The 144,179-nt window shown below is 36.7% G+C and overlaps 1 protein-coding gene across 1 annotated transcript; it reads right to left on the bottom strand.

The window, feature by feature from the left end:
• Positions 1-78,673: 78,673 nt before the first annotated feature.
• LOC143656893 (uncharacterized) lies at positions 78,674-143,759 on the bottom strand. Its single transcript, XM_077128644.1, has 8 exons — positions 142,735-143,759; positions 123,671-123,773; positions 98,885-98,930; positions 97,049-97,134; positions 92,418-92,544; positions 88,141-88,236; positions 87,561-87,652; positions 78,674-87,125 (listed from the first exon to the last, which is right to left on the bottom strand). The coding sequence occupies exons 4-8, from the start codon at positions 97,058-97,060 to the stop codon at positions 86,169-86,171; spliced, it is 1,284 nt and encodes a 427-aa protein (XP_076984759.1). The 5' UTR covers positions 97,061-97,134; positions 98,885-98,930; positions 123,671-123,773; positions 142,735-143,759; the 3' UTR covers positions 78,674-86,168.
• Between the last annotated feature and the right edge of the window lie 420 nt (positions 143,760-144,179).

The following is a 144,179-nucleotide window of genomic DNA, read 5'->3' as shown; positions in this document are numbered from 1 at the left end:
AAGACATTAACATGTGATCATTCCGTTCTACATATATAATCAGTAATTCACAATATCTTCACTTAGTTGCATATTCATCATTTCTGAGAACACTTGCCTCAATTCATAAATAGAAATACAAAAACAACAAATAGACATATTATGCGACATTCATGTCCCTGATCCTTAGTCTGAACTTGTACTAACCCTTTCCTTCTACTCGGTAGACTCTAAGAAATTCCCAGAATCAACCTGTCTAGGTGATGCTTAAGCAATTCCTCAGATGGGGCAAAAGATAGGAAAGGAAGTTACAAGATGTTCTACTTCCTCCATCTCTCTTTCCTAAGCAACACTGTACAAAGGATCTGTCTGAAGAACAAGCCTGCCTGCCATTTGATGGAAAAGAAGAACTGATCCAAGTAAGTATTCCTCTCCCATCACATTCAGTGGATAAGACACACCAGAGGACCAGTATCTGAAGAGGTACAATAGTATATTGCTTTGAACTCAGGCTTAGAAATCAGATCAGTCTGGATTTAAAACCAAGCTTGACTTATAATTAGCTCTTAAATCTTGTCCAAATGATGACAAAAGTTAGCATTAATTTCCTTATATACAATATGAAATTATTAATATCGGGAGATGATATCACATGCTATACTAAACTTAGTAGAGTTACTGTCACATAGCCAGTGCTTGTTATTTGTTAATTCACATAGTGTTTATAATTTTGTTAACTCATCTAGCCTCTTCAGGGAATCTCAGGATCTCGGTCAGTTATGTGAGTGGAGAGATTGCATACTCACAGAAGACTTTTGAATTGTTATGAATCTTGAATCAATAATGAATATAACAAAACTTGGCCTTTCTTCTCTCCTAAAGTTAACATTCTTTCAGAATTTTATTCAAATTTGTAGAATAATGAAGCAAGCTACACATATGAATTGATATGACTATTGCCATAAGCATGATCAGTCCCCCATAAGCTCTCCTGCCTTGTACAGCAGATGATGACAGCCAACAATGAGCCTTTACTCCACATGAGGCAGCATCCTAGGCACAGTGCATGCATTATCTCATAGAACCCCTTTGCAGTCCTAGGAGATTGGTTCCTTATCACCCTCTTTGTACAGGCAGGAAGATCAGACTTAAGAAAACTGGGAAACTTGTTGAAGTTCACATAGTAAGGAGAAGACACAGCCATGAGGGGCTATATTTGTGCTCTAAAAGTCTTACTCTCAGGATTTTTAATATTAAATATCAGTTTGTTTAGCCTGAGTGTGTCTGTCTTCAGGGCTTCAGCAGTAGAATCGCAGTTTCCACTGACCTATATCTCTTCACAGCTTATCTTGCTTAATCCTTCCCATACCTCTGTGAGACAGGTATTATCAGCACTGTTTTATAGGCTTTGATTAGGTCATGCACCCACACTGCCATGACTCAAGATTCTGTGTCTAAGTCCCAGACTTTAAGATCAAGTCCAAACCATAAAGAGTGCACTAACCCAGCCTAACTGTATCTCCCCTCCCACACCCCATTGTCACAGATGCTACAGCCACAAGAGAGAACAGGAGGAACTGGTTTGGCTGCCATCATTGTGAAGTGCTAATTCTAATCATCTGGGAACTGAGAATTCAGAACATCCTTAATTAGATGAGCTTAAGTAATGACAATTTGAATATATGCCTGAATTCACACTTGACATGTACATGAGGACAGACTCTAGGGATAAATGAGCTTGGAACAGCATATAAACATACACAGCAACAAATAATAGATGCTGTTGAAATTTGTTTCCAACACATGTGGATCCAAGATTCCAATAACCAAAGGTGCCAGCTCTAGGCTGTGCACAGGGTTTCTTAGAGCACTCTTAAAAGAGATCAAATTAGGAACCTATCACTCCATGATAACTGCATTTGCTGCCAGTTGATGATGCTGGCAAGCCATCATTTTTCTGCTTCTACTTAGTTTTCTATGTTCAGTATTATATATCTTGCTCAACTGATCTCAAGTGGTCTATAACAACTTATATAAACACTAAAGAGCAAAAGAGAAAGTGCATAAGAAGGAAGCATATGGAGAGATGTCTTCTAAGATGATAAGATTTTCCCCATCAATTTCCACTGAAGCCTAAAGTTTTGGAGATTATCTCATTTAAAAAATAAATACATGAGTAGGGATGCTTGTGGTCCACATTCACAGGATGGTTTCACCTTATAGAGGAAAACAAATTCTGTCCATGAACTCAGCTTTACTTAGCAAGTTTCTCTAACAACCATTTGAGTCAGTAATTGAGGGAAAGAAATATTATACTTAAGATAAAAATGGATGAATTTGCAAAGTAGCTGTTAGTGATGGGGTCAGTGATTGCAAACTCATGCATCTTTCTCCAAAGATAAGATGACTTGTCAGAGACTGTTCTTGTTACTTATCTAAACATATACAGAGGTTTAAGAATGGTCAATGACTTCTTTACTGGTATTTTTCTCCCCAGGTGGCAGTAGGGCCTTTGCTTTACAGGTAAGTCGGATTTAAATATGTTTCTATTATCACAGCCCTTTATGAATAATGATCAGCATACATAATATGCTAGAAAAAGAATATTGAAATATTATGGGGACAGTCCATAGATAATAAGTAAAGCTTTTATTCAATTATTTTCTGATAATAAGGCAATGTATTTTCTTTGTGAAAAACTGGGATCATAAAATTGATTTTAAAAGACAGCATAAAATTGTTTATAATCCTTTGTTCAAGTAGGCACTATTAGTTTTAGTATCTTCTCTAGAGATGTGTCTATTTTATATGTCATTTTAGACCATTGAGATTAAAAGGGCCATTTTATATTTGCATTTTTTTACTCACACTATTATATTGAAACCACCTTTCACATCAATAAATTTTCTTACAAATAACTTTATTGTCAAGCTGATATCTCAAAACTACACATTGTAATTCATTTTACTGTTTGCCTTTTTGTGGACATTATGGTTTTCTTTACATTTTTAACATTATGAAAAAAATATTGAGAAATACAAACTTATTTGCTTAGGTTTCCCTATATTCCTTATTACTGAGAATAAGGAGTACTGGGCCAAGGAAGATAACCAATTTTGAAATTCATTTTATATATATTCATATTTATTTCCAGAATAGTTAATCCGAACACATGCTCACCATCAATGCATAATAAAGCTTTTGGGAATCTTTGGTAATTTACAATTTAAAAATAGATCATATTTTTAATTGCATTTCTTTGAAAGCTTAATATATAGAGGGTATTTTATATGTCTATTTTTTCCTGAGAATTACCTTTTCATTTTTTTTTGCATTTTCTTTCTAATAGTGGGCACAGACATTTTCTTTAATTGCAAATGCTATTTCTGTAATAACAGTTGTATGTCAAATGTTGCAAATATGTTTTGAGTTTGTTCCCTATCTTTCTGTATTTGACTCCATCAGTTTTGTCTCTTGTATATCACTGCATATTTGCATTACATTGCTCTCCCTCCCCTCCCAGAGATCAGTTACATATTTATTTCTACATTTTCTGTTTTTGAGCAGGTTGATGCTTTAAGTTTTTAATACATGCATATTTTCCCCTTTGTTTGGTGACACAGAACCCAGATATCCAGAAAATCTTCTTTTTCATGTTCACAATCATCTACTCTCTCACCGTAGCAGGTAACCTACTCATCATAGTAACAGTCGCCACCAGCCCAGCCATAGGTTCCCCTATGTATTTTTTTGTCTTTCTTGTCTTTTCATGATGGCTCCTTCTCTTCTACTAGAGCCCCCAAAATGATATTTGACTTACTTGCAGAGAAGAAAATCATTTCTTTTATGGAGTGCATGATTCAGGTCTTTACAATGCATTTCCTTGGGGTAGTAGAGGTCATCTTGCTCATGGTGATAGCCCATGACTGCTATGTGGCCATCTGCAGACCTCTGCAGTACACAATCACAATGAGCCAGCAGATATATGGTCTCCTGGTGGCCATATCCTGGGTTGGGGTATTTCTTCTTGGTCTGATTCAAATCCATTTTATGCTGCAGTTGACCTTCTGTGGTCCCAATGTCACTGACCATTTCTTCTGTGATCTCTACCCTTTACTGAAAGTAAACTGATATAAAACTTTCACAGTTTGGAAAATCTATTTCATTATATATTCCACAGAAAATATTTCTGCAAATCTTTAAATATAACTCATGCAACAAGTAGCCCAAGTACTTAAAATATACAAAAAACATTTATGGCTATGAATTTTGTTGATGATGAATTAACTTAATCACAGTATAGCTGTATTATTGTGAAAGGGAGGCATCAACCAGAAATGTATTTGGATGAATGAGAGAAAGTTAAGGTAGGTGTCACCACCAAATTCCTGCTGCTGTCTTGCACAACCCATGAAGCCCCTTTGCTTTGTAACTTGGGCTCTGCCAAGAAGAAATCACTTTCCCTGCACTAAACTAAGGATGGATATTGTATTAACCCATGGACAGCCATAGAACAAAGTTGTACGTGATAGTCTCACACAGAACATATATATGGAACAATTTCTATGTCAAAAACATCCACACAATACTCCATCTCCAAAATATCTTTTAGTGGACGGGTTTGAGCTTTCAATAATCAGAACAAAAATAACTAGTACAAAAGGAGAGCTTATGATGTCTGAGTAATCAAGGTAGAAAGCTGCACATTCAAAGTGAATGGAAAATTGTAGACCAGTTACATTCCACTTGAGATGTCATCACTTACAGTACAATTCTAAGAGAAAGAATGTAAACAAAAGAGAACCAAGATTAGGATCAGGACAAATCAATGCAATGTCCCTTTTATCTTTGAAAGAACTATATTAACACAAATTACTCCAACACCATAAATTATCCTCATTCCCTGCATATTAATATGCAAGAGTTAGCAAAGAATTCATTCCAATTGAGAGGTCACGTTTTCTCTATGAATCCAATCAATTTGCTTATCACCAAATACCCAGGTTGTGCAAACATATATTCTGCCTCCTTGTGTTTAAGAAAGAGCATATTATTAGCTTGCAGAAGTGTAGTGTTTCACACTTAGGCTGAAACACTAATAATGAGTGTGCTACTATCCAGCTTTCTTTTACTTTATTGCATCAAGCCTGAGAAAATACATTAAGATGTCAATGCTAAGAGGAAGCAACCTGTATAATTGAGCAACTACACAGGTTTATTACACAGATACTATATGTACACCCAATCCACCATGGATTTTGCCTCAAGAAAAAAAATATGTACATGTTAAGTTACAGAGACTTCAGGATCCATTTGTTACACCAGAAAGTGCAGCTTTTCATGAGTAATGCATTGATTATCTTCATAAAGATTTGTCTATTAACAAGAAAATAAAATAACATAATTTTGTTATTATCTAGATTCTCAAGTAGTTTGGAATGAGTAAATAACAATACTTACAAATGAAATCAAAATAAACCTTTTTCTGCTTCTGTGTAACACTCTACACTTACTGAGTTACTGAAATCATACCTTTTTGCACTATCTTTTTCCCTTTGCCTAATTGTTTGGCAACGCTAAGGAAAATTACACAATCATACCCTTGAGTGTAACTACAACAATTAGAACCTCAAATGTGACCTATTTCCCAATGTTCCTTGAGCAAATTTTCTATCTATTCTAGCCAATCACTCTTCTACACATTCTTCTTAGCACATGTTCTGGCTTGCACCAATTTTTTTTATAATCCTTGTCCCAGAAAATTTCCTTTCAACTCAGAAGAAAACCTTACCTTGTACTTGTCAGAAAAATAGGAATAATCTCAACATCAGGCATAATCATCACTAATTGTTTCTATAAAACTTTTTGCTTTTCTGCTTTTCTGCACAAGCAATGAAAATATGTGGAGAGTCCCATTTATTTATTTATTTATTTGCATGTGCAGGCACCGGGAATCAAGCCCAGGTGTTCAGCAAAGCAGATGAGATCTCTGCCTGATAAGCCACTGTGGCCTGCTCTCATTTAATTTTAATATGCCTACTTGTGTTCTGCATATAACTGCTTCTTGTCTTCTCAGTAATATTAGTTCTAGCTCCCAAGGTAAAGCATCCCCAAACTGTGTACACATCCTGGCTGACCTACTGAAGCTTTTGGCCATGGAAGACAAAAATCATATGGGAGGGAATAATAAAATCAGTTCCATTCTTTTCTGTATGGAATCAATGATCAAGCTAGTTGAGAATTCCAGGACATTCACTGTAGGTATCAGTCCTCTCCTGTCTTTGATGACATCTTCTTATTGGGCTAGAACTCATACCAAGCAGACAGATTGATGGAAGCCATGGCCTACATAAGTGGATAAGTGTTTCACTGCATCTCCAAGGACTCTCACTTTTGCCAGAAAGAAAGCCCTCAAAGGGGAATCTTTCTGTGGGTAGAGACAATTCCATCCTTCCACTCATCAGCTCCTTAAGTATGGAAAAGACCAGAACTCAAAGTACCAAGTGAACTTCACAATTCCAGGTGATCCCAGTAGAAGCTGCAACTAACTACACAGCAGAGGCTAAGATAAAGGAAATGGAAGTGGAGCCCTCCTCTATACAGTTTATTTTTCTCCTTTTCTAGCTTTCTGTTACAAAGAGGTGGGACTGAGTGGGACTTTCTCAAGGGATTCCACATATAGGTATGTTACTTACTTTTATGTCTGCAAGATTCTCCTTCTCTTGGATGCAAGATGATCCTGCACTATTTTGCCAAATAGATTATGATATACTGATTCCCAGACATTCATAAAAAAAATTGTATCCTCCGTTTTATATCACTTATTCAGAGGATGAGAAATGCTGAAATTTCTGTCTCCTAAATCCTCCCATTTAATCATAAATTTGACACAGTCTGCCAGGTTATATAGGAGGAGTTTAATTTACTTTTAACTGTGAAAATATTATATATTAATTGACATGAGAAAAATCTTATATACTTATGTGTGTAGTTACTATTTTGGGTAGTCTCCATTCCTCTTCGTAGATCTATATTTCTATCTAGTATTACTTTCCCTCTACTTGAAAGACTTTTATTATGTCTTGTAATTCAAGCCTTCTGCTGATAGATCCTTTTAGCTTTTATTTCTCTGAAATCATTTTTAATCCGTGTATTTTTAAAAAATAATACTCCTGCAAAATTTCTGGTAACAACAACCTAAATATTTCTCCATCAGAAAATGGCCAAGCAAACTGTCATGCAATCACAAATTGGAGTGTCACTTAGCAGTAAAAAGTAATGAACTACTGATATACACAACAAGGACACATTTCAAATGCATTATGTAAAGGGAAATAATCCAAGCTTAAAAGACTAATACATTAAATTTACATGACACTTTGAAAAAGACAAGAATATAGGAAGCAATCAAGATTGGCAAGGGCATGGAAGTAGGTGGAGGGGTTGACTACAAAGGGGCACAAACAGTTTTCAGGTGAAGAATCAATCTGTACTAGAATTTTGATGATTCTAATCAGTGGGGGTTACAAGTTGTATATTTGAAAAGCTCATTGAACTGTACAATTTAAAAAGATGATTTTTTCACAGAATAAATATACTTAAATTTTTTTAAATACATAGTTTCACTGTCTTTAGACAAAATGTCTTTGGAAAAAAAATACCTTTGGAAAATATAATAGAAGGTCAGTTCCTTCTATTCAATAAAATAGCAAGAGCAACAAGAATATCCAAAACACTAAATTTATAAAGAAAAGTGCAGAATCTATATGTTTTAGTTTGCTAGCTTCAAGAATGCTATATACCAAAATAGAATAGATTTAAAAAGGGGTTTATTAAATTGCAAGTTTATACTTCTAAAGCCATGAAAATGTCCAAATAAGGCACCAAGAGAGGTTTGCCTTCACTCAAGAAACGGTGATGTTGTCTGGAACATCTCTCAGCTGGGAAGTCATGTGGCTGGTTTCTGCTGCGGTCTTCAGTTTTGAGCACCTCTCAGCTGGTAAGGCACATGGTGACCTCTGCTACATTTCTCCTGTCATCTCACAAGGCTCCCCTGGGGATGCCTTCCTTCTGTATCTCCAAAGATCCCTGGCTGCATGGGCTATCAAAGCTCTAAAGTTTTTTCCAAAAACGATTCTCACTTAAAGGGCTCCAGTAAGCAACCCCACTTTGAATGGATGAAGGTACATTTCCATGGTAACAAACTAATAAAAAAAATCCCACCCACAATTGGATGGATCACATCTCCATGGAAACCATGAAAAGATCTCACCTAGCAATATTGAAAGGGGATTAAAGAAATGGTTGCTCCCACAAGATTGCATCAGAATTAAAGCATAGCTTTTCTGGGGTACATAACAGCTTCTAACTGATACATTATATGAAGAAAAGGTAAAGTACTTCTAAAAGTATAAAAGAGTACTTCACTAATTGAAATAAGGAATAGAAATTCTCAATTCTGTAAAAATATTAACTCTTAATAAATCAATTTTATGGAAAACACTAACTGTACTTTGTTTTATTCTTAGAATTTTAAATTTAAAGTGAATAATAAATATGCAAGAGTTGGAATATCTGTAGGAAAAGATCATAATGAAGAATATTAGACTTAGTTATTAAACAGTATTATAGATAAAGTGCAATTATATAATGTTTTAAGTGGCACGTAAATGAAAAGATCTTGGGGAAGCAGAAGAGAACACTGAAATTGATCCAAACACGTGAGAATTTAGAATACAATGAAGCTGTGATTTAAGAAATGGTGAAAGATAAAGTAATAACCAACCATCTAGATAAATAATTAAAATTCATTCTCGGTTTAATTTTCTATCTCAAAATAAATTTCTGACTGGATCAAATATTTTAAATATGAAATATAAAACCAAAAAGTGGTTTAAAAGTTAAATGCAAAAAGTGTGGAAGAATATTTAGGTAAGTGTAAAGCCAAGAAAGTATTTCTAAGCAAGCTATAAAAATAGAGAGTAATTTGGCTATGAAAGTGTTTTAAAAATTCAACTATGGAAAAATATGTACAGAATAAAAATGTCAAAAAATCACAGAATGGGAAAATAACAATCATATAAATAATCATGAAAAGGAGAATATCTTAATATATCATTTTGTTAGTTTCAAAGTTTTAGGTGTACCAGAAATGATCATGCTCTTTTAATCCATTCCTGTGTACTGACTTACTGTAGTATGAGCTTTTGATTAGCTTATTTCAATTGAGATGTGATGCATTTCATTCAAGGTGGAGTCCTTACAATAGGATAAAGGACACACAGAAAAACACACAGAAGCTGAGAGATGATATTAACAGAAGCTTACAGAAAAAGACCCAGAGAAACTTCACTGGTAACCAGTCTTCAGAGAAGGTCTCATCCTATTGATGTCTTAATTGGGAAGTTTTCATGGCCTTAGAACTGTAATTTTTAAATTATCAACTACCATTGTTAAAAGCCAGTCCAGAGAGAGTTCCAGGAAGATGGTGGAATAGGATAGGTTAGAGTTTGCCCCTGTTCTAAGTAGTAGCTACAGACGGGGTAGGAAGGCAATTGAGAAGGCAATTCCAAGATGTAAGTGACCAAGAATGGTCTTCTCCACCATATAGGAGGCCCTGGTTGCAAAATCTGAAGACTTGAGAAGCAGAGAAACAGAGATCTTCTGGCTGGTGAAAACAGCATAGGGTGCCCCTTTCCAAATGGTAGCCTGGCATCCTCAGGAGTGTCCAGATAGGGAGATGCGGAGTAGGAAGTAAACCAAACTGTGTTGTTTGAATGTGCTACCCTCAACAGCAGAGCCCTGTGACATGTGACTCACCCCCATATCTGAATGCAATCTCCTGCCACCCTTCACTCAAAGCACATCCACCCCATTGCCCCCATCACTTGTGACCCACCCCAACCACCCACCCTAAGTACATACATGCCTTCCCACTCCAACCCACCTCTCCTGAACAAGCACAGTCTCACTCAACACTCCAGAGATGCACTACCCTCTCCCTGACTGCTGCATCACCACTTATAGGCTGCAACACTTACCTTCACACCCAAGCTACACCAACCTCTAAGCCATATAGTCACACAGCCACACTTGTGAGCTCTGTGCATGTATATTTCAGTTTATAATACTCAAATATGCACATGTGCACAACCTCGCAGTCATGGTCCCATTCTCTGGGCAAGTGATGACATGCACATCTGGGATACACCTGTCCCCAGCCCACACAGACACAATCCCTTCTGACTGTGAGCTCTACACATGCACACAGAGGGCCTTGTGCCCTAGACCAGCACACACAAGGGCCCTGTTCCCCATAGCACAGACACATCCTCCCTGCTGCTGGACACCCATACATTCCTGCACTGACTTCTTGACCACTGCACTCCAGCACCTTGCCCCCAAAACGTGTACACTTTCCCACCCCCAAGCACAAGCGCCCCACTCCCACATCTGGCAGGTACTCATGGGTGAATTTGTGTTACATAGTCTCCACCCTGCATACATGTGCACACCATGTTCCCAACTCTACCACACCTGCACACCCATGCCAGGGCACCACCCACCAAACACCAACACCCCTCTGACCCCTGTTCCACAATAGTGATGACTTTTGCCTAATCCTACACACTCATGCATCTGTATCCAGGGCACTCTGGACCTCTCCCCTTGCACAAGTAAACACCTTCAACCTGTCCTCCCATGCCCCAACCTCTGTAATACCTACCCTACACCCTAATACTCATGACCCCCATACTTCCCATGCCCACCCACGTTCTACCTGCACAGAAGCACCTGTGCATCCACACCACCTCCTCATCTGCCTCCCACCATGCTATACCCCTTGTGTCCCCCACAAAACACCCTGATCCTGTTCTCCAGATTCTTCCTGATCTGAACCCGATACCTTCAGGCCCCACACCCCACCTCTGCAACTCTGAGACAAGTATCCCATGCTGAGAGGCACCAGCATAGTTCCCCAAACTGTGCCTCTATCTGAGATGCAACACATAGCACATTGTTGTTCCCAGCACCATGTCTTAAATCCTGCTCTGCATCCATCCCATAAAAACAAAGCTTTAGACTACTGAAGGAACATTTCAAAGTAAACCTAAGAATATATTTACAAGCCATGAAGACAATGAAAGATCACTATGCATATAAGAATGCAGACAGATAAAACCCAGCCTAATGATCAAATTAAAACACTGGAGGAGACATAGACTTTGGAACAACTTAGCAAAGATGTTCAAATAACTCTAATAAGTAAAATAAATGAGGTGGCTAATGACATAAAGGAGATCAAGAAGACAATAGAAGAGATAAAGAGGAATTTGAAAGAATAAATAGAAATGTTAGTAGTGTAAATTTGCCAAATAAAAGATACAGATTAGCAGAGTGGATTAAGAAATATAATCCAGTGATATGCTGCTTACAAAAGACTCATCTTTGACACACAGATACAAATAGACAGAATGTGAAACGATGAAAAAAAGATGTTCTATGAAAGTTGTAAGCAAAAGAAAGTAGAATTGGCTATACCAACATCAGACAAACTAGACTTGAAGTGTAAAAACATCATAAGAGACAAAGAAAGGCACTAAATATTAATAAAAGGGTTAATTCACCAAAAAGAAATGTCAGTCCTACACATTTTTGCTCCCAATCAAGTAGCTCCAAAGTACATGAGAGAGTATTGGTAAAACTGAAGGACTTGATAGACATTTCAGCAATAATAGTAGGAGACTTCAATATAACACCCTCCTCTATAGAGAGAAGTAGACAGAAGATCAACAAGGAAATAGGGAAGTTAACTTGAGAAATGGATTACAGCAAACGGACATTAGGTGTAATATAGGTCATTACATCCAAAACAACAAGATATATATTCTCTGGTGCTGTATTAGATAGAGAAACAGAATCAACAGGAAGTATTCAAAAATATAAAATTTATAAATGTGTCTCACATAACAGTGGGAACATAGAATCCAAAATCCGTAGGGTGGGCTGTGAAGCTGATGATTCCGATAAGGCTTCCAGTGATTAGATTAAGCATCACTCATTAAAGGAGACACTCCTCTCTTGGCTGATTACAAATGGAATCAGCTGTGGATGTAGCTAAGTGATCATTATTTAATTCTATGAAATGTCCTCATAGCAAAAGACGAGTGAGCCAGACAAACAGGTAACACCAACTGGCCAAGTTGATACATGGACCTGACCATGACAGGTGCTCATGTAACATTTTACAGGAAAGACCATATTCTGGGGCATAAAACAGGTCTTTAGGCATTTAAAAGCAGTGCAATTATTGATAGTACTTTTTCTGATCACAATGGTATGAAGCTGGATATAATAACCACTAAAAAACTAGAATTTTCACAAATGTGTAGAAGATTAAATAACACACTCTTAAACAACCAGTGGGTCAAAGAAGAAATTGCTAGAAAAACCAGCTATCTGAAGATGAGTAAAATGAGAATACAACATATCAGAACTTATGGGATGCAGCAAAAGATGAGCTGAGAGGGAAATTTATTGCTTTAAATGCTTATAATAAAAAAAAAGAAAGACCCAAAATCGAGGACTTTCCTGCTCACCATGAGGAACTTGAGAAAGAACAGCAAACTAAGCCCAAAGCAAATGGAAGAAGAGAAATAACAAACATTAAAACAGAGTTAAAAAAATGTGAGAACAAAAGAGCAATAGAAAGAATCAATAAAACAAAAACTTGGTTCTTTGAGAAAATCAATAAAATCTATGGGCCCTTAGCAAGTATGGCAAAGAAAAAAAAGAAAGGATGCAAATATGCAAAATCAGAAATGAGAATGGGGGTGTTACCACAGGACCTGAAGAAATAAAAGAAATCGTAAGACAATACTATGAACTGTTATATTCCAACAAACTAAACAACTTAAATGAAATGTGCAAATCCCCAGAAACACACAAACAAGCTACACTGACTCAGGAAGAAATAGAATATATGAACAAACCAATCACAAGTAAACAGATTCAATCAGTCATCAAAAATCTTCCTACACAGAAAATTCCAGGGCCAGATGGCTTCACAGAGGACTTTTATCAAACATTCCAAAAATGACTACTATCAGTCTGCTCAAACTTTACCAAAAATTGAGGAAAAAGGAACAGTACCTAATTGATTTTATGAAGCAAATATCATTTAATATGAAAACTGGATAAAGATGCTATAAGAAAGGGAAACTACAGGAAGTCTCCTTAATGAACATAGATATTAAAATTCACAACAAAACACTGGCAGATTGAATCCAACAATACACTAAAAGATTATATGTCACAACCAAGTGGGGTTTATACCAGGAATACAAGGATGGTTCAATGCAAGAAAATCAATTAATGTGATAGCATATTACATATCAAAATGAATAAATCACATGATCATTCCTATTGACACTGATAAAGCATTTGACAAAATTCAACATTTTTTATGATTAAAACACTTCAAAAATTACGAATCAAATGTAACTTCTTCAATATTATAAAGAGCATATATGGAAAGCTGATAGACAGTATCATATTCAATAGAGAGAGAAGGATTCCCCCCAAGATCAAGAATGAGAAAAGGATGCCCTTTGTTACCAATATTATTCAAAATTGCATTAGAAGTTCTAGTTAGAGCAATCAGGCAGGAAAAAGAAATAAAAGGCGTCCAAATTGGAAAGAAGGAAGTAAAATTTTCGTTTTTTCAGATGACATGAATATATACATGGAAAATCCTGAGAAACATACAACAAATTTATTTGAGCTAATAAACAAGTTCAGCAAGATGGAGGAATATAAAATTAATGTGCAAAAATCAGTAATGTTTCTATACGCAAGCAACGACCTAACTGAGGAGTCAATTAAAGAAAAAATTCCGTTCAAAATAGCAACAAAAATAATCAAGTACCTAGGAATGAACTTAACTAGGGGTGTAAAGGACTTGTACACAGGAAACTACAAAACATTGCTAAAAGAAGATCTAAATAGGTGGAAAGAAATTCCTTGCTCATAGATAGGAAGGTCAAATATAGCTAAGATGTCAATTTTACCCAAATTGATCGACAGATTCAATGCAGAACCAATCAAAATTCCAGCAACCTACATTGGAGACTTGGAAAAGTTAGTTACCAAATTTATCTGGAAAGGGAAAGAGACCCTAAATAGCTAAAAGCATCCAAAAAAGAACTAAGTGCAAAGATCAACCCTTCCTGATTTCAAAGCTTATTATGAAACGACAGTGATCAAAACAGCCTAGTACTGGCACTAGTATTGACCAATGGAATTGAATTGAGTGCAGAAATATACCACGAAATCTGTGGTCAACTGATTTATGACAATGTCCCCAAATTCACTGAATTCGGACAAAATAGTCTTTTCAATAAATGGGCATGGTAAAACTGGAATTGAATAGCTGAAAGAAGGAAAGAGGACTCTTACCTTACACCCACACAAAAATTAACTCCAAATGGATCAAACACCTAAATATAAGAACTAACACCATAACGCTTCTAGAAGAAAAGGTAGGGGAACATTTTCAAGACCTAATAATAGGAGGTAGCTTCTTAAACTTTACACCCAAAGTGCAAGAATCAAAAGAACAAATACCTAAATGGGAACTCCTCAAAATTAAATAGTTCTGCATCTCAAAAGACTTTGTTAAAAAGATGAAGAGGTTGCCAACTGAATGGGAGAAAATATTTGGAAATCACACATTGGAAAAAGGTTTGTTATCCTATATACATAAAGAAATCATACAACTCAACAGCAAAAGAAGAAACAATCCAATTATAAAATGGGCTAAAGATGTGAATAGACATTTTTCTGAAGAGCAAATATAGATGACTAAAAAGGACATGAAGAGATGCTTATTCTTACTAGCCAAAAAGGAAATGCAAGTCAAGACTACACTGAGATACCACCTCACACCTATAAGAATGACTGCTATTTAATAAATAGGTAACTGCAAACGTTGGAGAGGGTGTGGAGAAGTTGGGACACTTATACACCACTGGGAGGAATGTATAATGTTACAGTCACTAAGGAAGATAGTTTGGTGGTTCCTTAGGAAAATAAATATCGAGTTGCCCTATGGCCCAACAATAGCAACCTTGGTATATAACCAGAAGAGATGAAAGCAATGACATAAACAGACATTTGCACACCAATAATCATAGCAGCTTTATTTACAATCACTAAGAGATTGAAAAAGTCCAAGTGCCCATCAACAGATGAGTGGATTAACAAATATGGTATATGCATGAGATGGAATATTATGCAGCAATAAGACAAATGACATCCTGAAGCACATGACAAGATGGATGCACCTTGAAGACATGATGCTGAATGAAATAAACCAAACACAAAAAGATAAATGCTTTATGAATCCACTTTTATGTCAAAGGGGAAAGTAAAATTGGAGGCTTATAATACAGAATGTAGGGGACTTAGAGTTACATAGAACCTAGAGATGGATGAGTGGTTAGCTCATAAGATTGAACTCAAATATATGGGAAAAGATTGCAATGAAGGTGTTTCACTAGTGGGTCTATAAGTAACATTAACATATTGAAGGTGAACATGATTGAAAGGGGTTGTGTAGACACATGTGGCCCACTGACCAATGCTACAAATATAAGTTCTTGCATAAACTACTTCAAAGGTATGATTATTTGCACAAAGAATGTTTAAGTTCAAGCTATAGGGGGAAATTGCTATTGCATGCTGTTCAAGTTTTCTAGCTGCCAGAATGCGATACACTAGGAACAGAATGGCTTTTTAAAGGGGTAAATCAATCAGTTGCTAGTTTACAGCTCTAAGGCTGAAAAAATTTCCAAATTAAAACAAATCTATAGGAATGTCCTATCAAAGGCATCCAGAGAATGATACTTCAGTTCAAGAAGGTCAATGAAGTTCAGGTTTTCTCCCGCAAGTGAGAAGGCACATGGGGAACACAGTCAGGGTTTCTTTCTCAAGTGGAAAGGCACATGGTGAACATATTCAGGGCTTCTCTTTCAGCTGGAAGAGCATATGGCAAACATGGCATCATCTGCTAGCTTTCTCTTCTGGCTTCCTGTTTCATGAAGCCCCCCAGGAGGTGTTTTCCTTCTTCATCTCCAAAGGTCACTGGCTGATGGACTCTTCTTCGTGGTGCTTCAGCATTCTCTGCTCTCTCTAAATCTCTTTCATACTTCAAAATGTTTCCTCTTTTACAGGACTCCAGAAGCTAATCAAGACCCACTCAAGTGGTGGGGACCTGCCTCCACCTAATCTAGTTTAACAGCCACTCTTGATTAAATCACATTGCCAGGGAGGTAATCTAATTATAGCTTCAAACATACAATACTGAATAAGGATTAGAAGAAATGGCTGCCTTTACAAAATGGAATTAGGATTACAAATGGCTTTTCTAGGGTTCAGACATCATTTCAAACCAGCACACGTGCTATATGCTATGTTTTAATAGGAAAACATCAGCAATATCACAGCAACATTAAGGGTAAATAATTGGGGCAGGAACAATAGTTAAGGGGAGGTTTTGATTTCCTATTTGTTGAGCATGTGTTTTTTGGTTATCTTTCTCTTGAGAACAATGGAATTATGTAAAATTGAGAATGTTGATGGACTTTGGACATTATGCATGAAGCCTAATGAAGGCAAGTGGCTGAAGAAGGCACAGACTGAGAAGTACCCTGGCGAATGATGGGTATACATATGATCAATATTGTGCTGCTACAAAAGGGAATGAAGTTGTGAGGCATGCAACATTGTGAATGAACCTGTGTGACATCTGGCAAGACAAAATAGGCCAGGAACAAAAGAGTAATTATTGTATGGTCTCTTTAGAAAATGCTTGTAAGAGCACAGTAAGTTCTTATGGTAACCACATGTAGTATGAAGTGGTAATTATTATTTCTGGATTTGGAGAGGCTGTTTTATATATGTATGTCTTGGTATTTATAGATAAGAATGAAACCTGTGAAAACAGGATTGTGGTAATTTAGAACACAGGAGTAAGGAAGATATTGTTTATATACAGAACCTCAGCTATTCTTTGAGACCAATGGAATAGAAGTTTATTTTTTCTGGAATCTAAATTTTCTGTAGCATATAATTTAATTCAACCTGGCTGGATATCTCATTTAAAAAATCAAAACTCAGGTAGCCCAGAAAAAGCATGAGGGCCTTTATTCCTTAATAGCTGAATGCAATTCCTGGGCATATTAAGCAGATTGTCAAAAGGTTTTGGCAAAATCTCTTGAGGGATAAGAGATAAAATATGGAGCTATTAAACTTTACAACCAGGGAAATCTCTGATACTGTATCAAATATTTGGGACACCCAAATCAATAGGCCAAGTCCTTGATCTTGAGGCTTATTCTTGTGAATCTTATGTATATAGTGGAGAAGCTTAGCCTACCTGTAGGTATGCATAAGAGTTACTTCTGGAGGACCTCTTTTATTGCTTGGATGTGTCCTCACTCTAAGCCCAACCCTGCAAGTGAAAGTCTCCTGAAAAAAGTCTCCAGAAATTACACTGGAGAGAAACTGTATATATGTTAGGAATTTGGGAAAGCCTTCAGGTGTTCCTCATACTTTTGATTACATATGGGAATTCACACGGGTGAAAACACTATGAATGTAGGCAATGTGAGAAAGTCTTCAGTTGTGTTTCTTCCATTATGACACGTATGAGAAACTAACACTGGAGAGAAAATCTATGAAAGTAAGCAATGTAGGGAAGTCTTCACACCGTATACACCACTTACTGAACATAAGAAAATCCATGCCTTGAGAGAAATATTATGAAAGGTGTAAGATACTGCCTTGATTAATATGTCTTTCTTCAAGGGAATCCCTAGACACTTAAGCTTCAGTTCTTCTAGTATCACTAGTTCAGCTGACAGTCATTCCTCTACGCCTTTAGCTATCCCAGAAAAGTTTTGGTGTTTAGCGTTTCAATGATTGTTTACACAATTTGTATCTCATTTACATTAGAATATTTTTGGAAGTTTCTGCTGATATGAAGCAGATTTTATTAGTATGCAAGTTAGTAATACTAAATAATTTTTAATTGAATTCTGTTTTCCGCTATGTCTCCAGATAGAGGAGGTTATGATGATAATGCACTTTGAAGGCAGTAGGATTTCCTTTCTGGCAAAAACCGACCAATATCATTGACCCAATGTCTATCTTTCAATTATTTCTTATTGAGAGAACCTAGATCTTTTGAGATTTTCAGTTATTATTGAAAGCTCTTTCTTGGCCTATATTTGTAGACACTGGAGACCATATCTCATTTTTTTCTAGAAAAATGAATAATTTTGAAAAATCTTGAAAGCTGGCACTTGCATCTTGTTATTTTATATTTGGCTCTTTCTTCTTTTCCTAGCTTCCAGTTGGAAATTTGACATGTAACTTTTAAGTTATAGAGTCCCTGTAATATGAAATAAAAGATTGAGATATAGATGGTTCAGCTGGGTTGTGAAAAGTCAATTTGAGTCAAGAGGTGACTTCTGTTTTGCAGAATCTTTTCCCTTGCATGAGTCCCAGTCAGAACTGACCAGAAGCAAAATGGTCAGTGCTCTCAATTTGACAGGCAGTCAGGGATACAGTTGCAGAGGGCCATGGTGGCTTCAGCTTTCAGTTTATTTTCCTGACTACTGGCACCACTGATGAAGATTTTTCCCAAAACAAACATCCAATTTCATTAGAGGTGATGGCATCCACTGGTGCTCTCACCCTTTCCCTCATGAGCCCTGTTTGGTGACCAGACCCACTCAACTCCCTAGATTTTCCTGCAAAGTTATTGCTGTCCAGCCAGGTCACTGCTTCAGGCTGTTATAGCTAGGAGCCCTTTCAGACTTTCCAGCATCATTTCTTTCTTGATCTTTCTATAGGTGTGAAATTTCCACAGTGATTAGTGTGTTCTTCTAGTAGTAGTTCTGCTTTCTGACTCCACCTAAGAAAATGCAGTATCTCACCCAGAAAGCATAGGAAAATTTGTTTGCTGAGTGCATTGTTGATGGATGTTGTCATGGTCAGCTTCATGTATCAATTTGACCAAGTGGTGCTTTCTGTTTGTCTGGTTGGGTAAGTACTGCACTGTCTGTTGCAATGATGACATTTCATAGAATTAGATCATGATCACGTTGGCTGCATCCACAGCTGATTCCATTTGTAATCAGCCAAAGGGAGTGTCTACTGCAATGAGTGATGCTCAATCTAATTACTGGAAGCCTTTTAAGGAGGATTCAGAAGAGACAGGCTCTCTTCCTGCTTTGGATGGTGAGCCTCTTCTGTGGAGTTCAACCAGACCCTCCATCAGAAACGTCAGCTTCACAGCCGCCCCTGTGGATTTTAGACTCTGCATTTCCACAGTCATGTGAGACACTTTTATAAATTTCATATTTGTGAGGGTTCCTTGTTGATTCTGTTTCTCTAGAGAGCCCTAACTAATAAATCTTGGTACCAGGAGTAGTTCTTAAGAAAAAGAATCATAAAAATGGGTTTTTATGAATGGTTTTCTATTCTGACTGGACTCAAAGGCACTAAGGACTCTGATTCCCATAATCCGAGTGACACTCCCTATCCATGGAATAAGTTGGCAAAAGAGATAGTCAAAATATCACCATTCAATTCTCCTAGTGCTTCGCTTGTATGAAGCCAGGGTCTGGAGGATAATGTTTTTGACACCTTGACAGAGTTTTTTGGAAATAAGAGGTATAGGGATGTTGGCTGGTTGTTGTTAGATACACTGACTACATTAAGGAGTGAAGGGGATGGGCTTAAGTCTTCAAACAAGCGCCATCTGACAGATGTAGATGTTTCTGTGACTATCCTGAAGGAAAATCTTATTTTCTGTAGCTGTAGGCGTGAAATCTCTGAAAATAAGACTCAGAATCTTATTGTTAGAGCAGCAACTTTACAACATAAATGAAAACTCAATGTTGCATGGTGTCTGTCTTTGAAGTGAGGCCATTGATTGGAAACGATTGGGACCCTGAAAAATGGGATGGTGGCATATGAATTGATAATGGTGTCCAGGGTGAGATTGAAAGCCTAGGTCATGCTGAGTCTTCTCTAGATAACCCAGTAATAGTTTGCCTTGGGAACATAGATGTCCCACCTCCAGCATGCCTTTAAGAGTTGGCCACCTAGCCTCCTCCTGAAGAGTTTAGCTCTAGAGTAATTAATGCTGTTTCACCAGATGAAACTGCAAATGAATGCCCTGAAGCAAATGGCTTGGAAGATATTTCTAATTATTTTCATGACCCACTCCTACCACTCCTCATTTCTTCCAGAACTATAACGAGACTGAAGTCCCAACAGGCTCCTAAAAGTGAGATACAAAGTATCACACATAAGGAGGTACATTATACTATAAAAGAACTGCATGAATTTTCCAATTTATATAGACAGAAGTCAGGGAAATGTGTGTGGGAATGGATTTTAAGGGTGTGGGATAATGGTGGGAAGAATATAAGGCTGTATCAGGTTGAATATATTGATATGGGCCCATTAAGCAGAGATTTTACATTCAATTTTATAGCTTGAGGGGTTAGAAAATGTATTACCAGTTTGTTTGGATGGTTGGTTGAAACATGGATCAAAAGGTGGCCAACAATATCTGAGGTTGAAGTGCCAGAACTTCCCTGGTATAATGTAGATGAGGGGATCCAGAGGCTTAGAAAGATTGAAATGTTAGAGTGGATTTATCATGCAAAGCCTGCTCTTACACCCCAGGAATGTTTGGAGGATACACCTTTTACCAGAAACAGTTTGCTTTCAGCTGGGAGGGTTAGCAATATACATTCACTGTCTTACCTTAGGGGTATATCAACTCTCCAGCCCTATGTCATAATCTTGTCCACAGGAATCTTGATAATTTCTCTCTCCCACAAGACATCACACTGGCCCATGATATCGATGATATCATGTTGATTGGACCTAGTGAGCAAGAAATATCAACTACTCTAGACTTACTAGTAAAGCATTTGCATGTCAGAGGATGGGAGATGAATCCAACAAAAATACAGGGGACTTCCACCTCAGTGAAATTTCTAGGTGTCCAGTGATGTGGGGCATGTTGAGATATCCCTTCTAAGGTGAAGGATAAGTTGCTGTATCTGGGCCATCAAGACCAACAATGCCTCTTTGGTCTCTTTGGATTTTGGTGACAAAATATTCATCATTTTGGTGTTTATTTGTTACAAAATTTAGATTTTGACTAGAGCATTTCCTAATATAACTCATGTAGATAGTTTGATTGAATGTCATAAGTACTTGGAATCTCAGGTAGCACATGAGATTTTGTTGGTTTGTCCAGAGTGAGCCCCCAATGAATCCCAGAATGATTTGATCAGTGACTGGAAAAATAATTGCAAGCCCCCTTCGGGGAATGATGAGAGTGGGGAGAAATTCAACTTCCCCAAGTTGAATTCTTGATATTCTCACAAGCAGTGTGGACAACCAAAGCTATAGGCTGAGACCCCAGTCTTGGGGTTTGTTCACATGAAACTTACCCCCACAAAAGATAGGTCAAGTCTACTTAAAATTTAGGCCTAAGAGTCACCCCCAAGAGAGCCTATTTTGTTACTCAGATGTGGCCCCTCTTTCCAGCCAACATGACGAGCAGTCTCACTACCCTCCCTCTTCTGCGTGGGACATGACTCCCAGGGGTGTGGACCTTCCTGGCAACGTGGGACAGAGATCCTGGAATGAGCTGACACACAGCATCAAGGGACTGAGAAAAACCCTAGAATGAGCTGAGAATTGACATCAAAGGATTGAGAGAAACTTCTCGACCAAAAGGAGGAAGAGTAAAATGAGACAAAGTGTCAATGGCTGAGAGATTCCAAACAGAGTCGAAAGGTTATCCTGGAGGTTGTTCTTATGCATTAAGTAGATATCACCTTGTTGTTCAAGATGTAGTGGAGAGGCTTGAGGGAATTTCCTGAAAATGTAGTGCTGTGTTCCAGTAGCCATGTTTCTTGATGATGATTGAACAATGATATAGCTTTCACAATGACACTCTGAATGTGAAAACCTTATGTCTGATGCTCCCTTTAGCTACTATATCAACAGAAGAGTAGAACATATGGAATAAAAATAAATAATAGGGGGAACAAATGTTTAAATAAATTCAGTTTGAAATAGTGGTAAATGAAAGGGAGGGGTAAGGGGTATGGTATGTATTGTCGTTTTTTTCTCTATTATCATTTTATTTCTTTTTCTGTTGTCTTTTTATTTCTTTTTCTAAATCTATGCAAATGTACTAAGAAATGATGAATATGTAACCATGTGATGATATTAAGAATTACTGATTGTATATGTAGAATAGAATGATATCTAAATGTTTTGTTAATTTTTTTAATTAATAAAAAAAGGTTTAAAAAAATTCATCATTTTGGGTGTGCTGCTCTGGCCCATTTATTGAGTGACCATAAAAGCTGCTAATTTTGAGTGGGGGCCTGAACAAGAGGAGGCTCCGAGACAGGTCCAGGCGGCTGTACAAGCTACTCTGCGACTGGGGCCCTATGATCCAGCAGATCCAATGGTGCTGGAAGTGTCAGTGGCAAATAAAGATGCTGTCTGGAGACTTTGGCAGGCTCTTATAAGAGAATCACAATGCAAACCCCTAGGATTTTAGAACAAATCTTACCATCTACTGCAGATAACTACTCTCCTTTTGAGAAACAGCTTTTGGCCTGCTACAGGGCCTTAGTACAGACTGAACACTTAATCATGGGCCACCAAGTTACCATGAGACTTGAGTTGTCTATCATGAGCTGGGTGTTGTCTGATCCACCAAGCCATAAAGTTGGGCAGCAAACAGCACTCTATTGTAAAATGGAAATGGTATATATGAGATAGAGCCAGAGCAGGTCCTGAAGGCACAAGCAAGTTACATGAAGAAGTGGCCCAAATGCCCATGATCTCCACTCCTGCCACATTACCTTCTCTTTCCCAGACCAGAGCTACAGCTTCTTCGGGAATTCCTTACAGTAATTGACTGAGGAAGAGAAATCTTGGGTCTGGTTTACAGATGGTTCAGCACGATATGCAGGTACTACCCGAAAGTGGACAGCTACAGCATTACAACCCCTTTATGGGTGTCCTTGAAGGACAATGGTGAGAAATCCTCCCAGTGGGCAGAATTTTGAGCAGTGTACCCGGTTGTTCATTTTGCTTGGAAGGAAAACTGACCAGAGGTTTGTTTGTATACTAAGTCATGGACTGTTGCTAATACTTTGGCTGGATGATCAGGGACTTAGAAAGACCATAATTGGAAAATTGGTGACAAAGAGGTCAAGGGAAGATGTATGTGGATAGATCTTTCTGAGTGGGCTGAGAGCATGAAGATATTTGTGTTCCATATGAATGCATGCCAGAGGGTGACTTCCGCAGAGGAAGGTTTTAATAATCAAGTGGATAAGATGACCTGTTCTGTGGATACCAGTCAGCCTCTTTCTCCAGCAACTGCTGTCATTGCCCAATGGGCTCATGAACAACGTGGTCATGGTGGTAGGGATGGAGGTTTTCCATGGATTCAACAACATGGACTTCCACTAACCAAGGCTGGCTTGGCTACAGCCACAGTTGAGTGCTCAATCTGCCAGCAGCAGAGACCTACACTCAGCCCGATATGACACCGTTCCCCAAGATGACCAGCCAGCTACATGATGGCAGGTTGATTACATTGGACCACTCCCTTCATGGAAGGGGCAGTGATTTGTTCTAACTTGAACAGATACATACTCTGTATATGGGTTCGCTTTCCCCATGCAATGCTTCTGCCGAAACTACCATCCATGAGCTTACAGAATGCCTTATCCATCAACATGGTAATCCACATAGCATTACTTCTGATCAAGGAACATGCTTCACAGCAAATGAAGTGCAGAAATGGGCACATTCTCATAGAATTCTCTGGTCTTACCATGTTCCCCATCATCCAGAAGCAGCTGAATTGATAGAACGGCAGAATGGTCTTTTGAAAACTCAATTATGGGGCCAAGTAAGTGGTAATACCTTGAAAGACTGGTGTAATGTTCTCTGGGAAGCTGTATATGTTCTGAATCAACATACACTGTATGGTGGTTTCTCCCATAGCCAGGATCCATGGGCCCAGGAGCCAAGGGGTGGAAATGGGAGTGGCACCAGTCACTAGTACCCCTAGTGATCCACTAGGAAAATTTTTGCTTCCTGTCCCTGTGAATCTGAGCTCTGCTGGTCTACAGGTTTTAGCTCCAAAAGGGGGAGTGCTTCCACCAGGAAAAACTGCAATGATTCCATTGACATGGAATCTAAGACTGCCACTTGGTCACTTTGGGCTACTCATGCACCTGGATCAACAGCCAAGAAGGGGATTGCATTATTGTCTGGAGTGATTGAACCTGACCAATAGGGGAAATAGGAGTGCAACTAAACAGTGGAAGTAAATAAGAGGTTTCTTGGAATATGGGAGATCCCCTAGGGCATCTTTTAGTACTACTATTCCCTGTGATTAAAATAAATGGAAAACTGCAACAACCCAACCCAGGCAGGACTACCGGTGAGTCTGAAACTTCAGAAGTGAAGGTTTAGGCCACACAACCAGGCAAAGAACAATGGCCAACTGAAGTGCTTGCTGAGGGTAAAGGGAAAATGGAATAGGTAATGGAAGAAGGTAATGATAAATATGAACTACGATGACATGATCAGTTACAGAAACGAGGACTGTGATGTTGTTTTGTTCCTGTTATACTATTCAACTTGTAAGATATCAAGTTTAAGAATGAATATTACTCAAGGACTTGCACCCTATTCTGGAGAGAGTTACTGTGTTTCCAGTTATACACAGAACAGTTGAGTGCTGTTAGGTGGAAGAAAAAAATGTGTGCCTTAATGTTTTTTATTTAGAAATTAGTTATGGTTTAAGGTGATATATATAGTTGCCAAGCTGACAAGTAGTGGACTGTTATGGTCAGCTTCATGTGTCAATTTGGCTAAGTGCTGGTACCCATTTATCTGTTTGGGCAAGTGCTGCACTGTCTGTTGCAATGAGGACATTTCATAGAATAGATCATGATCACGTAAGCGGCATCCACAGCTGATTCCATTTGTAATCAGCCAAGGAGAGTGTCTTCTGCAATAAGTGCTACTCAGTCTAATCACTGGAAGCCTTTTAAGGAGGATTCAGAAGAGACAGGCTCTCTTCCTGCTTCAGCTGGCATGTCTGTCCGGTGAAGTTCATCCAGACCCTCCATCAGAATCGTCGACTTCATAGTCTGACCTGTGGATTTTGGACTCTGCATTCCCATGATCACGTGAGACACTTTTATAAATTTTATGTTTGTGAGTGTTCCGTGTTGATTTTATATCTCTAGAGAATCCTAACTAATACAGAAGTCATATGGATTTTTTGTTCCCAGGTGTAAACTTAAGTTATGTTTATACTATACTGCAATCAAAGCGTGCAATAGCTTTATTTCTACAAAACAATGTATATTAACTTAATTAAAATTCTTCATTGCTTAAAAATTGCTAATCATCATCTAAGCCTTTAGTAATGTCTAATTGTTTTGCTGGTGGAGGGTCTTGCTCCAATGTTAATGACAACTGACTGATAGGTGTGGTGGTTGCTGAAGATTGGGGTGGCTGTAGCAATTTCTAAAGAGAAGATAACAATGAAGTATGCATTAATTGACTCATCCTTTCATGAAATATTTCTCTGTAGTATGAATGACATTTGATTGCATTTTACCCACAGTAGAGCTTCTCTCAAAATTGGAGTTAATCCTTTCAAATCATTCCACTGCTTTATTAACTAAGTTGATATAATATTTTAAATTCTTATTTGTCATTTTAACAATGCTCAAAGCATCATTACCAGGGTCAAATTCCATCTCAAGAAATGATTTTCTACATGGAGAACAAGATGCACCTATTCACAGTAGGTAGGGAAGCTGAGAAGTGCAGCTTCTCCAGAGGACAGTGTGGCTGTTCCATAGGAAGCAAGGTGTAGGGTTACTGTATAAACCTGCAATATCATTGCTATGTATACAACTGAGATGAGGGACACAAATGGACATTTGCACACTGGTGTTTATGGTGACAGTATTCATGATTCACAATGGTTGGAGGTGGCCTAAAGGTACAACAACTAAGGAATGGAAGGGATAACTATGGTACACACATGCAATGGACTATTGAATGGTGACAAGAAAGAATGAAGTTGTGAGGCATGTAACCAGGTGAATGAATCTTGAGGACTGTATGTTTTATGAAATGTCAGAAACAAAAAGACAAATGTTATGATGCCTCACTTATATGGACTAACTATAATGTAGAAACTTGCAGAACTGAAGTTGATAACATGGGCTATCAGCTTAGGGCTGATTGTAAATGGTCCTAGATAGTATGCTCTTAACAGCAGTCACATCTATTCTGTAGTTGTAACTGTTATTTATAAATTCCCGAATACTGAGATAGTTCTGCATAACCCAGCATACACTGAAATTTTGGGTATTATATGATATCTGAGACTCAGAGTGAGAGCTCTAAAGCTATGAAAGTCATTATCCCATACAGCAACTGTTTAAGAAGCTGAAAAGGTGATCAGAATTTGACTAGAGATATGAATGAAGCTGGTCTGGATAGTACTAAGTTAAATCAGAACACAGGGTAGAGGATAATATGGCCCATATTTTAATATTTCAACTTCTATGTGACACCAAAGAGAAAGATGTTTGTTTAGTGCATAATTTATATTTTGGGTAGGAAATTATCTAATCTAACTTGTATGTTCAATTTATTTCAACACCATAATTACATGGAATCTTGAATAGGGTATAAGGTCTTGTTGATTTGTACAGGTTTTTGTGATGCCTCAATAAATTCCTGAGCAATTTGGGTAGAAAATAAAAAGTATTTGCAAAGTCCCCCTGGGGGACTGGGGATAAAGGTGGAAACATTCAAGTTACTGTTTGGAGAAATCCTGATATTCTCACAAGTAATGGGAACAATCAATTTAATAGGCTGATCCCTCAATCTTGGGGTTCAACCATATGAAACTTATTCTTGCAAAGGAGAGGCTAAGCTTACTTATAATTATGCCTGAATCACCCCAAAAAACTTCTTTCATTGCTCAGATGTGGCCTCTCAACTTAAGCTAATTCAGTAGTGAACACACACTACTGAACACACACTTAAAAAATATTTAAGAACAAAATTCTGTTGCAAGAATTTTATTAAAATTGATTGTAAATGAGTCATCACTACATGGGACATAACTTCCAGGGGTATAAACCTCCCTGGCAACATGAGACAGGACTCTTGGGTTGAACTGTGACCAGCATCATGGGATTGATAAAGCCTTCTTGACAAAAAGGAGAAGCAAATAATAAGATAAAATAAAGTTTCGGTGGTTAAGAGAATTCAAACAGATTCAAGAGGATATCCTGGAAGTTATTCTTATGCATTATAAAGATATCCCTTTTTAGCTGATACTGCATTGGAGTGGCTAGAGTGAAAATACATGAAACTATTGAGCTGTGTTCCAGTATCTTTAATTTTTGAAGAAGATTGTACAAATATATAGCTTTTACAATGTGATCATATGATTGTGAAAACCTTGTGTCTAATGTTCCTTTTATCCAGGGTATGGGCAGATGAGTAAAAATACGAGAAAAATAAATAGAAAAATAATAGATGGGATGGGGTGAATAAAATTGGGTATATTGAAATTCTAGTGGTCAACGAGAAGGAAGGTAACGGGTATAAAATATATAATTTTTTTCTTTTTTTTCTGGAGTTATGGAAATTTTCTAAAAATGATCATAGTTATGATTACATAACTATGAGATGATAATGTCAGCCATTGTTTGTATACCATGTATGGAATGTATGTATATGAAGATTTAGCAACAAAAATATTTTTAAAAATATTTAAGAAAAAAATGCTGTTGCAAGAATTTTATTAAAGTTGATTGTAAATGTTTGGAAATGGATAGAGGTGATAGTAGCACATTATTGTGAGTGTAATCAACAGCTCTGAATTATGGGTTAGATTGCGGTTGAAAGGTCTAGAGTCATGTATTTCACTAGAAGGAAAGCAAGAAAATAAAATATGGAATTGTATAACACACCGAACCTGTTGTGGATGATGACTGTGGTATGAAATGAGAATGTTGTTCAATGAATTAGAACAAATGTATGTAATATTCTTTCATCTGTTGAAACAATGGTACCATACCAATGCTAAGTGTCAATGACAAGAGTTTATAAGCAGTATGGGATTTTTCTTTTTATAACAATGAAAATGTACTAAAAAAAGGGGTGATGAATGCACAACTCTGAGTTTATATTGAGAGTCATTGATTATATTATATGCTTTGGATTGATTGTAGCTGTTCTAAGAAAAAAAAATAGAATATAAAACACAAAGACTAAACCTTAAGGCAAACCAGGGACTATAGATACTAGCATAATTACAACAACATTATTTCATCAATTGTAACAAATTTATGACATTAATGCAAAATGTCAGTAGGGAATGTTGTGTATTGGTTGATATATGGGAACTGTTTAATATCTTCATATTATTTCTGTAAACCTACAAGTGCTTAATAATAAAAATGAATATATTGAAAGAAAAAAGAAACCGTTTCCTTTGCACATCCATAAAAAACAATTATTCATCCTTAAAATTTTGCCACAAAATTAGAGCAATTCTATCACATCTTTAGGCTCCACTACTCAACTATAATTTTCTCACTGCCCCCACTACATCTACAGTTACTTCCTCCACATCTCTGGGATCCCTCAGTCACTCATGAAGGTTGAAATCAGCTTCTTCCAAATCTCTATAAATGCTGATATTTTAGCCCTTTCCCAAGAGTCGTAAGTGTTCTTAGTGGCATCTGAAATAATGGATCATTTCCAGAAGGACTTCAATTAACTTTGCCCCAAAGCATCGGAGGAATCACTACCTATGGCAGATATAGTTTGGTGAAATACATTTCATTTTTAAACTGTTTTCAGACTTCCTGGAAGATGGCGGCTTAGTAAGACGCGCGGATCTTAGTTTCTTCTCCAGGACACCTACTAGGGGAGTAGAAACGATACAGAAAGCGCCCAAAGCCACAACAGAGATAAAAAAGACAGCGTACCCCATCCTGGAACGGCTGGCTGGCTGAGAGAAGCAGCTCGGGTGAGATCGCCGAGGCGCGCGGGCCTTACCGGGCGGGGTGGCAAGCGGCCGGAGTTACTCCCTTCCCCCTTCCCGGGCCGGCTGGGAGAATTGGAGAGGCGATCCCCTGAAACAAAGACGGCTGGCGCCCACACCACGCGCAGCCCCCGGACCAACTGAGAGAATTGGATCGGAAATCCCCAGCCCGCGCAGAACGGTGACGGGTGGGGGAGGCCCCTTCCAAACCCATGACTCCCGGGGAACGTGCACTCTCTCGGGCGGGCCGCTGCCGCTGGCGCCCTCCCGCCACGCTTGTTGCCCAGGGCCAACTAGGAAATTCGGACGGGCTCTTTCCCTGGCTGCGGCGACCAGCAACCCTCCCTGCGTTCGGACCGAGGGCCGGCTCAAGCCGCTTCGGCTAGCGAACCCCCAGGACGGCGAGAGTTTTCCAAAGTTTAAGGTCCCACAGCACCTTTTACTGGTGGGACCCGCAGACAAACGTGTGCCACGAGCGCCACCTACTGGGCAGGATAAGAAAAACAGAACCCAGAGATTTCACAGAAAAATATTACAACCTTGCTGGGTCCAACACCAAGAGAAATCTGAATAAATGCCCAGACGCCAGCAGCAGAAGATAACTGTCCACGCTCAAAAGATTGAGAATATGGCCCAGTCAAGGAACAAACCAATAGCTCAAATGAGACACAAGAGCTGAGACAACTAATCCTGAATATACGAACAGAAATGGAAAACCTCTTCAAAAATGAAATCGATAAATTGAGGGAGGACATGAAGAGGACATGGGCTGAACATAAAGAAGAAATAGAAAAACTGAAAAAACAAATCGCAGAACTTATGGAAGTGAAGGATAAAGTAGCAAACATAGAAAAAATAATGGATAGCTACAATGATAGATTTAAAGAGACAGAAGATAGAATTAGTGATTTGGAGGATGGAACATCTGAATTCCAAAAAGAAACAGAAACTATCGGGAAAAGAATGGAAAAATTTGAACAGGGTATCAGGGAACTCAAGGACAATATGAACCGCACAAATATACATGTTGTGGGTGTCCCAGAAGGAGAAGAGAAGGGAAAAGGAGGAGAAAAACTAATGGAAGAAATTTTCACTGAAAATTTCCCAACTCTTATGAAAGACCTAAAATTACAGATCCAAGAAGTGCAGCGCACCCCAAAGAGATTAGACCCAAATAGGAGTTCTCCAAGACACTTACTAGTTAGAATGCCAGAGGTCAAAGAGAAAGAGAAGATCTTGAAAGCAGCAAGAGAAAAACAATCCATTACATACAAGGGAAACCCAATAAGACTTTGTGTAGATTTCTCAGCAGAAACCATGGAAGCTAGAAGACAGTGGGATGATATATTTAAAATACTAAAAGAGAAAAACTGCCAACCAAGACTCCTATATCCAGCAAAATTATCCTTCAAAAATGAGGGAGAAATTAAAACATTCTCAGACAAAAAGTCACTGAAAGAATTTGTGACCAAGAGACCAGCTCTGCAAGAAATACTTAAGGGAGCACTAGAGTCAGATACAAAAAGACAGAAGAGAGAGATATGGAAAAGAGTGTAGAAAGAAGGAAAATCAGATATGATATATATAATACAAAAGGCAAAATGTTAGAGGAAAATATTATCCAAACAGTAATAACACTAAATATTAATGGACTGAATTCCCCAATCAAAAGACATAGATTGGCAGAATGGATTAAAAAACAGGATCCTTCGATATGCTGTCTACAGGAAACACATCTTAGACCCAAAGATAAACATAGGTTGAAAGTGAAAGGTTGGGAAAAGATATTTCATGCAAATAACAACCAGAAAAGAGCAGGAGTGGCTATACTAATATCCAACAAATTAGACTTCAAATGTAAAACAGTTAAAAGAGACAAAGAAGGACACTATATACTAATAAAAGGAACAATTAAACAAGAAGACATAACAATCATAAATATTTACGCACCGAATCAGAATGCCCCAAAATACGTGAGGAATATACTGCAAACACTGAAAAGGGAAATAGACTCATATACCATAATAGTTGGAGACTTCAACTCACCACTCTCATCAAGGGACAGAACATCTAGACAGAGGATCAACAAAGAAATAGAGAATCTGAATATTACTATAAATGAACTAGACTTAATAGACATTTATAGGACATTACATCCCACAACAGCAGGATACACCTTTTTCTCAAGTGCTCATGGATCATTCTCAAAGATAGACCATATGCTGGGTCACAAAGCAAGTCTCAACAAATTTAAAAAGATTGAAATCTTACACAACACTTTCTCGGACCATAAAGGAATGATGTTGGAAATCAATAATAGGCAGAGTGCCAGAAAATTCACAAATACGTGGAGGCTCAACAACACACTCCTAAACAACGACTGGGTCAAAGAAGAAATTGCAAGAGAAATTAGCAAATACCTCGAGGCGAATGAAAATGAAAACACAACATATCAAAACTTATGGGACGCAGCAAAGGCAGTGCTAAGAGGGAAATTTATTGCTCTAAATGCCTATATCAGAAAAGAAGAAAAGGCAAAAATTCAGGAATTAACTATCCATTTGGAAGAACTGGAGAAAGAACAGCAAGCTAACCCCAAAGCAAGCAAAAGGAAAGAAATAACAAAGATTAGAGCACAAATAAATGAAATTGAAAACATGAAAACAATAGAGAAAATCAATAAGGCCAGAAGTTGGTTCTATGAGAAAATCAATAAGATTGATGGGCCCTTAGCAAGATTGACAAAAAGAAGAAGAGAGAGGATGCAAATAAATAAGATCAGAAATGGAAGAGGAGACATAACTACTGACCTCACAGAAATAAAGGAGGTAATAACAGGATACTATGAACAACTTTACGCTAATAAATACAACAATTTAGAGGAAATGGACGGGTTCCTGGAAAGACATGAACAACCAACTTTGACTCAAGAAGACATAGATGACCTCAACAAACCAATCACAAGTAAAGAAATTGAATTAGTCATTCAAAAGCTTCCTAAAAAGAAAAGTCCAGGACCAGATGGCTTCACATGTGAATTCTACCAAATGTTCCAGAAAGAATTAGTACCAATTCTCTTCAAACTCTTCAAAAAAATCGAAGTGGAGGGAAAACTACCTAATTCATTCTATGAAGCCAACATCACCCTCATACCAAAACCAGGCAAAGATATTACAAAAAAAGAAAACTACAGACCAATCTCTCTAATGAATACAGATGCAAAAATCCTCAATAAAATTCTAGCAAATCGTATCCAACAACACATTAAAAGAATTATACATCATGACCAAGTAGGATTCATCCCAGGTATGCAAGGATGGTTCAACATAAGAAAATCAATTAATGTAATACACCATATCAACAAATCAAAGCAGAAAAATCACATGATCATCTCAATTGATGCAGAGAAGGCATTCGACAAGATTCAACATCCTTTCCTGTTGAAAACACTTCAAAAGATAGGAATACAAGGGAACTTCCTTAAAATGATAGAGGGAATATATGAAAAACCCACAGCTAATATCATCCTCAATGGGGAAAAATTGAAAACGTTCCCCCTAAGATCAGGAACAAGACAAGGATGTCCACTATCACCACTATTATTCAACATTGTGTTGGAGGTTCTAGCCAGAGCAATTAGACAAGAAAAAGAAATACAAGGCATCAAAATTGGAAAGGAAGAAGTAAAACTATCACTGTTTGCAGACGATATGATACTATACATCGAAAACCCGGAAAAATCCACAACAAAACTACTAGAGCTAATAAATGAGTACAGCAAAGTAGCAGGTTACAAGATCAACATTCAAAAATCTGTAGCATTTCTATACACTAGTAAGGAACAAGCTGAGGGGGAAATCAAGAAACGAATCCCATTTACAATTGCAACTAAAAGAATAAAATACCTAGGAATAAATTTAACTAAAGAGACAAAAAACCTATACAAAGAAAACTACAAAAAACTGCTAAAAGAAATCACAGAAGACCTAAATAGATGGAAGGGCATACCGTGTTCATGGATTGGAAGACTAAATATAGTTCAGATGTCAATCCTACCTAAATTGATTTACAGATTCAATGCAATACCAATCAAAATCCCAACAACTTATTTTTCAGAAATAGAAAAACCAATAAGCAAATTTATCTGGAAGGGCAGGGTGCCCCGAATTGCTAAAAACATCTTGAGGAAAAAAAACGAAGCTGGAGGTCTCGCGCTGCCTGACTTTAAGGCATATTATGAAGCCACAGTGGTCAAAACAGCATGGTATTGGCATAAAGATAGATATATCGACCAATGGAATCGAATAGAGTGCTCAGATATAGACCCTCTCATCTATGGACATTTGATCTTTGATAAGGCAGTCAAGCCAACTCACCTGGGACAGAGCAGTCTCTTCAATAAATGGTGCCTAGAGAACTGGATATCCATATGCAAAAGAATGAAAGAAGACCCATCTCTCACACCCTATACAAAAGTTAACTCAAAATGGATCAAAGATCTAAACATTAGGTCTAAGACCATAAAACAGTTAGAGGAAAATGTAGGGAGATATCTTATGGATCTTACAACTGGAGGCAGTTCTATGGACCTTAAACCTAAAGCAAGAGCACTGAAGAAGGAAATAAATAAATGGGAACTCCTCAAAATTAAACACTTTTGTGCATCAAAGAACTTCATCAAGAAAGTAGAAAGACAGCCTTCACAATGGGAGACAATATTTGGAAATGATATATCAGATAAAGGTCTAGTATCCAGAATTTATAAAGAGATTGTTCATCTCAACAACAAAAAGACAGCCAACCCAATTACAAAATGGGAAAAAGACTTGAACAGACACCTCTCAGAAGAGGAAATACGGATGGCCAAGAGGCACATGAAGAGATGCTCAATGTCCCTGGCCATTAGAGAAATGCAAATCAAAACCACAATGAGATATCATCTCACACCCACCAGAATGGCCATTATCAACAAAACAGAAAATGACAAGTGCTGGAGAGGATGCGGAGAAAGAGGCACACTTATCCACTGTTGGTGGGAATGTCAAAGGGTGCAACCACTGTGGAAGGCAGTTTGGCGGTTCCTCAAAAAGCTGAATATAGAATTGCCATACGACCCAGCAATACCATTGCTAGGTATCTACTCAAAGGACTTAAGGGCAAAGACACAAACGGACATTTGCACACCAATGTTTATAGCAGCATTATTTACAATTGCAAAGAGATGGAAACAGCCAAAATCTCCATCAACAGAAGAGTGGCTAAACAAACTGTGGTATATACATACGATGGAATATTATGCAGCTTTAAGACAAGATAAACTTATGAACCATGTAATAACATGGATGGACCTAGAGAATATTATGCTGAGTGAATCCAGCCAAAAACTAAAGGACAAATACTGTATGGTCCCACTGATGTGAACGGACATTCGAGAATAAACTTGAAATATGTCATTGGTAACAGAGTTCAGCAGGAGTTAGAAACAGGGTAAGACAATGGGTAATTGAAGCTGAAGGGATACAGACTGTGCAACAGGACTAGATACAAAAACTCAAAAATGGACAGCACAGTAATTGTAAAGTAATCATGTTAAAACACTGAATGAAGCTGCATCTGAGCTATAGGTTTTTGTTTTGTTTTGTGTTGTTTTGTTTTGATTTTACTATTATTACTTTTATTTTTTTCTCTATATTAACATTCTATATCTTTTTCGGTTATGTTGCTAGTTCTTCTAAACCAATGCAAATGTACTAAGAAATGATGATCATGCAGCTATGTGATGATGTTAAGAATTAATGATTGCATGTGTAGAATGGTATGATCTCTAAATGTTGGGTTAATTTCTTTTTTTCCGTTAATTAAAAAAAAAAAAAAAGAGAAGGGATAATTGGAGATGAAGGGATACAGACTGTACAACGGGACTGGATAAACTGTTTTCATTGTATAATATAACATATAAATAAGGCAAAGAAAGAAAAAGGCAATAATTTTCAGAGCATTCTTCAACAAGTAGTTACAGGGCAGATTGCTGAGTTTGTTATGGACTACCATATGATCCTCTCAGACTTTTCCTTCTAGCTGCTCCAGAATATGGGTGGCTAGAAGGCTTAAATTTTTTTATCATAATAATCTTCTTTCTCTTTTTTTGTGAAAAATAACATATGTAAAAAAAGCAATAGATTTCAAAGCATAACACAACAAATAGTCACAGAACTGATTTCAGAGTTTGGTATGAGTTACAATTCCACAATTTTATGTTTTTACTTGTATCTGCTCTACAATACCAGAGAATAAGAGAAATATCAATTTAATGATTCAGCAATCATATTTCATATGTTTTGCCCTGTTTTCTCTGTATAGATCCACAATCACATTTGATCTTTCTATCCAACTCTTTAGGGGGTATTTGGGCTATGGCCATTCTAAATTTTCCATATTGTAAGGGGCTGTCACAAATATGGGATAAGGTGATGGAACTAGCTGATGTCCTGAAGAGACTGGACCCTTAAGATTTCAAGATTTATCTGGTCCAAGGGCCCTACCAGAGGTTGTAGGCTTTTGGAAAGTTACCCTACTGCATGGAACATTTGTAGAATCTTATATATTGTCCTAGGTGTTCTTTACAATTGGATAGAATGGTTTTGGTTGGGGGTTGGTGTGTTGTGATAGGGAGCAATGCCTAACTAAGCTTGCACAAGAGTGACCTCCATAGTAGTGTCTCAACTGTATTTTAGCTCTCTCAGCTATTGATACTTTATTAATTATACTTCTTTTTCATCTTTTGGTCAGGATAGAATTGTTTATTCCATGGTACCAGGGCCAGACTCATCCCTTGCAGTTCTCTCCTATACCACCAGGGTAAATTTCACTCCTGGATGTCATGTCCTAAATAGGGGGGAAGGCAATCATTTCGTTTTCAGAGTTTGGCTTAGAGAGAGTGAGGCCACATGTGAACAACAAAAGAGGTCCTCCAGAAGTAAATCTTAGGCATACTTATAGGTAGGTTAAGCTTCTCTATTACCTGTATAGGCTTAACAAGAATAAGTCTCAAGATCAAGGGCTTGGCCTATTGTTTTGATGGTTCCTGAAGTTTGATATAGTATCAGGGGTCCCCTGATGGTAAAGTTTAATAATTCCATGTTTTCTCTCCCATCTCTCAAGAGAGTTTGCCAATATGTTTTGGTTATCTGCTCAATATACTCTAGCAAGTATCCAGACATTACATTAAACTATACAAGATAAAGTCACTCATTCTTGTTCTGGGCTCCCTGTGTTTCATTTGCTCAAATGAACTATCCAGACAGGCTGAGTTAGATCATATGCTACAGAAAATTTAGGTTCCAAAAAAATGAACTGATCTTCATTTTGTCTCAAAGAGTAGGTGTGGTTCTAAAATAAAGACACTGTCTTCCTTACCCTGAATTACCTTAATCCCAACCTGTTCAGCTTCATTCTTATCTCTAAATAGATATATATATATATAAAACAGCCTCTATAACTTCAGAAATAATAACCACTCAGACTAAATGTGTCTCCTATAAGAGTTTATAATCTATGCCCCTCTTCTCCTTTAAGCATTTTCTAAAGGAGATCGAACAATAATTGTTCTTTCATTTCTGTCTTATTTTCCTCAACAAATGTCCCACACGTTCATTCACATCTTTGCGTATCTCACGACTTTATTCCTTTTTGTAGCAGAACAGTATTTGATCATACGTATACACCATCTTTCACCAATCTACTTTTCAGTTAGTGCATCCTTCAGCTATCTGCATTCATTAGGCATCATGCATAATACCCAAAGTCCATAGTACATCAACACTCTCAATTTTACATAATTTCATTGTTACCAAGAGAAAATAATCAATAAACACTCCCTCACCAAATAAGAAGTTTATATTTCCCCTTAACTCTTATTCTTCCCCCCGTTATTTACCCCCGATGTTGCTGTGAAGTTTCCTATATTTTCTTCTAAAGGCTTTATGGTGTTTGTTCTTATATTTAAGTGTTTGATCCAAGTTGAGTTAATTTTTGTATACGGTATAAGGTAAGGGTACTCTTTCATTCTATTGGATACTGAGATCCAGTTCTTCCATGCCCATTTATTGTAAAGACTATTTTGTTTCACTTCAGTGGATTTAGGTAACATGTCAAAAATAAGTTGGCCATAGATTTGGTGGTCAATTTCTGTGCTCTTGATTCTATTTCATTGGTCAATGCTTCTATCTTTGTGCCAGAACCATGCTGCTGTAAACACTGTGACTTCATAATAAATTTTAAAGTCGGGAAGTATTAATGTCTCACTTTGGTTTTCTTTTTTAGGATGCTTTTAGCTATTTGGGGTCTCTTTCCCTTCCAGATGAATTTGAAAACTAGCTTCTTCAATTCTTCAAAGTTCGTTGTTGAAATTTTGGTTGGTACTGCATTGAATCTGCAGATAAATTTGTGTAGAATTGACATCTTAACTATATTTCACCTTCCTATCCATGAGCAGGAAATCTCTTTCCACCTATTTAGATTTCCTTTGATTTCTTTTAGCAGTGTAATGTAATTTTCTGTGCACGCATGTTTTATTTTCATAGTTATTTTCATTTCTAAGTATGTGATTATTTTTATGTGCTATTTTCAATGGAATCTCTTCTATAACTGCTACCTCACCTCAGTTAGGTCATTGCTCCTAAATACAAACATTACTGATTTTTGCACGTGTATTTTATATCCTGCCAGTTTGCTGAATTTGTTGATTAGCTCAAATAACTTTGTTGTGGCTTTCTCAGGATTTTCCAAGTACAGTATCATGTCATCTGTAAATATTGAAAGTTTTCTTTCTTTCCAATTTGGATACCTTTTATTTCTTTGTCTTGCATAATTTCTCTAGCTAGAATTTCTAGTATAATTTTGAATAATACTGGTAACAGTGGGTATCCTTGTCTTGTTCCTGACCTCAGAGGGAAAGCTTTCAGTCTCTTACCATGAGTATGATGCTGGCTATCAGTTTGCCACATATGCCCTTTATCATAATGTGGAAGCTACCATGAATTCCTACTTTTGAAGTGTTATTATCAGAAAAGGATGTTGAACATTGTTTAATGCTTTTTCAGCATCAATCAAGATGATCATGTGATTTTCCCTTTAATTTGTTAATGTGCTGCATCACATTAATTGATTTTCTTGTGTTGAACCATCCTTGTATTCCTGGTATAAACCACACTTGGTTCTGGTTTATAAATCTTTTGTTGTGTGTTGGATTTTCTTTGCCAGCATTTTCTTGAGAATTTTTGCATCTATGTTCATTAGGGACATTCGCCTGAAATTTTCCTTCCATATAACATCTTTACCTGGTTTTGTTATTAAGGTGATATTGAGATCAGGTCAATGGTGGCTTAGTGGCAGAATTCTCATCTGCAATGCCAGAGACCCGGGTTTTATTCCCAGAGGCTGCCCATCCCAGAAATAAATAAAGAAATAAATAAACAAACAAAATGATATTGGCTCCATAAAACGAGTTAGGTAGGTAGTGTTCCTTTTTCCTCAGTTTTTTGGAAAAGTTTGAGCAAGCTGGTATTAGTTCTTTATGGAATGTTTGACTTGATAAAATTCCCCTGTGAAACTATCTGGCCCTGGGCTTTACTTTGTAGGAAGATTTTTGATGGCTGATTAAATCTCTTTACCTGTGATTGGTTTGTTGTGATCTTCTATTTCTTCCTGAATCAGCATAGCTTGTTTGTGTGTTTCCAGGAATTGGTCCATTTCATCCAAGTTGTTGGTCTATAATTGTTCATAGCATCTTCTTTCAAATTCTTTTATTTCTTCAGGGTCCATGGTAATGTACCCCTCTCGTTTCTGATTGTGTTTATTCACACCCTCTCTCTTTTTCTTTGTCAATCTTGCTAGTGGCCCATCAATTTTATTGATTTTCTCGAAGAACCAACTTTTGGTTTTATTGATTCTTTCTATGGTTATTTTGTTCTCCCATTCATTTAACTCTGCATTAATCCTTGCTATTTCTCTTCTTCTACTTTCTTTGAGGTCAGTTTGCTGTTCTTTCTCAAGTTCCACTATGTGAGCAGTTAGCTCCTTAATATTTGCTCTTTCTTTTTTATATAATATTTTTTGTTGCATAATAGAACATACATACAAAGAAAAGGGAAAAAAAGAAATAGTTTTCAAAGCATTCTTCAACAAGTAGTTGCAGGACAATCCCAGAGTTTGTCAGGGGCCAGCATACCATTATCTCAGATTTTTCTTTCTAGCTGTGTCAGAACATGGATGCTAAGAATAATGTATATATATATTTATCATCACTTCTTTACTTTTCTGTAAAAAGTGACATATATCCTAAAAAACAATGAATTTTAAAGCACAGCATAACACTTAGTTGTAGAACAGATTTCATTGTTTGGATAGGTTACAATTCCACAATTTTAGGTTTTTACTCCTAGCTGCTCTAAGATTCTGTAGATTAATGGAAATATCAATACAATGATTCATCAATCATTTTCATTTGTTAAACTCTACCTTCTCTGTATAATTCCACCATCACCTTTGATCTTTCTATCCCACCCTTTAAGGGTATTTGGTCTATGGCCATTCTAAATTTTTCGTGTTGGAAGGTTCTGTCAATAATATGGGGTAGGGAGATGGAAATAGCTAAAATATCTTTCAACAAGGGAAGCTACCCTAGTGCATGTAACATTTGTAGAATCTTATATAATGCCCTAGGTGTTCTTTAGGATTGGCTGGAATGCTTTTGGCTGGGATTTGGCACGTTACGATAGGTAGCAATGTGTAACTGAAGTTTGCATATGAATGACTTCAAGAGTACCCTTTCAACTCAATTTGAACTCTCCCAGCCACAGAAGTTATTAGTTATATTATGTTTTCCCCTTTTGGTAAGGATGGTATTGTCTACTTTTCAGTCAGCGCATCTTTCAGCCACCTGCATTCATCAGGTATCACGGGTAATGCCTGTATTAGTTAGGGTTCTCTAGAGAAACAGAATCAACAGGGAACACTTGCAAACATTTCATAGGATTAGGTCATGATCACATTAGCTGCATCCACAGCTGATTCCATTTGTAATCAGCCAAAGGGGATTGTCTTCTACAATTAGTGATGCTAAATCTAATCACGGGAAGCCTTTTAAGGAGGACTCAGAGGAGACAGGTCCCATTCCTGCTTTGGCTGGTAAGCCTCTCCTGCGGAATTCATCCAGACCCTCCATTGGAGTCATCGGCTTCAGAGCTTGCCCTGTGGATTTTGGACTCTGCATTCCTTTGGTCACGTGAGACACTTTTATAAATTTTATATTTGCAAGTGTTCCCTGTTGATTCTGTTTCTCTAGAGAACCCTAACTAATACATCTTGGTGCCAGGAGTGGTTCTTAAGAAACAGAATCTTAAAAATGGGTTTTTATGAATGGTCTTCTACTCTGATTGGACTCAGAGACACTGAGGATTCTGATTCCTATAATCAGAATGACACCCCCAATCCATGGAGTGAGTTGGCAAAGGATATATTCAAAATGTCATCATTTGATTCTCTAAATGCTTTGCTTTTATGAAGCCAGACTCTGGGGGATAAAGTTTTTGACACCGTTACAGAGTTTTGTAAAAAAAGAGTTATAGTGGTGTTGGTTGGTTGTTGTTAGACACACTGGCTACATTAAGGGGTGAAAGGGATGGGCTTAAGGCTTCAAATGAGAAGCTTAAGCCCCGTGTGAAAGATGTGGAAGTTTCTATGGGTATCCTGAAGGAAAATCTTAATTCCTGTAGCTGTAGACTTGATATCTCTGAAAACAAGACTCAGAATCTTATTGTTAGAGTAGCAACTTTACAACATAAACTGAAATCTCAGTCTTGCATGGTGCTTGCCATTAAAGTGAGGGCATTGATCGGAAAGGAGTGGGACCCTGAAAAATGGGATGGTGACATATGGATTGATAATAATGTTGGGGGCGAGGTTGAAATCCTAGGCCATGCTGAGTCTTCTCTAGATAACCCTGTAATAGTCTGCCCTGAGGACATAGCCACCCCACCTTCAGCCTGCCTTGAGGAATTGGCCACCCAACCTCCTCTTGAAGGGATTAGCCCTAGAGTGATTAATCCTGTTTCACCAGATGAAACTGCAAATGAAGGCCCTGATGCAAATGGCTTGGAAGATATTTCTAATTCTTTTCATGACCCAACCCACCACCTCTCATTTCTTCCAGACCTATAACTAGACTAAAGTCCCAACAGGCCCCTAAAGGTGAGGTACAAAGTATCACACATGAGGAGGTACATTATACTCCAAAAGAACTGTGTGAATTTTCCAATTTATATAGACAGAAATCAGGAGAATATGTGTGGTAATGGATTTTAAAAGTGTGGGATAATGATGGGAGGAATATAAGGTTGGTTCAGGCTGAATTTCTTGATATGGGCCACTAAGCAGAGATTCTGCATCCAATGTTATAGCTCGAGCAGTTAGAAGAGGTGTTAACAGCTTGTTTGGGTGGTTGATTGAAACATGGATCAAAAGGTGGCCAACATTATCTGAGGTTGAAATGCTAGAACTGCCCTGGTATAATGTAGATGAGGGGATCCAGAGGCTTAGAGAGATTGTAATGTTAGAGTGGATTTATCATGAAAAGCCTGCTCTTACACCCCAGGAATGTCCAGAGGATGCACCCTTTACCAGAACAGTGAGAAACAAATTTGTGAGACTAGCACCATCATCCTTAAAGAGCTCTGTGGTTGCACATATCTGTAGGTCAGATATTACTGTAGGAACTGCTGTTACTGAACAGAATTCTTAAACACAATGGGGGTGACAGGATCCCGAGTTGGCAGAAGCCAGGTGGCAGCACTTAATCACCAAAGACAGGGTAGACGTGGCTATTATAATAGACAGCAAACTCAAAGGAGGCATCAAAATTATATGACATGCAGAGATTTGTGGCATTGGCTAGTAAATCATGGGGTACCTAGAAATACAATAGAAGGGCAGTCTACTAAATTCTTGTTGGATCTGTATAAACGAAAGTGTTCTAGGTCAAATGAAGAGGAGCCTAACCTGAATTACAAAAACACAGAGTCACGGCCCCTTAATCAGTTTCCAGACTTGAAACAGTTTACAGACCTAGAGCCCCTTGAATGAAGGGGAGGCCAGGTCCCTTTGGGGGAAAAACCTGTTACACTACCAGATTTCCCCCCTGTGTCCTGGACTTAAACATTCTTTGTACATGAATCATATCTTTAAAGTAATTCTTGCAAGAACTAATTCACATTTCTAGTGTTAATCAGTGGGACACATAGATGTACACAACCCCTTTTAATTTTGTTCATTCTCATTATAGTAATATTACTTGTAGACCAACTAGAGAACCACCGTTACTTCTACCTATTTCCTTACATTGGAGTTCAACCTCATTAACTAGCTATTCATCCATCTCTAGCTTCTATGTGTCTCTAAGTCCCCTATATTCTGTATTATAAGCCTCTGATTAAATTTTATGCTGCTCATAAAAGTGGAATCATACAGTATCTATCCTTTCGCGTCTGGTTTGTTTCACTCAGTATTATGACCTCAGGGATCATCCATTTTGTCATGTGCTTCAGGACGTCATTTTGTCTTACTGCTGCATAAAATTCCATCATATGTTTAACCATATTTAGTTGATCCACTCATCTGTTGATGTGCATTTGGTTTCCTTACATCTTTTGGTGATTGTGGATAATGCTGGCATGAACATCAGTGTGAAAATGTCTGTTTGTGTTATTGCTTTCAGCTCTTCTGGGTATATACCAAGTAGTGCTGTTACTGGGTCATAGGGCACCTCGATATTTAGTTTCCTAAGGAACCACCAAACACTCTTCTATAGTGGCTGCACCATTATACATTCCCAACTAGCAGCACATAAGCGTCTCAATTTTTCCACATCCTCTCCAACATTTATAGTTTTCTGTTTGTTTAATAGGAGCAATTCTTATAGGTTTGAGGTAGTATTTCATTCTAGTTTTGATCTTCATCTCCCTTGTAGCCAATGAAAATGAGCATATCTTCATGTGTTTTGAGCTATCTGTATTTGCTCTTCAGAAAAATACCTACTCATACCTTTAGTCCAATTTATACATGGGTAGTTTATTCTTCTGTTGTTGAGTTGCATGATTTCTTGTATATACAGGATATCAAATAATTATCTGATATGTGATTTCCAAATATTTTCTCCCATTGAGTTGGTTGCCTATTTATCTTTTTAAAAAAGTCTTTTGAAGTGCGGAAGCATTTGATTTTCAGGAGTTCCCATATATATATTTTTTCTTCTGTTGTTTGTGCATTGGGCATAAAGGTTAAGAAGCTACCCCCTATTACTAGGTCTTGAAGATGTTTTCCTACATTTTCTTCTAGAACCTTTATGGTGCTAGTTCTTGCATATAGGTGTTTGATCGACTTTGACTTAATTTTTGTGTAGGGCATAAAATAGTGTCCTCTTTCATTTTTTTTTTTTTTGGCTATTGCAATCCAGTTCTTCCATGCCAATTATTGAAAAGTTTATTTTGTCTCAGTTCAGAGGATTTGGGGGCCTTGTCAAAACTCAGTTGACCATAGATTTGGTGGTCTATTTCTGCAATTTTAATTCAATTCCCTCCTTCAATGCTTCTGTCTTTGTATAAGTTCAATGCTGTTTTGACCACTGTGGCTTTATATTAGGTTGTAAAGTCAGGGATTGTTCATACTACCACTTCATTCTTCTTTTTTAGGATGCTTTTAGCTATTCAGGGAATCTTTCCCTTCCAGATGAATTTGGAAACGAGCTTCTCCAAGTCTTCAAAATAGGATGCTGGAGTTTTGATTGATACTGGGTTGACTGTATAGATAATTTGCATAGAATTCACATTTTAACTATATTTAGCTTTCCTATCCATGAGCATAGAATGTCTTTCCACCCATTTAGATTTCCTTTAGCAATGTTATGTAGTTTTCTGTGTACGAGTCCTTTACATCCCTAGTTAAGTTCATTACTAAATACAGGATTCTTGTAGTTACTATTTTGAATGGAATTTTTTCCTTAACTTACTCCTCAGTTAGGTCATTGCTTGTGCATAGAAACATTATTGATTATTGCACATTAATTTTATATCCCACCACCTTGCTGAATTTGTTTAATAGCTCAAGTAACTTCGTGGTGATTTCTCAGGACTTTCCAAATATAGTATCATGTCATCTGCAAATAATGAAAGTTTTACTTCTTCATTTCCAACTTGGATGTCGTTTATTTCTTTGTCCTGCCTGATTGCTTTAGCTAGAACTTCTAGCACAACGTTGAATAATATTGGTGTCAATGGGCATCCTTATTGCATTCCTGACGTTAGGATGAAAGCTTTCAGTCTCACTATTGAGTATGATGCTGGCTCTCAGTTTTTCATATATTCCCTTTATCATATTGAAGGAGTTACCTTTGATTCCTTTCTTTTTGGAGGGTTTAATCGGGAAAAGATTTTGAATGATATTGAAAGCTTTTTCAGCATCTATCAAAATGATCATGTGATTTTTCCCTTTTAATTTATTAATAGCATTTATTACATTAATTGATTTTCTTGTGTTGAAACATCCTTGCATTCCTGGTATAAACCTCACTGGGTTGTGGTGTATAATTATTTTAATGTTTTGTTGGAGTCAATTTCAACATTACACTTCTGCAAGCTAATAATATGCTCTTTCTTAAACACAAGGAGGCAGAATATATGGTTGCACAACTGGGTATTTGGTGATGAGCAAATGGATTGGATTCATAGAGAAAAAGGGACCTCTCAATTGGAATGAATTCTTTGCTAACTCTTGCATATTAATGTGCAGGGAATGAGGATAATTTATGGTTTTGGAGTAATTTGTGTGAATATAGTTCTTTCAAAGATAAAAGGGACATTGCTTTGATTAGCAGGGTATTTGTCCTGATTCTAATCTTGTTTCTCTTTTGTTTACATTCTTTCTCTTAGAATTATACTGTTGTGACTACATCTCAAGTGGAATGTAATTGGTCTACAATTTTCTATTCACTTTGAATGTGCAGTTTTCTACCTTGATTACTCAGACATCATAAGCTTTCTTTTTGTACTAGTTATTTTTGTTCTGATTATTGAAAGCTCATACCCATCCATTAAAAGATATTTTGGAGATGGAGTATTGTGTGGATGTTTTTGATAGAGAAACTGTTCCACATATATGTTCTGTCTGAGAACATCATGTACAACTTTGATCTATGGCTGTCCCTGGGATGATATAATATGAATCCTTAGCTTAGTGCAGGAAAAGTGATTTATTCTGGGCAGAGTCCAAGTAACAAGGCAAAGGTTCTTCATGGGTTGAGCAAGACAGCAGCAGGAATTTGGGGGTGACACCTGCCTTAACTTTCTCTCATTCATCCAAATACATTTCTGGTTGATGTCTTCCTTCCACAATAATACAGCTATGCTGTGATTAAGTTAATTCATTGTCAAAAAATTCCTACCCATAAATTTTTTTTTGTATATTTTAAGTACTTGCACTATTTGTTGCATGAGTTATATTTAAAGATTTGCAAAAATATTTTCTGTGGAATATATAATGAAACAGATTTTTCAAACTGTCAAAGTTTTATATCAGTTAACAATGTCTCATTGATTAATAATTCGTACATGTACAGAAGTTTCTCATTGGAAGGGACTTTATTCACCTTTTAATTAAAGTAGATAGTTTCAAAAGGGGAATCACACAAGATTCCACACAACAAGGGGATAATTAAGTATAATATTGCATATTTTGACTATAAGACTACTATCTTCTGAATTACCACATTTTTAAGCTAAAAGTATGAACCATTTATCTTCTTTATTTTCATGATTTGTTACCCACAATAATCCTTTTGCTTCAGAGCCTCATCATTGCCTTTTAAACCTCTGCATTTCTGAGTGTGTTGATTAAAAGGTTTAACAAGGGTGTTATCATAGTATGAAATACAGCCATTGCTTTATCAATAAGGAACGTGGTCATGGGCTGAAGGTATACGAACGTGCAGAGCACAAAAAATAAGACAACCACAGCAACATGTGAGGCACACGTGGAGAGTGCCTTCTGTTGTCCTTCAGAGCTGTGAGACCTCAGGGAGCAAAGGATGAGGACATAGGAGGTGATAAGAATAGAAAAGCTGAGCATGCCCAGAAACCCACTATTGGCAGCAACAAAGGGTCTAAAGATGTGTGTATCAGGGCAGGAGTCTTTCAGCAGAGGGTAGAGATCAGAGAAGTGGTCAATGACATTGGGTCCACAGAAGTGCAACCACAGCATAAAAAGAATTAGAATCAGACCATGAAGAAATACCCTGGCCACCAGGAGACCACACATCTGCTGGCTCATTGTGATTGTCAGTGCAGAGCCTGCAGATGGCCACATAGCAGTCATAGGCTATCACCATGAGCAGGATGACCTCAACTATCCCAAGGAAATGCATTGTAAAAACCTGAATCATGCACCCCATAAAAGAGATGGTTTTCTTCTCTGCAAGTAAGTCAAATATAATCTATTATGCATTGATGGTGAGGATGAGTTGGAATTACCTATTCAGGAATGAACTTTAAAATTGGTTATCTCCCTTGGCCCAGTACTCCTTATGCTCAGTAATAAGGAATATTGGGAAACCTTAAGCAAATAAGTTTGTATTTCTCAATTTTTTTTCATAATGTTAACAATATAAAGAAAACCATACTGCCCACAAAAAGGCAAACACTAAAATGAAATACAATGTGTAGTTTTGAGATGTCAGCTGGACAATAGTTATTTGTAAGAAAATTTGTTGATGTGAAAGATGGTTGCAGTATAATAGCGTAGGTAAAAAAATGTAAATATGAAATGGCCCTTTTAATCTCAATGGTTTAAAATAGACATATAAAATAGACAAATCTCTACAGAAGACACTAAAACTAATAGTATCTACTTGAACAAAGGATTATAAACAATTTTATGCTGTCTTTTAAAATCAATTTTATGATCCATTTTCCACAAAGAAAATATATTGCCTTATTATCAGAAAATAATTGAATAAAAGCTTTACTTATTATCTATGGACTGGCTCCATCATATTTCAATATTCTTTTTCTAGCATATTATGTATGCTGGTCATTATTCATAAAGAGCTGTGATAATAGAAACATACTTAAATCCAACTTACCTGTAAACTGAAGGCCGGACTGCCACCTGGGGAGAAAAATACCAATGAAGAAGTCATTGATCATTCTTAAGTCTCTGTATATGTTAAAACAAGTAACAAGAACAGTCTATGACAAGTCATCTTATCTTTAGAGAACACTCTGCATGAGTTTGCAATCACTGAACCCATCACTAACTACTGCTTTGCAAATTCATCCATTTTTATCTTAAGTATAATATTTCTTTCCCTCAATTACTGGTTCAAATGATTGTTAGAGAAACTTGCTAAGTAAAGCTGAGTTCATGGAAAGAATTTGTTTTCCTCTATAAGGTGAAACCATCCTGTGAATGTGGACCACAAGCATCCCTGCTCATGTATTTATGTTTTTAATAAGATAATCTCCAAAACTTTAGGCTTCAGTGGAAATTGATGGGGAAAATCTTATCATTTTAGAAGACATCTCTCCATATGCTTCCTTCTTATGCACTTTCTCTTTTGCTCTTTAGTGTTTATATAAGTTGTTATAGACCACTTGAGATTAGTTGAGCAAGATATATAATACTGAACATAGAAAACTAAGTAGAAGCAGAAAAATGATGGCTTGCCAGCATCATCAACTGGCAGCAAATGCAGTTATCATGGAGTGATAGGTTCCTAATTTGATCTCTTTTAAGAGTGCTCTAAGAAACCCTGTGCACAGCCTAGAGCTGGCACCTTTGGTTATTGGAATCTTGGATCCACATGTGTTGGAAACAAATTTCAACAGCATCTATTATTTGTTGCTGTGTATGTTTATATGCTGTTCCAAGCTCATTTATCCCTAGAGTCTGTCCTCATGTACATGTCAAGTGTGAATTCAGGCATATATTCAAATTGTCATTACTTAAGCTCATCTAATTAAGGATGTTCTGAATTCTCAGTTCCCAGATGATTAGAATTAGCACTTCACAATGATGGCAGCCAAACCAGTTCATCCTGTTCTCTCTTGTGGCTGTAGCATCCGTGACAATGGGGTGTGGGAGGGGAGATGCAGTTAGGCTGGGTTAGTGCACTCTTTATGGTTTGGACTTGATCTTAAAGTCTGGGACTTAGACACAGAATCTTGAGTCATGGCAGTGTGGGTGCATGAACTAATCAAAGCCTATGAAACAGTGCTGATAATACCTGTCTCACTGAGCTATGGGAAGGATTAAGCAAGATAAGCTGTGAAGAGATCTAGGTCAGTGGAAACTGTGATTCTACTGCTGAAGCCCTGAAGACAGACACACTCAGGCAAAACAAACTGATGTCCAATATTTAAAATCCTGAGAGTAAGACTTTTAGAGCACAAATATAGCCCCTCATGGCTGTGTCTTCTCCTTACTATGTGAACTTCAACAAGTTTCCCAGTTTCCTTAAGTCTGATCTTCATGCCTGTACAAAGAGGGTGATAAGGAACCAATCTCCTAGGACTGCAAAGGGTTTCTATGAGATAACGCATTCACTGTGCCTAGGATGCTGCCTCATGTGGAGTAAAGGTTCATTGTTGGCTATCATCATCTGCTGTACAAGACAGGAGAGCTTATGGGGGGACTGATTATACTTACGGCAGTAGTCATATCAATTCATATGTGTAGCTTGCTTCATTATTCTACAAATTTGAATAAAATTCTGAAAGAATGTTAACTTTAGGGGAGAAGAAAGGCCAAGTTTTGTTATATTCATTATTGATTCAAGATTTATAACAATTCAAAAGTCTTCTGTGAGTATGCAATCTCTCCACTCACATAACTGACCGAGATCCTGAGATTCCCTGAAGAGACTAGAGGAGTTAACAAAATTATAACTACTATGTGAATTAACAAATAACAAGCACTGGCCATGTGACAGTAACTCTACTAAGTTTAGTATAGCATGTGATATCATCTCCCGATATTAATAATTTCATATTGTATATAAGGAAATTAATGCTAACTTTTGTCATCATTTGGACAAGATTTAAGAGCTAATTATAAGTCAAGCTTGGTTTTAAATCCAGACTGATCTGATTTCTAAGCCTGAGTTCAAAGCAATATACTATTGTACCTCTTCAGATACTGGTCCTCTGGTGTGTCTTATCCACTGAATGTGATGGGAGAGGAATACTTACTTGGATCAGTTCTTCTTTTCCATCAAATGGCAGGCAGGCTTGTTCTTCAGACAGATCCTTTGTACAGTGTTGCTTAGGAAAGAGAGATGGAGGAAGTAGAACATCTTGTAACTTCCTTTCCTATCTTTTGCCCCATCTGAGGAATTGCTTCAGCACCATCTAGACAGGTTGATTCTGGGAATTTCTTAGAGTCTACCGAGTAGAAGGAAAGGGTTAGTACAAGTTCAGACTAAGGATCAGGGACATGAATGTCGCATAATATGTCTATTTGTTGTTTTTGTATTTCTATTTATGAATTGAGGCAAATGTTCTCAGAGATGATGTATATGCAACTAAGTGAAGATATTGTGAATTACTGATTATATATGTAGAACGGAATGATCACATGTTAATGTCTTAGTATGTTTGTTGTTTCATTTTTTTCAATGAAAAAACAAATAAATTTTTTTAAAAATTAATTTTATGTGGAAATGCTTGTGATCCGTACATGGAGGGATAAGGGGTCCGGAATGCATTAATTCTTTTCGGTTTTCTTTTTATTTCTTCTTCTGAACAGATGCAAATGTTCGAAGACATGATCATGATGATCAATATGCAACCACGTGATGATCTTGTGAATTCCTCATTGCCTCCACAGAATGGAATGATCGAAAAAGGAATGTTTGCATCTGCTTGGTGATTTCTGGTATTTAAAACAAGGAAATGAAACAGGAAAAACAAAAGAAAAACTCACAGGGGCTTCAGCCCTTCCCTCACAAAGGTCTGGAGCAGTCACCTGGGGGGAGGGTCCGGGGCAGGTGGAGTTGAGCAGGAGGCCCCGCCCACTTCCCAGCTGCCCGGCCGACTGGGCAGTTGAGGCAACTGCAGGTCAGGGAACCCCAGGGAAGCTCTGGTGCCCAAGCGCACCAACGGGCCCGGGCTTCTGACAGGCATAGGTCAATCCTTGTGTCTGATGCTCTTTTTATCTACTTTGCTAACAGACAGGTAGAACGTATGGAATGAAAATGAGTAATAGAGGGAAAAAATGTTAAAATCAATTTAGCTGGAAATGCTCGCGATCAAAGAAAGGGAAGGATAAGGGCTACGGAATGTGCAGTTTTTTCTGTTTCTTTTTTTTTCTCCTTCTGAATAGATGAAAAGTTTCCAAGAAATGATCATGATGATGAATATGCAAGTATGTGATGAAATTCTGAATTACTCATTATATACACAGAACAGAATCATCAAAATAGGATTGTTACCTTTTATTTTGTGTCTTCTGGTATTTGAAATAGAAAATAGAACAAGAAAAAAAAAGAAAAAATCTCAAGGACCACAGCCCCTGTGTCACAAATGTCTATCGCAGTCAGTGGGAGGAAGAGCCAGGAAGGTGGAGCTGAGTAGGAGGCCAAACCCACTGCCCAGCCTTCTGCGGAGGCAGTGGTGGCGTCAACCGCGGGTCAGGGATCCCCAGGGAGGGTCTGGTGCCCCACCGCTCCAACGCTCCAACGCTCCCGGATTTCTGGCAGACCGAGGCACATCGACGTGTCCAGCATGAAGGCATCGATCTCCGATGACAGTGAATGATGCCTCCGGACGTCCTGCACGACGCCCAAAACCCAGAGCGCAACCGGTTAGAGGACACTTGGGGCGCAGACTGCTTTCCTGCAGACTGAGCGAAGCAGAGCTGCCAGGTCTCGCCGAATCCTGAGAGGACCGGAGGCGTCCGGCCAAAGTCAGAGGTGTTTTTGAAAGGATGCCTGGTGTCTTGGCGGGGTGGCAGCCCACTCTTCACCGATAGGTTTACTGCAGAGGCGCTTTACAGGTCCCAGGTTGGAGGCTGGCTCCGGAGGGTGCTCCGGCCACCCAGGGGTCAAAGTGGCTGGGGGCGTTGGGCGTTTTGGAGTGGTGGTGGGGAGAAGCTGCACCATGGTAGCGCTGTGTGGGTGGGATGTGCAGGGTGGCGACAGCGGCGGAGTTCGGCCTGGCAGGAGGGGTAGGTTGTTGGAAGGGACACCAGAGAGTTGGGCTGCATGCAGGCTGGAAAGGTGCAGCGATCTGACCACGTTCGATGTGGCTGGATGCGGGCAGTAGGACGACCGAGTGAGACGCTGACAGAGGGCTGGCAGCCAGCAGGGCCCTGCGATCGGGAGCCAGACAGCAAGTTGGGGAGGGCCTGCACCGTTCTCCCCAGCCTTGCCTCTTGGGACTGTCAGCGGTGGACCTCGGCGCGAACTTCCTAAATTGTTTCACTGAGCATGCTCGTCATTGAGTAGGGACGCTAAGCAGGGTCAGCCGCGGTTCGGACTTGGATGGGAGACCGCCTACCATTTGCATCTTTTTTTCTCAGGTTTCTTGATTCAATTGATGGTGACAGACAGCTCATTACCAGCCCTCCTTGGGAAAGGAATTGAAAGATCGCAAATTGGCCACACGTGTGCTCAGGGTCCCAGTCCGGGTAACGTGGGGCTTTGGAAAAAATCTGTATATATCACCTGCACTCTCTCTAGGCTTTTGGAAAATTGTTTCTCTGCATAAACATTGATAGCAGTGCATTCCATCCAGGTGGGAATCAACTGGCTCGCAGTATCATCACACTGGTGTGGATTTAGGACCGTGATCACTCGGTAGAATGTGAGCAGAATTCTTAAGAAGAAAAAATCGCACACAAGCACTGTCTTTTCTCCGTTCTTCTTCACCAACAGTATATGCGAATATACAATTTGTTTTACCCTTCCTGCTCTCTATTATTTATTGATTCTTGTCCATAGCGCATTTGCACATCGATCCATACCTGGGAAGAAAGGAACAGCAGAAATAAACGGATTTCCCAAGACCACAGTCCCATTGTCAAAGTTGAATCTTTCGATGATCATCTTCAAGAGTCAAGACTTGGGGAACAGGGCTCAACAGTTTCAGTTAATTCCCTACTGCCACACCACTCCACTAGAAATGAAAATCGGATGTCCCAAGATTGCGAATGAATCACCAGCAGGATAACATGTGGACTGTTTGTAATCTTTGGCCACTGAATCCTGCTTTTGATCATTTCTCTCTTCCTCTTTGGGCCAAACAGACGTTCTCATTTCTTGGTGGTGGGAACCAGCCTTTCCCTGAGATCTGTCCCACGTCACCAAGAAGATGTGCACCCCTTGGGGTAGGTCCTCCGTGACTAGAGGGGGGCGGTGTGATTGCCTGCTGCATTGGCAGAGGAAGGGCATGCCCTGTATGTCGCAAAAGAATAGGACTGTCAAGATGTACTAGAGAGGTTTTAGGGAGGTGCCTGAAAATGTTGAGCTGTGTTCCAGTAGCCACGTGTCTTGAAGATGGTTGTATAATGATATAGCTTTCACAATATGACTCTGTGAGTGTGAACACCTTGTGTTGGATGCTCCTTTCTTCTACCTTGTCAACAGACAGGTTGAACACACGGAATAAATACAAGTGATAAGGGGAACAAATGTTAAGATAAATTTACTTTGAAATGTTAGTGATCAATGAAAGGGAAGGACAAGGTGTATGGTATGCATAATCAAGTTTTTCTGTTTTCGTTTTATTCTTTTTCTGTTTGTTTCTATTTCTATTCTGTTTGTCTCTATTTGTTTCATTTTGATATATTTTTCTGAATTGAGGCAAGTGTTCTCAGAAATGATGAATATACAACTAAGTGAAAATATTGAGAATTACTGATTATATACGTAGAACACAATGATCACATGTTAATGTTTCCGTGTGTTCGTTGTTTCATTTTTTTCAATGAAAAAATAAATAAATTTTTTCAAACATCACTTTTATTTGGTAATGCTAATGATCAATGAAAGGAAGGGATAAGGGGTCCAGAATGCTTAAATTTTTTTCTGTTTTCTTTTTATTTCTTCTTCTGATCAGATGCAAATGATCCAAGACATGATCATGATGATCAATATGCCACCACATGATGATCTTGTGAATTCCTCATTGTATCCACAGAACGGAAGGATCGAAATAGGAATGTTTCCATTTGTTTGGTGATTTTTGGTATTTAAAACAAGGAAATGAAACAGGGAAAACAAAAGAAAAACTCACAGGGGCCACAGTCCCTCTGTCACAATGGTCTGTAGCGGTCAGCCCGGGCTGAGGTTCTGTGGGAGGTGGAGTTTTGCAGGACGCCCCGCCCACTGCCCCGCCGCCCAGCCGACAGTGCGGTCGTGGCCACTGAGGTTCAGGGAACTCCAGGCAGGCTCTGGTGCCACCACTAAACTTGACATCTTGATACATTTTGCTCACTATCATAAAACTAGCACATGATTTAGTACTATACAGTTATCTGAAGTATTTAAGTTCAGGGAGATGTACTTTTAGACTTATAGGTCATCAGATCTCCTGTTACCTGCCTGCCAATAAGTTCTTTCTCTTATGAAATACTGCCCATCTCAGGAAGGGTTTGGCCATTTCAACAAATTAGGCAGTGAACTCAGCAATTTCACTGATATTAATTTGGCAACCCCAGAAAGTTCCTAAGAGGAGAGGGCATCTAAATGCTCAAAGTTCTGGAACATTACTACGTTGCATGAGCATTGTAATCAAGCCTCTTGTGGCTGCTCCACTGTTCTAATCTAGCAGCTTTGCAACCAAACTTTTCTCTGTTTGTCCACAAACAACCTTGTTGCCTTAATAAGACACATATGGAGAAAATGTTTCCAGTTCTAAGTCGGGAAGTCAGATGGACTAAGTGGGTCATCCAGTAAAATTAGATCAGGAAGTCAGAATAGAATTTTGACTCCCCTGGAGCTGGGAATGAGACATGGATCCAGCTTTAAAAATTACCTTGCTTTTGGTATGACCTCTATACATTTCTGTTTTTGTGTACTGCTATGGATGTGTTCAAGGCCATGACTTCAATTTGTCTTTTGATTACACTTCTAAAAAAATACGTAATCCACAAATTTTTATTAAATTAAACTAATTTTATTAATTTAATGAAATTAAGTTTATGAAGCCTGATTATCTGTTAGTTGGTGTGTGATATAGGTATAATAAATGTTTATTTACTCTTTAATCACTAATCATTGCATTTAATTTCATTGTCAATTAAATGACACCATGAAGCACAGGAATATATGTGTTAGGGGTGTCTCAGAAGGAGAAAAGAAATAAAAGGGACAGAAAGACTAATGGATGAAATACTTACTGAAAACTTCAATCTCTTATGAAAAAGATAAAATTACAGATCCAAGAAGGCAGTGTATCCTAAAAAATATATATCCACTTAAATCTCCACAAAGACACTTACTAATTAGATTGTCAAATGTAAAGGACAAACAGAGAATCTGAAAGTAGGAAGAGAAAATTGATCCGTCATGTACAGGGTAAGCATGATGAGATTATGTGCAGATATGTCAGTAGAAGTCATGCAGATAAGATGGCAATGATATGATCTATTTAAGATTATGAACGAGAAAAATTGCCAACTAGAATTCCATTCCCAACAAAACTGTCATTCAAAATTGGTGAAGAATTAAAACAGTTTCAAACAAATAGTTACTTGAAGAGGTTGTGGCTAATGGAACAGAGCTATGAGAAACATTGAATGTAGCATTACAAGACGTTAGGAAAACACAGGAGAGACATGTCAGGAGAAGAGCGCAAATGAAATCTATCAGTAAGGGTAAAAAGAGAAAAAATTCATGACCTCCAAAATCCCAAAGACAAGATGTTAGCAGAAAGTACTGGCTTTACACTAATAACATTAAATGTGAATGGATTAAAGTCCCCAGTCAAAAGATATAGACTGTAAGAATGGATTGCAAAACAGGACCAAACTATATGCTGTCTACAAGGGAATCAGTTTAGACCCAAGGACAGAAATAGATAGAAAGTGAAAGAATGAAAAAAGATATTTCACTCAATAAAAACCAGTAAAGATAACAGCCAACTATTTTAATACATGATATATTAGTCTTCAAATGAAAAACAATTAAAAGGGGCAAAGAAAGACATGGTGTATTAATTATAGGAAAAATTCATCAAGAATTCATGATAAAAACTATAAGTATCTATACACTGAACCAGAGTGATGCCAAATACATGAGGCATGCACTGATAACATTGAAGGGAGAAGTAAGCCCCTTTACAAAATAGTTGGAATTTTCAATACACTGCTCTCAAGAATGGATAGAATATCTAGACTGAAAATAAGGAAACAGTGATTTTGAATAATACAGTAAATGACCTAAATAAGAAACATTCACAGAGCATTACACCTCACAACAGAAGGATACATTTCTCTGAGTTGCTCATGGATCATTCTCCAGGCTAGATCACAAGTTAGGTCTAAAAGTAAGTTTCAATAAATTTCAAAAGATTGAAATTATACAAAACACCTTCTCAGATGATAATGGAATGAAGTTGAAAATCATTAACAGGTGGAAGTCCTGGACATTCATAAATATATGAAGGCTATACAACATATTATTAAGCAACAAGTGGGTCATGGAAAAAAATTACATGAGAAGTCAGTAAATATCTCAAGGAAAGGGAACATTAAAACACAGCATTTCAAAACTCATAAGATGCAGCAAAGTCAGTGCTGAGAGGGAAACATAATGCCCTAAAAGCTTATATTGAAAAGAAGAAAGCAAAAATTAAGTAATTAAATGCTTACCTGGAGAAACTATAAAAAGAACAGAAACTAACTTCAAAACAAACAGAAGGAAAGAAAGAACAAAGAGTAGAGAGAAATAAAAGGAGTTGAGAACATGAAAAGAATTGTGAGAATAAGCTAAACCAGAAGTTGGTCCTTTGAGAAAATAAAAAAAAGAATTGTTGGAGCTTTAGCTAGTTTACTAGTTTGAAACTGTTATGTACCCCAGACAAGCCATGTCCTTTTATTCTTAATCCAATTTTGTGATTGCAGACCAATTGTTTAAGGTATGAGGGAACCATCTTGGAAAAAGCTTAAAAGCCATGAGAGCCAGGAGATTCCATGCAGCTTTTGGAGATGAAGAAGAAAAATGCCCCTGGCAGAGCTTCATGAAACAAGAAGTCTTGAGAGAAAACAGATGTCACCATGTTTATCATGTGCCTTTCCAGTTGAGAAAGAAACACAAAACATCATTGGCCTTCTTGAAACAAAGTATCTTTCCTGGATACCTTAGATTGGACATTTCTATAGCCTTACTTTTAATTGGACATTTTCACTGTTTTAGAACTGCAAACTTGCAACTTAATAAATTCACATTTTTAAGAGTCATTCCATTTCTGATATATTGCATTTCAACAGCTTGCAAAGTAAGAAAACTCCAGAAAAAAAGTCCAGGACCAGTTGGCTTCACATGTGAATTCTGCCAAGCATTCAAGAAAGAATTAGTGCTAGTTCTGCTAAAACGCTTTAAAAATTTGAAGAGGAGAACAAACTAAGTATCTTATTCTATGAAGCCAACACCACCCATACCAAAGCCATAAAGTGACACTACAAGAAGAGAAAATTAAAGATCAATTTATTTAATATATGTAGATTCAAAAATCATCAACAAAAATACTCACAAATCAAATCCAGCAGAACATTAAAATAATTATACTCCATGAGCAAGTGGGATTTATTGCAGATATGTAAGAGTGATTCAACAGAAGAAAAACAATTAATGTAATGTGGCACATCAAAAAATTCAATGCAGAAAAAACATATGATCATCTTGATTGGTGTAAAAAATGCATTTTATTAAATTCAATATACTTTCTTGGGAAAAATGGTTCAAAGGATACAAATAAAAGAGAACTTATGAAACGTGATAAAGGGAAAATATGAAAAACACCAGCTAGCATCACACTCAATTAGGAAAAGTTGAAAGTTTTCCCTCTGAGACCAAGAATATGACAAGGATGCCTACTTTCACCACTGTTATTCAACATTGTGCTGGAAATTCTGCCTACAGCAGTTAGAAAAGAAAAATAAACAAAAGATATGCAAATTGGAAAGGAAGAAGTAAAACTTTCACTGTTTATAGATGTCATGATAACATATGTCAAAATTCCTGAAAAATCTACAGCAAAGCTATTAGAGTTACTAAATGAATGCAGCAAAGTAGCAGGGAACAAAATCAGCACCCCAAAATCGGTAGTGTTTCTATACATTTGTAGTAAGCAATCTTAAGAGGAATCAAGGAAAAAAATTCCATTAACAATACAAAAAAACAATAAAATATTTACAAAGAAATTTGACCAAGCCCCCAAAAGACCTAAGCAAAGGAAAATGACAAAAAAATTTCTAAAATAAATCAGAAAAAAACAAAATAAATAGAAGGACACACTGTGTTCATGGAATGGAAGACTAAATATAGTTAAGATATAAATTCTACCCTAATTAATTTATACTTTCAATGCAGTACCAATTAAAATCACAACAACATGCTTTCCTGAAATATAAAAATCATAAACCAAATTTATTTATAAGGGACAGTATCTTGAAAAGAGGAATGAAGTGGGAGGTTTCATACTACCTGACTTTTAAGCATACTACAAGGTACAGTGGTCAAAACAGTATGACACTGGCATGTAGAAATACTAACCAATGGAATTGAATTGAGTATTCAGAAATAGACCCTATCATCTGTATATAATTGATCTTTCATGAGGCTATCAAGCCAACTCAAATGGAACAGAGCAGCCACTTCATTAAATGGTCCTTGGAAAAATGGATATCCATAAACAAAAAATGAACGAGGACTCCCTGTCTTGCACCTTATACAAAAACTAAGTATCAAAGCTCTAAAAATTAGAGCAAAGACCATAAAATGTTTAGAAAAAAATGTAGGGAAATATCTTACAGATTTTGTTATAGGAGGTGGTTTTGTAGAACTTTTACCCAAAGTCATGAGCAATGAAAAAAGATATAGCTAAATGGAATTTCTTCAAAATTAAACCTTACAACTCAACAACAAGAACAAAAAACAAAGGGACCAATATAAAAATGGACAAAAACATGGACAGACATTTTTTCAGAAGGGTAAATACAAATGGCTAAAGAACATATAAAACATGTTCAACCTCACTCGCTATTAGGAAAATGCATATCCAAACCATATCACCTCACACCTAATAATAGGATATTATCAAAAAACAGAAAACTGCAAGTGCTGGAGTGAATGCAAAGAAAAAAGCACACTTATTCATGTGGGTGGGAACATTGAATGATGTAAACACTCAAAAGCAGATTGGCTGTTCCTAAGGAAGCAAAGTATAGAATTGTTATATGATCCAGCAATCCCATTCCACATTTTCACACCAATGTTTGTAGTGGCATTATTCATGGTTGTCAAGAGACGGAAACAGCCCAAATGACCATCAGTGGGCAAGTGGCTAAACAAACTTGTACATACATATGATGGATATTTTATGCCACTAAAGGACAGACTAAAGTCATGAAACTGCAACAATGTGGATGAACCTCAATGACATATGCTAAGTGAATCTAGCCATATACAAAAAGACAAATTCTGTATTGTCTTATTATCAGGAATTAATATTAATGAGTTTACTTTGAGGGATAAATTTAAGAACACAGGGTATCAGGAGAAAAAAGAGGGTAGAGATTTGGCATTTGATGAGGAAGGAGTACAGAATATTCAGCAGGAAGGAGAACAGAATGTTCAACAGAACTGATTGTAAAAATCCAGAAATTTATAGCACAGTACTACTTGGTGGTAGCACAACACTGTAAGTACTCTGAACGAAACTGAGTGGGAGTATGGTTGAGGGAGGAGGGCTGTTGTCATGTATGACACCAGAAGAAAAGATAGAGGGGTAAGGACTGGGAAAGTATAGTCTACCATTGCCTAGAGTGGGCAATGATGGTGATTAAATGGATAGATATGCGAATATGTAGGATAACAAATGAATGTCCATATTGCAAGGTATTGAAAATGGGATGGCATGTGGTGAAAAATACAGTCAGTTGAAATGAATCCTCTAGTTAACAGTAAAATTATAATATCCATCCATTGAATGTAACAACAGCAATATGACAAAGCTAAACGTCAATAACCAGGGGATATGAGGGAGGGGTATAGTATACTTTGCAAAGGAAATGGAAACTCTGGGATTGTGCTGGTAAGACCAAGGCCCTGTGATTATAACAGAACCATTGAATTTTACTTAGGTTGTGTTGTATGATGCGTGAATAAAACTGGTTAAAAATGAACTAAGAGATGCAAATGCTGGAAAAAATTTGGAGAGAGAGATGGACCTATTCCCTGTGGTTAGGAAAGTAATGTGGTGCAACCAATCTAGAGAACAGTGACTCCACAGGAAGCTAGGTGTGAGTTGCCATGCCTGCAACCCTGTATTTAGATGTATACTTTGAGGACTTAAGAGCATGGACATGAGTGGACATTTGCACATTGTTGTTTATCATGGCAATGTTTATGTTTTGTAATGGATGGAGATGGCCCAAAAGTGACATCCCATGTCCTCACCCCAACCTCCACACTCCACCACCAATCACTCAACCCACCTCTGCTAGTTTGAAGGAATTCTTTACCCCAGAAAACCCATGTTATAATCTTGATTCAATCTTAGGTTGTGTTCTATGTTGTGTGAATAAAACTGCTGAAAAATGAAGTAAGAGATACAAGTGCTGGAGAAAATTTGGAGAGAGAGATAGACTGATTCCCTGTGGTTAGGGAAGTAATGTGGTGTAACTTTTTGGTTAGAGATTTAACTCCACCTATTTCAGGTGGATCTTGATTAGTTTACTGGAATCCTTTAAAAGAGTAAACATTTTGGAGAGAGTCAGAGCCTTCAGAGAGAGAGCCATCAGAAACTTCAGAGCAGAACTCACACAGAAGCAGACATTTGGAGAACAGAGACATAGATGTTTGGACATATATTAAGCCCAGCACACATCACCATATGATGTTAAGCAAGCCAGCACTGGAGAGAACTGAGGGAAGCCAAGAGATGAAAGCCAGCCCCAGAGAAGAAAAGTGAGGAACCCCCAAAGGAACAGAGGCTAAAACAACAGAGCCCAAAAGCAAGGGATCAGCAGATGCCAGTCACATGACTTCCCAGCTGACAGAGATGTTCTAGACCCATTAGCTTTCTTGAGTGAAGGTAACTTCTTGTTGGTGCCTTAATTTGGACACTTTTACTTTCTTAGAACTGTAAACATGTAATTTATTAAATTCTTCTTTGAAAAAGCCATTCCATTTTTGGTATAGTGCATTCCAGCAGCTTTCAAATGAACACTGCCTATGCCTACATCAGTGCACACTGTAGCATATGCATAACTGCACATCTGAATCCTGTCCTCCTGTGACCAACACACTCAAGTCTGACCCACCCTGTTGCCACATACTCCCAAATATGTATGCTGCCCCTGCAGCCTATCTCCTGCAATGCCTTCCCTCTACATCCAACATGCCACACACTGCCCACAATTCCTGAGCCCTGTATGCACTTCATCCAACCACCCCTGACTCTTTGGCCAACATCCCATACACCCAGACACCTGCACACCAACCCTCACCATGCATAGCCCTAGGTCACATCCTGTAGCTGGACCCCACCCCATGCACTGCACACCACCATATGCCCACCCAAACCCTGCTCCATGAACCACACACCCACAAACCATGCATTGCACCCCACTCATGCCACATTGTTCCATGACCCTCACACCTACACTTGCACACTCTGCCCCGTGCCACAACTAAACCGCAGCCCAAGTCCCTGTACCTCCATTTCCTGCCCACTGGGCCAGAAACTTTGTATCATTGACAAGCCTAGCCAGTGTGCATTTCCGATTGACTGTGTACACTAGCAGCTGCCATAACCAGTTCCACAGCCCCGGGTAATTCCAAGGAGGGATTTGGGGAACACCAGCCTAATCAGGCCCACAAGAAATATCTCCAATGAAGTGCACACTGCCTAACCACCAGCTATGGGGTTGGTAGCTTAATGCTCACACCAGGATGAAGGGACTTGGCTAGAATTGCACTGGGTCTCCATCTGTCTCATAGGGATGCTGTAATTAGAGAAAGGCAGTCCTGTGGGGAAGGTGAGGCCCAAGACCACCATCTGCTGGTAAGAAACAGAAAGTGCAAACTGGCACACTGTCTAGATTTAGAGATCCACAAGTTGAGGGGCATCCCCTGCCTGAGTTTTGGGACTTGATTTGGCCAGGAAATACTAATAAACCAAAAGCTAAAGGAGAATTTCAACACAAATTCAAGCAAATGTAAAACCTCATACTACTGAGTGAAATCAACTTCCATGATAACTCTATCAAGACAATTAAATGACTCAAAATCAACAGAAAATCACCAAGCTTATGAAGATACAGACAGATATTTTCCAGTGAAAAAATTGAAATACCATAGGAGACACAGACTTTGGAACAACTAATAATGATGCTCATACAACTCTCCTAAAGAAATACAGTGGGTTGGGTAATGGCATATAGGATACCAAGAGGAAACTAGAAGGGCATAAAGAAAAAGAATGAGTAGGAAAAACAGCAGATACCACAGAGACTAAAGAGATGGTTGACAAAATTAAAATATACTAGAGATGCACAACAGCAGATTTGAAGAGGTAGAAGAAAGAATAAGAGAACTAGAGGACAGAGAAATTGAACCTAAATGTACAAAAGAAAAATGGTAAAGCAGATGGGCAAACTAGAATCAGATCCCAGAGAAATAATGAACAACATGTACAGCACAAATAATAGAATCATCAGTGTCACAAGAGAAGAAGAGAAGAGTAAGAGCTAAGAAGATTGCAGAAGTAATGGGGGAAATATTCCCAACCCTTATAAAAGACATAAGTATGCAAATCAAAGAAAATTAATAGGACCTAAATAGAATAAATCCAAATGGACCTACTCTCAGACACATACTAATCAATCTGTCAAATGTTGAAGAGGAGGAGAAAATGCCAAAAGGAGCAAGAAGGAAGCAACTCACCACATAAAAGGGAAATCACAAAAAAAATGAGTGTGGACTATTTAACAATAAACAGGGAGGTGAGAAGATGGGTCTTTGATATATTCAACATCTGCAAAGAGAAAGACTTCCATCCCAGAATTCTGTAACCAGTCAAATTGTCCTTGAAAAAAGTAAGGGAGTGACCAAAATTTTCAATGACAAAGTCTGAGAGAAATTCTTGACAAGAGATGGCCCTAGAAGAAATACTAAAGGGGTTCATTAGGTGAAAATAAAGATGGGGTTGGAGGACTGGAGAGGGGCACAGAATTGAATAGTACCAATAAGGGTAACTTAAAGGATAAAAAGAGAAAGAGGGAAAAGAATATAAAGATTTAACCAATATAAATCAAAGGATAAGATGGTAGATTGAAGAAGTACCTTTAGAGTAACAACTTTGAATATTAACAGACTAAATTCACCAATTATAAGGTATAGATTAGCAGAATGGATTAAGAATATGACCCATCTATATGCTGTTTACAAGAGATTCATCTTAGACCCAGGGAAGCAAACAGAATGAAGTGAAAGGATGGAAAAAGCTTTCCATGGAAGTTGTAGGCCAAAGAAAGCAGGAGTATTTTTACTACTATCAGACCAAATGGCCTTTAAATGCAAAGACATCATAAGACACAAAAAAGGACACTACATATTTAAAAAGGACCAATTCAACAAGAAGAAATAGCAATCATAAACGTTTATGTTGTCAATTATGCAACTCTAATGTACACAAAGCAAACATTGGAAAAACTGAAGGGAGTAATGGACTTTTCAAGAATACTAGTGGCAGAAGTCAGTACAGTACTCTCCTTTATAGAAAGAACAATCAGACATAGGATCAGCCAGAAAATCATGAATTTTAACATCTTGATAAAATAATTAGACCTAAGAAACATATATAGATCATTACATGGCAAAACAGCAGAAAATGCATTCTTCTCTACTGATACAGGGATCTTCTCTATGATAGATAATATGCTGGACACAAAACAGGTGTTTAAAAATTTAGAAAGATTGAAATTATTTCTCTGATTAAAATGGGGTGAAGCAGGAAATCAATAACCACTAAAGAAGCAGAACTTTCACAAATACATGAGATTAAATAATGTATATTTAAATAATTAGTGGGTCAAAGAAGAAAACACTAGAGAAATTGACAAGTACCTGGAGATGAATGTAAATAGAATACAACAGATCAGAGCATATGGGACATGGCAAAGGTAGTGCTGAGAGGGAAACTGTTTGCACTAAATGCCCATATTTAAAAAGAAAGAGGGAATTCAATGGTCTAACGTCTCAACTGGAGGAACTAGAGAAAGAACAGCAAACCAACCCCCAAACAAATAGAGGAATAGAAGTAACAAAGATTGAAGAAGAATTAAATGAATTGGAGAGAGAAAAAACAGAATACAAAGAATCAATGAAACCAAAAATTGGTCCTTTGAGAAAATCAATAAAATCAATGGGCCCTTAGCTAGACTGACAAAGAAAAAAAGGGGGAGGCAAATAAACAAAATCAGAGATGATATAAGGTTCTTACAATGGGCCCTGAAGAAGTAAAACAAAAATCATGAGGATACTATGAACAAATAGCAACAAATTAGACAACTTAGAACAAATGATTAAATTCTTGGATGCACATGAACAAGTTACAGTGATTGAGAAAAAATAGAAGATCTCAACAAACAAACCATAATTAAAGAGATTAAATCAGTCACCAAAAATCTTACAAAGAAAACCCCAAGGCCAGAAGGCTTCACAGAGGAATTTTATCAAATAGTATAAAAAAAGGACAAAAACAAATCCTGCTCAAACTCTTCCAAAACAATGAAGATAACATCACTCTAATAAAAAAACTGTTTAAAGATGCTATATGAAAGGAAAATTAGAGACCAATCTCCATAAAGAATATATATGCAATATGCCCAGCAAATACTAGCAAATTGAATCCAATGACGCATTTAAAGAATTATACACCACCATCAGGTGAGAATTATACCAGAATGTGAGTTTGGGTCAACACGAGAAAATCAATGTAAAACAGTATATCAACAAATTGAAAGGTAAAACTTACTTAATCATTCAGATTGATATTGAGGAATCATTGGACAGAATTCACCATCTTTTTCTTATAAAAACATTTCAAAAGTTAAGAATTAAATAAAACTTCCTCGATAAGATAACGGGCACATATACTGCCTGCCATGCCAGAGACCTGGGTTTGATTCCTGGTGCCTGCCCATGCAAAAAAGGGGGCACATGTAAAAAACCCATAGACAGAATCATACTCAAAGGTAAAAGACTGAAATCCTTCTTCCTAAGATTGGGAATACTACAAAGATGCCCACTGCGCCATTATTCAACATTGTACTAGAAGTTCTATTTAGAGCAATTAGGCAGGAAAAATAAATAAAATCCATCCAAGTGAGAAAGAAAGAAGCAAACCTTTCATTATTTTCAGATGACATGATGCTATATTTCGAAAATCCTGAGAAATCTATGTCAATGCTTCTTGAGCTAACAAACAAATTCAGAAAAGTGGCAAGATGCAACATTAATATACAAAAATCAGATACGTTTCTGTACACAAGTCTTGACCTAACTGAGGAGACAATTAAGGGGAAAAAATTCATTCTAAATAGCAACTAAAATTATCAAGTACCTAGGAATAAACTTAACCCTATATTGAAAACATCTGTACACAGAAAACTACCTAATATTGCTAAAAGAAATTAGAAAGGATTTAAATCAGTTGAAAGGCATTCACTATTGATAGATAGGAAGGTTAAATGTAGTTAAGATGTCAATTCTACCCAAATTGATCTACAGCTTCCATGAAATAACAAGAACAATTCCAACAACCTATTTGGAAGACTTGGAAAAGCTAATTGTCAAATACAAATTGGAAGGAAAAGAGATCTTCATCAGCTAAAATATCCAACAACAAAAAAAACGAAGTAGGAGGATTAACATTTCCTGATTTTAATGCTTATTATCAAGACACAAGGGTCAAATCAGCATGGTACTGGCATAAGGATAGAAGTATTGGCAAATGGAAAATAATTGAGAGTGTAGAAAAAGACCACCAAATTTATGGTTAGCTACTCTTGAACAATGTACCCAAATCCACTTAACTGGGACAGAATATTATTTTCAATAAATTCATGTAGAATAACTGGATATCAATAGTCAAAAGAGTGAAGGAGAACCTTACTTTACAGCCTTTAGAAAAGTTAACTCAGGGTGGTGTGATGGTGGCTCAGTGGCAGAATACCTGCGTGCCATGCCAGAGGCCCAGATTCAATTCCCAGTACCTGCCCATGCAAAAAAAAGAGAGAGCGAGAGAGAGAAAGAAAAAGAAAAAGTAGTTTAAAGTGGATGAAAGATATAAATATAAGAGCCAGTACCATAAAACTCCTAGAAGAAAATAAATGGAAACATCTTCAAGACCCTGTAATAGGAGATAACTTCCAAAACTTTGCACCCAAAGTGCAAAGAAAGAAAATAAATGTAAATGGGAACATCAAAATCAAATGCTTTTGTACCTCAAAAGTTTTTGCCTAAAAGGTCAAGATGGTGCCAACACCATGGGATAAAATATTTGGAAATCATGAATTCTGTAAGGGTTGATATGCTGCATACATAAAGAAATCATACAATTCAACAGAACAAACAACCCAATTGTGCTGGTGTGAAGAATGCACGTCCCCTAGAAAAGCCATGTTTAATCTAAATTCCATTTCATAAAAGCAGAATGATCTCTATTCAATACTATGTTTTCAACTGTAATCATCTCCCTGGAGAGGTGATTTAGTCAAGAGTGGGTGTTAAGCTGGATGAGGTGATAACATGTCTCCACCCATTTGGGTGGATCTTTATAAGTTTCTGGAGTCCTACAAAAGAGGAAACATTTTGGAGAATGAAAGCAAATTCAGAGAGAGCAGAGCAGAATGACATAGCCATGAGAAGCAGAGTCCACCAGCCAGCGACCTTTGGAGATGAAGAAGGAAAATGTCTCCCAGGGAGCTTCATGAAACAGGAAGCCAGGAGAAGAAGGTTGCAGATGGTGCTGCGCTCATCAAGTGCCCTTCCAGATGAGAAAGGAACCCTGACTGTGTTCACCATGTGCCTTTCCAGATGAGAGAGAAATTCTGACTGTGTTCACCATGTGTCTTCTCACTTGAGAGAGAAACCCTGAACTTCATAAGCCTTCTTGAACCAAGGTATCTTTCCCTGGATGCCTTAGATTGGACATTTCTAGAGACTTATTTTAATTGGGACATTTTCTCCATCTTCAAAGTGTAAACTAGCAACTTATTAAATTCCCCTTTCTAAAAGCCACTCTGTTTCTGGTATATTGCATTCTGGCAGCTAGCAAACTAGAACACCAATTATAAAATAAGCTAAGGATATGAGCTGACATGTTTTCCAAAAAGAAAATACACATGTTATAATGCACATGGAGAGTTTCTCATTTTCTTTAGCTATAAGGGAAATGCAGATCAAAACTACAATATGATTCCACCTCATCCCTATAGGGATAGCTGGTAGTGAAGAAACAAAGAAGTACAAATGTTTGAGAAGATGTGGAGAAATTAGAACACTTATGCACTGCTGATGGGAATGTATAATTATACAGACAATATGGAAGACAGTTTGGTGGACCCTTAGAAAACTAAATATCAAGTTGCCCTATGACTTTGCAATACCACTACTTGATACACACCCAGAAGAGATAAAACAATGAGAAAGACAAATATTTGAATACCTTTGTTCATGGAAGCATAATTCACAATAGCAAAAAGATGGAAACAATCCAAGTAAGATGAAATGAGGTCCTGAATCATATGACAACATGGATGAACCTTCAGGACATAAAGCTGAGTGAAATAAGTCAAACACCAAAGGCTAGATACTGTATGATTTTTTTATTATGACCATGGTAAATGTAAACTCAGAGGATTATAGAGCTACATAGAAACCACGGATAGATGAATGGTTAACTAGTGAGGTTTAACTTAAATGTAAGGAAATAGATAGAAGTGAAAACAGTTTATTAGGGGGTCTGTTAGGATAGCTGACGTATTGAAGGTGAATATGATTGAAAGGGGTTTTATAATGCCATGTATATCATTAATTAACACTACAAATATAAATAAATTCTTGAATGAACTGCTTGAAGAATTGAATATGGTACAAAGAGTAAAAATATATAGATAGATGTAGTTGGAAAACTACTATTGCATGCTATGTTCTATATTGCACAGGAAGATATCAACAGTACAACAGCAATACCAGGGGTAAATAATTAGGGGTGAAGGACAAAATATAGGGGAGGTTTTTTATTTTATATTAGGTGAATGTGTATTTTTCTCTTTGTATCATTCAAAATTGTTCAAAACTTGAGAGTGCTGATGATTGTACAACTAAGTGAGGATAATGTCAGACATGGATTGTTGGCAATGTACATAACACATGATGTCCAATAGATGGAAGTTACATTGACTGAGAAGTAGAATGGGGAACTGTGGTGTATACATATGATCAAATTACAGAAAGGAACAAAGTTGTGAAGTATGCAACCATGTGAATGAACTGAGGGGCTATGTGAAACAAAATAAGCCAGAAACAAAAGGACGAATATTTTATGGTCTCTATTAGGAAATACTTATGAGAAATTGGGACATAGATTGTGGGCTTTTATATCAGTTACATCTAGTCCAGAGCTAAAATTGTTATTTTTACATTTTGAGATATTGTGCTCTATATGCATGACCTGGTATTTGCCTGGAGCTTTGGGTTGCTTGTGGTTTGGGTGTAAATTTTATGAAGTTACCTCCTATTTCTAAGTTTTGAATAACTTTCCTTTTATTTTCTACTAGGAGTGTGTGACACCTGGGACTCAGAGTAGGAGTTCTGCATCTTTGAAAGTCAGCATTGCCACATACAACAGTTATTAAAGAATAAAAAAAAGAGATCAGCATTCAACTAGAGATAAGAACAAAGTCAATTTGATAGGGACTGAGGTAAGTCAGAATACAGGGTTAAGTAGGACATTGTCATATTTAAAACTTCACTTACTGTATGAGATTAAAAGTAGAGATGTTTCTCTTGTGCAAAATCTAAATTTTTGGTAGCACATAACCTAACTCAATCTATCTGGATAGATCATTTAAAGAGCCCAAAGACAGGGAGACCAGAATGGGAATAAGCGTTGGTAATTCTGTATAGCTTAACATAATATCTGTATGTATCCAAGACTATATTGAACAGATAATTTAAAAGCATTGGGGAAGTCCCTTGAGGGATGGGAGAAAAAAAATATGGAACTGTTAAAGTTTTATTATGAAGGAAACACCTGATTCTGTCTCAAATAATAGGGACCACCAAGTCAAAAGGTGATGTGCTTGGTCTTGAGCCTTGCTCTTCTGAAACATTTATGTAGCAGAGAACTTAAGCCTAACTATAGTTGTGCTGAAGAGCTTCTTCCAGATGGCCTCTTTTGTTGCTAAACTGTGGCCAACCTCTCTCTAGGCTGAACTCTGCAAGTAAAAATTTTACCCTCCCCCCACATGGGACAAAACATCCAGGCATGAAATTCTGCCTGGCAACAAAGAACATGAATCCCAGGATAAGCCTGGCCCTGGAACTATTGGATCAACAATATCTTCTTGATGAAAAGGGGGGAAATAATTACAACAAAATACTATATCAATGGCTAAGGGTGTTCAAGAGAATCGAGAGATTATTCTGGAGGCTAATCTTATGCAAGCCTCAGCTAGATATTGCTACTTACCATGGTTTGTCACATCCCAGCCAAAACTATTTCTGTCAATGCTAAAGAACATCTGAGGCTCTATCTGAGATTCTATAAATTCTTCATACACTATGATTACTTTCCTGAGTCCTACAAACTCCAAAGGAGTTCCTAGGCCAAATACTTCTTTGATTCCAGAGTGGCCAGTCTTTCTGAGAGGTCAACAAGTTGCATTCAACTATACCATGTTGTCAACAGCCCTTCCCAACATGAAAACATTAGAATGGGCATTTCCTAAATGCCACTAAATTAGGGAGGAGGATGAAATGAGAAGGAGGAGTTATAACAGAGAAAACAGGATTAAATAAATGAGTATGACTGTGGAATCATTATACTGGTATTTCTTTTACTCTCCAGTGTCTTGGAGCAACTAGTAGGTAAAACCTAAAATTTGGAACTGTGACCCATACCAAACTATGAAATATCTTCTATACCTACTTGTTTCAATGTACTTTGAAATTTATTGCTTTTTTGTGTATACTATATTTCACAATAAAAAATTTTAAATATATATTTGCAAATTCCCTTTCAGTGACTGAGGAAAAACATGGAAATATTAAAGTTCACCCACCTGAGGAGGACCCAATATTCTCACAATCTCTGGGGACTGCCAATTTGATGGGACATTCCCTTGATCTTGGATCTTGGCCCTATGAAACTTATTTTTGAAAGGAGAAGAAAAACCTACTTGTCATTATGCTAAAGGTTCACCCCAGTGATCCTCATTTGTGGCCTCTCTCTCAAAACCAAATCCACAGTTAACTCACTGCCTTCACCCTTTAATGAGATGTAAATCTCCCAATGGTGTAAATCTCCCTAGCAATGTGAGCAAGAGTCCAGGAGATCAGCTTGACCTCAGCTTCATGAGAGTGTGAAATCTTTCTTGACCAAAAGGGAGAGGAGAAATGAAACCAAATAAAGTCTCAGTGGCTAGATTTCAAATAAGACTGAGACATTGTTCCAGAAGCTATTCTTATGCAGTGTATAGTTATCCCTTTGCAGTTTTTTATGGATTTGAGTTGCTAGAGAAAAATCCCTGAAAGTGTTGAGCTGTAATAAAATAGCTTTGATTTCTGAAGATGATTGCATAACTATAGAATTTTCATATGTGATCATGTGATTGTGAAAAATCCTGTGACTGACAATCCCTTTATCTAGCATATGGACAGATAAGAAAAAATGAGCAATAAACACTGAATAAACAATAGGGGATATCGGGTATTGTTTGTTTTGAATGTTATTTTTTGCATTTATTTTCTTATGGAGTAATGAAAATGCTCAAAAATCAATTTTGAGGAATGCACAAATCTACATTAACACTGTGAATCGCTGGTTATACACTTTGTATGATTGTATGGTGTTTTAGTTTGTTAAGCTGTTGGAATGCAATATACCTGAAATGGAATGGCTTTTACAAAGGAAATTGAATAAGAGGTTACTTCATTCAAGAGAGGCTAATGCCATTCAGAACACCTCAGCTGGGAAGGCACATTGCTGGTAACTGCTGATCTATTACTCATGTGTTCCATTGCTTCCAGCCTGTTTCCTGTGTGGGTTCCTCACTTGGCATCAGTGGTCCTCTTAGTTCCTTCAGAACAAAGTTCTGTGTTTTGGCTTGCCTAGCTTCTTATGGGAAGGCACATCATGACATCCACTTGGCCCTGCATCTCCCTCCAAACATCTGGGTCTCATGTTGGCTCTGTTAGCTCTGAAGCAACTTTTCTCCAAGCATCTCATCTGCTCTGTGGTATCTATGATTCCACAGTATCTTTTAAAGTACTCCAGGAAATGTTCAAGACCCACCACGAATGGGCAGACTCACATCTGCATCTAATCAAAAGGTGACATGTAAAATTAGATGTCACGTCTCCGTGGATATAATCTAATAAAAACATTCTGCTCTAAAGTATTGAATCAGGATTAATAGAAATGTCTGCCCTCATAAGATTGGATCAGGATTAAAACATATTTTATTCTGGGTTACATAATAGCTTCAAACCAGCACACATGGTATGTGAATATAAAATGTATACCACAAATTTGCCTCTTAAAAAACGTAAACTAGGGCAGTGTAATTGTATCTCAGTGGCAGAATTCTTGCTTGCCATGTCAGAGATCCAGGTTTCATTCCTGGTGCCTGCTCATGCACACACAAATATATATATATATATTTGTGGGTGCATATATATATATATATATATATATAGTTTGTGTATATATATGTGTGTATATATAAACTAAACAATAACCCATGTTAAATAGACCAGGATAGATTCTTTCTGTCTTACCATTTCCTGTTCTCAGGGCCTAAACAAAAAAGGTAGCTATGAGGCAAGATTTGCTGCAGAAAGATGGAGGACGGTGGCATTGATTTAGAATACTCTCTACTGGGCATGGAGATTAGAAATTGTAGGTAATAAGGAAATGCTGCAGAAAAGGCCATGCTTGCTCTGAAATAATTCCCCAATTCACAATTTTTTTCTAATATTAACTTTGCACTGGTAAGCATAGTGAACAAATCATTATTGAAATATAAATAGCCTTGGGATAGGACTAACAATGAAATCTACTTGACAAATTTATAATTAAATAAAATGTGCATTAGAATTACAAAAAAGTATTCCTGGGTTATGATTGTTCAAAGTACACAATTGTATATATTGCCTAGGGCTTGATAGCCTATATGATTTGTTGTTGTTCATAATCTTGGGATATTATTAAGGCAAAGTGATTTTTAATCTCCAATAGGCAGAATGTCATATATAGGCCACATGGTCCACTTCCTGCAGATAACTACCCTCCTTTTGAGAATCAGTTACAGCCTGTTACTGGGCCTTAGTAAGGACTGTATGCTTAACATGGTCATCAAGTAACAATGAGACCTGAGGTGCCTATCATGATCTGGGTGTTGTCTGACCTACCAAGCCATAACATAAAGAGCAGCACTCCATCATAACATGGGAACAGTATATGTGAAATGAGGCTTGAGGAGGTCCTAAAAGCACAAGTTAGTTACAGGAGGACCTTGTCAAAATGCCATTGCCCCTACTCCTGCCATATTAATTCTCTTTCCCATCTCAGAGTTATGGCCTCTTGGGACTTCCTTACAATTGCTTGACTTAAAAAACTTAAAAAAAAAAGCTTGGACGTGGTTTACAGATGCATTATATGCCTGTAGTGCTGAAAATTGGACATCTGTAGCACTGCAGTACCTTGCTGGATGTCCCTGAAGGACAGGGTTGAGTGGAAATCTTCTTTGTGTTTGGCACATCAAACAGTGCACCTCATTTTCAGTTTTTGTGAAAGGAGAACTTGGAAGATGTGCTTGTGTACTGACCCACGGGCTCTTTCTATTGGTTTGGCTGGATTGTCAGGGACTTGGAAGGAGGATCATTGGGGAATTGATGACAAAGACATGTGAGGGAGTGATATGAGGATAGAACTTTCTGGGTGGACAAGAAATATGAAGATATTTGTGTCCCTTGTGAATGTTCACCATAGGGGCAAAGGAAGGTTTTAGTAATCAAGTGGTTAAAATAATCCATTATGTGGATACAAGTCATCCATTTTTCCCCATCACTCCTGTCATTGCTCAAAGGGCTCATGAGCAAAGTGGTCATGGTGTTGTGATGGAGGCTATGTGGGGGCTCACTACATAGACTTCCCCTCACCAAGGAGAACCTGGCTACCACCACTGCTGAGTTCCCAGTCTGCTTGCAGCAGAGATCCACACTTAGTCCCTGATATAACACCATTTCCCTGAGGTAATCAGTCTGCTACCTGGTGGCAGTTTGATTATATTGGACCACTTCCACCATGAAAGGGACAGCAATTTGTTCTAACTGGAATAGGCACATACTCTGGATGTGGGACTGCCCTTCCCTGCATACAATGTTTTAGCCAAAACCACCATCTGTCAACTTATGGAATGCTTTATGTATTGTCATGTTATTCCATACAGCATTACTTGTGATCAAGGTACCCACATCACAGCAAATGAAGTGCAAGAATGGACACATGCTAATGGAAATCTCTGGTCATACAATGTTCTCCATCATCTAGAGGCAGCTGGGTTGATAGAATGGAGGGATGGTCTTCAAAGATTCAATTATAGCACTAACTATGTGCAAAAACCTTGCAAATCTGGGGCAGTGTTCTCTACAAGGCTGGGTATGCTCTGAATCAGCATTCACTACATTTTGTTTTTCCTCCATAGCAAGGATTCACAGGCCCAGGAATCAGTGGGTGGAAACAGGAGTGGCACCACTCACTGTCACCCATAGTGGGCCACTAGATAAATTTTTATTCCTTTCCCCCCAACATCAAGCTTTGCAGCTCTCCAAGTCTAGTTCCAAAAAGAGGAGTGTTACTACCAGGAGACACAACAATGATTCCATTGAACTTGATTTTAAGACTCTCATCTGGACTCCCTTTGGGCTTCTCGTCCCTCTGAATACACAGAAAAAGAAGGATATTACTGTATTGTTTCTGGGTGATTGATCTTATCCTGAGGAAATAGGGCTCAACTACACAAGGGAGGTAAATACACGTTTTCCTTGGATCAGGCAATCAGTTAGGTTATCTCTTTCATTATTACCATGCCCTGTGATTAAAGTCAGTGGAAAAATGCAAGAACCCAATCCAGGAATACCAACAGCCCAGAAACTTCAGGAATGAAAGTTTGGGTCACCACACCAGGTGAAGAACCATGGTCAGCTGAAATGATTGCTGAGGGTAAAGGGAGAATGGAGATTGTAGTAGAAGTTAGTTATAGATATGAACCTCATCTATTGGTGTGACTAGTTACAGAAATGAGGACTGTAATGGTATGAATATTTCTTCCTTGCTTTGTTGTATGAGTGCATTTGTACATAAGTCAAATATCTTTGTTTCCTTCTCTACTTTATCCCCTTATCATGTGACATAAGTTGCATTGTTCTTATTGTAGTATTGATGTTCTAGGAGTGAATGTTAGCCAAGAACGTGTGCCCTTTTCTGGAAAGATATATTTTCTTTCTGGTTGTACATGAGAGTTGGAACTGTTAGGTGAAGAATATGTCTATTATTTTGTCCTATTCAGAACTTAAGTATGGTTTAAGGTGATGCGTGGTGTGTATAGCTGCCAAGTTAACCAATGTTGGATGGTTATACTTAGTTCATGTGTCAATTTGATTAGGTGTTGGAACAAAGTTGTCTGGTCAAACAAGTACTGAACTTTCCCTTAATGTAATGACATTTTATGGCTGGTTAATAAGCCAGAAGGCTGGCTTATTGAATCATCAATCACTTGTTTACATCTATGGCTGATGGTATCTACGGCTGACTGATGCAGTATTTTCCACTATGAGAATGGCCAATCAGCTAGAATTAATCCAATCATTTGAGGACATTTTATGGAGAAGTGGTGACTTCAGCATACATAGAGAAGAGAATTTTCATCTCCCCTTCACTTGGTCAGCCCCTTCTGAGGAGTTCATGGAGGACTTTCATTGGAATTGCCAGTTCACTGCCTACCTAGGGAGTTTGGACTTTGGCATCCCTATAGTTACCTGAGGCACTTCTATAAAATGGTATATTTACAGATATCTCCTGTTGGTTCTGCTACCCTAGGGAACCCTGGCTAATATACTTTTGTTACTAAATTTATATGCATGAAATGCCATTTATATATTTAGAGATTGTATAAAATTCCTAAAGACTGAACAAAGTTCTCTCTGTCCATGCTATATCCTGATACTGATCTGCATGATGTTAAACAACAGCAAGATGTTGTTAGTCATGGTTTAATTTATTCTTAGAAAAAGGTTTACATATTAATAACAGAAACAAGCAAATTTATTTGTTAGCTACACTACATTTTTTTAATGCTTCTCTAAAAGTATACAATGTCAGCTACAAGTCAAAACTTCATGTTCATCATAAAAGGACTGTAAAAGAGAAGCAAAGTCAGTGTATACATCATGTTCTTCATTCTACTTAACAAAACCCAGATAAATGGGTTAATATGATACAAGACAGAATTTCTGTGATATTTTGTTTTTGATGCTCCCAATATAAGCCAACTCTCAAATTTTTAAATTTCTGAAAGAGATTAATTTAAAAATGCTAATGGTAAAATTATGGCCTAGAATGTAATTGCATACTGCAAACACATTTATTCCTGAGCTTTATTGTTATTTCTAAATCCTGAAATGGTTTTCTATTTGTCTATAACCTGGTAGTTCCCTGGAACTTTGGGTAGTTGTGTGGCACCTGAGACACAGAGTTACAATACTCTAGCCCTGAAATTCAACCCTCCAACATACAGCAAGTGTGAAAGAAGATGGAAAGGAGATGTGACTTTAATTAGTGATGTGAATGAAGCTTATCAGATTAGGACTAAAGTACACCAGCATGAAAGGTAAAGGATTACATTGAGAATATATTAAAAGTTTAAGTTCTGTGTGAGACCAAAGAAGAGGTATATATTTTGACCAAAATTTTAATTTACATGAGTACAGTCTAATTTAACCTGTCTTGTCAATTTATCTAAACAATGTAATTCAGCTTTGTCATAGAATCTAGAAGAAGGCATGAGCTCTTGATATACTGTATACATTATTGTGATAACTGAGACAGTTTGGGCAGAAAATGAAGAAAGCATTGGCAAGTTCTTGAGGGACTGGAGAAAAAATATGGAATTATTAAACATTCCCACCTGGAGAATTCCACCTATTCACTTAGGCAATGGGGGTTCCAATTTAATAAGCCAAACCCTCAATCTTGAGGCTTGCATTTATGGAACTTATTTATGTATTTGTGAAGCTAAGCTTATATTTACTTAGTGCCATAGAACCTCTTTTGTGGCTCAGATGTGGTATCTAGCAAGTAAACTCACTACATTTCTCCCCAACATGGGACATTACTTGCAGTGGTATAAGTCTCCCAGCAACATGTACTCCCAGGAATGAGCCCTGACATGATGGAATTGGCAATACTTTCTTGAACAAAATGGGGAAAGGAAATAAAGTTTCAATGGCTAAGACACTTCAAATAGAGTTGAGAGATAATTCTCAGGGTTACTTTTATGCAAGTAACCAAGTAATTCAGCCAGATATTGCAAACTGCCACAGAATTCCAAGCCCCAACCACCAGGGTTACTGAAAACCCTAAAGAATGCAAAAGGCTCCAGGTAAGACTTTCTAAATGTTATATTCATTGTTTATTTTTTGAGATTAAACCTCTGATTGTCCCTATACCAGAAAAACCCTGAAACTGAGGTACCATTCTCTCCAGTAAGAGCATCCAGTTTAATTCCTCTACCCCATAATATCAAGCCTCTTTTCATCATTAAGAAGGTAGAAGGTTCATCTGCAAGATAACCTTCAAGATTGTGATAATGATCAAATGAGAGAGAGAAGCTGTATACGAGAAGTTAAAATTTAACAAGTTATTATGATTTCCTAATCTGCATATTTTGCTTTCTAGTATATTGGAATAACCAGAGGTAAGTACCTGAAATTACTGACTAAAGATGCAGCTAACTTGATCTTTTATGATGTCTATATAAGTATATTGCCTTTATCTTGTGGTTGGAAAAACTTTGTGACTGACACTCACTTGTACCCATTTATCCTTTTACAACATTAGGGCCTTATGGTCACTAAACAATGCCCCTAAAGTTTACTACTGAGTCAGCCCCAGAACTAATCCACTGCAATTCTAAAACTATTTTGTTAGACAGAACTGGATCTAAACATAATTGCACCACCTGACCAATGTGGTTTAAACTTTAAGCCACAAGTGACTGCTTTTCAGTTTTATAAAGCTGCTGGAATTCAACATATCAGAAATGGGTTAAGTTTAAGATGGGATATGTTAGTTTGCAAATTTACAGTCCTAAGACTATGGACATGTCCCAATTAAGGCATCCACAGTAAAATATGTTCTCTGAAGAAAGGCCACTGGCATCTGTGGTTCCTCTGTCAGCTAGGAAGGCACATGACCAGTGTCTGCTGGTCCTTCACTTCTGAGTTTCATTGCTTTCAGCTCATCATTCAAGTAGCCTCCTCTCTCAGCTTCTATGGGTTATTTCTTAGCATTCCTAGGATTTTTCTCTATAGGTTTCTCCTGAAGATTTTCCTGCCAGCTCTTTATAAAGTTCTCTAGATGTTGCTCTCTGAGCTATCTGAGCTGTTTTTCTGTCTTTTATCTACTCACAAAGACACCAATAAAAGGATTAAGTCTCACTGTGGTGGTTTGAAACTGTTAGTCACCCCAGAAAATCCAACATTGTAAGACTTATGCTGAGTAGAACTATTTGCTTAGGTTGTTTCCATGGGGAAGTGACCCTGCTTGTTTATTGCCCATTCAGTTTTACTTTACTGGAATCCTTTAAGAGATCTCACTCACTGAGAGAAAGCCAGAACAGAAAATGCCCCAGGCAGAAGCAAGACAGACCCTCTGGAGCTGAAAGAGCTATTTGATATCAGAAGCCAGGAGAGGACTGAAGACATGGCCATGCACTTTCCCATGTTATGGAGGAACCCCAGTGTCAGCTGCCATTATTCTGAGTAGATATCATCTTTTTGGCTCCTTATTTTGGGTGTTTTCATGGCCTTAGAATTGTAACTTGTTACAATAAATCCCTTTGAAAAAGACAACCCATTTCTGGTATATTGCACTCTAGCAGCTTTAGCAAACTATAACACCCACCTTGAAAGGGTTGGGTCACATCTTATTTGAAATAAACTGACATAAATATCCCACACAACAGTATGTTTGTACCTATGAGAATGGATAAAAAGAACATTGCATTTTCTGGGGTACAACTTCAAACCAGCACACTGAAACATCTGGATCCCAAAAAGACATTTTATTTCCATATAGAAACTACATTAATTCCACCACAATATCACAAAAGCCTTAAATAATTTCAGTAATTGTATTAAGCACGAAGACTAATAGACATCAGTTATAAGATGGACTATACTGGTATATAATTCTCCTATGGCTATGGACGTGTGAGACTTAGAACAAATTATCTGCTTCCCATATATATAACATTTTGAAACACCTTTCATCATATTAGGGCTTCCATTTTCTTACATATGTTCTGTGACTAAGCATGTAATCAGTCTGTTCTGGCTTAATAATTAGAGCATCTCTAACCTTCACATCTCAATCCATTGTGCCTGTTGTCCTAAAATCTGCCCATTTTCTGGATACTATAAATCTATCAGAGTTACTGTAGATTTGGAAAGTGATTTTAGGCCAATAGCCCATCTGATCTCCTCCTTTGTGGTTAGTAATAAATCCTTTCTTTTTCTGAAATGGTAGTGTCTCAAGCATTGATCATTTGAGTGCATTTATCAGAGAACCCACCATTGTTGATAAGTACAATGTGATTCAGAAACTGAAAATATTGTAAATACCTCTTTCTTCTACACATGCTTAATGATCAACAAATAGAAATGTGCAATTATTCATGTATATAACTTTGCAAGCACCCATAAGGGTAGCTTTGGTGTAATAGAAAATGTACTTGATCTTAAGATTCCTGGTTTCAAATTTTGGCCCTGAATCTGCTCAATTTCATGACCTTCAATAAAGTACTTACATATGAAGTACCTCTTTCTCTTCATCAAACAGATTGGATCAATAATGCCAAGTAATATGCATGAAGTCCTTAGCATATACTAGGGTTCAATAAACATCTTTATATATCACTACTGGTAGTATTATCATAGGGAAAGGTAAGAAGCCTTCTGAAGTTACCCAGATAAATGTACACATTGCAGCCTCATTGTGCTGGATAGATAGATGTTTCACTTTGACACATGGGGAAAAAATGAAGCTTTCACTATTGGGAGAGCCACGGGGTATGAAAGATCAAATTGGACAGAAAGTCTTAAGAGGTGAAAAGCTAAGAACTGGTTGTGGTTCTCATGCCATTGGCTCATGTCCAGAGCAATAGAACTAAGCACCTTCACCTAGACAAGTTGACAACTGAATCTAACTACCACACATCCACCTCTTGTCAACTTGGCAACTATACGCTTCACCATAAATGATACTAAAGTGGTACAAATTGTCTTCTGGCTGTGGACCTATGAATCTCAAAACAGATTATCTGGTGCCAATATGAAAAGGAGGGACAGTCACAGGATCCTTAGATAGAAATTGGAAGGAAAACCTGCAGGGCAAACACCACTGGATTTTGAAGTCTGAAAGTCATTTATTCTTCAGCTTTAGAAAATGGCAGTCCCACCCTTTTCAAGGGCCTATGCAGTGGCCTGCCTCTTTCTGAATCTACCTTGGGGAACATTGAGGAGACCACCTTTTTCTTGGCTCCACTTTCCACTCATCAGGGCCATTTCTGAGGAACATGCTCAACCCCTCCATGTGGTGGCAGCCAGGCTCTTCCCAGTCCCCCAAGGAGCATGCTGTACCTTCTCCAAAGCCTGAAGCTGCACGACTCTTCCACTGCAACAAGGTGGGAACTCATCTTTGCCCTTCAGGGTAAACTCACCCTCTCCATGCATATGGATGGGTCCACTCTCCTGGCACATGTTTCTTGGCTTCATACCCAAGCTTACATGAATTTCCCTCTGCAAATTCCAATTTGTCCCTTTTGTGTCCCCCTTTGTCCAGATTGGCAATGTTTCTGTTTACACCAAGTCTCTTCAAGCACTCCAGGATTTCTCCATCATTCTCTTCACAGTTCCTCAAAAATCTTCCCCTTAGCCATCCAAAAAACCATTCCAACATATCTGGAATTTGCAAACTCCAGCAGTACCTTACTCTCCAGTACCAAATTCTGTTCTAGTTTGCTAGTTGCCAGAATGCAACACACCAGAGATCAATTGGTTTTTAATAAAAGGGGATTTATTTCATTAGTTCTTCAGAGGGAAGGCAACTAATTTTCAAATGAGGTTCTTTCTTATGTTGGAAGATACAGGGTGATATCTGCTGGCCTTCTCTCCAGGCCTCTCGGTTCCAACAACTTTTCTTGGGGTGATTTCTTTCTACATCTTCAAAGGCCTGGGCTAAGCTGCAAGTGCCGAGATGAGATATGCTGAGCTGCTTGGGCTGTGCTATATTGAGTCAGTCATTTAAGCAATGGCCAATTAAATCAAATATCATTCACTGCAGCAGGCACACTCCCTAGCTGACTGTGGATGTAATTAACACCAGATGAGGCTCACATGCCATTGGCTCATGTCCACAGCAATAGAACTAGGCACCTTCACCTAGTCAAGTTGACAAGGGTTGGACTGTCATGGTCAGGCTCATATGTCAACTTGGCCAAGTGGTGGTACCTGTTTGTATGGTTAGGCAAGTGCTGGCCTGTCTGCTGTGATGAGGAAAATTCATAGAATTAAATAATGATCATGTCAGCTGCATTCACAGGTGATCTCCTCAGTAATCATCCAAGGGGAGTGTCGCCTGCAATGAGTGATGCTTAATCTAATCACTGGATGCCTTTTAAGGAGGATTCAGAAGAGACAGGCTCCCTTCCTGCTTCAGCTGGTGAACCTCTCCTGTGGAGTTCATCCAGAACCTCCATTGGAATCATTGGCTTCACAGCCTGCCCTTTGGATTTTGGAATCTGTGTTCCTATGGTCATGTGAGACACTTTTATAAATTTTATATTTGTGGTGCTCCCTGTTGATTCTGTTTCTCTATAGAACCCTAACTACTACAGGCACATAACATTTATGATTGTTTGTTTCTTTTGGTGGATTGCCCCTTTTGCTAATATATAATGTTCTTTGTCTCATAAACTTTTTGTACTGAAAGTTTATCTTGTCTAATATCATATAGATACCTTAGCTGCTTCTTGGTTACTGCCTGCATGGAATAAGTTTTCCAGCCTTTCATCTACTTGTATCCTGGGTCTAAGGTGAGTCTATCACAGATAGCATAAGAACAGATCATTCATTTATCCTTTTTACCAATCTGTGCATTTTAATTGGACAGTTCAAAACATTAATACACAACATTCCTACTCTTTAGATAATACTTCAACTATTTTATCCTTTGGCTTCAATATGTCCTATTGCCTCTTTTTTTGGTCCTCTAAGGGACCCTTACTGATAATCTTCAAGTCTCAGTCTCCTCCAAGTCTCTCTCCTCTGTCAACAGGCATAATGCCTTTTAATATTTCTTGCAGGTCAGGAGTCTTGCTAATGAATTCTCTCAGCTTCTGTTTTTTAGTGAATATTTTTGAACTCTCCCTCATTTTTGAAGAGTTTTGCCAGTTGAAGAATTCTTGGGTGGAATATTTTCTCTTTCAGTAGTTTAAATATATCATACCAGTACTACCTCATCTCCATGGTTTCTGAAAAGAAATTGGCCCTTAATTTTTTCCCTATATTTTTACTGAGATAGCTGCATACACTGTAAAGGCTATTCAAAGTATGATATAGATATTCACAGTATCATCACACAGATGTGTATTCACCAGCAGGATCACAGTTAATACATTTCCATTACTCCAGAAAATGAAATTTAAAGGTAAAAGAAAACCCCAAATATCTCATAACATATTATCCCTCCCTCTTACTGACCACTAGTATTGCAATCTATACAATTTTAAGACTTAGAGTTGAGGTAGGTTAACTAAGACAGTGTAGTATTGACAGATTATAATAAGAGTCAGTGGAACAAAAGAAAACATTCTGAAGTTGATCCATACAAACACAGACAACTATTTCTTTGCAATATAGTTATTAATCATTATCAGAGATCAGAGCTACTGGATTTCAGTTCCACAACTTCAGGTACTTCCTTGTGGTTATTCTAAAACATTATACTCTATGAAGAAATGTCTATAAAATGAGTCAGCAATCACAGTCATTTACAGAATTCTAACTTCTCAATTATACCTCTTTCTTCTCACTTATTTTCAGTCTTCATGGCTACCTGAGTAAGGGCCATTTTAGTTATTTCATGCTGGGAAGGGGTATTGGATTTCTGGGATAGATGAATTAATCTGGTTATTTTCCTGGAGTGACTGGTACTTATGGGTTTCAGGACTTATCTTGCCTATGATCAATCTGGAGGATTTAATTTTCTGAGAAAATAAACTTACTAAGCAAACCTTTACATAGACTTAGATAGAGCAGACAGGCACTCCCTAGAGTTTACTGGAATACTGTTGTTTGCACTATGGCATACTGTGGTAGTGTGAAATATCTGGCTACAACTTGCATAAGATAACCTCCAGAATGACTTCTCAACCCAATTTGAAAGTTTTAGCCACTGAAACTCTATTTTATTCCATTTTTTCCCCACTTTTAGTCACTTTCAACTCATGTGAACAAGGTAAGGATCATCGCTGGACATCATGTCCCACACTGCTACAGAGGCTTAGCCATTGGAAGTCATGTCTTATGGATAGAGAACAGTAGTGAGTTTATTTACAGAGATGTTGGTATTTAATTTAAATCCAATTCTGTTGTATGTAATGAATTGCTTTTCTCTTAATACTTTCAAGATCCTCTATCTTTGGAAGTTGACATTCTGATTAGTATGTGTCTCAGAGTGGGTTTAGTAGGATTTATTCTGTTTGGATTTCAATGCATTTATATCTTTATGTCTTTGATAAGACTTGGGAATACTTTTGCCATTATTTACTTGAATATACTTTCTGCCTCTTTTCCCCTCTCTTTTCCTTCTGGGAAACTCATTTCATATATGTTTTGAGTTCCATGTTATCATTCAATTCCCAGAGATCCTTCTCAAAATTTTCCATTCTTATCTCTATGTACTTTTTTCTCATTTTTATTTCAGATGTCCTACCTTGCAGGACTAATTCTTACTAGTTCTTTCTTCTGCCTGTTCAAAACTGCTGCTGTTTTCCTCTAACATATGTTTAATCTCATCTATTGTTTCTTTCTGTTAGTTTTATTCCAGGCTTTCAAATTCTTCTTACATGCTCACCCAGTGTCTTCTTAATATCCTTTAATACACATTTTCTTTCATCTCTGAAATGGTTTAGGAGATTTGCTTGAATGTCTGTGAGTGGTTGTTCCAGTTTTTACATCTCTTTTTAAAATTTCTTCCTTTACCTGGCCTTCTTGCTGATTAGTATGGCTTGTACTTTTGTGCTTGTTATTTGGGCCATTGATTAAGTTGTTGAGAAGTCTGGTTTCCCTCTATTGTCTAAGATTTTGTTGTTGATAGGGTTCTGTTACAGCTCTTATATGGCACTGTGCTTGTATTTCCCAGCCAAAACAGGGCCAAGGTCACATGCAGGGGGTGCAGAAGAATTCCAAGGGACTTGGAGAGAGGACCAGGAAAACAACTTCCCAAGATGGCACATTCCAAGCCTTCACAGATGGCACAACTTGGCAACAACAAAGGCAAGGTATTTTAGCACTCAGTCTGCTCTATTTCTATGGCAGTTGGAAATAATGACATTTCAGGAACCTGCCTGGGTAGGACCAAAAGGAGATGTAGCAATCCAATTTTGTAGATCAACTCCTGGGCCAGGCTCTGCTGCATCCACCTGTATTCTTGGCAGAGGGATAACTTCCCCCTAATCTTTTAGTCTGCAGTAGTCCACTAGGCAGGAATTAGGCCTATCAGAAGCTTTTGGTCTTGGGGTTTGAAGATGGGCACCATGAGACATGGCCAATTGAGTCATTCATGGCAGTTTCTCTTTGAGTAAACAATGGTACTCCAGGCACCATGGGTTCCTGTATGGAATGGGGCAAGGCTGTGAGATCAAGATGTCCAATTTTGTTGAGCAACAATGTATCAGAACTGTGCCATGTCACCCTGTTCCCAATGTGGCAAGGGATTTCATAAATTCCAGTCCATAGCATCCTGACATAGAGGAGCTGGGCTGACCAGAAACTGACTAGACTCAAGAGTGGGGAGTAAGTGCAAATAGGCACAATCAAGTGAGTTTCTCACTACAGTTTCTCCATCACAACTTCTCTTTCACTTCCTCCAGCATGGTACTCCACTGATCTTTTGAGCCCAGAATAGCAGCTTTGGACAGTTTTTACCTGTCTTCTAGGTGGTTTCACTAATGGAAACTCTGTGCTTCTTATTCCACCATCTTCCATTTTAGAGATTTTTATTACAAGCTTATAGAAGCACCATTATTCCATTTAATTTCAGCTTATAGGATTCTGTAGACTTGTCTCTGTCTGAAAACTGCTTGACATACCTGCACTTATATGAACTTCCCCATGTCAGCAAGGCTGTTCTGGTGAATCCCATGACAGATTCAAGGTGTCACTTGACTCCTGGATAGATGACTATGTAAAGATTTACCTGAAGAAACTCTTGACATTGAACAGAATCTAGGAAATGGTATAACGCAGTTGCAGGAAAATTACCCCTGCCAAAGATCTGATTCTAGGCACTCCATTCTGAGCACTGTCTACCAATCTCTTTCTTGCTGTGTTAGCAGCTTTAACTTTTTACCTGCCTTAAATTTTCCTTCTTCAAAAAGACATAATTTTATGGCTTTTCATATGATGTAAATTCAATCAAGAAATGTATTAGGACTGGTATGGGAGAAGAATGTAGCAAATGGAAAAGTAAGATCTAGAATATCCATTCAAGATCACTTGAAAAATACTTAGGATGATTTTTCAGCATTCTTAAAATTAAAAAAAAAAGTATTTTATATGTTAATTACAAAAATTGCATAAACAAAGATGTTAATACAAAATATGCAATGTGAGAGTCAGCACATATGAACATTCTCCTTCATCATGCTCTATACTTTCTCAATGAAGGGGAGAGATTTGTGAATGATTGAGGAAAATGGCAAAATTAGGAAATATGAAAGGTTTTATATTTGATAACTAATTGTATAGACTATTTATTTCATATACTGTCTATTTGGACTTTATGAATCTTCATGTTTCCTAAAGACAATGTATCTTTTGTGAGTAAATAGTAGAGTTTTATGGATTATCAGGAATTTTTAGTGTTCTATAATATTGAGTGTGGACAATGACATAGATGCTTTCAGGATATAGCCCCATAAATTTCATTTTCATTATAATGAGAAAACAATTTTTCCATGTGTATGTAAAAGTTCATCCAGTTATCAAGTTGTCTTCACTAGGGTTGGAGTAGGTGGATTTCAGGTCCTTTTGGATGGAATGAACTGAGGAGAGGACAGAATCTGTCTGGGGTCTGCTGTTGGAATTCAGGCCTGTGTCTGTTCAGGAGGAAGCTGTGGGAAGATTTGAGTTAGCATCATATGTACTTGCCCATCTGTCAAGCACATGAGAGAATGTAGCAGGAACAATTTCAATTTGAAAAAGCATTAGCTGAAATGGACAAGGAAACCTTTTCCCACTCTAAGGACAATAGGTAAAATTCAAAAATGAGCTCTGGTTTGGATCTTTTCACTTTCAGATTTGGGTTGTGTGGTTACACAGGAGAGTGTTCCTGTTTTGAGGAAACATACACTGGTGTATTTTGTGTTAAGGGGTAAATGTGATGAAGGTATAATCATTGGGATTTTGAATAGACCAGGCATTCTTTACACTGTTATTGCAATTTTATATATAAAATCTATACATTCAATAATTATTTCAAAATCTGTTTAATTACCTTGTCAATACCATGCCATTAAGGGAGGACAAAATTAAATCCCATTATAGAGACTAAACTCTACATAGGTCCACATCAGTCAAAGTTGTGATACTAAGTCTGAATTTAGTTAAGTAGATAGTGAGTGAATATTATATGAATGGCTGCTTTGTATTCAGTGTTATAAATGATGTGATACTATGGAAACAGTGCCATATTTGGATTCAATTTTTGCACATGAGCTCCTTCACCTGGGAACTCTGAAAACTGATTGTCTTTTAGGCAAGGCTGAATGCTAAGGAGAAAGGCACTTACTGTCTATAGTTAAAATACTGAGTAAAGGCTTTTCCACATAGATGACATTCCTAAGGTTTCATTACAGTGTGACTTCTCTTATGTTTTCTAAGGTTAGAATACTGGGCAAAGACTTTCTGACATAAATGACATTCATAGGGTTTCTCTCCAGTGTGAATTCTCTCATGTTGTCTAAGGTTAGAATAACAGCTGAAGGCTTTCCCACATAGATGGCATTCATATGGTTTCTCTCTAGTGTGAGTTCTCTCATGTTGTTTAAGGCTAGAAGAATGAGTGAAGGCTTTACCACATAAATGACATTCATATGGTTTCTCTCCAGTGTGAATTTTCTTGTGTTTTCTAAGGGTAGAACATTGAGTGAAAACTTTACCACATAGATGACACTCATATGGTTTCTCTCCAGTGTGAATTCTCTCATGTTCTCTAAGATAAGAAGATGAACTGAAGGCTTTCCCACATAGATGGCATTCATATGGTTTCTCTCCAGTGTGAGTTCTCTCATGTTGTTTAAGGCTAGAAGAACGAGTGAAGGCTTTCCCACATAGATGACATTCATAGGATTTCTCTCCAGTATGAGTGTTCTCATGTTGTTTAAGGCTAGAATAATAGGTGAAGGTTTTCCCACATAGTTGGCACTCATATGGTGTCTCTCCAGTGTGAGTTCTCTCATGTTGTCTCAATTCAGAATATTTAGTAAAGGTTTTCCCAAATAGATGATATTCACAGGGTTCCTCTCCAACATGAGTTCCATTGTAATGTGTATGGTCAGAATTTTGAACAAAGGATTTCTCAATTAGATGACATTCATATGACTTACTTCCAGGGTGAAAATTCTGTTGTTGATTAAAACATGATAAATCATTGAGGGCTTTTCCAAATAGATTGCTGAAGTAGGACTTCACTCCTTTGTGAGTTAATGCATGTTGAATCACTCTGGAACTATGAGTACAATCTTCTGGCAATTTATGACATATAATACCATTCTTTTGAGTATGAGAATTCTGCTCCTAGGAAGTAGAGGAGAGAATGTAAGAGGTTTGTCCATAGATATCAATCCATATGCATCTGAATTCAAAACTAACCAGTGACACTCTCCAATTAAAATATTTCCCATGTTATTTATGAATCATTTTATTCTTCTGCATGTACAGAGATCTACTCTTTTATAGCTTCTCAACTGCAGAACTTTCTAATCAGGCTTGAAGACTTTATAATGTTTCAGAGATTGAGTATATGAGCTGTATTTATGAATTATCTTTTCATATATAAGGAAGGTTATATTATTGTGTTCAAATCAATTCTTTTCTATATGCAAATTATCACCAACTTTTCCTGGATTCACACTTAAACCAACTTACAGTTAAGTGATTGTACTGAATTTTTAATTTATTCCACTTCCAGGTATCTATTTGGAAGACCAGGGTTACAGCCATAATGCTTACCAATGACATGATGGTAGATATTTCTTTCTTGCAGATATGATGCACAGATGGCATTTCTTGTTCTTTAACACTATCTTCCCTGCCTGAAAGAACTGAAAAACCATTAATTTCTAGACCAGCATTAGGAAAATGAATATGTTGAAGCAGCACACATAACCATATAATTGTTTCTAAAATGACAGTTATCTGAGAAAGAATATTGAATTAAGGATTACTTGAGGTAGTAGAAACTTTTATATGACACTTTCAATTAGAAAATATTTTCAATATTTAATTATAAGAAAAATTATTTCAAAAATAATATGTTGGGGAGGTAAACAGAGGGAAAAGCATTGAAGCCAAGGATAAGAAATAGGTCATAAGTGAAAGTTTAAATCCAATTGTCCATAAATATCTATTTTGCCAAAGCTAATGACATGCAAATACAGATTGATAAGCATTTGATACTTTGAACTGAGGAAATTTCCCCAATATGTACATTTCAGAAAATATAACTTGCACAAATCTGCAGGTGATATTTCAGTCACTCATTGATAATGTTCCACCCTGTCCTGAATACACGTTCCAAGGAAGTGCTCACCTGAATTCTGGTTTTGAAAAAATCTAATTCCTTCTTCCCACAGTTCCTCCACTTGAACCAACTGTGAAGCTACATCTGATTTACAGACCTGATATCCTGTTTATGGGGAAAAATGCAAGAAATTTTGAGTTCTGTGCACTTAACTGTATATTATCATGAAGTCCAGTGGAGATGATTGTGTAGTTTGCAAGTGGCTGAAAGGCAATATACTAGAACTGGAATATTTTTATAAAGGTGAATTGAATAATTTACAAGTTTACAGTTCTAATGACATGAAAGTGTCCAACTTAAAGCATTAACAAAAGGTTGCCTTCACTCAAGAAAAGCCAATGGGTCAGAAACACCTGTCAGCTGGATAGGCACATGGCTGGCATCTGCTGATCAGTTGCTCTTGGGCTTAATCGTTTTCAACCTCTGTTCCTGTGGATATTATTCACTTTGCTTCTTCAGGGCTGGCTTTCATCTCTTGGCTTCCCTTGGCTCTACCCAGATTCTGCTTTGCTTAACATCTTATGGCAATATCTACTGGGCTCCAAGCATCTCCAAATATCTGTGTCCCTATTCTCCATGTGTCTGCATCTGGGTAAGACCTGCTGTCAAATTTCTGTTGGCTCTGATGCTTCTGTAATTTCTGATTCTCTCCAAAATATTCCCTCTTTTAAAAGATTCCAGTAAACTAATCAAGATCTATCTGGAATGGGTTGAGTCACATCTCCATCTAATTAAAAGTCAAACCCACAATTGGGCATGTCCCATCTCCATAAGATGATCTAATCAAAATTCTCAACCTACATTTATTTAATCAGGATTAAAGTAGCTGCTCCAACAAGATCAGATCAGGTTTAAAACATGGCTTTTCTGGGGTACATAACATTGTCAAACTAGCACATTACAACTTTTGAGCCCTCAAAAAGACATGTTTTCAAAATACAAAACACATTCACTCCATCAATTTAACCATTTCAATTCAATTCAAATACAATAAGATGTTAAAGCCACTAAAAACTCTCAAAAAATTCAATTATAGACATCATCTGCTCTAAGGCAAAAATTCTCCTCTGGCTCTGGACCTGTGAAATTTAGAGTAAGTTATCTGCTGCCAATATACATAAGCAGGACATTCATAGGATACATGTTTCCATTGCTATAGGAAGATATTAAAAAAATAAAATGGGGTCACTGTACTCATGCAGTTCTGGAAACCTACATGCTTTCTCCATTAGATTTAAAATTTTGAGAGGCATATATCCTTTGGGCTTTAGAAAGCAAATTTTAAAAAAAAGCACAGGTATGGATTTTAGTTAACAAAATATTTTCTGGGCACATACAATTTCAAACCACCACATTCCACACTCTGCAACCCAGAAAGACCTGTTCTTTCTATAGGCAAAATACATTCATTCTATTAAAACATCTTCCCAAAATTTAAGCCATTTTAAAAGCAATGCTTAGTACAAAGTCTAATCAAAATTGGTTATGTGTGCCCTCTGCCTGTGTACCTGTGAAATCTATAGAAGAATATACAATGGAGTGACAAGAATAAAATAAACACTTCCACTTGATTGGTAGGTGAAAGGAAAGCACAGTTTATGGTTCCAAACCCTGAATGGCATACTCTATTACATTTCAAGTTCTGAGAGTCACATACATAATGAAATTTTGTCCTCCAAGACTGATGAAGTGGGGATTTTATCTCTCCCAAGTGCTTGTGCAACAGCCGTGCTCTCTGTAAACACAGGAGTGAAATCTCCAACCTCTCAGGACTTTGGGGTTGTGGTATGACTCTGAAGCCCTGGGGAATAGTCACAACCCTCTCAGAACAGTGAGGTGGCAGAGAGAAATTCTACATTCCCAATGGGTTCTGATTCCACCATCTGAAAGAGTGGGGTTGTACTCAACATGGGGTGGGAGGCCAACACACTCCAAGCTGTGAAAAACACACACCCTTTCTACATATATTGGTGGGTCCACCTTCTTGCCTCAGTTGTCTTTGTTCCAGACCTCAGCTTCAATGGTTCTGTCCTTGAAGTGATTTTTCCTACAATCTGTCCCTTTTCATCAAGACTACCAGTGGTTGTTCAGGCAGATTTTGCAAATGACTTATCAGTTGTGAATGTTGCACACAGAGGTCCAAACCATCAGACAGAACAACATTCCACAAATCTCTCCTGGATAACTGCACTCCCAATCTTGAGTAGAACAGAATTGCTGACTTGTCTCATGTTTAATTAAACCCTCACAGTAAGCACTATTCTCTGGGAGCTCACTTTCCAGAAGCTCCAGTTTCTCGAAACAACCAATATCTGGTTTCTTTAAGCACATGATTTCAGTTCTTAGCTTATCACATTCCTCTCATATTTTAACATAAGTGGCAATTAGAATTCTGAACTTCCCATGCTTATCTTGGAAATTGCCTCAGTTAAATATCCAAGTTTATGAATGAAGATCTGTCTTTCACACAATATCAGAACTCAATAGTGACAGGAATCACCTTTCCTCCTGTCTCCATAATACATCATCATTTCCTTCTTGAGCATTACTGGAAATACCTTTCACATTCATATGTCTTTGAATGCTCTCTTCAAAGGTATCTAAGCCATTTCTATAAATGACCTCACAATCCTTCCAGCCTCAACCAATTACCCAATTCTGAAGCTGTATTGCCATTTGTGGTATATGCAACAAAAGCACATCAAATGCCTGGGCCAAATTCTGTCCTTAGTTTCCTAGGCTACTTAAACAATAGCATAAAATGGGCTGGTTTAAAAATGGAAATTTATTGGTTTATTGTTTTGAGCCTTGGGAAATGTCCAAATCCATACATCATCAAGGCAACATTTTCTCCCCAAGACTGTGGCTTTCTGATACTCACAATTGGAAACCATTGTTCCTTAGTTTGCCATATGGCAAGATATATGATGCTGTCTCCTGGTTTCTTTCTTTTCTTCAAGGTTTCATTGACTTCAAAATTTTATATCTATGGCTTTTTCTCTCTCTGTCTGAATTTTATTCTCTTATAAAAGACTCCAGTAATAGATGAAAACTAATCGTGCTTGAGATAGGACACAACTTAACTGAAGTAACTTCATCAAAAGTTAATACAAACAATTGCTCACATGTGAAGGTATGGATTAGATTTAAGAATATGCTTTTTTTTGCAGTACATACAGCTTCAAACCACTATCATGACTAGAAAATAATATAACTGTTGAAGGTCAGTCAGAGGAAAAGTACCTGGAATATAGAATATTGACCAGATTTCACCATCAAAGTGTTAAATCTTGATCTTGTGCCCAAATACAGTGAGAACTTCTGGTTGCTGAGCCAAGCTCAAGAACAGACTACAGAATACTCTATATTTTCAGACAAGGAAAATTCTAGATTTCCATAATAGTTTATTATGATTTTCACAAAGAATTCAAAAACACTGTGATGGTTAAGTTCATATGTCAACTTGGCCATGTGAGGGTGCCAAGTTTTCTGATCAAGTAAGCACTGGCATAACCATTACTTCAAAGAAATTTCATGGCTGATTAATAAATTGAAGGCAGTTTTCTAAATCATTACTTACTTTATTGCATCTGTGGCTAATGACATATTATCAAATAAAGGAATGTCTTCCACAAAGAGAGAATTGAATCAGTTGGATTTAATTCAATTTGTTGAAGACTTTAAAGGGAGAAGAGAGAGAACTTCCATGTCTTATTCAGTCAGCCAGCCCCTCCTGGAGAGTTCATTGATGACCTTCATTGGAGTTGCCAGCTAGTGCCTACATTATAAAATTTGACTCATGCATCTACACAGTTGGTGTGAGATATTTTTATAAAATCTCATATTTACAGATATCTTCTGTTGGCTCTGTTTCTCTGGAGAACCCTGAGTAATACAATAAGTTCCCTTGGAACATTCTAAGTTAATGTGGAAAATGATATGTCTGTTGTGTTATTACTATCATCTGAATCCACACAAAATCCCTAGAGCAAAATAATTATTTAGAGCATATTAAATCTCCTTATTTATCCTTATAGAAAATACTCATTGTATTCCCAACATTGTGTTGAGCATAAAAGAAATACATGGAATTTGTGTTCACAAAGTTTATATTTTAGTCAGGGGAAAAGCTAGATGTAAGTAATAAGTAAGAGACAAAAATCTTAGATTATTATTCATGTTATGAAATAACATAGAATATGGATATAAAGTAAAATCTAAAACAGTATAAACAAGCTGTTCTAGACACTTCTTAAGAGGATTAGATAGGTAAGTTTTATACTCACCCACTGAGAGCAGATGACTGATATTCTCCAGCATCACATCTCTGACCAGCCTTCTCTGGGATGAATCCAGCATGACCCACTCTGCCTGAGTAAATTCTATAAATACATCTTTGAATTTCACTAACTCCTATAAACATCAGGGATACAAGCATTAAGAAAGGGCCATCTGCTGATATTCAGATCACAATGATTGGAAGCATAGCACTGAGGAATTGATAACTGTTGCAGAAAGCTCAAACTGCATTTGAGTTTCAAGTCAGATGATTCTCAATACTGAACAATCTGTCTTTCAAAGGTATGGACACATACATATACACACTGATTATTTGACTCAATTATTTTTAAAAATCTCAAAAAACACATGGTCTAATAGAATCTTGACATTTCCCAATAAACTGGTCATTATGACATGCAGATGGTGAGGTATAATTTGCACTTCAGCATTTATAACAAAAAAACATTTTCTACCTATTTCAAGTAAATATACAGACTCATCACAGGACAATGAATACCCATGTGTTGCCACTTTTAAACTATAGTTATATTACTACCCCAGATGACCTGTTTTCTCTCATCTATGACATCATTTCACAAACAGTTTGAAATTTTGAAAGATCTAATGAGCTTATGTGTAAAGTACTTTGCATCCAAACTTAATATACAGCTATATTATTCAATAGAATGGCAGCAAACTTTGCACCTAAATATAGCATTCTACAGAACTAAATAGGTACCATGGATAAGTTGGAACAGTGTATGCTGCCTCATTAAATTTTCCATAACTTCAGGTATTTATCATAAAATACAAGTATGGATCAGTGACTCACTTCACAGACTCCTGAAACTCCTATACTGAAGGATAAGCCTAGCTCCCCATTTCAGGGATATGAGATCATTCAAACTCAATTTTCCTTGGGATCTTCAAAACCCATGTTCATTCTCTCTTTATTATCTTCACCTCCTCTTTATGTTTAAGAATAAAAGAAGGCCCTTAAACCATTCTGGTCTCTTCAATTCATCACAAAATTTCCTAGGGACATGAATTTTACTCTACTTACTATACTCCTGAATGCAAGTTAGCATTAAAGAAACAACACTCCTTTTCATTACTCCTATTTACAAAATTTGAATAAAGTCTTTTAAATAAGGGGAAAAGAACAATGGGAATAAAAGAAAGGGAAAATTTTTGGTGTCCATTTTAAAAGTTTTAAAAATGTACAAAAATACAATATTAAAACTTTAAGAAATTATAATTTGAGGAAAATAAATGATTCCTTTTTTCCTTCTATTAACTAATCCTCACATTTGTTTCTCTCAACAATGCAAAACCCTCCACCTTAGCAACTGTAACCCTATACTGATGAACTCACTTGCTGAGCACCAGCCTCCCTACCAACTATAAATATCTGCTATTACTCAGTTCTATCAACTAAGCTCACTATACATCTAAGCCATTTGCAGGCATTAACAGGATCAATGAGTACATTATCTCTCTAAAGAGGACATGGGCTGAATGAGAACAAACCTCTTAGTTCTCCAGTGAATACAGAGTCTTAATGGAGTCTGCAACAAACTTGTGCTGGAAAGATTACTTATTGATGAATGATCCCTGTGCCAGTTTGAGAGGATTGATGCACCCTAGAAAACCCATGTTTTAATCCTAATCAATCTTGTGAGAGCAATGGTTTCTTCCAATCCCTACTCATCATTGTAGATTAGAAGCATGATTAGGTTATCATTACAGAGACATGCCTCAATCAATTATGGGTACTAAACTTGATTAGATGGAGATGTGTCTCCACTCATTCTACCTGGGTTTTGATTAGTTTGCTGGAATCCTATATAAGAGGAGACATTTCAGACAGAGTCCCTTTTGAGAACAAGAAGAGAGGTTCAGAACCATAACAGAAGGATGAGAGAACCACAGAGTCTACCAGCCAACAACCATTGGAGATGAAAAAGGAAAATGCCTCCCAGGGAGCTTCATGAAGCAAGAGGCCTGGAAAGAGAGCCAGCAGATGGCACCATGTTTGCCATATGCCCTTCCAGCTGAGAGAGAAATGCTGAATATCATCAGCTTTCTTAAACCAAGGTATCTTTTCCTGGATGTCTGAGAATGGACATTTCCACAGATATATTTTAACTGGACAATTTCACAGCCTTAAAACTGTAAACTAGCAACTTGTTAAATTCCCTCTTTTTAAAAGCCATTGTTTTGATTATGGAATTTTACATCCAGTCAGCTAGCAAACTAGAACAGATTTTGGTATCAGAGAAGTGGGGTGCTACAATTTACAAATACCAAACATATTGGAGTGGCTTTTAAAATGGATAAGAAGATTCTGGAAGAGTTGTGAGCAGCTTGATAGAGAAGGCCTAGAATACTTTGAAGAGACTGTTGGTAAAAATGTGGACTCTAAAGATACTTCTGATAAGGCCTTAGACAGAAATGAGATATGTGTTATTGCAGACTGTAAAGAAGATGTAATCCTTGTTTTAAAATGACAGATAATATGGCACAATTGATCTGTGGATTTGGATGGAAGGCAAATTTTAAAACCCATGAACTTGGCAATTTAGTAGAAGAGATTTCCAAATTAAATGTGGAAAGTGCAATCTAGTTTCTCCACACAGCTTATAGCAAAATGCAACAGGAAAGGGATAAGCTGAAACCTGAATTTTTGGGTACACAGAAACCAGATGCTGATTTTCTGGAAAATTCTGACCTTCTGGAAAGGGGAACTCCAGAGAATAGTGCCCCACATGAAGATCTAACGAAATGTGGAAACTGTCATCCATTTCAGAGACAACCAGGATTGGACATGAAGTTATCCAAGACAGATATGTGGAAACTCCTTATGTCTGATGGACCTGATCTGAGACTATTTTATAGAAAGCCAATGAAAGTGTTGCAGGAGCTGTGTAAAAAGAACCACTGGCAGTCAGAACAGAGAGAGATAGAGAAGGGAAACATTGGAGGAAAAATAACTTCAAAGGTAGACTCATGGAGGCTGAGGTCTGAAGGCAAGACACTCAGGGTAGGACAGTGAACACATCCAAGCATGTGGAGAGGGTGAGTTTGCCCCAGAGAAATAGGATGGGCTTTCTACTTCATTGCAGTGGAAGAGTGGTGATGCCTCAGGCCTTGGAGAGGGTGCAGCACACCCTTTGGGGATTGGGGAGAACAGGGCTGCCACCACATGGAAAGGTTGAGTGTGTACCCTAAAGTTTGCAGTGAGGCTGGGTGTGGCTCTGATGCTTAGAGAGGGTGGAGCTGAGTAAAAGGTGGTCTCTCCAGTGTCTCCCAAAGTTGAATTCAGAAAGGCAAGCATAGGCCTGTAAAAACGGTGGGACTGCTGCTTTCTAAAGCCTCAAAGATAAATGACTCTCAGATTTGAAATCTAATGGAATTTGCCCTATGGTTTTTTGAGCCTGCTTGGGTCCTGTAATCCATATGTTCCTTCCTGCCTATGGAAATGGGTACATATATCCTATGACTGTTCCTCCTTTGTATGTTGGCAGCAAATAACTTGTTTGAGTTTCACAGGTCCAGACCGAGAAGAAAATTTTTCCTTACTACTGTCCATGCCTGTAGCTCACTTTTATGAGACTTTTACTGGTTTTAACCTTGTATTGTATTTGTAATGTCACTGAAATGGTTTAAGGTTCTCTGACATTGTAATGGAATGAATGTATTTTGTATATGGGGAAAACGTGATTTTTAGGGTCCAGAGTGTGAAATGTGCCAGTTTGAAAGGATTTATGTATCCTAGAAAAGCAAAAACCATGTTTTAATCCTAATCAATGTTGTGAGAACAGTTTCTTCTAATCCTTATTCAGTACTACAGGTTGGAAATTTAAACAGCAAACTTGAACAATCACCATCCCAGAGGCCAGGATAAATATAACTTTAGCTCAGATCCTTGAATAGCTTCTAAATGAGATTAGAATATTGTTCCAGTTTGTTAGCTGCCAGAATACAATATCCCAGAAATGGAACAGCTTTTTAAAAGGAGAATTTAATAAATTGCTAGTTTACAGTTCTAAGGCTGTGAAATTGTCTAAATTAAAACAAGTCTATAGAAATGTCCAATCTAATACATCCAGGGAAAGATACCTTGGTTCAAGAAGGTGATGACATTCAGCATTTCTCTCTCAGTTGGTGGGACACTTAGCAAATGTGGCATCTGCTAGCTTTATCTCCAGGCCTCTTGCTTCATGAAACTCCCTGGGAGGCATTTTTCTTCTTCATCTTCAAAGGTCACTGGCTGGTGGACTTTCTGCTTCATGTGACTATGTCACTCTGAAGCATTCCCCCAAATGCTTCTTCTTTTAAAAGATTCCACTAAACTAATCAAGATCTATACAGAATGGGTAGAAACATGTCTCCATCTAATCAAGTATAATACTTACAAATGATTGACCACATCTCCATGAAGATAACCTAATCAAGTTTCCAACCTATAGTGCTGAATAGGGATTAGAAGAAACCATTGCTACTACAATATTGATTAGGATTCAAGCATGGCTTTTCTAGGGCACATAAATCCTTTCAAACTAGCACAAATATCTATGCCCATTTGCTGAAAACACATGGGTAATTTCAGTAAAAAGAAGTATTCCTTACTCACCAGTGCCTGCATGGTCAACAGCTCAGCTGACAATTGTCTTCCTCTGGGTTTACACTCATAACGAGATAAGCACCAGGTAAGCAAAACTGAGAATGTAGAAAGAAGCTATTAGGTTCTGGACTTGTCCTTGACTTTCAGACACAACTCTCATGACTCCTAATCCTCCATCTGGGAAAGAACCCAATCTAATAATCAGGAACATGAAATATGCCCTAAGAGAATAACTTCTTTGTACAGATAAGATGAAAACCATTGAGTTTTATATCTTCATCAGCTCATGGTTTTCAGAGATTTTCCACTCCCTTCCTGACTCAAAACATTTGGTCTCCACATCCAGAGAAATCACTGTGGCTTTTCTCAGCTATCAATATGTCTGACTTCTGAAATATCCAACCCCATCCTTTCAACTCTCAGCACAGTCCTACTTTGCCTTGTAGCTGTCCTTCTGAGGATATTTGTCTGGAATTTTCCTGGTTCTTCCACATTAAATGTCTAATACAATGACTCTCTCAATGCTTACTTATGATCTCATACTGCTGGATTTAGATAATCAAGAAAAATGCATTTTATTATCAAGGACTTGTTCCACTTTGAGGGATCAATGGATGGCTGCTATATTACAAATATAGTCCTGAAAATCCCTTGCATCAAAAAGTAGCATATGCACATGTGTCATAACATCTCACAATCCTGATAGCTTCAGGAGGCTCAAATTAAATAGAATTAAGGATTTGGAATAAAACCCATACCTCACATTGAAATGAGCAAAATGACAGTTGACATCTTATATTATATTAATAGTTTCCAATTGTAACATCTTTCATTTCATAATTTATAGATGTGGGAGATCTTTTATGTTTTAAATTTTTATTAACATTGTTAAAAATTATATAATTATTTCATGGACAAATGATATTTTCCGAAAACAGTCAGATTAACTTATGCATTTGTTCCTAAAATCACATAAACAACATTGTATTAAATGTGTTTGGAGAATTACTTTTATTTAATCTTTAAATTAACATATTAATTAAGGCAGCTTTACCTATTTAACAAATTAAATGAAAAGAGGTTCAGAAACCTTAGAAAACCAGAAATTTTTTAAGGTCTGTAATCTTAAAAAAGTACATGGCTAGAAAAAGACACAGCCAGAGTTTAAATTTTTCCTTCTTGCTTCCCAGTTCAAATTCCTTAAGGCTTACACCATTAACTGAATGCCACCTGTCAATTCAGTAATCAGATGATGCATCTTGTTGTGAAAATCTTCTTTTCATATAGTTTGTTCTCACAATTATGTCCCATGCCCAGGTTCCCCTCCAATGTGAGAACTTTCATAAAACTGAATCCACAACCCAAACATAAATTTTGGCTCACCTGATGTTTACTGTCCAACATAACCTATACTTACTCACATCAATATATATTTACTGAGAACAATATTTCTCATGTCCTCCCTTGTCCCTGCTCCATACAGAGATGACTAAGATGTCAAGCCACGTTTAAACACTGAGTTCCTTTCCTTCAGGTAACTCATAACATTTGTCATTATTCATGTATTAGTTCATTTGTCTGTGCTTGCTACTAGTGTAAATTCATGAATTTATTCCTTGAATGATTTTAGGCAAGTTTCCCTGAGTAATGTACTAATGAATTTTGAATCTAAAAAAAGTGTTTGTCCACTAATAGCTAACTTGACCTCAAATAACCTGGGCCTAAATGCCTGCAGTCAAATTCAATAATTAGGAAGTAAATAAGGACTGTCTTTTTTGGTTAAAATTCTCTTCCTTATGAAACAGAGCCCAAACAGGCCAAAAATGTAAGTAAATCAATACTTACTGATGATGCTGTCATCAAATTGCACACTCAGAGGTTCTTTACCAGTCTAGAAAAAGTAACATTTTCATGGAGGACTCTCCTTTAATGAAGTTGACAGTGTGATCAGTCTCTAATCCAAAACATACTCTCATTAATTCAGATGAGAGATACATATAATTAATACATGCCTTCATTAACACCATCATTACAATCAAATTACATAAACGATGTAGATATTTTTTAGTTCCTCCTAAAATCCAAAAACCAACCTACGTATCTTTTCCCAGAGAAAATACTCTTTAGTGATTTTTATATGCTGTGTGAGTATTCTGGAGAATCTACAGGTAGAAGGGCTCTACTACTGTTCATCTATAAAAGGACTTTAATCAACCATCACTCTCTAAAGATGTGAACATTAATGTAGTCTGTATAAGGTAAATATTTTTGCTAAAAAAATATACTCAAATAAAAATATATTCCTTTTTTTGCATGGGCAGACAAATGTCATATATATGGAATCATACAGAATGAGGCATATTGAATGTGATATCTTTCAGTTAGCATTATGTATTTGAGATCCATAATTACTGTATGTATAATGTTGCTGAGTGGTGCTTCATTGTATGCATGTACCACAGTTTAACCATTCACAAGTTGAAGGATTGTTAATTATTTCCCAATTTGGAGCAATTATGCATAAGGCTGCTATAAACATTTGTATACAGATTTGTTTGTTAACCTATGTTTTCATTTCTTTAAGATAAATGGCTAGGTGTGGAAATTTGGGTCATATGATATCTGTGATATATATATGTTTAATTTTTCAACTATCAGACTTATTCCAAGTTTCTGTACAATTTTGCATTTTTACCAGTGATGTATGAGAGTTTCAGTTGCTTTCCATTTTAGACAAAATTTGGTACTGTGAATTTATTTTAAAAGCCAGTCTAGAGTAGTGCTATGGTGGCTCAGTGACAGAATTTTTGCCTGCCATGCCAGAGGTGTGAGGTTTCCCTTTCATCTGGGAAGTCACATGGTTATGTCTGCTAGCTTTCTCTCCTTGATACTCCTTTCAAATGGATTCTGGATTTCAGAGAGCTTCCCAGGAGGTATTTTCTTTCTGCACAAGTGTTTCTCTCTGTGTTGGCTTTGAAGCATTTTCTAAATTGGTTCTCTCTTAAAAGACTCCAGTAGGTGACCCAGCTTGAATGTATGGAGCCACATCTCCATGGAAACAACTTAATTAAAGGTCCCACCCACAAATGGGTGGCCTAAATCTCCATGGATATACCTCAATAAAAAATAATCCACCCAACAGATGAGTAAAAATTAAAGACATAAATAATTACATAATGGGTGTGATGAGGGGTAAAAAATTTGGGTAGATTGCAATAGTAGTAGTAAATGAGGAGGGGAGGGTAAGGATAAGGAATTTCTAATTTTTTATTTTCATTTCTTTTTCTGAAGTGATGCAGATATTCTAAAACTAAGCATGGTGATGAATACACAACTATATGATGATTAAAAAATTGTTGCAGTGATGCATATATGATGATACTGGGAGCTTTCAATTGTATACTCTGGATAGATGGTATGCTGTGTGACTACATCTCAATAAAATTGTATAAAAAGTGATTCCACCCAAAAATAATGAATCAGGATTAAAGAACATGGTTTTTTGGGGGGTACACAACAATGTCAAAGCAGCAAATCCTACCCTCTGGACCCCAAGGAAAACAAATATTCTTTCCATATATAAAACACATTCATTCTATTACAATATCACAAAGCCTTAAAACATTTTCCTAACAATAAAAAGTCAGAACAAGTAAAAACCTCATCAAATTCAGTTATAGGCAGAGTCTGTCCCAAGGCAAAATTCTCCCCTGGGTCTGGACCTGTAAAAATCAGAACAAGTCATCTGTTGCCAACATTTACAAGAGGCACAGTCATATGGTCAACATTATCATTTCCATTGGGAAGAATTGAAGGAAAACAAAGTTCATTGGCCCAAGCAGCTTCAAAAACCTACAGGGCAAACTACATTAGATTTCAAAGTCTGAGAGGCATTTATCCTCAGGGCTTTAGAAAGCAGCAGTCCCACCCTTTCTGAGAGTAGAAACACTGCCTCTTCAAACACTGAGGTGAAGGGTACAACCTTGGGGGACTTTGGGGAGAGCACCATTTTCTTGTTTTCACACTCAACAAGCTTTGGGAGAGTACCTGGGTTCTCTGCCATCTCTGGAGCACACTCTAAACCCCCTCATAAAAATAGAGGAGCAGCAAGGCTCTCTTCCCAAACCACAAGGAATGAGCTCCACCCTCTCTGAGGCCCAGTCTCTGAAACTCTTCCTGAACATTGAAGCAGAAGACATGCCCTCTGCTTTCAGGGCAAACTCACACTCTCCAACTGCATGGAGGCCTGCTTTTCTGGCCTGAGTTTTCTTGGTTTTAGACCTTAGCTTCCATGGTTCTGCCTTTGAAGATATTTTTCCTTCAATCTGTCCCTTCTATGTCCCTTTCAGTGCAGACTGGCTAGGGAAAGACAACTCTTGTTGATCAACGGTCAACTCTTGTTGATTTTCTAGGCAGAAGAGTGAGATCATACCTATCAGTTGATAGGACTTTCCACAAATCCTCCCTGGGTAATACTTATCAGATGATAGGACTTTCCACAAATCCTCCCTGGATAATCCCATCTCCAACCCTTGCTTTTTCTGTAGTAGCTTACAAGTTCCATGTTTAGTTAAATCCTCACATGAAGCACTATTATCTTGGGTCCCTCTTTCTGGAATCACAGATTTTTCCAGACAATCAATTTCTAATTTCTTTATACACAAGAGTTCAGGTCTTGGCTTATCTCTTTCCTGTCACATTTCACTGTAACCAGCAAGGAGAAACCAGGCAACACTTTCCACATTTGTGTAACTCTTCAGCTAAGTATTCTAGCTTGTGGTTTTTAAATTTTGCCTTCCATTCATAGCCAGAACTCAATGTAGTTAAATTCTCTACCACGTTAAAGCAAGGATCACCTTTCTTCCAGTTTGGAATAACACATATACCAATTCTGTCTAAAAGCTTATCAGAAGTATCTTTCGAGTCCACATTTCTGCCAGTAGTCTCTTTGAACAATGTAAGCCTTCTTTGTAAAGGTTGTCACAAATCTTCCAAAATCTCCTCCATTCCATTTAAAAAGCCATTCAAAAATATTTGGCATTTGACTTCCGGAGAAGATGGTGGCTTAGTAAGATGCACGGATCTTAGTTTCTCCTCCAGGACAGCTACTAGGGGAGTAGAAACAATACAGAACAGCTCCCAAAGCCATGACAGAGATAAAAAAAAGACAGCGTACCCCATCCTGGAACAGCTGGCTGGCTGAGAGAACACGCTCTGGTGAGATCGCCAAGGGGCACGGGCTTCACCGGGTGGGGCGGCAAGCAGCCGGAGCCACTCCCATCCCCCCCGCCAGGCCAGCTGGGAGAATTGGACAGGCGGTCCCCTCAAACCGCGGTGGCTGGCACCCACACCACACGCAGCCCCCGGGAACAACTGAGAGAATTGGATCGGAAATCCCCAGGCCGCGGAGAACGGCGATGGGGGGGCCCCTTCCAAACCCATGACTCCCCAGGAACGTAGACTCTACCGGGCGGGCCGCTGCAGCTGGCGCCCTCCTGCCAAGCTTGGCACCCCGGGCTGACTAGGAAATTCGGACGGGTGCTTTCCTGGGCTGCAGCGGCCAGCAACCCTCCCCGCGTTTAGACCCCGGGCCGGTTGGCATTCTCACAAGCTGCTTCGGCTAGCGAACCTTCCGGACGGCAAGAGTTTTCCAAAGTTAAAAGACCCACAGCACCTTTTACTGGTGGGACCCACAGACAAACGTGTGCCACGAGCGTCACCTACTGGGCAGGATAAGAAAAACAGAACCCAGAGATTTCACAGAAAAATATTACAACCTTGTTGGGTCCAACACCCAGGGAAATCTGACTAAATGCCCAGATGCCAGCAGCAGAAGGTAACGGTCCACGCTCAGAAGATTGAGAATATGGCCCAGTCAAAGGAACAAACCAATAGTTCAAATGAGATACAAGAGCTGAGACAACTAATGCTGAATATACGAATAGAAGAGGGAAACCTCTTCAAAAATGAAATCGATAAATTGAGGGAGGAAATGAAGAGGACATGGGCTGAACATAAATAAGAAATAGAAAAACTGAAAAAACAAATCACAGAACTTATGGAAGTGAAGGATAAAGTAGAAAAGATGGAAAAAACAATGGATACCTACAATGATAGCTTTAAAGAGACAGAAGATAGAATTAGTGATTTGGAGGATGGAACATATGAATCCCAAAAAGAAACAGAAACTATCGGGAAAAGAATGGAAAAATTTGAACAGGGTATCAGGGAACTCAAGGACAATATGAACAACACAAATATACGTGTGGTGGGTGTCCCAGAAGGAGAAGAGAAGGGAAAAGGAGGAGAAAAACTAATGGAAGAAATTATCACTGAAAATTTCCCAACTCTTATGAAAGACCTAAAATTACAGATCCAAGAAGTGCAGCACACCCCAACGAGATTAGACCCAAATAGGTGTTCTCCAAGACACTTACTAGTTAGAATGTCAGAGGTCAAAGAGAAAGAGAGGATCTTGAAAGCAGCAAGAGAAAAACAATCCATCACATACAAGGGAAACCCAATAAGACTATGTGTAGATTTCTCAGCAGAAACCATGGAAGCTAGAAGACAATGGGATGATATATTTAAATTACTAAAAGAGAAAAACTGCCAACCAAGACTCCTATATCCAGCAAAACTATCCTTCAAAAAGGAGGGAGAAATTAAAACATTCTCAGACAAAAAGTCACTGAGAGAATTTGTGACGAAGAGACCAGCTCTGCAAGAAATACTAAAGGGAGCACTAGAGTCAGATACAAAAAGACAGAAGAGAGAGGTATGGAGAAGAGTGTAGAAAGAAGGAAAATCAGATATGATATATATACTACAAAAGGCAAAAATGTTAGAGGAAAATATTATCCAAACAGTAATAACACTAAATGTCAATGGACTGAATTCCCCAATCAAAAGACATAGATTGGCAGAATGGATTAAAAAACAGGATCCTTCTATATGCTGTCTACAGGAAACACATCTGAGACCCAAAGATAAACATAGGTTGAAAGTGAAAGGTTGGGAAAAGATATTTCATGCAAATAACAACCAGAAAAGAGCAGGAGTGGCTACACTAATATCCAACAAATTAGACTTGAAATGTAAAGCAGTTAAAAGAGACAAAGAAGGACACTATATACTAATAAAAGGAACAATTAAACAAGAAGCCATAACAATCATAAATATTTATGCACTGAACCAGAATGCCCCAAAATACATGAGGAATACACTGCAACACTGAAAAGGGAAATAGACTCATATACCATAATAGTTGGAGACTTCAATTCACCACTCTCATCAATGGACAGAACATCTAGACAGAGGATCAATAAAGAAATAGAGAATCTGAATATTACTATAAATGAGCTAGACTTAACAGACATTTATAGGACATTACATCTCACAACAGCAGGATACACCATTTTCTCAAGTGCTCATGGATCATTCTCAAAGATAGACCATATGCTGGGTCACAAAGCAAGTCTTAACAAATTTAAAAAGATCGAAATCATACACAACACTTTCTCGGATCATAAAGGAATGAAGTTGGAAATCAATAATAGGCGGAGTGCCAGAAAATTCCCAAATATGTGGAGGCTCAACAACACACTCCTAAACAACGACTGGGTCAAAGAAGAAATTGCTAGAGAAATTAGCAAATACCTCGAGGCGAATGAAAATGTAAACACAACATATCAAAACTTATGGGACGCAGCAAAGGCAGTGCTAAGAGGGAAATTTATTGCCCTAAATGCCTATATCAGAAAAGAAGAAAAGGCAAAAATGCAGGAATTAACTATCCATTTGGAAGAACTGGAGAAAGAACAGCAAACTAATTCCAAAGCAAGCAAAAGGAAAGAAATAACAAAGATTAGAGCAGAAATAAATGAAATTGAAAACATGAAAACAATAGAGAAAATCAATAAGGCCAGAAGTTGGTTCTATGAGAAAATCAATAAGATTGATGGGCCCTTGGCAAGATTGACAAAAAGAAGAGAGAGGATGCAAATAAATAAGATCAGAAATGGAAGAGGAGACATAACTACTGACCTCACAGAAATAAAGGAGGTAATAACAGGATACTATGAACAACTTTACACTAATAAATACAACAATTTAGAGGAAATGGACGGGTTCCTGGAAAGACATGAACAACCAACTTTGACTCAAGAAGACATAGATGACCTCAACAAACCAATCACAAGTAAAGAAATTGAAGCAGTCATTCAAAAGCTTCCTAAAAAGAAAAGTCCAGGACCAGACAGCTTCACATCTGAATTCTATCAAACATTCCAGAAAGAATTAGTACCAACTCTCCTCAAACTCTTCAAAAAAGTCAAAGCGGAGGGAAAACTACCTAATTCATTCTATGAAGCCAACATCAACCTCATACCAAAACCAGGCAAAGATATTACAAAAAAGAAAACTACAGACCAATTTCTCTAATGAATATAGATGCAAAAATCCTCAATAAAATTCTAGCAAATCATATCCAACAACACATTAAAAGAATTATACATCATGACCAAGTAGGATTCATCCCAGGTATGCAAGGATGGTTCAACATAAGAAAATCAATTAATGTAATACACCATATCAACAAATCAAAGCAGAAAAATCACATGATCATCTCAATTGATGCAGAGAAGGCATTTGACAAGATTCAACATCCTTTCCTGTTGAAAACACTTCAAAGGATAGGAATACAAGGGAACTTCCTTAAAATGATAGAGGGAACATATGAAAAACCCACAGCTAATATCATCCTCAATCGGGAAAAATTGAAAACTTTCCCCCTAAGATCAGGAACAAGACAAGGATGTCCACTATCACCACTATTATTCAACATTGTGTTGGAGGTTCTAGTCAGAGCAATTAGACAAGAAAAAGAAATACAATGCATCAAAATAGGAAAGGAAGAAGTAAAACTATCACTGTTTGCAGACGATATGATACTATACATCAAAAATCCGGAAAAATCCACAACGAAACTACTAGAGCTAATAAATGAGTACAGAAAAGTAGCAGGTTACAAGATCAACATTCAAAAATCTGTAGCATTTCTATACACTAGCAATGAACAAGCGGAGGGTGAAATCAAGAAACGAATCCCATTTACAATTGCAACTAAAAGAATAAAATACCTAGGAATAAATTTAACTAAAGAGACAAAAAACCTATATAAAGAAAACTACAAAAAACTGCTAAAAGAAATCACAGAAGACCTAAATAGATGGAAGGGCATACCGTGTTCATGGATTGGAAGACAAAATATAGTTAAGATGTCAATCCTACCTAAATTGATTTACAGATTCAATGCAATACCAATCAAAATCCCAACAACGTATTTTTCAGAAATAGAAAAACCAATAAGCAAATTTATCTGGAAGGGCAGGGTGCCCCGAATTGCTAAAAACATCTTGAGGAAAAAAAACGAAGCTGGAGGTCTTGCACTGCCTGACTTTATGGCATATTATGAAGCCACAGTGGTCAAAACAGCATGGTATTGGCATAAAGATAGATATATCGACCAATGGAATTGAATAGAGTGCTCAGATACAGACCCTCTCATCTATGGACATTTGATCTTTGATAAGGCAGTCAAGCCAACTCACCTGGGACAGAACAGTCTCTTCAACAAATGGTGTCTAGAGAACTGGATATCCATATGCAAAAGAATGAAAGACCCATATCTCACACCCTACACAAAAGTTAACTCAAAATGGATCAAAGATCTTAACATTAGGTCTAAGGCCATAAAACAGTTAGAGGAAAATGTAGGGAGATATCTTATGAATCTTACAATTGGAGGCGGTTTTATGGTCCTTAAACCTAAAGCAAGAGCACTGAAGAAGGAAGGAAATAAATGGGAACTCCTCAAAATTAAACACTTTTGTGCATCAAAGAACTTCATCAGGAAACTAGAAAGACAGCCTACACAATGGGAATCAATATTTGAAAATGACATATCAGATAAAGGTCTAGTATCCAGAATTTATAAAGAGATTGTTCAACTCAACAACAAAAAGACAGCCAACCCAATTACAAATGGGAAAAAGACTTGAACAGACACCTCTCAGAGGAGGAAATACAAATGGCCAAAAGGCACATGAAGAGATGCTCAATGTCCCTGGCCATTAGAGAAATGCAAATCAAAACCACAATGAGATATCTTCTCACACCCACCAGAATGGCCATTATCAACAAAACAGAAAATGACAAGTGCTGGAGAGGATGCGGAGAAAGAGGCACACTTATCCACTGTTGGTGGGAATGTCAAAGGGTGCAACCACTGTGGAAGGCAGTTTGGCGGTTCCTCAAAAAGCTAAATATAGAATTGCCATACGACCCAGCAATGCCATTGCTGGGAATCTACTCAAAGGAATTAAGGGCAAAAACTCAAATGGACATTTACACACCAATGTTTATAGCAGCATTATTTACAATTGCAAAGAGATGGAAACAGCCAAAATGTCCATCAACAGACGAGTGGCTAAACAAACTGTGGTATATACATATGATGGAATATTATGCTGCTTTAAGGCAGGATAAACTTATGAAGCATGTAATAACATGGATGGACCTAGAGAACATTATGCTGAGTGAGTCTAGCCAAAAACTAAAAGACAAATACTGTATGCTCCCAATGATGTGAATCGACACTCGAGAATAAACATGGAATATGTCATTGGTAACAGAGTCCAGCAGGAGTTAGAAACAGGGTAAGATAATGGGTAATTGGAGTTGATGGGATACAGACTGTGCAATAGGACTAGATACAAAAACTCAAAATTGGACAGCACAATAATACCTAATTGTAAAGTAATCATGTTAAAACACTGAATGAAGCTGCATCCGAGCTATAGGTTTTTGTTTTGTTTTGTTCTTACTATTATTACTTTTATTTTTTTTCTCTATATTAACATTCTATATCTTTTTCGGGTATATTGCTAGTTCTTCTAAACTGATGCAAGTGTACTAAGAAATGATGATCATGCATCTATGTGATGATGTTAAGAATTACTGATTGCGTATGTAGAATGGTATGATTTCTTAAAAAAAAATGGACAGCACAATACTACCTAATTGTAATGTAATTATGTTAAAACACTGAATGAAGCTGCATCTGAGCTATAATTGTTTTTTTCTTATATATTTTTATATTTTTTATTTTTATTTTTATTTTTTTTCTATATTATCATTTTATTTCTTTTTCTGTTGTCTTGCTATTTCTTTTTCTAAATCAATGCATATGTACTAAGAAATGATGATCATACATCTATGTGATGATATTAAGAATTACTGATTGCATATGTAGAATGGAATGATTTCTAAATGTTGTGTTAATTTTTTTAATTAATAAAAAAAGATTAAAAAAATATTTGGCATTTGCAAACCACTTCTGTCTACATCTCTTCTACCAATATCTGTTTTAGTTTGTTAATTGTGCTTGAAATGCAATATACCAGAAGTGGTTTCGATTTTATAAAGATAATTTATTAATTTACAAGACTATTGTTCATGGCCATAAAATGACCAAACTAAGGCATCCAGAGAAAGATCTCTTGACTCAAGAAAGGGCTTATGATATTCAGGGTTTCTCTGTCAGCTGGGAAGGCAGTTGGTGATGTCTGCTAGGTTTCTTTCCTGAGGCACACAAGAGTTTAAAACTGGCAAAGAGGCAATTCATTGCCGTTTTCCAATTTGAAAAAGAAGCAATTAAATTTATGTAGTTCTACAAACATGAAGCATATGGTTCAATGTATTAATACATTATGTGCCAAATTAATGTGATTAAATTTTGCCCAATGTTCACACCAAATACACTGACAACATTGATAAATTGATTCTAATATTAACTTTAAAGACACAAGGTCAAGAATGCTGCCGCTGATCTCTTTGCTTTAGTCCCACTTAGGCACTTCTTACTATTTATGATCAGGGCTTAATAGGCAAGAATAGGGATCACTATTTTGGCTAGTGTGATTAATTTAAAGGTATACTGTTATGTTACATGAGGAAAGAAGAATATGTTTGGCACCTACATGATTTACTTAGGTACCTCTCTATATTCACCTGTCAAACTTGTTAATAAATGGAAAATTGAGCAAACCCTGCCTGAGCAAGGCATTGTGACAAAGAGATCTGACCCATCAAGGATAAGGCCTGAGACAGAAAGAGGTGCCATGTGGTGGTGAGGGAAATCTAGAATGCACAAGGTAGAAGGATACTGATTGGCCCAAAGAATACCTGAAGCCATGTTAGCATTACATGTAAATGTACTTCCTCTTGCAGATTCCTTCTGGAAGAGAGGCCTGGGGGAACAGCTCCCTGAATAAAGATAGATCCAAGTGAGATAGGAGATGAACTGGATGGACATGTAAATGGTCCACCAAGATCCTTCTTATGTAAAAAATTTCCTGCTTAGATTCTGAGTGTTATCAACACTCTGACAATGTCCTTTATTGGTTTGGATATTTGAGGATTGCCTCACCTGCAGAAAACCACATTCCATAGGGTCACACATTCCCAGGGTGATTAATGGAGATCAGGTTATATACTTATGGCCATTCTAGTTCAGTTAAGAATGCATGTACTGGGCCATGTCAGTAATAAGTTTGCTTTGCAGATTCAATTTTCCCTCTGCCCAGGATTTCTTTCTCACCTTTCCTTTCCACTACATTTATCCTAAGAGCACTTCCAAATAAATATCCTACATATTAGGTTCTGGGAATCTAACCTGTGAGAACAGTCAAAATTGTCTGGAGAAAAAAGATTTCATAAGCAGGAATTACTCAAATTCTGCTGAGGATGAAATAAGATGAGGGCTGAAAAATCTCATAAGACTGCTATATTGATGAAAATATTACTGTCATCAAGACTGATGTCCATGAATTAATGTGAATAAAGACTCAGATTGGAAAGGGTGAGAAAAGTGGGATGAGGAGAGGATCCGATGTATAGACTCTGCTCTCAACTTACACTGAAAAGTACATGAGAGGTCAGCAGCTGTAAATAAAAGTTCAAACGTGTTTTAATGGCTCATCAAGTTTTGGAATGGAAGATTTTAGAACATGTCGAATTTCAAAGATTTTAGATGGAGTAGATGCTAAGATAAAATATTATTTATAAATAATGATATAAAATTCATGATACTTTAGCAAGGGATGGGAATCAAACACAAAGTTAGAGGTAAAGAAGTCAAGTGCGATAAAGGATGATGCCTCAGCTTCTATGGAGAGATGCCAGCAGAAGAATATTTTCAAATTTAATGCTCAAAATACCTACCTCAAAAGTACCTACATTGTTTCTCAAACAGATTTCAAATGAGCTGCTGAATTTGAGTGGAAAGGTAAGAATGTGGAGATTCATAGACATGGCAAGGGTGTAAAAGAGTATTTAATTAGCCTGGGGAATGGAACTGACATGGAAGACCTAATGGGATTGCCTGAAATTTTTGAGAAATGCCCCAGATAACCTGGTGTCACAGCCTCATATACAGGGGAATAATTACAATGTAACTTAGTAAAAGAGTTTCCTCCTGGGAACCAGAAACTTCAATGTATAAGGGCCTATCTCTGCAGTAAAAATTGTTTCTGAGGGCCATTACAACTTCGAAACCTTCAGTATGCCACTTAGGGCCCTCAATAACTGGCAGTTGTTACAGGGGGTTTCAGACACTTAATGCTAAGATACACCAGAAATAGGCATGCTACTAAACAGCAAAGGAATTTTAAGACTGAGTTTATCTGAAGGCCAGGACTGAAGATAATGATCCCTGTGGCCAAATGGAACTCATGCTTATAGAGCCCCAGGATAAATTCAAGCATCACTAAACGTGACCTATTTGTGCCAAGGAAAACTAATTTCTTCATCTGAAAAATGTAGGTGATATTTTAACCAACTTCTTATTCTGAACGGTAAAATAAATAGTTGATGTAGACTGTTTTGAAGTAAGCCCAATAAAGATATTCAATTAACATGTTAATTTATAATAGCAACAATGTATTATTATTTAAATTTTGGACAAATAATTTTTTCTGAGTTCAGGGAGTGATCATTCAGACCCTCTTTATGAGAAGTATGAGGTTTGAGTCTAATATATTGTATCAAATTAGAAAACGTTGAATTCAGTTTGAACAGAATTATGTGAGAATCCTGATTAAAATATATGAAATCATAGGCAACAGAACAATCCTTAAAGAGGAAAAGGAAAATTCATAATTTTTCAAAAGTTTGAAATAGTATCAAAGGTCTTCAAGTCAATGATATATTCCTTGAAAGAATAATTCTAACAAGATTAAAAACCTCATGGGAGGAATTCAGAAAATGTCAATATTATTCTGATAAATTCTACAAAGTTGAAAAATCTGAAGTTTATTAAAATAGCTAACAAGGGATAATCACAATAGAAGTCTATAGTTTAAACTAAGTAATCAAACCAATATTCTTAATTATTTTAGATATGAAGCCTGGAAATAATTTTAATAAAATAGAACATCTTTTAACTCATTTAATGGGTCCCCAAAGAGCATGAGACAAGAATATGCTTTGTATAACTGTTTATTTATGAAAATTCACTGTCATTGCTATGGCTTAAATTATGTCCTAAAAGATTTTTAACCTAAAAATAGTCTTAAGTCCTAACAAATTCAAACAGTTGTGATCAAACAATTCTCTTTTTTTGTCCCATCCTTGGCTATACCAGTTCAGATGTTCCCCAGTTCAGTTTGTGACAGTGAACATTGATGGCTTTTGTTTAATCACCAATGAAACTACTTCAGGAAGCTCCCAGACACTGCCCAACTAATTGCTGGCATTTCTTGACTGGGAACTGACTTCTTCAGAGTTCCTCAAATACTTACAAATGGTTTCCTGCAACATTAATCCCAAAACATGGGCATTAATAAAGAACAAATGCCTAAAACAAAATATCTGGCATTCTTTCAATAGAGTTTCTGAGACTTTTCACATGCCACACTGTGATATACAATGCTGAGATAAACAAAATTGATACTTGCCCATCTGGAGTACATTTGGGTCAAGAGAGTCAAGAAAAATGTATTACTAGTGGTGTGTACTTTGGTGGAAACACAGGTTTTGGCAGGATCTTGATAGGTAACAAGGCTGGGCTTCAGTATTCAAACTCCTAAAATCTAAGTATCTAAATAGAGACCATGCAGGATATTCTTGTCATAAGGAGTCCTAGGAATAGGTGACTGTGTGAACAAGTCACTAATGCAGTAGAGCCTATGGCCACCCCACAGAACAAGTGAGGTTATTCATGTGCTGCTAAGATCAGGTACACACAAACTGCCTGGGAATAAACGTGGCTCCAATATCACCACATGACCCCTAAGGACATCATTTCAGGTAAGGCAAGGAATCAAAATCTCTCTGTGGGTAAACTGGCATATTAGTAAAGCTCTTATGGCCTAAATTCAGTACCTGCATGAGGTCATGGGTGGTTTTGAGACTGAAAATGTTTCATGACAACTCCAATCCTCCTGCTACTTTCCTGCCACATCACTACCTCTCTGTCTCCCTATGCTGTGGATCCCTACAGGGGTGAGAGTACAAAGACATAGACTCATGACCCTAAGTTAAGCAACTACATCATATATTTATAAAGATTCTCATCCAATTCTTCAAGAGCCACCAGAGACCCCAGAGACACAAAACACTGCCCTCCTGAAGAGGCACTGCATCCTGGTCTGAACCCTGCTGTGAAGAAAATATACTAGTCAGACACATGAGAAAAGGTTACAAAATCTTGACTAGTATCATAATGGAGATGTAGGAGAAGATTGTGAAAGTGGACACAGTTTCGGTATTGCCCTATTTCAGAAATATTGGCATGTTCAAAAGACTCAATGTTTACATGAAAAGAAACAAAGATGGCAAATGTAAACAGATAATAAATGTAAACACAGATCTCGGCATCAACACTTTATGAGAGAAAGCTTATAAAACTCTAAGAAGAAAATGAATCTGTTAGTTTTCTGTCTTTCTAACATAATCAAATTACCCAAATGAGTGAGGATCAAATAAGAAAAGGCAGGCATCCAGGGTCATAACCAATTCTCCACCTATATGCAACTAACTAATGAGAAAGTTATTGCAAAAAAGTTACTACAAAAAAAAGTGCAAAAATGGTGAGACCATGGACTGCTCTATTAGGGCAACCAATTCAAAGAAGAGCTAAAGAATATGGAAAAGCATGGGAAATACTGTTCACTAGAATGTAGGTCCCAGCAGGCTCACAAAACTCAGCAGTGAAGTCATAATAGAGAGGGCTGCCAAAAGGAGGATTGTCAGGTGAAAAATTTTAGATATAATAGATTATAACTTGAAATTAAAGGATTGGGAGCAATTTTACAATTATTTTGCATATTAGGGATGATAATTGATTAGATGCAATGAAAGTGAAGAAAAGGGCAAATTAAAACAACACCTGATTCCAGAATAATTTTTTAATAAAAAACTTCAAAAGAGCAATAAAGGTTTTATATCTATTCAAAAATAATATAAACACTAATTATATTGAACAATATTCATGATACAATTATTTTGAGATAAGGTTCTGGCTAAGAGTTGGGCAGGTATAGTGTATAAATGAAAATACTCATCATTTGATACATGGAGGTATCTAAAAATGAATATACATCTGGAAAGATAAAATTAAAAACAAAAAGATTACTGAAAACTGAAAAATATGAAGAAGCCTTAAAATAACTGAAAGACACAAACGGACCTTTGCACACCAATGTTTATAGCAGCATTATTTACAATTGCAAAGATATGGAAACAGCCAAAATGTCCATGAACAGACGAGTGGCTAAACAAACTGTGGTATATACATACGATGGAATATTATGCAGCTTTAAGACAGAATAAACTTATGAAGCATGTAACATGGATGGACCTAGAGAACATTATGCTGAGTGAGACTAGCCAAAAACTAAAGGACAAATACTGTATGGTCCCACTGATGTGAACCGACATTAGAGAATAAACTTGGAACATGTCATTGGTAACAGAGACCATCAGGAGTTAGAAATAGGGTAAGATAATGGATAATTGGAGCTGAAGGGATAGCGACTGTGCAACAAGACTGGATACAAAAACTCAGAAATGGACAGCACAATACTACCTAATTGTAATGTAATTAGGTTAAAACACTGAATGAAGCTGCATCTGAGGTATAGTTTTTTTTCTTCTTTTTCCTTTTTTTTTCTTTTTTTCTCTCTATTATCATTTTATTTCTTTTTCTGTTGTCTTTCTATTTCTTTTTCTAAATCGATGCAAATGTACTAAGAAACAATGAATATGCATCTATGTGATGATATTAAGAATTACTGATTGTAAAAAAAAAAAAAAAAAAAAACGTGCCTATGTGCCAGACCCACTGCTAGAAGTAGGAACTACAAAAATGGATGAGCCCTGAACCAGATAAGACCTGAAATGCTGAGGGGCCAGCCTCTCCAGAACATTAACTAGTCCCATCCAACATAAAAAAGTTAGAATGGGCGTAGCCCAAATACCCCTGAAGAGTGGGAGAAAGATCAAAGGTGATGATGGAGTTATACCCAGAAAGTCAGGTTTAACAAATGAATATGATTGCTGAATCATTATATTGATGATTCTTTTAGTCTCCAGAACCTTAGAGGAGCTAGAAGTAAAAACCTAAAATGGTGGAATTATAACCCATACCAAACTCTGAAATCTGTTCTACAGCTAATTGTTGCAATGTACTTTGAAATTTATAGCTTTCTTGTGTGCAATATTTTTCACAAAAAAGAAAAATATGTATTTCTTCTAGCCTCCAGTGCTTTGGAGCAGCTAGAGGGAAAAATCTGAAATAGTGGAATGGTAACTCACAAACTCTGAAATCTGGTCAGTTATCTACTTATGGAAACATTCTTTGAAAATCATTGCTTTTTTTTTCCTTTTCTTTGTATATATGTTATATTTAACAATAAAAAATGTTTAACAGGGTAAGATAATGGGCAATTGGAGCTGAAGGGATACAGACTGTGCAACAGGACTAGATACAAAAACTCAAAAATGGACACCACAATAATACCTAATTGTAAAGTAATCATGTTAAAACACTGAATGAAGCTGCATCTGAGCTATAGGTTTTTGCTTTGTTTTGTTTTGTTTTTACTATTATTACTTTTATATTTTTCTCTATATTAACATTCTATATCTTTCTCAGTTGTGTTGCTAGTTCTTCTAAACTGATGCAAATGTACTAAGAAATGATGATCATGCATCTATGTGATGATGTTAAGAATTACTGATTGCATATGTAGAATGGTATGATTTCTAAATGTTGGGTTAATTTCATTTTTTCCGTTAATTAAAAAAAAAAAGAGAAGGGGTAATTGGAGCTGAAGGGATACAGCATGTGCAACAGGACTGGATATAAACACTCAGAAATTGACAGCACAATACTACCTAATTGTAATGCAATTATGTTAAAACATTGAATGAAGCTGCATGTGAGGTATAGGTTTTTTTTTTCTCTCTATTATCGTTTTAATTTTTATTCTGTTGTCTTTTTATTTCTTTTTCTAAATCAATTCAAATGTACTAAGAAATGATGAATATGCAACTATGTGATGATATTAAGAATTACTGATTGTACATGTAGAATGGAATGATTTCTAAATGTTTTGTTAATTTTTTTTAATTAATAAAAAAATGTTTTAAAATAAATAGATGAGACCAAGTTGCTCACAGTAGTGGAGATGGACTGCAGTGCCATGACCACAGATGTGTGACCCCAGGGGACCACCAAAGGGAAGACCGGGCATGACTCCTGCCTGGGCGAGTAGGAGATAGCCACCTAGATGCCAAGAAGAGAGGATCCTACTACTAACCTCTACCACACTTGAGGTTGGAACTTTTGTAAATTAATTTTGGAGTTACCGTGGATATTTGGGTGCAAATCTGCCCAGTCTGCATCTGAAGTTTTACAAGGGACCTTGAATCTTTTCTTACCTGAGCCATCTGTGGACCTTCAAATACCAGCCTGAAGAGCAAGCTAGCTTTGTCTCTGTTTCCCAACCCTGGTGCATTTCCCTGAGTGGTTGACTGCCTATATTTACCCATTTGTGTACAAGGGTGAAATATAAAAAACACCTCAACTTGCAGGTACAATATAAAAGATGCCATAAACACCAGCGCTAACTGAATACAAATTGAAAGCTCAGTTCACTTTAGCTGAGAGACAGGCTAGAGGAAATACAGACAATATTTGCCTCCGTTTATTGAGCTCTTACCAAGTACCAGGTGCTGGGCCTGCAGCTCCCATGAATTATCTCACTGAAGCTTCACAACCACCTTCCCAGAAAGATGCTCTTACTGCTCCTGTTTTAGAGCTGAGGCTTTGAGAGGTTAAGTAAATTAGTCATGCTCACACAGCAGTGGAGTCTGGACAGTCCCAATTCTCTCTGACCCCAGAACCAGGAAAGGGCATTCTCTGTTTAATCTCTTCAGTGGGAATATGATGAGGGGAGCAGAAGTAACTGGAGCTGATTTCCCACTTAAAAGGGGGCCTGTTGACCCAGGACCAACTTGCCTCCATGCTCACTGAGCAGGGGAGCTGGGGCTGGTTCCATTCTCTGCAGGGAGAGCCCTCTGTCCGTCCTTGCCTTACATGCCCTACCCTGCTCTGTGGTGCCTTAGTTTCCTAATTTGAGGATCAGGAAAGACAACATTCCTAGGGAAGAGAATCAAGCCAGTGCAAATTTTACATGGCCTTAAATCCAAACTCTGCAAGTGTTCCAGACTCTTCTGAGGAAGTTTATTCACCTTTATAACATGACTACCTTTGTGTACATGATTTTAACATTTCACTGTGATAATTCAAGAGGCAAAATACAGAGTGGCATTTTTATATTGGGGTCCTGAATTTTTAATTGGTAATCCAGTTTCTATTTATCTGAAGGTCATGCAGCCTCAGCTGCAAAGGTACCTTCTGCAGCTGGACTTCCCTCCTGATCACCAGGTTATCTGCAGTAAATAATTCTGCAAATAATTTAACAGATAAATCGCCTGCCTGGTAGTCTATCACCGAGGTATCTTTAAAGTAATTTTGGAAAGATATTGACATGTCTAACAGCCCAGACAGACACAAACAACAGATTGGATAAGGAGACAGATCTTTACTCTAAGGAAAAGTGGGGGGAAAGGTACCCCATGCTGCGTTTTCTCAAGCAAAGGCAATATGACAAGGGTTCAAATTCATCTTTGAAGAAGAGGATAAAGCAGGCCTTTCTCAATTTTCAGCCTCACCTCTCCTCTTAATAGAAAGCCAATCTACAAGAACAATGCAGTTTTCTTTGGACAAAAAAAAATATATATATATATATACCTGGATAAAATTAAAATAAAAGTGACAGCACTATGTTTGCATATAGCACATTGTACTTTTTTTCACATTGCACTTTTCAAAAGGCTTTGACATCTAGCTGACTATTACAAAATCCTTGTAAGCAGGTAAAACAATTTTTTATAATAATAACTAGGCAGGTAAAATATTTTTTTTCCATTTCCCAGGTTATGGTGGCTTTGCCTGGTCTAATGCTCTTTCCAAAATAATAAAAATATCCAGTACTCACATAATAAAAAAAATAAAATAAAATAACTGAAAATACATACTTCTCAGAAATAAGGTTGAGGATGTGAAGAATTAAGGTATAGGGGAATTCTTGTTTATTACAATATTGGTATTGTATTATTCAGTATCTCAACCTAAGACCATTTCATTTTGGTCCAACATCCAAAATAAGGGTAACAGTTTGGGACAGCAAAAGTTCACTACCAAATGTTTACTTTTCTTGGCAACCATCTGTACTTTCTCTTCTAAGCAGAGATGCTTTGGGACATGAACAGAAGGGGACAGTGGCAGTATCCTCATTTTTCTGCATAGGTGTGAGAAGCTGAAGACACTTGAGAACAAATGCTGCTCATACTTCAACAATCACATGAATTTCTCCAATCTTGTAAAAATTCAGTTCCTGATTTATTAGGTTTGTGGAGGACCCTTTGAAATTGCCTTTCTAGCAAGCTCTTAAGATGTGTGATACAAAGGGCATATGTACCTCACACTGCAAATTGCAAGGTCCTGTTTTGGTTTCCACTTCTTTATGGAAGTGGTTTTCAAACTTGAATACTTATTCAAATAATCTTAGGATCTTTTAAATTCTGAACGTCAATTTCAAAACCAAGGACAATTGAATCAGAATCTCTGGCAATGGATTCTAGATATCATAATAAAAGGAAGACAAATAATATCAAAGTGCAGAGGCCTTAAAATCCATTGTCTTAGAAGCAATGATTTAATATGGGTGATATTCTCACTTGAAATTGTGCAGCTCATAATGTCAACAAAAACATCAGATTAGGGAGCTCCAATGGATCTTCTGTCCTCAGAAGAAATGAATAAAAAGCATAAACTGTCAAAATCATAGTTGTCATAACAAACAGTCTCAGGTTTATAGCAACCACCGTGAAGGCTAAATCAAAAAGTTAACAAATGAGAGACTTTGCAGTATTTCTACTTAGCCCTATAATCCCACATCACAAGTGTTGGATGGTTCTGAAGACAGCAACATCTAGTTCTTGTTCCTGATTCCAGAGGGAGAAGGGAGATTAAGATCCCAAGAAATTGTGCTTGTCTCATTTAAACTCTCAGAAAATTTCCTGAAGGTTAGATGAAAGTTTGTTGCTTTCTTTGGTCTTAGAACTCTGTTATGGCAAAAATAGTGGCAAATTGGAGGATGGTCCTTGAAAACATTAGAATGAGAATGAGAATTTTCTGCTGCCCAGTGATGTAAGATGCCCAGTGATGTAAGTAATAAACACATCAAAATCCTGTCTAGGAAAGCTGAAGAGGCCTATTTTAGAGAATAAATATTTTGAAAAACTTGTTTTTAAGGGAAATCAAGAAAGTCAAGTGTGTGTTTTGAAAGCATTTGTGCTCATTCAGAAAAGGACCAAGAAGAACCTATGTTGCCACATCAGTGTGATGATAAAACTTCAAAATATTAGGAAGTGAAGACAAAGGTAGATGTTTAAAGGGCCTAGCTAAGCATAAGGGAATACTCCAACAGAACCAATGTGCTAAGACAGGGAAAAGTATTTAATTTCACATGTGCTTTTCATATGGAATGCTCTATGCATAGATAACATATTCAAGTCTTAGTGAACACTCATGTTGTGTTCACTCATGTGAAACCCACTAGAAAATGACATCTTCAAATATACTAATGTAAGTCAGAATCTGGACTCATTTGTGAATAGGATCTATGGATATTCTTTGGTAGAATGGAATGAATTTGGGCTTGAACCCAATAGGAGATACTTCATATGCAAAGAAAATTGAACATGAAGATGGGAAGGAAAGAACCAGACATTGAAGCCAGAGAAGGGGGAGAGATCACCATGTGACAGAGGCATTCCATCACCACAATTCTACCAAGTATGACAGAAAGCATGGACTTGCTGACATTTTGATTTTAGTCTTCTAGCCTTCAAAACTGTGAGACCGTAAAGATATGTGGCTTAAGCCCGTATTTGTCATGGCAGCTCTGGTAAACTAAGACTACTAGCATCAATGAGTTTTTTTGTATGTAAAACCTCTTTTTCTCAATATGACTCAGAGATAATTGCATACAACAATAATTATAAACCTATGTTATTGGGAATAAAATATATAAAGATGTAAATTGTAACAATAACTGAAAGAAGGGTTGATTGTGCTATGTAAGACCATTACCAGTAATAGAGGACTTAATTCTATAAACCACCTAGATCTAGGAGACCTATACAGAGCATGTCACAAAAAAGAAGCAAGTATCCATTCTTTTTAAGCTCACATGGGATATTCTCAAGGTTAGACCATATATCTAGTTACAAAATAAGTCTATAAAATTTTTAAAAGACTGAGACACACAAAGTATCTTCCCAAACAATAATGAAATGAACCATAATTCAGTAACATAAGGAAAACTAGAAAATTCACAAAAGTGTGGAAATTAAATAGCACCCAATTAACAAACTGTGGGTGAAAATCAATTACAAGGGATATTACCAAATATATTGAGATGAATGAAAATGATAACACAACATACTAAATTTCTGGAATGAAAACAAAGCAGTGTTCAAACAAATTGTATCTTAAAATCCCTACTTTAATCAAGAAAAATAATTCCCAATTAAGTATATAATTTTACATGTTATGCATTGCATAGATCTATAAAAAGGAGAGCAGACTTAGCACAAAGTTATGAGAAAGAAGAAAATAAGAAAGATTAAAATGGACAAACACAGAATGTAGAAGAGAAAACAAAAGACAAAATCAACAAAACCAAAACATGGTTCTTTGAAACATCAATAAAATTGCCAAGACTTTACCTCAACTGACAAACACCAGTAACAAAAATGAGAAAATAAAGTGGGGGATTGAATGAGTATTCTATAAATAATTGTAATCCAACAAGTTAAACAATGTGGATGGCAAAAATTCCTAGAAATAAACAAATTACAAAAATTGACTCAAGAAGATATAAAATATCTTAACAGAACTATAATAAGCAAAGAATTTTAATCATAAATCAAAAACCTTTCCATGAAGTAAAAATCAAGACACCTTCACTGTTGAAATCAATAAAACATTTAAAGAAAAACTGGCACCAATACTTTTCAAACTCTTTCATAAAACAGAATAGAAGATGTATTATATCCACACAATGGAATATCATTCAGCCAGAAATAGGAAAGAAGTAATCACATCATATAACAATGAACAAATAAACAAACATGTTAAGTTAATGAAGGCAGACCTAAAAGTTCACATATCTTAATGACTCTATGTATATTCAATAGCCAGTGTAAATAAATACATAGAGACAGAAAGAAGATTAATGTTTAATAGGGTTTGATAGTGGTAGATATGGGGTTTCCTTTGAGGATTACAAAAATGTATTGGTACTAGATAAAACCAATGCACAACACTGTGAATACAGTAAATGCCACTGACTGTACACTTCAAAACAGTTCATTTGATGTTATGTGCATTCAGCTCCATCAAAAAAAGGGATAATAACAAGTCAAGGAAATCCAATCTACTTTTGAAACATAAAACATATTTTAATGTATCTGTTGTGAATATGAACATTAACAGATTAAAATTTCAATTAACTTTTGTTTGTCATATTCACATCATGCAAATAACCCCACCACAGAGAAAAAAATGAAAAATACCAAATGAAGATAGAAGCTCTAGAATTCCTTTCAAGTGTTAAATTTGTGAATGAAATGGCAATAAACTCATGTACTACAACCATGTTATGTGCTAAAAAATATTCACTTAATTTCTACTTATCAAAAACAATTCTAGACAATAAAAAATGAAACACAAAAAAGAAAAGAAAAACAGACAAAATAAAAAATGCAAAAAGCAATTATAAAATTATCATTCCATTTTGAGAGAACAGATAACATTCATAACTTAATCAAGGGAGTTCTGTTTGGCTTTTAACCTACCATCTCCATCCTTCCTTCTTTATCCCAGGAACCTGTTGCTTTATATTGTTCACATCATTTTACATTCTGAAATGTCCTTATTTATTCATCTTTATGCCAGTTTGAAAGTATTGTATGTTCCAGAAAAGCCATGTTTTAATCCTGATCTAATCTTGTGGGAGCAACCATTTCTTCTAATATAATTGAATACTGTAGGGCACAAGTTTTAATTAAACTATCTTCACAGAGATGAAGCATGCCTTATTGTGGGTGTCACCTTTTTATTAGCTAGAGATATAACTCTGCCCATTCAGGGTGGGTTTTCATTAGTTTACTGAAGTTCTTTAAAAGAGGAAACATACTGCAGAGAGAGACAGAAATGACAGAAACCTCAGAGCTGACTGAGAATGGAGATGTAGATGCTTGGAGAACAGTTTCTTCAAAGAATAGAGACAAATGTTTGGAGATGCTTGGAGCCCAGCAGACATTGCCATGAGATGTTAAGCAAGACAGAATCTGGAGAAAGCCAAGAGAAGCCAAGATATGAAAACCAGCCCCAGAGCAGCAATGAGGAACCCATGCATGTAGTGACTGAAAACAACAGAGCCCAGGAGCAAGGGACCAGCAGTTGCTAATCACACGATGTTCCAGTCAGCAGGTGTTCCAGACAATTTGGCCTTTCTTGAGTGAAGCTACCCTCTTGTTGGCACCTTAATTTGGGCATTTTCATAGACTTAGAACTGTAAGCTTGTAACTTATTAAATCCCCCTTTTGAAAAGCTGTTCCACTTTTGGTATATTGCATTCCAGCAGCTTGTAAACTAACCCAATCTTCCAATTATTAATATTTACAAATTTATTTGAGGGAATTCTGGCATGTTGTCTATAGGGTATCTAGTCAGTGTCTTTGTCTCCTTTCTCTATCTCCAGGACTAAAATGATTCCTTACATGATAATCAAGTCAGAAGCACTTATGAAGGAATTAAGGAATGTATGAATCTCTTTCCTGCCCTTCAAAATGACCTTATATCCATATTATCCAACATCACATAGGGGTTCTTATTTTGTAATTTTCTGGCAAAGCTTATCAAGATGAAGAGTGTACATCCACAGAATGAAGCTCTAGCTGGGCTTATTATGTTTGTAATCAGGGTGTGACCCCTGGAATATAGCCCTTCTCAGATTTAGTAACTGTTTTTAAATAGAATGCAAAATAGAGGTTTATGTATAATGAAAATAAGCTAGAAAGTGTGGAAACTACAGAGAAGAGCAAAGCGCTTCCTTCAGAAATTTTTCTGAGAAATTGGTTGACCTGTGTCTTAAAATTTGGGGGATCATCTGGGTTCTCCAAACAGTAAGCTGTGAGCATACCACATTCACTTATACTTTCATAAGCCCTGCTTATATTCAGACATGTGTTGTATCAAAACCACTTTTACCTCATTATCTACATTTCCTATTTTAATGAGTCCTTTTACAATTTGAGTTTTGAATTTTTCAGTAATTTTTACTGTCTCCTCCAAGATTCTATGCCTATACTGTGTAATACTGTAAGCCCTGGATTTGAATTAGTGTTAAATTGACATTAACTTTTAAAAAATCAAACAAAACTAAAAGTTCAGCTCTTCAGAATCACCACTTTTAACAGCCCCCTTCAAGATTCTAGATCTGAGCTGTGCAATATCATAAGTAATAGCCTCAAATTGTTGTTAAATTTACATTGATGTTAACATAATCAATTAAAACTAAAATTTAAGCTCCTCAATAGTGCCAGTCAAATTTAAGATCTCATTATGTACATGTGGGCAATGGTTTCTGTAATGGACTGTGCAGAAATATAAGCAAGGATGGAATACTATCTTTACTGCAGACAGCACTGTTTTGACAAGTTTGTCTGTGTATTAGTATTTCTTCTATTTTTTGTATATAAATAATTTATTTTCTCCTTCTCTCTTAATTACTCTCTATGTCTTTCTTCAGATGATATTTTCATTGTATTTGTTTTAACTTCATAAGGTAAGTATGCATATTGTTTAATTGGTATTTTCCACAAAATGAGGCAAAAATTATCCTATAGTATTGGTTTAATTTTACTCACCTTTCAGATGTACTGCTTTAATGGATAAATTTCTTCTATACTTGTGGAATCCATTCTATCTTTAATATTACTGAATGTGCTGGTTTAAAAGGATGCATGCCCCCTAGAAAAGACATGTTTTAATCAAAATCCCATTTCATAAAGGTAGAATAATTCCTATTCAATACTGTATGTTTGAAACTGTAATCAGATCATCTCCCTGGATGATGTGAATTAGTCAAGAGTGGTTGTTAAACTGGATTAGGTGATGGCATGTCTCCACCCATCTGGGTGGGTTTGATTGGTTTATTGGAGTCCTATAAAAGCAGAAACATTTTGGAGAATGGGAGATTGGAGAGAGCAGAGAATGCTGCAGCACCATGAAGCAGAGAGGCCACAAGCCAGCAACCTTTGGAGATGAAGAAGGAAAATGTCTCCTGGGAGCTTCATGAAACTAGAAGCCAGGAGAAGAAGCTAGCAGATGATACTGTGTTCACCATGTGCCCTTCCAGCTGAGAGAGAAGACCTGACTGTGTTCACCATGTGCCTTCTCCCTTGAGAGAGAAACTCTGAAATTCATTGTCCTTCTTGAACCAAGGTATCTTTCCCTAGATGCCTTAGACTGGACATTTCAATAAACTTGTTTTAATTGGGACATTTTCTCAGCCTTAGAACTGTAAACTAGCAACTCATTAAATTCCCCCTTTTAAAAGCCATTCCATTTCATGTATACTGTATTCTGGCAGCTAGCAAACTAGAACACTGAATTTTTGGATATATCAAATGTTGAACATTAATAAGGGTTTTGCTTTGGTATATGATTGTTCTAATTTGCTAGCTACCAGAAAATCAATGGCTTTCAAAAAGGAGAATTTAATAAGTTCACAATTTTTAGGCTGAGAAAATGTCCCAATTAAAACAAATCTATAGAAATGTCCAATCTAAGGCTTCCTGGGAGATACTTTGATTCAAGAAGACCAATGAACTTCAGAGTTCTTTTCTCAAATAGAAAGGCAGATGGTGAACACAGTCCGGGTTTCTTTCTTGTCTGGACGGGACCATGGTGAACATGGCATGATCTGCTAGCTTCCTCTCCAGCTCCATGGGAGGTATTTTTCTTCTTCGTTTCCAAAAGTCACTAGCCAGTGGACTATCTGTGTGGAGGGCCAGGAGCAATTAATCAGGCCCAATCAGGAGCAATAAATCAAGCTCAAGCGGGGACAGTCCCCACACCATTGGGGTGGAATGTCCCCAAGAGTTAAACAATAACCAATGCTAAGAAGCTGTGGGAATGGGATAGGTTTTGGCAATGACTAACGGCATTCTTCTGCTTCTATGAACTGCTTGCTTGCTAGCAACTGCAAAAAAAAAAACACCACAGCATGATTTTAGTCTTTATAAGCACACCTTGAAAACCTCTAGGGGCTGCTCTCTGAATCCTCTTTCTTGGAGGTTTCTGAGGCAGTTGCCAGCCAGCTAATAAAGACTCCAAATTAGCTTGCAGTTTTGAATTGTGTGGCCTCTCTTTTGGTGTGCCCCACAACATCTGCTTCATGGTTCTGTGGCATTCTGTCATCCTTCTCTGCTCTCTCTGAATCTCCAGGTTTCTCCCAAATGTTTCCCCAGTAAAGTAATCAAGACCCACCTGGAATGGATGGAGACATGTCTCCACCTAAGCCAGTTTAACACCCACTCTTGAGTGAGTCACATCTCTATGGAGGTAATCTAATTAAAGCTTCCAACATACAGTACTACATAGGGATTAGAAGAAATGGCTCCCTTTACAAAATGGGATTAGGATTAAAACATGGCCTTTCTAGGGTACATACATCTTTTCAAACTGGCACAGTGATTCAATATGAAAGTGTAGATTTGTAATTTATAATTTGAGTTATTACTTCATTCGTATTAAATAGATTTTGTTTTCTACAGGATTTGTCTTTGTTTTTCTATTTATGCTTTGCTAGAATGCAAGCAGAAAGGAAGAATTTTTTTTGTTCAATTGTCCATTGTATTCCCTGTAATACCTGGACCAGTACCTAGCCCATTGCTGCTACTGGGATTTAAGAGGAACCACTTAAAAACATCTCTTTAAAACACTGCATTATTGAGTAAAAGGAAGACAAATCACTGGTGAGTGGATAGTTGATTTTTTCACTAACAGAGCTATTGGTAACATGTTTTGATGTGGAAACAAAGAGATGCCTAACACTGAACTGCAGCACTAAGCAGATCTGTCCACAGAGAGGAAGAGCTGGGAAATGACAAGCCTGCTTTTACATGACAATGAATGCTTTTATGGATTAAAGTGACATTGAGGATATGTTTGACATCTACTTCTGTTGGCTCTTTAAGAGATCCAGATGGAAAGCCTAAGCAGAGCACCCACACATCCTAAAGGCACTAAGGACTTAAATCACTACATTCACTCTGTTGATAATTTGTATAATATTTTTTGTACAAAGTATTTTTGAATAAATGGACATGAATGATTTGGAAGCATTAAAAAGTTTGTAACATCACCTCAAAATCAAGAGGGTAGGTATGTTCTTTGTAATATATTTCATCTCCATCTTATCACATAGTTTCTATTGACTCCATACTGCAGCCCACTATGAAATGTCTTTACTTTGATTTCCTTCACTTAACATATGTCTTTGTCACATTCTACATTTTTATTCATCTATAGTTAGCTCCTACATGCAAGAATTCTTGTGCATCTTTTACTGTGATATTTTGAAAGAATGTATGTGCTTATATTATGAGCCATGATTGTGTTACCTGACAGTTTTGTAGACATTCTCCAGTATTTCATCAAGTTGGGGAAACCTTTCCCACTATTTGACTTGTTTCTTTTTTTTACTGATCCTAAATATTTATATTTGAATTACAAATGGTGAGAAGGAAGTTTGTTTAAAAATTGTTATATTTATATTTGTTTATCCACACTTAGAGTGAGCATTCCAAAACTCTAAAATGAAATTTCTTAATTTCTATGGAATTAAATCATAAAATTATTTTTTCATATTATGCACTCTTTCTTTACTAGTAACATTAATTTCTTCTGTTTTAGAAACAATAAAAAAGTCAGTGGGTCAAAGAAGAAATTGCAAGAGAAATCAGTAAATATTTCAAGACAAATGAAAATGAGAACATAACATATCAAAACTTATGGAATGCAGTGAAGGCAGTGCTAGGAAGGAAAATTGTGGCCCTAAACACCTACAATAAAAAGGAGGAAAGAACTAAAATAAAAGACCTAATGAAACACCTGAAGAAACTAGAGAAATGATAGCAAACTAATCTCAAAGCAAGCAGAAGGAAAGAAACAAAGATTAGGGCAGAAGGAAATGAAATAGAGAACCAAAAACAATAGACTCAATAAAAGCAAAAGTTGGTTCTTTGAGAGGATCATTAATATTAACGAACTTCACTAGACTGAAAAATCAAAAACAGAGAAGATGTAAATAAATAAACTCAGAAATGAGAGGGGTGACATTATTACTGACCCCACAGAAATTAAAAGGAGCATAAGAGCATATTCGAACAACTGCATGCCAAAGAATTAGACACCTTAGATAAAATGAACAAATTCCTAAAATTATATGAATCCTACCCTGACTCTAGGAGAAATAGAAGACCTCAACAGGCCAGTTACAAGAAAAGAGATTGAATCTATCATCAAAATCCTCCCCACCAAGTAAAGCCCAGGACCAGATGGCTTCACAGGTGGATGCAACCAATCATTCTATGAAGTATTTAGTATCAATTGAGCTCAAACTCTTTGAAAAATTGAAGAATGCTACCTAGTTCATTCTACTATTCCAACATCATCCTAAGACCAAAGCCAGGTAAAGATGCTACAAGAAAAAAAGAATTATGAAACAAATTATCTAATGAATATAGATTCAAATATCCTTAACAAAATACTTTCTAATCAATCCAACAGTATAGTAAAAGAATTAGATACCACAACCAAATGGGTTTTATCTGAAAAATACAAGGTTTGGCTCAACACAGAAAAAAATTGATATAATACATGTAAAATTTGAAGGCAAAAATTCACATGATCATATCAGTTGATGCACAAAAAGCATTTGACAAAACTGAATATGCTTTAGTAAAATACTTCCAAAGATAAGAATAAAAAAGTTCCTCAACATGATAAAGGACATATATGATAAACCCACATAAACATCATACACAATGGTGACAAACTGAAAGCTTTCTCTCTAATGTTTTAACAGTGCAATGATGCCCACATCCACCACTCTTATTCAAGATCATGCTTAAAGTTCTACTAGAGATATTAGGAAATAAGAGGGATCCATATTGTAAAGGGAGTATTAAAACATTCACTTTGCAGATAATATGATCCCACCTATATAAATTTTCAAAAAATCAACAAAACTACCAGAGCTAATAAATGAGTTCATCAAAGTGATGAGATACAAGAGCATCATGCAAATATCAGTAGTGTATTTATACACTAGTACTGAGCATTCTGAAGAGGAAATCAAGACTAAAAACATTCCATTTGCAATGGCAACTAAAAGAATCAATATCATGGAATAAATTAACTAAGTATATAAAGGACCTGTATTTGGAAAACAACAAAATATTGTTAAAAGGAATCAAAGAAGAACTAAATAAATTGAGGGACATTCCATGTTCATGTATTAGAAGAATAAATATTGTTAAGAAGTCACTTCTACCAAAATTGATTTACAAATTCAAGGCAATCCTGATCAAAATATCAATAGCTGATGTTGAAGAAGAGGAAAAGGAAATTATCCAATTCATTGGGAAGACTAAGAGGCCCAGAATAGCCAAAAACATCCTGAAAAAGAAGAAAGAAGTTGGAGGACTCACACTTCCTAACTTTAAAGCTCATTACAAAAATTCAATGATGAAAACAGCCTGGACCTGACATAAAGATAAACATATGGATCAATGGAGGCAATTGAGAGTTCAGAATTAGACCTGCACATTTTTGAACAATTGATTTTTGATGAGTCTGACAAGTCCACTCTACTAGGACAGAACAGTCTCTTCAACAAATATTGGAAAAACTGGGAGACATCTATATCCAAACAAAGAAAGAGGACCACTATCTCACATCTGATACAAAATTTACTTCAAAATGGATAAAAGACCAAAATGAAAGTGACAGGACCATAATGTTCCTGGAAGAAAATGTAAGTAGAACATGTGGTGGATAAAGGTTTATTAGACCTTACACTCAAAATCACAAGCAATGCAAGAAAGAATACATAAATGGAACCTCCTTAAAATTGAATACTTTTGTGCTTCAAAGGGCTTTGCCAAGAATGTGAAAAGTCAGCCTACTCAATGGAAAAAATATTTGGAAATCACAAATCCAATAAGAATTTATTATACAGATTATACAAAGAAATCATACAACTCAATGATAAAATGTCAAATCCAATAAAAAGTGAGCAAAAGACTTCAATGGACATTTTTCAAAAGAGGAAATACTAATGACTAAAATGCACACAAAGGCATGCTCAGCATTACTACCTATTAGGGAAATGTAAATCAAAATTATGAGCTATCATTTCACACCTACTAGAATGGCCAATATTTAAATAAAACAAGAAAAATACAAATGTTGGAGAGGACATGAAGAAATAGGGACACTCATTTACTGCTGGTGGGGATGTAAAATGGTGCATCTGCTGTGGAAGACAGTTTTGCCATTCCTCAGGAAGCTAAATAAAGAACTACCATATGATGCAGTGATACCATTACTGTGTATATACCCAGAAGTGCTGAAAGCAGGGACATTAACAGACATTTGCACACTGAAGCTAATAGCAGCACTATATGCAACTGCCAAAAGATGGAAACAACCCATGTTTATCAACTGATGAGGGATAAACAATAAACATAATTGAATATCATTCAGCTGTAAGGAGGAATGAATTCCTGATGTCTGTAACAACACACATGAACCTTGAGTACATTATGCTGAGTGAAGTAAGCCAGACACAAAAGGACAAATATTTATGATCTCACTAATATGAACTAATAATAAACAAAATCAGAGTCATAATCTAGAATATAAGGTACCAGGACACTGGAGGGTAGAAAATGGGGAGCTGATGCATATTTTTTGTAGAATTTTTTATTACATTGATTCATAATAATTTGAAATGGATGAAAGGTGATGATGGTACTATATTATTGTGATTCTAATTAGAACTGATGAGCTATGTGATAGTGGTTAAAAGGGGAAATTTAGTGTCATGTGTGTGACTGGGAGGAAAGTTAGATAAAACAGATGATGAGGGTGAGCCATGGTGGCTCAGCAGGCAAGAATGCTTGCCTGCCATGCCAGAGGACCTGGGTTCAATTCCTGGTGCCTTCCTATGTAAAAAAAAACAGATGATGACAGTTGTTCATAGTGAAAAGATAAGAATATTCTTTCATGAACTAGTACAAATGTATGTCATTATCACAAGATGCTAATAGGGTGATAGCTGGGAAAAACTATACCTATAACAAACTATGGACTACAGTTAACAATAATATTTTAATATTCTTTTATCAACTGTAAAATAGACACCACACCAATGCTAAGTTTCAATAATAAAGGTCTATAACATGTATCAGATTTTCTTTTGGGAGGAATGAAAGTATTCAGAAATTGCCTGTGGTGATGAATGCACAATTGTTGTTGATTATACTGTGAGAGCCATTGATTGTATACTTTGGATGAATTGTATGTTATGTGAATATACACCAATATGGTGTGTGAATATATCTCCATAAAAGTGCTTTAAAAATAAAAGAAATAAACCTTGGACACCATAAGGCACTGAAAAAAATATTTATAAAGTACTGAAAAAAATTATAAAGCAACACTATTTATATCTAGAGAAGCTCTTTTACAAAACTGAAGGAAAGACTAAGATATTCTCAGACAAACAAAAGCTGAGGAAGCATCATTTGATCTGCCCTACCAGCAAAACCAAAGTGAGTTCTTAAGAGTGAAAGGAAAGGATACAAGACAGATAATCAAAGAAGCATGAAAAGATCCCCAGTAAGGAAATTATGATGGTAATTTTAAATTTCAGTACTATTTTATTATATTCTTGGTATGCAACTCCACATGCAGAATATATCAGGCAAATGCATTAAAGTAATGGAAAATGAATGGTTTCAGGCTCAAAAGGAATAAACACATAATTTGTGACAAGAAATTTATAAAGAAGGGTGAATACAGAAATATAGGAACAAAGTTTGTTTATGACCTTGAAGTTAAGTTGGTATCAAAATCTAAAGAGATTATTAGATACAGGATGTTAAATTAAACTCCATGGTAATCACAAAGAAAATACCAGAAAAATATGCAAAAAAGGAAATGAGAAGTATTTCTGTAGTGGTTCATTAAAAAAGATCAACTAAAGTAAAAAGGAGGAAGTGATGAAATAATTGAAGTACAAAAAATTGTGACTTACAAAAACCAAATACAAAAATTTTCAGAAGTCCTGAATTACCAGGAGTTATTTTAAAAGGAACTGTCTTAGGGCAGGCCACAATGGCTCAGTGGCAGCATTCTTGCCAGCCATGGAAGGGTCCTGGGTTCATTTCCTGATGCCTAGCCATGTATTAAAAAATATGTAAATGTCTTAAATATCTCAAACAGAAATTAAGTAATCCCATCTTCATCATGACTTTCTCCATCATGTATTCAATATGTCACAGGTTAGCATAAGAAATTAAATGGGACCTTTAGTGGAGTTATGCAGAAGCTGCAGCTGACACATGAAGGCCACTAGACAACACAGAAAATATCTAGGAACTCAGAAATGCATAAAATTTATGTATAGTATTATGTAATATCAATATGTGTTATCTTTCAATGCCAATACGTTATTGTAAGCAGAAAAAAATTCAGACTTCTTCTCTGTTATGAGTAGAGGACCAAAAAATTGTATGCAGATTTTATACATTGTGGGGGCACCACTTGCTCCCTAACCCCTGTGATGTGGAAGGGAGAACCCTATTCTACTTACAAGTGACACACCTTAAATTCAAAGACACATATTAGTCAAAAGTGAAAGGATGAAAAAATATCCCATGAATATTGTAACCAAAATAGAGTGGGGATGGTTAAATACTCAGCAGACAAAATAGACTAAAAGTCAAATATTCTTTGGAGGAACAAAGAAAGACTCTATCTATATTGATAAAAGGATCCATTACAAACATAAATAGAATATGTAAACTCAGTCTTAAAACATAGAATATAGGGTACATAGAAATAGTCAGAAGTTAGAGAAGAGGGGGACAATTACCTATTGCACAGTGAATTTTTAACCAGGTTGAACTTAAATATTTGGAAATGTGTAGAGGTGAGGGTAGCTTGTTATTGGGATTATAAGTAATAGTTCTCTATTGTAGGTGAATTTGGTTGAAAGGGGTTGATAGAGAAATAGTAAGTCACCAGTTAACACTACAAATATAATCAATTTCTTGTATGAAATATTACAAATATATAATGCTTGTATAAAGAGTTAATATAAGTGATATATGGGGAAAATACCTTTGTCAGCTACAGACTAGAGTTAACAGTAATACCTTAATATTATTTCATCAACAGTAATAGGTGTACCACACCAATACTAGAGGTCAACAATAGAGGAGATAAGGGATATGGGATGATTTGCTTTTTCTGTTTTATATGTCTATGTGTCATTTTTCTTTCTGGAGCAATGAAAATGCTCTAAATCTAAGTGTAATGATGATTGCACAATGAGAGGATGCTACTGTGAGATGTATACATATATGATATGTCAATATATTGCAATAAAATTTGAGGATAAAAACACATGTAAATAACAATTATGAGGCTGAAATATGTGAAGCAAACATTCACAGATTGATGGGAGAAATAGGTGATTCCATATTAATAGTAGAAGATTTCAAAAATCACTTTAAATAATGGCTAGCACATCCACAATGAAGGCCAAAAGAAAAAGGGGACTTGAATAATAATATGTACCAAGTAGATGCAACAGACATATATGGTCATATATAACATAAATAGAGAGGGAGAGTGTGAGAAATAGTTTACACAAATAGTTTGAAAACAACAGAGTAAGTATTCTTCTGAAGTGAAGAAGGATCATTCCCTAGGACAGACTGTATATTATATCAAAAACACATTGGAATACAAGTTTCAACAAATTTTAGAAGGCTGAAATCATATAAAGGAGCTTACCCAAACAAAATGAAATTAATCTACTTATCAGTAACAAGAGAATATGAAAATTTACAAATATGTGGAAATTAAACAATGACTCATAAGAAACCAATGTGGCAAAGAAAAAAATCACCAGGAAATTTGGAAAATCTTAAGATGAATGAAAAGGAAAATACAAAATACTCAGACTCATGACAAAGATTAGATAGATTGATAAAGAAACAAAAAGAGAGGACACAAAAAACAAAAATCATTTGAACTGAAAGGGGAAATAGTGAAATAAAAGGGATTGTAAGAGGATATTAAGAATGACTGTATGCTAATAAATTAGATAGCACATGAAATGGACAAATTCCCAGAGACACACAAATTGACTAAACTGACTCAATAAGAAATACAATCTCAAAAAGACCAAGAATAATTAAGTATTACATCAGTTATTGAAAACTTCCCAATGCAGCAACACCTAGGACAGTATAGATTCATTACTGATTTAAGTAGAATTTCTCCAAAGAAAATACAAATAGCCAATAGTAAATAAAAAATATTCAACACCATAGGTTATCAGAGAAATGCAAATCAAAAGCAAAATGAAATACCACTTTCCATCCTCTACATAGCTATTGCCAACCAAGTCAAGAATAATAAATTTTGATGAAGATACAGAGAAATAGGGATCCTGATAGTATTGCTAGTGGCACTGTAAAATGGTATAGTCACTATGGAGACCAGTTTGGCAGTTCTACAGAAAGTTGAAGATGGAATTCCCATATAACCTAACAATCCAACTTCATGGTATAAACTCAAAAGGTAGGGATACTGATAATATGGTATACCAATGGTTACAGCAGCATTGTTCAAAGGAGATAAAAAGTGGAAGCAACCCATGTCCATTAATAGATGAATGAGTAAACAAAAAGTGGTATACAAATGTTTTGGAGCAGCTAGAAGAGAAAATCTGAAATGGTGATATGGTAGCCCAAGACAAACTCTGGGATCTGTCCTGTAACCACTTGTTGACAAATGCTTTGAAAACTATTGCTTTTGTCTTTCTTTGCTTTGTATATATGTTACATTATAAAATTAAAAATTAAAAAAATAAAAATAGAAAATTAATTCAAAATAAAATTAATATTCTCTTACAAACTAAGGTCTGTAGTTAACAGTAATGCTGTAATATTCTTTCATTAATTATAACAAAGTCACCATACCAAAGCTAGCTGTCAATAATAAGAGGATATAAAGGGTATGGTATTTCTTTTGGAAGAAGTGAGAATGTTCTCATATTAAAAGTGATGATGAATGCATAACTATGTGATTATACAAAGAGACTTTGATTGTATACTTAAAATCAATTGTACAGTGTGTGAATAAAAACTTTTAAAAGTGGTATACATACAATGGAATATTATTCAGCTGTAAAAGTGTATGAAGATCTGATATATACTGTAGCATGCATGAATCATGAAGACATGTTGTGTAAAATGAGCCAGACACAAAATGACAAATATTGTATGAACTTGTTTATACAAAATAACTGAAAGAAAGAAATTTCATAGTGACAAATGGCTGCTGTGTTACAAAATTATGTTGTTACCAAAGTCTGGATGTGTACAGAGGGAAAAGGAATTATTGTTTGATGAGTAGAAAGTTTCTGTTTGAGGTGATGAAGAAGTGGGATAATGGATATTGGTGATAGTAGCACAATGTCATGAATGTAATTGATCCAACTGAAATGTCCATTTGAAAGTGGTTAAATGGGAAACTGAGTAGTTTAATTGGTACCACAAGAACAAGTTTTAAATAGATCACAATGATATATAAATTTCACACTCATGAAAATGGTTAATATTAAAAATAAATACAAGGTGCAGTGAATTAGAAAACGTTGTACATTTCTGGTGGGAATATAAAATGATGCAACCACTGTGTGAAAGAGTTTGGAGATTTCTCAAATAGTTAAACATACAACTAACATCTGACCTGGCATTCTACTTAAAGATATATTCCCTAAAGAACAGGAAACTCAAACATATAATTGTAGAGCAATACTTATAGAAACATTTTTATTACATCTAAAAGGTGGAAGCAACCCAAGTATGCATCAACAGAGGAGATAAAATGTGTTATATAAACATACAATGGAATATTATTTAGCTGTAGAATGAAGTTCTGACACATGCTACCATGAATGAACTAGAAGACATCACAATGAATGTAATGTCTGGCACATACAGACATATTGTATGATTTCACTCATTTGAATAACTGAAATAAGCAAGTTCAGAGACAGAAAATAGATTAGAGCTTATCTGGTGCAGGATAGATAGACAATAGTGAATTGATGCACAATGGCTACAGAATTTCTGTTTAGGGTAAAGGAAAGGTTCTGGAAATGAATGGTGGTGAGCATAGTCCAACATTGTCCATGTAACTAATCTCAGTGAATGCTATTCTTAGGAGTGTTTGAGATGGTAACATTCATGCTGTATATATGTTTCCAGAATACAAAAATTGTCTTTGTCTCTTTTGTTGCTCTTTTTTTAATTGTGGAAACATATATACAGCATACATGTAATACTGTCTCTTTTCTTGCCCCAAGATGGATCTAATATTGGAGAAAAGACTTGAAAAGACCTTGTTGGACATATGCCCTGTAACAATATTAATGTCTATAACTTGTTAACTCTACATAAGGCAGTTCCATTAGTGATTATCCTAGTTCTAAGAATATTTACATAGAAGTATTGTGTGCAAGGAAAATGGTGTATCCAGGATACACTCAAATGTTTAGGAAGGAGAAAGACATAAAGGAAGAAAGAAGGAATGACAAATGTGGCAAAATATAAAAAATACTAAATCAGGATATAGGGGCAGGGTTGTGTTTTGATACTCACTATTTTTTGCATTTGCCCTGTGTGCCAGTTTTAAAGGATTTATGTACTCTAGAAAATCCATGCTTCAATCTAACCCAAGCTTCTGGAGACAGCTATTTCTTTGAGTCCTATCCAGCACTGTATGCTGGGAACTTATCTCCATAGAGATGTGGTTCCATCTATTCCACATGGGTACGTATTAGTTTACTAGAATTCTTTAAAAGAGGAAGCATTTTGAGGAAAGTGGAGAACAAGGAGAGAGCCACAGAACCACAAAAGAACCACAAGCCAGAGACATTTGGAGACGAAAATGGAAAATGCCCCCAAGAGAGCTTCATGAAACAAGAAGCCTGGAGGGAAAGCAAGAAGCATTGCCATAGTCACCATGCCTCTTTCCAGTTGAGAGAGAAATCCTGAACTTCATAGGCCTTTCTTAAGTGAATGTAACCTCTTATGCCTTCATTTGTACATTTTTATAGACTTGCTTTAATTGGAACATTTTCATGACCTTAGAACTGTAAAATTGCAACTTATTAAATTCCCCTTTCTAAATGTCATTCTGTTTCTGGTATATTGCATTCTGGCAGCTAGCAAACTAGAATACCCTGTAATTTAGAAATTATTTCAGTAACATTAAAGGAAAAAGTGAAACAAGAAAGGAATTAAAAAGGCACACTACAAAATAATGGAGGATTTAATAATAAAAAATACACATAGAATCAATTAAAATGGAAGTTTTATGACTTTCATTGTAAGTAATTTTATACACTATGCCATGCTCTATTCTCATTTATCTTAATAAATTTTCATTTAAAGAAATTATTTACTTAGAACAGAGCTTGGTGCAACCATCTATTGCCTGTAAGAGAACAACTTTAGATACAAAGGACAGAGAGGTTGAAAATGAAGGAATAGAGAACAGTAATGAGATACTACATGCAAGTAATACCTAGAAATTAAATAGGTACACTAGAATAAAAGATAAAAATTAAAACAACCATAGTTATAAAAAACAAAGAACTATATTTTGTATATATATGAAAGTGTCAACATATCAAGAACATGTAAAAATTACAAACTTATATGCAAGGAACAGCAGAGCACCAAAATATATGGAGGAAAAAATAAATATGTGTCTATTTGGATGGACATATAACTCTCTATTATGATAGATAGTTCTATTATAATAGATGGAGAGTTCAATTTTCCATTTCACAAATGAATAGAAAAACTAGACAGATGATTGATAAGGAAATAAAGGACTTAAACAACACTATAACCCAACTAGTTCCAGCAGAATATACATTCTTCTGAAGTCCATGTGGAACATTCACAGAATAGATCATATGTTACCCTATAACCTATATAAAAAACACTGAAAACATAAGTAACTTCTTTGACTGAGTGAAATGACATAAGAAATTGATAACAAAAGGGAAAGTGGGAAGTTCCACAAATTTGTGGAAATTGAACGACATGCTCAAACAACAAAGGGTCACAGATGAAATCATGAGGAATATTAGAAAACACTTAGAGATATACAAAATTGAATACACAACATAACTTATAGGATGCACTGAAAATCTTGCTAATAGAGAAATTTAGCCATAAACACCTGTATTTAGGGTGGGCATAGTGGCACAGTGGCAGAGTTCTCACCTGCCATGCTGGAGCCCTCGGTTCAATTCTTGGTGCCTGCCCATGCAAAAAAAACTGTATTTAAAAAGAATAACAATTTTAAATTAATACCAGAATTTACAACTTAAGGAAATAGCAAAAGAAGAGCAAACTAAACCCAAATCTGGTAGAAGGAAGGAAATAAAGATTAGATCACAGATAAATTAGAGAACTGAAAAACAACAGAATCAATACAACTAAAAGTTGGTCTTTGAAAAGATCAACAAATTTGAAAATCTGATAGCTAGATAAAGAATAAAAGAGAGAAGAAACAATTCATTAAAGTTAGCAACAAAAGTGGTGACATTTCTAACAACCTCACAGAAATAAAATGGGTTTTAAGAAAACACTACAAACATTTCTGCCCCAACAGATTAGACATCTTTGTCAAGATGGCCAATTCCTAGAAACCCACCTTGTTCACTTTACAATATTTACTCTTAAAAATTCACTTATTTAAAAAGTGCATATTTTTGAAAAGCAGGTATTTTATGTAATCATGTATTCTACTTTTTATGTTATCCATAATTTCATGTTACCTTTTGTCTTTCTAGTTTAGTTATTATGCAACATTTTTAAAGGAATTAATAATCTCTTTGAGTCAAGGCTGTGTTGGTCAATGCAAATATACAGGCAAACAAAACAGTCAATTGTCTGCCCTGTGGTGTTTAAGTTTAGTTTACAAAGGATAATTTAAAGTTAAAAAATGTCAATATTAATTATGTACATAGTATCAAAGGACATCATTTTTGGGATGGGACAATCTTCTTGGAAAGAACAGATGTGCTTTTGGTGAAATTTAAAGTATTGAGCTGGGCAAAGTCCTAGAAAATTTGCCTGGTATACAAACTAGTTTAATGAGAAAATGCACAAAATCTCAGCAACAACAGACTGTTCTTTGCAGAAATTGAGAGTGGAATGACTGCAGGCAATTGGGGTAGACTGGATGGCAAAGAGTGACAGAGAGAAGAATTCAGGGTCTGAGGACAATTGTAATCCCTATAGTCCTTGTTCTAAGAACAGTGCATGCATTGACAAATTTAAAGAAAAATGGCATGATGAGATATCTGTGTCCAAGGTGAGCCCTTTAGGTTTAGGATACATTGACATTAGGACTAAAGGGGTACATTAAGAGAAAATTTAGAATGGCACTGGTGAATTTTAAATATTCAAAGATGGATGCCTACAAACCTTAATGAAAGAAATAAGACCTGTATCATAGGATGCAATATGGAAATTGAAATCAAGTATAATTTGATCCTCTCTTCTTGAATCTCACCTAGACTAAGAAAAGTGACTTACTTGAGGCCTCACTTGAATCATCTTGCAGGAGATCCCACTAGTGTAATCTGGTACAATTTAAGCATTAAATAAATAACAGATGAGAATACATTGAATAAAATAGAATGCATGATGTTTGAGTGCTGTAACATAGCCAGTGAGCAAGCAAACCCTTTGTAAGGCAGAAAGCCAAATAAAATATAGATCACTGTTGGAAATGGAAAATATGACCAGATGGCAACCATTAGAGGGTGGTTGACTGGGTTGAAAGGATTGTGAGTGGAGGATGAATGGAGACCACAGTATTGATATAATCTCAAAATATGTCTTCATAAAATGACATTATAATACAAAGTGAAAGCATGTTTTTGCATATGGAAGAACTTTAAGAAATTTAACAGGTTATAAAAGTCACATCACTGATGTGTGAGGAAAGTGGATCTCTGATCATGCTTGATTGAATGCAGTAAGTAAAGCATAGCTTCAAGCTGGGTTTCTACTGGGAATATTGGGCCTAAATCTCAAAAGGGAACACTGAGCAGATGAAGGTTGGGTCATATGTGCTCCTTAAATTTGTCAAAGATGTAAAAATAACAGAACCTCAGGAGACTTCCATATTGAAATTAACTGGAAAAAATAGATATTTTTAGAGAGTTTGAGAAGGGGGGAACAATGGATAAAAATTGAAGGGGTCTATAAGTGAGTTTATAGCATTGAATCAAAGTTGATTTCTGATTTGAAGTTTTTTAGGAATATGCCTTTGTTTTGCCAATAAATACAATGGAGTATATTTATGAAATGTTTGTTCATGATCAAATATGGTTAAATCCTAACAGCTGGAGAAACTTCTTAATGGGATCAGCAAATCTTTGTACCCACTCTTGCAATTTTTTATATCATTTGATATTATTTCAAAATAAATTACTTTAAAATCACCCATGTCCATCTCCCAACATCCCCCAAAACCCTATTAGGTCCTTAATTGGAAATCATTCCCTTTATAAACTCTTTTTTGGGGGAATGAGTATCAATGTCACATGACTTCTGAGAACATGGTATGTATTTTCATTCTTTCAGAATGCTGTTTGTTTCTTTCAAGTATTTTATGGTTTTCTTCACATGGGACTTTTCTTGTTAAATTTATTTTATTGTTTATGTTACTGTTGTGAATAGACCATTTCCTTCAACTTCCATTTCTAGTTGTTGCTAGTTGTTCTCCAGTCTATTGCTAATTTGGAAAAAAACTATTATTATTATTGCAGGTAGCCATTTTATCTAATTGTCTGATTAATTTTCATTTTGCTTTTAAGCTCTAGAAGTTTGTGCTTTCTATGTCTGCAAACATATTCTTGGCAAAAGACAACCAACACATATTAATTATATAAAACTTTTAGTCTTAATACATTTCTTTACCAGAAGCAATACAATATTGAATAATAATGACATTAGTAGCAAAAAGAAAAGGAAATGTTTACAAAATCAGATGTTCTACATGGTAGATTTCAAGATTATTTTTTAAAAAGTCATCAGTAGCCTACATTTATTTTTTCTCCAGAGCAGATGCTTGGGCTCTTATTCCTTTCTTCATATTGAGTGTGGACTTTCTATTATAAAATATGTAATTATGTTTCTTTCCATAATGCCTGAGTTGCAAAACATCTCAAAAAAAAAGTATAATTTATCTCCCTATAATACAGATATGAAAATGAAAGAGTATGCAATTTTGTGAAATAAAAATAAAACTTTCATTTCACTCTCATGGCACTAAAGTACTCAAATCTACCTAAATGCAATTCATCCAAATTTTTGAAGCAATCAGCCTTTTAAGAGTTTGGATGTTATTACATAGTAAATGTGTCATTATTATAATAATCGCAGCATGTCATTGGTGTCCTGAATAATTTGCACTCTTTGTGGAAATAGTGAGGTGTTTGCATTTCAGTTTCACACAAAAAGTCCTTCCTCTGCTGCATATTTTGGAGACTGACTGTATTTTAACCCACGTTGAAAGACATGGAGAAAACCATATATTATATAAATCCATTCTCTAAACCAGGGATGTGCTACTCCAGAATTTTTTGGCTCACTAGGCTTTCAGGAGGTGGATCAGATTTTAGTTATATTTCTGCACTTGGCTTTTTTTGCCTTTCTATGTATGTGTGCTTCTCAGGATTATCTATCTCTTTCCACTTCAGTAGTCTTTTTTAATTCTTTGTATGCAGTATGGCAGGGGTCACATTTCATTCTTTTCCCATGTGAGTATCCCTTTATAGCAGCACCATTTGTTGAACTTTTTTGTTTGGTTTGGTTTCCCATTTGTTTGCTTGCTTGTTTGTTTATTTGGGAAGTGCAAGGACCAGGAATCAAACCCAGGATTCCTGCATGCAGGCAAGAACTACTGAACTACCCTCATACACATACCCACCTTTGCATTCTTTTGATAGATATTAGTGAATTTTGGTAGATATTAGGGGAATGAGGCTGTGACTTGATCACATCAGGGATTTGCAAGGTGGAGAAGTGCCACAGGCTATCAAATGTGAGGGTCTACTTTTTACGTGCCAAGCTGGGAGGGTAACACATGTAATTAGGGAACTGTGAAAAGTTGATTACGAACATTTTTGAGACTTATTAGTCTGAGATGATACACTGCACCAAGAGAAATTAGTTAATAAATCTGAACAAAAATCCAAACAATATACACAGGTGGATTGTTCTTAGACCTAGTCCACCTTCAGTGTATATCATTAGAAAAAAAATTTAACTAGACATAAATATATTTTCAAATTTCAAAGTAGAGAAAGAAAAAAATTGCAAATGATTCATAACCTTTAAAATAGTGACCCTTACAAGAAATAGGCATATACAAAATGATGAGATTGTAGACTTACTGATTTTATCTTTCCAAGGAAATATACAAAATTAAACTAAGTGCAGATTCAGAGTTTAAATTTTCTACAGGAGAAATTTAGTTTCAGTGAACACATCTGAATGACAAAAAACAAGAACAAACAAACAAAAAACAGCCTCTGACACGGCTCTTCAATAAACTGATAATTTAAGTGCTGCACAAATTTCATCTTAAGTAGATTTAAACAGTATGCAATACTAGGTATTGAAAATCACAATAGTGTCTTGAGTATCAAAAACTAATTTCTGTTCATGCATGAATTTGACTCAAGGCAAGCATATCCACACTTGAAATCTGCATATTTGCTAAATTCACATGGCAAATAAGCAATTTAAAGTGTACAATTCAGGGACATATAGGTCATTCTCATTCTTTGCAATTATCACCTACATCGTCTACCTTTATAAATAGTATAGTATCAGTCACACTAAAACTAAAATATTTTAGTGAGCTAAACTTAAAAGCAACTTAAGATCATTACTTAGTCAAAAGAAATTGCAAAATGTAGCATTTGAAAACAGAAAAATTTTAAAAGTATATTTCAAAAACTTTACTCAAAAGTTTGCTTTTATTAAAACCATGAAAGCAAAATTATTTTGAATGATGAAATTTGGGGTGAATAACATTTAACATTAATATTGCGAGTTGTATTACCCTACTTGTAAACTCCAACATTTTTTCAACTACGGAATTTTTTCAGGAAAAATTAAACAAAAAAGTAAATAACAAAGTCATATACCATTTTCCCTTTCACTTCGGACTCTGACATGTGGCTCAGCTGGTCCCTCAACTACTCCACTGGAAGGCTGGTACATTTTATGTATCAATTTCGGTATTTTAGAATGATTTCCCCCTCTCTGTGTATCTCTATTAGGATTGTCACTAGAAAGAGTAGATTCCATAAAATAATCCCAGTTTCTGACCTGGCAAAACTCCCGATGAGCAGACGCTTTGCTAATATACCTCTTGTTAAGAAAGTAGAGAATGAACTACATGAAAAGAGAGCATAAAATGAAGATTCTGTGCTTGCTATTTAGAAATAAACCTCAGAGAACAGCAACAAAGTCCCTTGCTCAGGCTCAGCATGAACAAGAAGCTATTTACTCACATTGCACGTGGCCCAAGTACTCCACGACTAAGGGCGCCTCCTCCGTGGGTCCCACAGGAAGAAACTGCCTGTCCTTCCTGTGGTTGTGGCGCCTAGTGGAGGAAATGAGCCAGGAGGTGTTTCCGGCATGGTTTGGTCAGAAAAAGTGTTTTCGCGCTCCCTCTGCTGGCCGGTGGTCCACAGAGCAGGAAGTTTTGGGCTCTGCTTCATTGTGAAAATGTGCCTACTTCCTCAATGACTAACTGAGACTGTATTCAGACTGTTCAATGTCCAGAGACTGAGGCTGGGTGAAGTGAACATCTCAGCACAGTCAATATTGAAGGTTCAGAAAGAAGGACCTGAAGAAAGAGCAAGAGCTCTGGAGTCCCCTCTATGTCCTGACTCCTGTTCACATCACACCTTTGCCCCCACCCCCACCTGTCTGCACAAGTCCAGGAGAAAACTGGTGCATCACAAAATGTATCTGTGACCTCCCATGGGGCTCTCTGCTGGCCCCACCTAGCCACAGTCATTCCTACCTCCATTGCACCAACTTTCTGCCCTGTCCAGTTAAGAGATAACCACAGTTTTGTTGATGAAATTGTTGGACATCGAGTTAGGTGACCTGCCCATTATCTTATTGACACCTGGAAGCATGGCAGGCCCAATCCCATGTTCCCAGCTCAGGGTACACAGAGTTGCATGGTTCATAAAAGTTTAGCAGGTGGCTGCTTAAGTCATAATTAGGGGTGACTGAAGGCTCTCCTCCACAACTTACTCCTTGGAACCTGACTCATGTGTTAGAAAGTACACAATACTTGAAAGAGAATAAGCATTCACCTGATTGTGAAGAAAAACAATTTCTTCACAATCTTGCAAGAATGGGTGCCCCACCAAAAAATGGTGGTTGGTGCTCCAAACAATAGAATGTCACAGGTATTTATATCCTAAGCTTAGCATGCAGACCCCTCTCCTATTTCTCCATTGATTGGATATTTCAGAACATACAATCTATGCAGATAGTCTAACCAAATTTCCTGCAGAAGGTTCCTGCTTTTTATTACTCTTTACATTTCTATGACCCTGGCCATTATTTATTTAAACTTCTCTCTACTTTTTTGGTGCCAATTCTAGGCTTACATCAGAGGTGCTCTCCTTCCCTGCTCCTTGAGTTGTTCTGCAGCCCTTTTTTGTACCATCTTGTGTGAAAGCTAAACTTATTTTTCTTACAAATTCCCCCTCTTCCGTTTAGAACTTTTTTAGTTTATACATTTTATTCTTTCTTCAAATTTGATAAGAACATTTTCACACTTTTCATTATAGGGATTTTCTTTTTAAAGGAAATTGTACTGGACAGACATTTGCTTTGTTAAGGCAGCCTCAATGAGTCTCTGAAATAATCTTCAGGCACATGGGATAATGAAGCACTCAATTGCTATGAGTACCTCAGCTAGGATGATTAAACA

Source organism: Tamandua tetradactyla, chromosome 15 (genome assembly GCF_023851605.1).
Source record: "Tamandua tetradactyla isolate mTamTet1 chromosome 15, mTamTet1.pri, whole genome shotgun sequence".
NCBI lineage: Eukaryota > Metazoa > Chordata > Mammalia > Pilosa > Myrmecophagidae > Tamandua > Tamandua tetradactyla.
Note: the sequence above shows the minus strand (reverse complement) of the source record. Positions and strands in the feature narration are given on the sequence as shown.

What these genes read in the sequence shown, in the direction of transcription:
- LOC143656893 (XM_077128644.1), bottom strand. An exon ending in CAGTCATCTGCTCTCAGTGG is followed by an intron (nt 88,237 to 92,417) that starts GTGAGTATAAAA and finishes CCCCATAAACAG; the next exon opens with GATATCAGGTCTGTAAATCA. An exon ending in TATCTACCATCATGTCATTG is followed by an intron (nt 87,126 to 87,560) that starts GTAAGCATTATG and finishes TCTACTTCCTAG; the next exon opens with GAGCAGAATTCTCATACTCA.